Here is a 139,269-nt window from a genome sequence, read left to right as displayed (position 1 = left end):
CCGCATCTCCGCTTCTACAAAAACCCAGCGCGGGACTGTGTTCTCAAAAGTAACCGAGCCACAGACACGGTGGTGTGTGTGCGGTTGGGGGGACCTCGGGAGCTCGCGTAGCCCAGCCCCTGTGCCTAGAGCGGACGGAAGTGGGAGTGGATCGTTCCATCGGGTCTGGAGAAAGCAACTTGTTTTCTACCTGATATTCTCTTTATTAACACAGTTTAGTATCTGTATTTTACCCTCCTGTACCTACCTGAGTTGTTGTTGCTATTTATTATTATTATTTATTATTATTATTAAGAAAGATTCTCTGAACATAAGACAGGTCAGACTGGGTCAAAACATCGGCCCATCTAGCCCAATGTCCTGTCTGCTCAAGGTGGCCAATGCCACATGCCCCAGAAGGAGGGAATAGAACAGGCAATCCCCACTTGATCGCTCTCCTGACAACCATTTCCAGACAGTGGCTAGGGACACCATTCCTACCCATCCTCGCTAATAGCCATTGATGGACCCAACCTTGATGAATCTCTCCAGCTCTTTTTGAACCCTTTTGAAGACCTCGCTTTCACCACATCCTCTGGCAAGGAGTTCCACAGGTTCACTGTGCTGGATTTAAATGGTTTTGTTGCTGAGGGATTGTGAGCCCCAACAGACACGTGAACACAACGTTTAATACTTTCTCGTTAGTGTAATTTCTGATGGAAGGGCTCTTCATGCTCCCTCCCAGTTTTATGAAACGTCAGAACAAGACTGACCCTTGGAGAGAAACGAATGTGGCAATCAAAGTGTGAAAGTGAAATTAACATTAAATCGCAGCAGCCAGAAACATGCACATAAGGGCGGAAGGGGGACCATGTATAACCATGGCGAGAGACTGTTTACCAAGGGCTCACCTTCCAGCCCCTGCTTGGTGGCTGCTCTTAGAGCAACGTGAGAAATTCCCTTGGAAAACAAAATTTTGTAGCCTCCCAAAGGTGTGCGAAATGGCTTTTCTTTCCGTTCGTATTTTCTTGCCTGGCTTCTGACAGCCGCTAGGGGGCGCCCCTGGACTACACTCAAAGGACGTTTCGCTTGACATCTGATCCCCTTTCTTCCTGTAACACTTTCCGACGAGCCAGAGGGCTTGAACGTCGTTGGACTTGCAGGGAGGCGAGGAGGCGGTCACAGAAAGGAAACATCGAACCTTCGCAGCCGGAATTAGCATCGGAATGAGCGTTTAATAAAAACGAATTCCAAGAAGATTCTTTTGGAATTAATAAGAGAGTTACGGGAGAGGAGGGGGGTTAAAAGGAAGATCACTCTCTGAGGCAAGATGCTTTCCTGCTTGGCTCTACAGCTCTGTCTTCTGCTTGTCTCCTCAGGTGAGCAATGGTATGTGGGTTGCGATGAGTTGATTCCCTATTATTACCGGGCAGGATTTCAAAAGACCCTCAGAGAGCGGGGCCTCAGCTTCCTTGGGGCCACGCAGGACTTGTTAAGAACGCGGAATAGGTTTATACACGTAAGAAACGCTTTCTCCTGAATAAAGGGGGTTTCTTTTCCCCTGGGCAAACAAAGCTCGGCTTAGCAACAGAAACCAGTTTGTATCTCACCTGTCCCTAGAGTAGGGGAGGTCAGGATATTTATTTAATGACTTTTTTTCCTTTCACAGGCATTGCTTGGGCGGATTCTGTGTCTCAGTCTCCCCGGGAGGTGACAGTCTCGGAGGGACGCGATGTGGTCTTACAGTGTAATTACAACACCACACTGCTCACCGATCCGTATCTCTTCTGGTACCGCCAATATCCGAACCAGCCGCTCCAGCACGTCCTGACCGCGTACAAATCCGCTGCCGCGCGGAACACGTTCGCCGACGGGCGATTCTCCGCGGTGCTGTTCGACCAGAACCGGACGGTTCCCCTGCGGGTGGAGGCCGCGTCGCTCCCGGACGGGGCGGTGTATCTCTGCGCCCTGAGCCCCACAGCGGGCGGAGCCGCATCCCCGGCGCTACAAGAAGCGAGCGAGGGGCGGCGCTCCCCGCTGGGGCAGAGGCGGGTTTGTGCCTGGCCCTTTTCATGACGCTTCCCTGCGCAGTTCAGTCACTCTGCTCTCCCCCCGCCTGGGAGGTTTTGCGGGTTCCACACCCACCGTGTAATCTGAAATGTCCGTGTGTCTGTGTGTGGGGGAGGTGTATGGCGAGGGTTCGTCAGTGTGTGTGTATGTGTGTAGATGTGGTGTGGGGAGGGGGGTGCGTCAGTGTCTGCGTGTTTCTGGGTGTGTGTAGATGTGGTGTGTGTTTGTGCTTGAGTGTTTGCGTGGTATGGATGTGTCTATGTCCTGATGTCGTGTGTGTGTGTGTGTGTGTGTGTGTGTGTGTGTGTGTGTGTGTAGCTGTACGGTGTGTGGTTATGTGTGAGGGTGTAGATGTAGCGAGTGTGGTGTATTGGTGTGTGCAGATGTGTGGGGTGTGTGTGCGTGAGGGTGTAGATGTTGGGGGTGGAGGTGCGGGGTTGGGAATAATGACTGGACAGCACAGCGACAGGCCGGGTTTTGCTCATTGACCGCTGTCCTCCCAGCTCAGGAAGGAGGGGGTGGGGCTAATCGCAGACTTCCCAAAAGCTCTCCCCTGGAGACCCCTCCCGCCTGCGGTTCCCTGAGAAATTTCCCCGGGGTCCTCTGGCGGCTTGGTTGGTCTCACAAGGGCGCTCCAGGCCCTCTTATTACTCGCCTGGGACTTTGTAGTGGGTGGTGCTTGGTGCTGCCCGAGGGCAGGGGGCGGGACTCGAGGCCCCTCCCAGTCCCAGGGTTCTAGCGTCACAGTTTGAGGTTCGCAAGACACCCCGCGGGCAGAGATCCGGGGGAGGCGGCCCAACCAGCCACAGGCAGGGCCTGAATCAAAGGCAGCAGCTGTGGCGGAAACGCCAGGGGCTGGCTGCGCGCAAGTGGGGCCCGTTCCAGGAACCGTCCCCTCCCCGCTGTGCCCAGACCCCGCTGTGCCCAGACCCCCCCCCCCAGCAGGTGCCTTCACCCGTCACAGTGCCACTCCCACGCTCTGCTCCCCTGCTGTGGGGCCAGCCCGCGCTCCGATCGTGTAAATGGGCCCAACTCGAAGCTTGGTAAATCAGGGTTCCCACGTCGGATTCAATGGCCCAGCCGCAGTGTCTGTGTAGCCAAGCAGGCTAATGGCATATTGGGCTGTGTTAGGAGGAGCATTGTCAGCAGATCTAGAGACGTGATTATTCCCCTTTACTGGGCACTGGGGAGCCCACATCTGGAGTACTGGGTCCAGTTCTGGGGCCCCCACTACAGAAGGGATGTGGACACATTGGAGAGTGTCCAGCAGAGGGAAACCAAAATGATACGGGTGCTGGAGCACATGACCTAGGAGGAGAGGCTAAGGGATGTCGGCTTGTTTAGGCTGCAGAAGAGAAGAGTGTGACCTAGCGGGGGTGCTATTGCTTTGTAACCTGGGATTCCCCTGCTCTGTGATGAGTGATTCCCACTGGCTCACCCACATGTGGCTTGGCCCAGACACCTAGTCCCAGCCTGAGCAGATAACAAGGCTCTTCCCAGAGAGAGAGACAAAGGAAGGGAGGCGGAAATGGCCACCTGGCTGGGGGGCAGGGCCTGGGAGCTGGGCAGTTTTTTGGCTGGTAAGAGATGAAGAGAAGAGACTCAACTGAGTACGGAGGGGTCAGAGGCGTGTGGACCCCTACCCAAGGGGTCTGAGGTTGCCTGGCCCTGACTCCTTATACCCCCCTGACCTCTATGCTGTTCTGTATCCTTGAGAAGCAATAAACCCTCTGTATTCTACTGGCTGGCAGAGTCTATTCTGGCTGCCCCAGTGCAGGATTGGGGGAACCCCAACACTCCACCCAAAGAGTGAAGGGATTTGAGAGCAGACTCAACTCCTGCAGAGGCTGGAGAGAGGCTGTTCTCAGTGGTGACAGAGGACAGAACAAGAAGGAACCATCTCAAGTTGCAGTGGGGGAGGTCTAGGTTGGATATTAGGAAAAACTATTTCCCTAGGAGAGTGGGGAAGTGCTGGGATGGGTTCCTTAGGGAGCAGCTGGGATCTCCATCCCTAGAGGTTTTCAAATCCTGCTCTGACTAAGCCATGGCTGGGATGATTGAGTTGGCCTTGGCCTTGCTTTGCAGGGGAGGAGGGTTGGACTTGGGGCCTCCTGAGGTCTCTTCCAGCCCAACCCCTCAGCCTCGTGCCACCCTGAGGCGACCTAGAGCCCAGCTGCTCCCCCTTGGCTACCCAAGGGATTTGGAGGCTGAAAAGGAGCCACGTGACAGGAACCCACAGCGGGCAGGGCGCAGGCTGAGGGAGGTGCCAGCCGGGTGTCCCGGGGAACCCGCCCTGAGCCGAGGTCTGGTCGCAGTTCGAAAGTCTCCCCCCCACGATTTGGTCCCATATGGTTAAGTGACTCATGTGCGGTGACACAGGTGAGAAGCACCTGGAGGAGGGGGCTGACGCTGCGGTTACAAACTCTCCCAGAAGCAAACCGAGGTCTCTCTGCATTTGGGGTCAATTTGTAGGGAAAAGAATCCCAAACATCACCTGTCAATCGCTATCCAATAAAACAACAAAGGGGGAAGGTTGTATCTGGCCCCCCTCAGCTGTCCCAGGTAACAAGTGAGGGCTCAAGGCAGCGGTGCAAAGACCCGGGTAGGGTGGGGGCCTTAGGGATGTTCTCTCCCCTGGCGGGCAGGATCCCCAGATCAACAGCGGAGACCCTGCTAGTGGCCCTGAAACGCTCCTCCCCTCTGGCAAGCGGATGCAACCGAGGCGGGGAGCTTTCCCGGGCGGGGGCAGAAGCCCCTGCCCCCCCTTTCTTGGAGGAGCATTAGACCCCGAGGACTGAACCGAAGCTGCTGCTTGGCAGCCCCCGATGGAGTCTCTAGCGCCCGTGAGTCCTTGTGCGTGGCTGGCAGGGACGATTCCCAGGGCCGGGAGGCAGCGAGACTTAAATCGATGCGACATGGGAACTACGTCATAGACCCAACTGCCAGCAACAGCGACAATTGCGCGTGTGGCCAGCAGGGGGCAGCCTTTGCCAGGAAGAGGCAGGAGATTGAGATTGTTAAAGTGGCCACTTTCCAGTATGTATCCCTTTGCCCAGCACTAGAGCGGTGCGTTTGCTTCCCCTGCCCTGTGGGGGGCGTTTCCCGGCTCCTTCCCTTTCCCCTGCACGGCAGCGCGTCCCGGCCACAGCCCCTTTCAGCCAGGCACCTAGAGATCTGCCTGTCACAGCCGCCTCTCCCCAAACGCTGCAGCAGTCCAGCACCGCAGCCTGGCTCCACGCCGGGGCTCCCCTGGTGCGTGGAGCAGGCCTGGCCAGCTGGAGAAATGGCTGAGAACACCAAACAGGAAGTGAGCTTTCCCGTCGCCAAAATGTGACACCCGGTGGCCCCCGCCTGTACAAAGCTTCCCCGCCAGGAGGCAGGGCTGTCCTTGCCAGAAGGGAGCTGGAGTCAGAGGTTTGTGTTCTGCCTGGGAGGGAAGGGCCTTGTGCCGATAGGAGGAGCCCGGCCTTGTTCAGCGGCAGAGGCAAGGCGGCTAGAACAGCCCCAGCCGAGCACAGAGCAGCCCGGGGGTGATAAACACGCGGGGAGCCAGGAATCATTCTGCGTCACGGCGCACGGAAATGGGGGGTAGCGCAACCAAGAGGAGTCGGGGGGCCTTACTAGTGACCCTGCTCGTTCATCTTTCCTGTAAGTCCTGCCGCTTTTCCAGCCCCCAATGCCAGCGGGACCAGCGCTCTGGCCGGGGTCCCCCGTGGGGCACCCAAGAACCGGGAGTCACTTTTGTAAGGCTGAGCCGGGCGGGCGATGAACACGAGAACGGCCTGGGCATGATGCATCTCCGGGGCGTCGGGATGACAGAGGGGCCCGATTCGTTGCCCGTTCTCGTTAGAAATGCACGTTCCTTTCCCACTAGGTGTAGGCGGCCAGGTGAGCGTGGAACAGAGCCCGCGGTCCCTGAGCGGCTCGGAGGGACAGGACTTTAGCCTGGCCTGCAATTACTCCGGCACGGAGAGAAGCGTGCAGTGGTACCGCCAGGCCCCAGGGGGAAACCCGGCCCTCCTGGGGATTCTGTACAGGGACGAACCCGGCACGTGGGGGCCGAACCTCCGAGCTGAGCTGCGTACCAAAGAGAAACGCAGCTTCTTGAACATCAGCGACGCGCAGCTGCGAGACACAGCCACCTACCTCTGCGCAGTGGAGGCACAGTGACACCAAGGGCACCCCCGGCTGTGCAAAAACCATGGGCTGGTATTGCCAAGGGTGCCTATGGGAGTTAGGCAGCTGATTATCATTGAAATTCAGGAGGGAGCTGGGCCTCTTACTCCTTGGGGCCCTTTCAAGATTCCAGCAAAAGGGAACAAAGAGAATTTTACCCAAAATGCCTAAGGGAGTTAGGCGCCCCCTTTACGGAACGGGATTCCGGGCATGTCTGTGTAGGTATTCAAGCGCCTAAAGAAGGAGATAGGTGCCTAGAGGGATTTTCAAAAGTGTCGAGGGGACTCACTCCCATTCCTAGGTGCTCTTGAAAATCCCACTCGATGGGGATCTACCCTTAAAACCCTGTCCCATAGGAACCTAAGTCTCTGGTTGCCAATGGCATTTAGAGTCCTAAATGATCTCCTTTGAAAATGTTACCCGAAGTGCAAAAGTGGTAGAGAGATGTGCCCTGGGCTCCCCTCTGTGCTCAGGAACATGGGAAGCAAAATCTCCACAGCTATTGGTGTGAGCCCCTGAAGGTCTAACCCCCTGGGTGGCTTCTCTCTGTTGTCCCCAGGGGGCAGCTGCCAAGTGGAGGTGCATCAGGCCGCCTCACAGGAAGGGCAGAGCGCCAGGATCTCCTGCCACTACCGGGCTCTGGTCCTGTCCAGTCTCCACTGGTTCCGACAGCCCCCAGGGCAGAGCCCTGCTTTCCTCCTGATGCTGTATCCGAACGAGAATGGGCCCCAGCGTGGGAATGTCACCGCCCAGCTCTTCCCGGACAAGAAGCTGAGCTCCCTGCACCTCAGCGCCGCCCAGGGGGCCTGCAAACAGCTCAACTGCTTCTCTCGTGCCTCACCAGGATCGTGCCCTGCGCACCGGACACCTGTGCCCTGCCGGAGATCAGACCCAGACTAAGGGCCATTTACTGGGGAATGTGGGGACATGCTTTGCGTGTCACTCAACTTTCCACTGTCACTGACATGGAGTAAGTCCAGGGAAGAGGGTGTGTGTGTGTGAAAGATAGATAGATAGATAGATAGATAGATAGATAGATAGATAGATGGGGGTGTGGGGATAGATAGGTAGATAGATAGATAGATAGAGGGGGTGTGTGAGGATAGATAGATAGATAGATAGATAGATAGATAGATAGATAGATAGATAGATAGATAGAGGGGGTGTGTGAGGATAGATAGATAGATAGATAGATAGATAGATAGATAGATAGATAGATAGATAGATAGATAGAGGGGGTGTGTGAGGATAGATAGATAGATAGATAGATAGATAGATAGATAGATAGATAGATAGATAGATAGATAGATAGATAGATAGATAGATGGGGGTGTGGGGATAGATAGATAGATAGATAGATAGATGATAGATAGATAGATAGATAGATAGATAGATAGATAGATAGATAGATAGATAGATAGATAGATAGATAGATAGATAGATAGATAGATAGATAGATAGATGAAGTGTATGGAGAGGGATGGATGGAGAGGCAGGAAGACAGATAAAGTATATTGGATGGATGGATGGATGGATGGATGGATGGATGGACAAAGACAGACAGACAAAGTGTACTGGTTGTGTGGGTGGATGTATAGATGGACAGACAGACAGAGTGTATGGAGATGGATGGATGGACAGAGACAGACATACAGACAGACAAAGTGTATTGGATGGGTGAATAATACTGGATATTCACTGCCAGGTCCCCGTGCGGATGTGTATTGTGGTTCCCAGCTAGAGGCAGGGGCTGTGCAGAGCACAATAAGGAACCACGCCTGAGGCAGGGCAGGGAGACAGAAGTTTATTAGCAAGCTCATCAGGGAGGGACTCTCTGTAAATACACCCTGGGGCAGCGTCCTGCGACTCACCTCTCCTTCTCCGCTCTGTGTCCCAGACCCCAGCATGGAAGACACTGTGAGGCAGACCCCGCCGGCAGCGGCAGCCCTGGAGGGTGGGGCTGTGACCTTGAATTATGCCTACGAGACCGACGCCAGCTACTACACCTTGTACTGGTACAAACAGCCGCCGGCAGGGGAACCCGTTTTCCTACCGTGGGAATATTACGGAGGAACAAAGGAGAACCAGGCCGGAGAGAGATTCTCTGCAGACTTCAAGAAATCCCAAAGCTCCATCAGTCTGAGGATCACAGGCTTGAAGCCGAGGGACTCCGCCGGGTACTTCTGCGCTCTCAGTAAAGGCCCACAGTGGTGTGATGAACACAGATCCCTGCACAAAACTCTACAGCTGTCTCCTGCCCTGGGAAACCGACCCTTCCATGCGAAGGAAGCCACAGGCAGGAAAGGGGGGGTGTATGTGGGGAGGGGTGCGGGGTCAGGGGGCCCGGCTGCAGATGGCTTCCTGCAGATAAAAACCTCTCACTGGTTTCTGGGAATCTGCACCACAGCTCCACTCAGAAATTCACCGCCAAGGGTAGAATTGACAGGAGACAAAGCAGAATGAGCCCAGGGCTGGAAGGACCTTTGTGGGGGGAGGGTCTGTGGTAGCAGAAGGGTCTTTCATCCAGCAGAGAAAGTCAGAGTGAGCGCCGGGGGCTGGACACGAAACCAGGCAAACTCAAGTGTCAGCGTGTCTGTTGAGGCAGCGGGTTCTTCGTCATTCGCATGGTTCGAACCAGGCCTGCATTTCGCTTGCTGGAAAATACCCTGTAGCTCCGCCATAAACCCATAAGCCTGGCATTGGTGCGGGGAGCACAGGTTGAGATTCTCTGGCCTGAGTGGCACAGGAGAGCGGATACTCGGCCACAGCGGTGCTGTCTGGCCGCACAAATTCTCGCATCTGCTGCACACATCCCTGGCTGCGGAGGTTGGAATTGTCATAGCCGCCTCTTGGGTTTAGGCACCTGGATTCTATAGAAACTCAAAGGGGGATGTAAGTGCCTCACTCCCCAGGGATCCCATGGGAACCACAGTTCACGTTGTGCAGTGGATGGGGGAAAAGGCCCACGCACCACGTGACTCCTCTGTCAGCCTGGTTTTTTAAGGGGGTCCATTCAGAAGCCTCTGGCACTGCGGGTTTGATGCCCCCTGGTTTGGTCTGAGGGAAGCAGAGGTTGGTCCGGGGGTGCTGGTGCCGGTCTCTGCTACTTAGCACCCAACAGCCTGCGGCCACAACACGCAAACACCAGGGATCCATCCTGCGGGGAGGGGGGGGTCTCTTCTCTGGGGCACGTGGCTCCCACCCCCATTTGCAGCCTGTGACGGTGCGTTGGGGTCCCCCGTTTCCTGCACCTCGAAATGGAACGAACAGACTGCACCAGCTGGTGGAATAGAGGAAGTTTATTGCCCCTCCAGGATACAGCACAGCATAGATGTAATCTGGTCACAGAGCTGGGCTAGGATGCCTCAGGCCCCCTTGAGTTGGGGGGAGACTGGGCCCCTAAACTCCAGCTCCTCTCCCTAGGCTGTCTCCTCCATGCTCTCAGACCGCCAGCAACCCACTAACTAACTTCCAGCCCTGCCCCCCAGCCAGGGCAGCATTCCACCTTCCTTTGTTCCTCTCCATGGGGGGTGTCTGGCCACTGGTTTGCACAGTGACTCATCCTGTTTTGCTGGGTCGTGGTACCCAGGGCAGCCAGTGGGGGTTCCCCCAGAGCCAGCAGCATAGAAACCAGCCAGGTACCCCCACTATGTCACACAGCCCTGCATGATGAACCAGCAGCAGGGCGGGGAAACGGGCTCAGCTTTGGGAAGAGAAGCTTGGGGCAGAGGCGAGTCCGGGGCATTGTGGGCTGGGCCTGGCTCTCCGGGCAGTGCTCGCTGATGTCCTGCAGCGGGCGCTGCAGCACAGGCATAGACGGTCTGTGTAGACGGGGATCCAGTTTGCTCCAGCCACTGGGTTCTCCAGGGTCTTCTCCTGCACCCCCCAGGCACAGGGAGACACATGGCAGCTCAGCCGGGGGACTAGGACAATTCGTATGGGAGGCGGGAGGAGCGAGGAGAGCCATTGAACCAAACTGTAACCCTGCCTAGGAGGAAAGCACTTCAAGCTTGGAGGTGCGGGGTGGCACCAGCTCCCTTACTCCTTTGGGTGCAGCTGCATGGCAGGTGTCAAGGGGAGGAGTTGCTCCACCCTCCCCCCGTTGTGATATCACTGCCTGGTTTCTAACCTACCCTCCCCCACAACAGCTCCCTCTTCCTCCACAAGAGCCTCGCTCACATGCCGGCTTGGAGGACACAAGAGGCCGGCACCTGCAGCAGAGCGGAGAGCCTGGGACCATGTTCACCATCCTGGTCTCAGCCCTGGTGCTGGCTTTGCTTTTCAGTGAGTCAGGGCTTGACTCCTGCTTGGGAAAAGTTCCACCTGCTTCCCGCTTCGCTAGGGGCGTTGGGCAATTAAACAGCCCTTCCTCCTCCTCCTCCTTCTCTTCCTCCCCCTCCGCAGTATGGAATATGGATTCAGGGGCCACAATCCCATGGAAACTGAATTTCCATGGACTCCAGGAGTCTGCCTAAGGAGCCGGGTGACCTGCCCGTCCCCATGAACACCGAGCGCAGGACAAGCCGGCACGGGCTCAGCGAGCAGGGAGGAAGATTTCGGTTAAATGTTGGGAAAAACTTTCTAACTCTCAGGAGAGTTGAGCTCCCGTCAGGGTGTGGTCTGGAGGGTGGAAGAGGAGGCTGGAAAAGCACCGGGCAGGGAAGGGCGCATGGTCTCAGGATGGGGGGAGTGAGCACATGGACTCTGGAGGTCACCAAAACATTGTCCTGCTTCCCTTAAAAATCCCGGCCCCAGGAGCTCCCCACACTCACAGCAACCTCTGACTGACCTCTCCTTTCTCTCTCCTTGTGCCAGGCTCCAGCATGGAAGATTCCGTCACTCAGACCCAGCATTCGGAGTCAGTCCTGGAGCGCGAGTCCGTGTCCCTGGATTGCACCTATGAAACATCGGCCGGAAATTATTACTTGTACTGGTACAAACAGCCCCCTCATGGAGGCCTTATTCTCCTTTTTGAGCAATATTCTGGAGGAAGAAAGAGCAACGAGGCAGGGGAGAGATTCTCTGTCAATTTTGAGAAAGACAAAAGCTCCTTCAGTTTGAGGATCACGGCTCTGGAGTTGGGGGACGCGGCCACGTACTTCTGTGCTTTCCGTAGCTTAGAGACACAGTGTGGAAATGAATAGAGGGCCCTGTACAAAAACCTGGCCCCGCTCCGCTACTGCAGGGACCTGACTCCTCCCAGGTGAAGTTAGCAGGCAGTAAAGGGCTGGGAGCTGTGTGTATGTGTGGGGGGGAAGGGCTGTGAAGTGGGGTGAGACCTGCCACAGCTGCCTGACTGGAGACACGAACCTCACCCTGAGTTCTCGGAAGAGGCGACACCGCAACTTTTCGCAGAAATTCTCTGCAAGGAGGCGCTGGAAGGAGCCAAAGGCAGAGGGGGATCCCCTGGGTGTGGGCCAGAGCGGGGCAAGTTGGGCCTAGAGATAAAGTGCCCGTTTGTCCCCAGGAGGGTAATTAAACACGGACACAACTTACCCGGGGACACGGCGCACTCGCCAGCATTTGAAGTCTGAAGACTGGGGGTCTCTCCGCTGAATGAGGCACCAGATACGAGGGGGGGGGGGACGGAGGAGTCCCGGCGGATACTTCTCTGGCCTGAAATAATACAGGGGGGTCAGAGGAGATGGTCACAAAGGTCTCCCCTCACCTTAGGAGTCATGCACCAAGCCACCTGTGAATATCTCACTGCGAGGGGTGAGGCAGGGATGGGTTCCTCTTGGAGCTGCACAGAGCCAGTGTGTGCTGGGCACCTAACTCCCCTGGGCTCCAAAGGGAATTCCATCCTGGGCTGACACTTAACCCAAGGAGGGACCCTTGCCTCTCACTTCAGAGTTCAATGCATGGGCTTAGTCGGCATCTACAGTTCACACTGGGCCCGCAGTTTAGCGGCCTGCATCCCGGCACGGGCAAGCGCTCTGCCAAGCCTGGAAAGACAGCTCCTGGCTTTGGAGGGAGGCTGTCAATCTTACTAGGGCCTTGAGGATTTAGGTAATCAACTTCCATTGCAGTTCTACGGCATTTGGGCATCTAATTCCCTTAGGCTGCTATGAAAACGTGGTTTCTGAAGCTGCATCATTTGTCATGGGAATTTGACCTCTACTTCTCTTGGGCTGGTTTCCCACTCTCGGCCTGCACTCTGGTGCGACAGGAATTCTAAACTGCAGGGCAAATAGATTGTTTCCCATCCCCTGAAACCAAGAGCAGAACAGCAGAGCTGCCTCAAGCCGGGCTGGGTTGATCTGAAAAGAAAATGCCATAAAAATGAGGCAAAGAACTTATGGTCCTGTGCTGCCCTCTGGTGGCCGCACTTGAAAGGGAATCCTCTGAACAGTCATTCATGCTAAAATTCGACACTTTACGCCTTGGTCTCAACAAACAATCTAGTTACCTTACCCATTACAAAGGTAGCTTCCCCAATTATCACCTCTAATATCATTAGCTCACAGACATCTACCTCCCCCGCCCCCATCCTCCTTATGTTCTGAAATGTGATTTGTCCTTTTCATATGTGTTCATTTTTTTAAATTGTATCCTTTGGTATATATGGTTGTGACTATTTTCTTCCACTATTTGATCTGAGGAAGTGGGTCTGGCCCACGAAAGCTCATCATCTAATAAACCAACTTGTTAGTCTTTAAATTGCTACATAGTCCTGTATTTTGCTTCAGCTACACCAGACTAACACGGCTAATTTCTATCACTAAACAAGTCACTGGTACCCATAATCACATGTATTTCAAAGATCACCGTGCACACATCAGACGTCTACACACTCTCACACAAGCTCTGATTCTCACACTCACAAAATGACACAGACACACAGAAACGAGCACGCAAGCCACACTCACATGCAAACAGTAATGCACACTCTCCACGTCACAAACACAACTCTCTCCCTCTCACACACACACAGAGCCATTTACCTGCAGCAGCTTGATCATTTTGGCATCCTAATTTTGCTAGAAACATAGGAAACTCCGTCTTTTCCTCCGACAATCACCTTCCCAGACCCCTTCAGTGCATAAAAACCTCAAGAAATGTCCCTGAGGGACTTGCCTGTGTGGGAGAAAGGACTAGAACTTTGGCCTTACAGCCACTGGAGTCTCTTTCCCTACGGCTGGAGCTGCCCCGAGAGCGTCCAGGAAGGTCCTGCGGCTGGGGGCTGGTCTACGCTGGAGCTGCAGAGCCCTGACAAGGCAGGTGAGCACCAGTCAGCTACAAGAACCCAGGCTGGGGGCGGGGGAGTGTCACATGATGTGCCTGAGAAGAGAAACCGCTCAGGGCAGAGAGGAGCCAGGCAACCAGCTCGTCTCCCTGCCCGGTGGCTCCAGGTGTCAGAAATTCCCCTCCCCTCCCCTCCCTGGACACCATGAGGCGGGGAGTCCCCTGGGTCGTTCTCCACTTGCTCGGTAAGTTTCTGCTCAGACCTCGCTAGGCCTGAGGAACGCTGAGGCGGACGCGCCTGGAGCCATAATTAGCGCAAGTGACAGCTCAGAGTCCCTGCACCCCTGGGAGAGAGGGAGCTGCCAATGGGGCACGACTCTGCGCCTGAGCTACTCCAACAGCCGCCTTGCCCTGGGGCGCTTTGCCGGCACTTCTTCCCTCTGTCCCAGACAGGGGGATGGGCAGAGAGAGACTCGGTGCATGGGGCAGGGGTTAGGCATCAGAGGGCAGGACAGACAAAGGGACCCGTAGGATGCTCAGACAGGCAAGTCACGCACCCCCACCTGCCCTCGAATGCTGCGTTCTAATCGGGGTTTTCCTCCCTGCAGTCTCCTGCTGCGCCGCCCAAGTGACCCAGAGCCCCGAGAGGCTGGAGACTGGCCAAGGGGAGGTCGTCACCATGTCCTGCAATTTCACCGCCGCTTACCGGCCTTTCCACTGGTACCAGCAGCTTCCCGGGCGGGGACCGACCCACCTGCTGACCGTCAGCTCTGCGGAGAACGCCACAGAGAGGCGGTTCATCGGCGAGCGTCTGGACAGCGGGAAGCGCAGCTCCCTGCACATCTCCGCCTCCCAGCTGGGCGACTCCGGCAGCTACCTCTGCGCGGTGGATGCACAGTGACACCGGCAGGGCTGGGCCCCGCGCAAAAACCCTCCGCCCCCGCCCGGCCGCTAGGGGAGGGAATGCGGGTTTCGATCCCCCGCGGGCGGAAAGCGGCACAAGCCCACGACGGCCGGGGCGACCTATTCTCAGCTGTTATCAATGGTGAGAGCTCTGGTGGAGCTAATGGGGCCATAGCGTAAGGAGCAGATCCCAGATCTGCAGTCCCTCATAGAGGTGTGTGAACGGCAGCCTAAATCCGGAGTCAATCCACATCTGTTCTATGGTGACTAGATCACAAGAAACAAAATTTCATCCCCTTTCCTTTTCTTCCTACATTGTCTACAGCAAAGTTTTTTAGTAAACCAAAGCACGGGGAAACCGGCTTCCCTTAAGCTCTTGCTTAGAAGCTAAATCAGCCGCTTCTCGTCGCAAGAATAAACCAACAATCCTGATTATAACTCCCTCCCCTGGGAAACAGATGAAAGTTTCTGCTCCCCTCCCCCTTGCGCAGTCCAGGCAGTTCATCAGTCCGCCGGAAGGGGGCGCTGCAGCCCGAGCTCAATGTAGAGTCGCTGGCTCGCAGCGCTGTTCCACCCGGCGGCTTTTTCCTGAGTAGGGCAGGGCTCGGCAGGGACCCAGGGAGCGATTTTGTCACTGCCCCCAGCGGTGACAATATCGACGCCTCCAGCAGCAGCAGCAGCGTCACAGCGCGCGTCTCTGCCCGGGTTTGCAGCGGTGGGGAGAAGTCTGGAGGCGTCTGTCCCAGCGAGGGTTTGTCGGGCTGGAGGCAGGGACCAGCGTCGAGTCCCCGCGGAGGCGCAGAGACTCCCCGATTTGTGTGGTGATGGGAACAATGCGGGGGGCAGCGATTGCGCTACTTGTCGTTTGGGGTGAAATCTCCTGTATCCAGCAGCCCCGCGCATCCCACCCAATACCGCCTCTGTCCCCCGCGTTCACCCCGCCCAACACATCCCTGTTCCCTCCTCCCCCAGTGCTGCGTTCTCGCTGCTGAGTTGTGTCAACCGGCAGGGCAGCGGGGCTGGTTTAGGGAGGGGGAATTGACCCCTAAATGTCCTTAAAATTTTCACATCGACGACCCCAACTCTGCCCGGCTTTCGTTCCCAGGTGCCGCGGGCGGGGCTCAGATTGAGCAGCCGGGCTCCGTAGAGGCGCCGGAGGGAGCCGAAATGAACCTCAACTGCTCCCACCCCGCAATCACGTTGCAAGACAGTGTGGTTTGGTACCGGCAATTCCCGGGCCGAGGTCCCCAGTACATCGTGTCTGGGCACAGCGGAACCACGAGTAGCTCCGAGTCCGGGGGTGTCCTGCACATCTCCGGGGACAGGAAATCCAGCGCGCTGGCCCTGCGCAGGGCACGGCTGGCGGACGCGGCGGTGTATTACTGCGCTCTGAGCGACACAGTGGGACAGCCAGGTGCGGGCCCCGTACAATAAGTATCGCCCTGCCCCTGGCTGCGGGTGTAGGCGGCGGGAGGGGTGAAGGCGAGGCGCGCTTCCATTTGGGAGAAGGGGGAAGGGATGTCAGGGGAGACACAGAGATGAATAATCATGTGGGGGCACACGTACCGAGGTGGGTGAGATTTGATCCTTCGGAAAAGTTCTAAGAACCTTCGTTCCAGGAGGAGGGTGAAGCGCAGGAAACCAACCTTTACGCTCCCCCTGCCAAGGAGTCACGAGGATGCATAGATTCAGTTTTGTTGGGCCCCGGTTGGGGGCGGGATATGAGAAAAGGCGGACCAGATAATGTCTTGTATTGGACCCACTTCTCTGGGGGGAGAGACCGCTGCAGAAGACGGTCTAGTGAAAGAGGTGAGACCTCACCTAGCTAGCTAGGAAATATGGAGATCTCTCTCTCTCTCTCTCTCTCTCTCTCTCTCTCTTTCTCTCTCTCTCTCTCTCTCTCACACACACACACACAGAGAGAGAGAGAGAAAGAGAGAGAGAGAGATGGGGAAGTGACACACAACAGTGTACTAGCATTGTATTTGTGAAACTGACCCTCACGATACTGGGGAAAAAATCATGGGCAAGTTTTGTAAACATCACTCTGCAAACGAATTCCTCCCTCCACCTACCTACAGGAATAAACGCAAAGTGAGTCTACGTTAACAGATTGTGTCTGAACAGCCTGGTCACACAAGCCTTTTCTCATCGGTCAGGGATCTTCTTCAGAGACACTTGGGAAAGTTACAGGAAAAAGTTTTCAGAAGGCACCTCGCTGCAGTTCCGGGACTGTCCCGCCAGAGGGCGCTGCGGGACGAGCGGGATTGCTTCGCATAAACCCGCCGCAGAAGTTAACTCACCCCTGGCTTTCCTTTCGCTCCAGTTCTCCTGCCCCCCACCCTTCCGAAAAAGCCTGTGAAGTTGCTGTGAAGGTGGGACTGGGGAATAAACACACAGACCCCATGACGCCTACAGGCACGTCCATGCGTCCTTGCCGAGGAGGGTCTGTAGACAGCCAGGCACAGACATTTCAAACCGCTAGCCTCACACCTCCTGCGTGGGGCAGGCTCTAATCAGGGCCGGTACGTGGGACAACTGACATGGTGCTAAGCGACACCCCGTCCCATCCCCGCCTAGCGCACATTGAGTCTCCGCTGGGCTGGGCCGGGCCGGTCTCACCACAGAACCTGCAGCCTCCCCGCGTCTGTCTCGGACCCAGCAATTCCCGGGCCCTTGCTCGGTGCCCTGGGGCCGCCCCTCCCGGGTTCGGAGAAAAGGGGGGCAGTTCGTAGCCTCAGTTAAAACGGGGAGGGGGTAACGCTCTTGCGCAGACGCAGCGGCTGCGTCACTCCATGATCCGGGCCCGCGGTTCAACAAGGGACTCGCTACCTGTCGCGGGGACTAGGAGCAGCGAAAGGGCCGAGGAGCCCGGACACGCGGGGATGGGCGGAGCTGGGATTGTGCCAACCCCGGATACAGCCCTGACGCGGATGGTTGTTTTCAGTCAGTGAGATTTCCCCTCTGTCCCGGTGAGGGTCTGTGGGGCTGGAGGCAGAGACCAGCGGCGGTCCCCGCGGAGGAGCAGAGACACCCCGATTTGTGTGCGGAGGGGAACAATGCGGGGCGCAGCGATTGTGCTGCTTCTCGTTTGGGGTAAGATTTCGTGTTTCTTTCTAGCAGCCTCCCCTCACCCCGCCCACCGCATCTCTCTCCCTCCAATCCCACTCAATACCGCACTGCCCCTCCCGACTATCTCACCCAATATACCCCTGTCTCCCCTCCCATTCTACCCACTGCACCCCTGTCCCTTCCCCCCCCCAACACACCTCTTTCCTGTCCTGCCTGCTGCGTTCTCCCTCCCGTGTTCTGCTTACAGGCGGTTCCGGGAATTTGGGGGAATTTACCCCCGAGGTTCTTTATAAGTTCCAAATGAATTAACTTAATTCTCTTCCCGGTTTCTTTCCCAGGTGCCCCGGGCCGGGCTCAGATCCAGCAGCCGGGCTCTGCAGACGCGCAAGCGGGAGAGGAACTGAACCTCACCTGCTCCCACTCCTCAGCTTCTACTGAGTCTGTGTTTTGGTACCGGCAGTTCCCGGGCCGAGAGCTCCAGTACATCGCCCGTGGATACACGGACTCTGTTCGCAGCTCCGAGCCCGAGGGCGCCCTGCACATCTCCGGGGACAGGAAATCCAGCGCGCTGGCCCTGCGCAGGGCGCGGCTGGCGGACGCGGCGGTGTATTACTGCGCTCTGGGCGACACAGTGTGACAGCCAGGGGTGGGCCCCGTGCAATAAGTATCGTGCTGTATGTAGGGGGGGGAGGGGGGATGCTGGGCGGGCTTCCACCTGGGGAAGGGGAGCGACAGTGAGACAACAAGAGGTGAATAAAAGCTTTTGGGGCCAAATTTACCAAGGTCTCCCTGCGCGTAATTTAGGCGGGTAACGAGATTTCATTCTTTGGAAAAAGATCTAAAAATCCCTTTCACGGAGAAAAATGAAGCAAAATAAGAGGTAAAGGGTGGAAGGAAGGAGGGAAGGAAGGAAGAAGGCAAGGAGGGAGAGAGGAAGGGAGGGAGAAAAGCATGGAGGAGGGAACGAAACAAGGGGGAGGCAAAGAAGGGAGGGAGGCAGGAAGGGAGGGAAGGATGGCGGGAGGAGGGATGGAAGAAAGGAAGGAAGGGAGGGAAGGAAGGAGGGAGGGAGAGAGAGAGGAAGCGAGGGAAGGAAGGAGGTAAGGGAGGGAGAGAGGAACGGGGAAGGAAGGAAGAAAGGAAGTAGGGAGGGACAGAGGGAGGAAGGACAGAGGGAGGTCATGTGTTCCCACATCGGTCTCTATAAACCATATAAGCTGAAATGAACATGGGACACAAACATCCCCCCGCCCCTCCCCCCATCAGCGATTCTCAGGAAACCTGCCCTAGCACCATTCGGGAACTACAGTGCCCAGAGATTGCTCGTTGCGCTAACACGGAACCAGCCTACACACTCCGGGTGGGAGGGTCAGACGCTCTAGGGGCGCTGGCTGGGGGAAGCGGATGGAACTTTCCGTCCCCACTGCGCAGAGACAGGGCCTGTCTAGGATCATCCTCCCCTGCTGTGCCGGGAACCCCGCTCTGTCTGGGCGGGAAAGGCCGAGTCGCTGCGGGAGGGGTAAGAAACGCTCCTGCGAGCTCTCGCGGGTGCTGTGGGCACGTTTGGCCACACGGGGGCGCTGTGGCGCTTAGTCAATACAAGTCACAGCCCGGTCCCCTGCTCCCCGCCCTCTCCTGACACTAATCTGCCCCATTGGCCCTGCACACGACCCATCTCCAACAGCGCCATGGACACGGGGTTACAGAGCAGAGAGACTCAGTCCCGCCACGCTGGGCTCAGGCTGCGGCGACTCGGGGCCGCTCACCGACACAGCTCGCATCTGAAGGCTCCTTTGACAGAGCAGACTTCCCACCTTCTCCAACCCGGAGCCCCCAGACACGCCCCCCGTCCCGCCGGTGTTTGCCGAACAGGCGGATCAGCTCCGTTTAGACACAGACCCAGCGGCCCGGCATGGCTCCGGCTTGGCTCCCCGCGGTGCTGGTCACGGCACTGCTCGGTGAGTCCCGGTGTCTTGTCTGCTTGCGCCCTGTGTGTCTGTGCCTCGGGGCGGCTCCCTGCGGCTCCGTGGTCTCTGGCGCCCTGTCTAGACCAGGAGCTGAGTGTGTCTGTTATTTACTCTCCCACAGGAGGCACCTTGGGGGCCGACACCGTGAACCAAACCGAAGGCACCGTCGTCATCTCCCAAGGGGACCCGCTGCGTCTGAATTGCACTTACCAATTTTCTAGCAGTGTTACTTTTGTTTATCCCTTCTGGTACGTGCAATATCCCGGCCAGGGCCCCCGGATGCTCCTGAGGGACCTGGGCAGGGAGGACTCTGACGAAGGGATCCGAAAAGGCTTCAATGCCACCCACGACAAAAAGGACAAATCCTTCCCCTTTTGGAAACCGTCCGTCGAATTGAGCGATTCTGCCACCTATTACTGCGCCGCGAGCGACACAGTGACACCGGCCAGCAGGGGGGCTGCGCAAAAACCGCGCAGGGGTTGCGTGAAGCAACAGGGGATGGGCAGTGGGATGGGGGGGCGAATCGGGGACCTAAATGGAGTAGCGCCCCTGTCTCTCTGTCTCACACACAAACACACACACAGAGTAATTCCCTATCCAACCCTCCCCAACACGTGCAGTGTTGTTGTCACTCCTTCTACTGTTTGCAAAGTGGGTTATTTTTAGTTTATGACTGGTCCCTGAAATTGATAATTTTTATGTCTCTCTTATACTTAAATTTAATAGCTTGAGCAACGAATTCTCAAATGCCTACCCTGTCATGACTGGAGTCACCATCCTTGCGGTAACTGCTGATCCCGGAAGTGGCTGGCAAGCCCCTGCAGCCCCTGAGAGAGGCAGAGCAGGGGGTCTCCACACGGTGTCCTTGCTTGCAGGCACCGCTCCTGCAGCTCCCATTGGTCTGTAACAGAGATCGTGACCAGCAGAAGCTCCGGGCTCAGTGACTGTAGATGAGGGGCAACAGATGGCACCCTGGATATATTGCTGTGCATGCCAGCTACCTCCAGGAGCGGAGCAGGGTTTGGGAGCCTCACCCAGGCTGGTAAAAGTGATTGAGGATCGGGGAGGTGGGGGATAGGGTGAGTAGAGTGAGGGCTCGGAGAAGGGGTGGAGCAAGGGTGGGGCCTCAAAGCAGAGGAGGAAGGAAGCGGGACAAGGATATTTGGGTTTCAGTTAGATCTTACATTCCTCTTCATTTGAAAAAGGAGCTTGTGGTTAAAGAGGCTGGAGACCACAGACTTTGACAAATACAGGAGAAGTTTGTGCTGCAAAGTTCCAGAGTTGCCCGGCAGAGGGCTCCACATACCACGCTCCATGTAGTCGTGTAGTCCTCTGGATCCACTGCACCTCATCCGGCTTTGTGTCTTTCCCGGTGACTTTCTGTGCGGCTGGAAGCAGAGACCAGCGGCGGGTCCCCGCGCAGGAGCAGACACACCCCGATTTCTGTGGTGATGGGCACAATGTGGGGCGCAGCGATAGTGCTGCTTTTCGTTTGGGGTAATATTTCCTGTTTCCAGCAGTCTCTCTCCCATCCCACCCAGTGCACCCCTGTTTCAACACCCTCCACACCTCTGCGTTCTCCCAGAGGAACAGTTTGAACTGGCAGGGCGGTGACAGGGAGGAGAGGGGGGATTTCGGAGGGAAATTTACCCCTAAAGCTCCTGAGAAATTTCACTGTCACTCACACAACGCTCTGCCCGGTTTTTTGACCAGGTGCCCCGGGCCGGGCTCAGATTCAGCAGCCGGGCTCCGCCGAAGCTGTGGAGAGCGCCGAACTGAACCTCACCTGCAACCACGACGGAATCAAGGGCACGGAATATATCTACTGGTACCGGCAGTTCCCGGGCCAAGGGCCCCAGTACATAGTTCGCGGGTTCAAGCAAAATGTTGAGACCTCCGAGCCCGAGGGCGCCCTGCACATCCCCGCGGACAGGAAATCCAGCGCGCTGGTCCTGCGCAGGGCGCGGCTGGCGGACGCGGCGGTGTATTACTGCGCTCTGGGCGACACAGTGTGACAGCCAGGGGCGGAACCCGCATAATAACTATCCTCCTACCCCGGGCTGTGTGTGTAGGTGGTTGCGGGGAGGGGGGGGGGGGAGGTGAGTCCGGGCTTCGCTTCCATGTGGGGCAGGGAAAGGCGATCGCAAGGAACACTAACGCCCAATGTAGGATTTGGGGCAAAATCTACCAAGGCCTCTGCGGGCCCAACCCTATTGTCCTAGGCAGGGCCGGCTCGAGCCATTCCTGCGCCCTGGCAACGGCCCGCGACTCATGCGCTGCTCTGTCCCTGGCATGACCGGTCCGGTCCATTGCCGCGCTGGGCACCTTACAGCTGCAATCGGGAGCCCCACCCCCCCAGGTTGGCGCCCCGGCAGGTGCCCGGCTAGCTCCCGCCCCTTAATCCGGCCGTGGACCTAGGCGGCTCGGCTTGTGAGATTTGAAACGTTGGAAACAGTGTGAGAAAAATCATCTTCTGAGGAAAATGTGATGCTCAGTCAAAAGTCAAAGCATGAAAAAGAGAAAGAAACAAACAAAAACCCCGCACAAATCCAGTGTCAGTAACATTATTTTGAGAGATTGCCATCTCCACACTCCAAACCCGCCCTGTGCCCTCAGCGCGCCACCAATAGTGCTGGGGGAAAGCCTCATTAACTCTTAAATCCCATTCCGCCTAGAGAATCTCCCACGGTCTAGCGGGGGTCATCCTGAATTACCACGTCACTTGGGTTGTCTCACAGGACCCGCCCTTGGCAGCCTACGCGTGCACGTGGCACAGACGAACTTCTAATGCCAAGTTCTGGGGAAAGGGTTTGCGTTGCACAGTTCCAGGCTTGCCCGGCAGGGGGCGCCGCAGGACCCTTTCTCTCTGAGCTCCTGCCGGACACACGGAACATTGCGCAGCTCAGCACAGACCTGGCTGCCAGTGGCTGGGGAGGGGTTTGTGTCATTGACACCAGCTGGGACCCAGCTAAAATCCAGCAGAACAGCATCGCAGCGCGCGTCTCTCTGCCCGGATTTCCAGCGCTGGGATTAAGGGCGGGACGTCTGTCCGGGTGAGGGTGGGTCTGTGGGTCTGGAGGCTCCGCGGAAGAGCAGAGACACCCCGATTTGTTTGTGGATGGGAACAATGCGGGGCGCAGCGATTGTTCTGCTTCTGGTTTGGGGTAAGAGTTCGTGTTTCCAGCAGCCCCACAACTAACAAACTCCTGTTCCCCTGCGCATCTCACCCAACACACCCCTGTCCCCACTCCCATCTCTCCAATACACCCTTTCTCCCCCCTCCCCTACCCATACTGGATTCTCCCTGCCGACCTGTCTCAGCAGGCAGGGCGGTGCCGGCAATGCTGAAAGGGGCCAGAGGAAATTTACCGCTAAGCCTCCTTAGAATTTTCACATTCACTGACGGAACTCTCTGCCCGGTTTTCTCCCCCAGGTGTCCCGGGCCGGGCTCAGATCGAGCAGCCGGGCTCCGCCGAAGCATTGGAGGGAGCCGAACTGAACCTCAACTGCTCCCACAGCAAAATCTCCACTGAGACTGTGGTTTGGTACCGGCAGTTCCCGGGCGGAGGTCCCCAGTTTATCGTGTCCGGGTACAGGGCAACCACGCCGAGCTCCGAGCCCGAGGGCGCCCTGCACGTCTCCGGGGACAGGAAATCCAGCGCGCTGGTCCTGCGCAGGGCGCGGCTGGCGGACGCGGCGGTGTATTACTGCGCTCTGAGGGACACAGTGCGACAGCCAGCGGCGGGCCCCGTACAATAAGTATCGCCCTGCCCCGGGCTGTGTGGAGGGGGCTGGTGGGGTGATTGCGGAGGGGGGCGGGCGGAAGATGGGGGAGGGCGTTTGGTGAGACAAAGAGACGGACAAAGCATTCGGGGACACATGCACCGAGGTGATGGTGCGTTTATATTTTTACCTATGAAAATCCGATCCAGGGAGGAGGAACAAAAATTCTCCTTTCCTCTCGCACTAAGGAGGAAGATTGCTGTGATTCCAAGATTCAGCCTTGTTGTGGCCCAGTTGGAGACGGGATATGAGACAAGACGAGCCAGAGAAGATCTCCGCTTCTCCTGGAGAGAGAGACTAATGCAAGAATGGGTCCAGTGAGATAGGAGAGGAGAACGGGAGATGTAGAGATTACAGACGCTCAGACACACACGAGAGAACGTTAGGCAACTGACACATAAGAACATCAGAACATAAGAATGGCCATACTGGGTCAGACCAAAGGTCCATCTAGGAGGTAGACTGAAGACAATGAATAAGCAATTTATCTCCTACCATCTTCCTACCATCCTTCTTCAGCCTTTGACAAACAGAGTCAGAGTGCCTTTTCTTACCCCCTGGCTAATAGCCTTTTATGGACCAAACCTCCATGACTTTATCTAGCTCTTTTTAAAGCTATGTTATACTCTTAGCCTTCACAGTGTCCTCTGGCAAGGAGTTCCACAGGTTGACTGACAGTTGTGGGAAGAAGTTTCTTTCATTCCTTTTAAAACTGCTGCCCATTAAATTCATTAGGTGTCCCCTAGTTTTTACATTATGCAACAGGGAAATAACTTTTTTTATTCACCCTCTCCACCCCTCTCATGATTTTATATAGCTCTATCATAGCCCCCCTCAGTCTCCTCTTTTCTAAACTGAAAACTCACAGTCCCTTTAGCCGCTCCTCATATGGGACCGGCTCCAAACCCCTAATAATTTTAATTGCTCTTTTCTGAACCCTAGACAAAGTTCTGGAAAGGGGGTTTCTGCTGCACAGTTCCAGAGTTGCCCGGCAGAGGGCTCCGCATGCCACACTCCATATAGATGTGTCTGCTCTGGATCCATTTCACACCCTTGGCTTTGCCCTCTCGCAGCCTGTCGGTTCGCTCCCCGCTCGGAGCTCCTGGCGGACGAACGGAGCCCTTAGACGCCTAGGCACAGAGCCGGCCGTGGAGGGGGCTGTGTCTTTGGCACCAACCGGGACCAAGCTCAAAAATCCAACAGCAACATCTCAGCGCGCGCCTGTCTCCCCGAGTTTGCAGCGGTGGGGACAAGGCCGGAACTTCTGTTCCGGTGAGAGTCTGTGTGGCTGAAGGCTGTAAACAGCGGCAGGTCCCCGCGAAGGAGCAGAGACTCCCCGATTTGTGTGGGGATGAGAACCATGCGGGGGGCAGCGGTTCTGCTACTTCTCGTTTGGGGTAAGATTTCCTGCTTCCAACAGCGCTCCTCCCAGCTCACCCAACACTGCCCTGTCCCCGGTTCCCCCCCCCCCCCCCGCCTATTCCACCCAACACCCCTATGTCACCCAACACACCCCTTCCTCCTCTCCCATCGCGCCCAATACACCCCTTTTCCCTCCACCCACACACCCCTGCTGCGTTCTCCATACACAGCTGTTTGAACTGGCAGGGCGATGTCAGGAAAAGAGGGAATTTTAGAGCGGAATTTACCCCTAAAGCTCCTGAGAAATTTCACCTTCACTGACTTAACTCTGCCCGGTTTTCTATAGCAGGTGCCCCGGGCCGGGCTAAGATCGAGCAGCCGGGCTCCGCCGAAGATGTGGAGGGAGCCGAACTGAACCTCACCTGCTCCCACGCCTCAATCGCCAATGAGAACATCTACTGGTACCGGCAGTTCCCGGGCCGAGGACCCCAGTACATCATGTCTGGGTACAGCAGAACCACGCCTATCTCCGAGCCCGAGGGCGCCCTGCACATCTCCGGGGACAGGAAATCCAGCGCGCTGGCCCTGCGCAGGGCGCGGCTGGCGGACGCGGCGGTGTATTACTGCGCTCTGGGCGACACAGTGCGACAGCCAGGTGCGAGCCCCGTACAATAAGTATGGCTCTGCATGTGGGGGATGGGGCAATGCCGGGCGGGCTTCCAGCTGGGGAAGGGGAGCGACAGTGAGACAAGAGGTGAATAAAAGCTTTGTGGGCCAAATTTACTAAGGTCTTCCTGCGCGAAATTAGGCGGATAAAGAGATTTGATCCTTCGGGAAAAGGTCTAAAAATCCCTTTCAGAGAGAAAAATAAGGCATCCTTAGAGGTTAAGGCTGGAACGAAGAAAGGAGGGAGGGAGGGAGGAAGGAAGGAAGCTCTCCAGAGAGCTGTCGCGGATGTTTTGGGCACGTTTGGTCACGCGGGGGCGCTGCGGCGCTGGGTCAATGCAAGTCAGAACTCGCCCAGGTATCCCCTGACACTAACCTGCCCCCTTCACTCTTCACACGCCCCATCTTCCACGGCGCCATGGACACGGGGTTGCAGACCAGAGAGACTGGCGCAACTCGCATCTGAAGGCCCCTTTGACGGAGCCCAGTTCTCGCCTTCTCCAAACCGGAGCCCCCCAACGCGCAGAAACCCCCCGGTTTTTGCTGAACAGGCGGATCAGCTCCGTTTAGACACAGACACAGACCCAGCGGCCCGGCATGACTCCGGCGTGGCTCTCCGCGGTGCTCCTCACGGCGCTGCTCGGTGAGTCGCGCTGCGGTTCTGAGCCGCGCCGCGCTCTACGGAACCGGGCCTGGGTCGGGTCCTGCTCAGTGTCGGATCCCTGGGCGTTCTAATAGCCGAGTGTGTCTGTCGCGTCTCCCCGCAGCACCAATGCTCTGCCCCGACACCGCGTTCAATGCGGTTGTGCGGGTCTCGCGTTTCGCTGCGTGGGCTGGGCCCGGGCTGCCTCCGAGTGTCCATCTTCCCTGTTCCCTCGGCCAGGGGATTGTCTCTGTTTGAGGTCGCGGGGTCCCGGGGACAGTGTGCGCATCGCCCAGCGCTCCGTGGGGTCCGTGTTGGTCTGAAGTGAGTTTGCTGCGCGGTTTGTGTCTGGGACCCGCCCGCTCTCTGGGACCGGACCCGCCCGGCTCCGGGGTGTCTGAGCGGGTCTGTTCTGCTCTGCTCCCCCGCAGGAGGCGCCTCTGGGGCGGACACCGTGACCCAAACCGAAGGCAGCGTCGGCATCTCCCAAGGGGACCCGCTGCGTCTGAATTGCACCTACCAATTCTCTTTTACTACTTCTCTCTTCTGGTACGTGCAATATCCCGGCCAGGCCCCCCGGATGCTCCTGGAGGACCTCGCCGGGCAGAATTCCGGAGAAGGGATCCGAGAAGGGTTCGATGCCACCCACGAGACAAAGGACAAATCCTTCCACCTCTGGAAAGCGTCCGTCGAACTGAGCGACTCCGCCACCTATTACTGCGCCGCGATAGACACAGTGACACAGGCCGGCCGCGGGGCTGCGCAAATACCGCGCACGGGCTCCTCAGAAGAATAAGGGGCGGAAAATGGGCTCTGGAAGCAAGTGTGGGGCAGAAGGCGAGGGACTCTGTAAACATTTACCATAGACCGGAAATCCTCCCCCCCCCCCCACACACACACATTAGCTCTGGGCCTTTCCCTTCTTCCCCCCTATGCGGAGTTTCACCTTCCCAGGAATAAGGTTCAGTGCCCGGAATCATCCGGAAAATCGAGGAAAGACCAAAGCCCAGCCCCAGTCCCTCCTCCCCCGCCCCCCGCCCACTCCCTAAGGAGACGCTCTGAGGAAGCTGCCCTCAGCCCGGTCCCTGAAGGAAAGTGGCGCCAGACAAAGCATTTCACCGTCCCTGACACAACACAAACACGGATTCTGCCCTGATCCCCGCGGAGAAATGCGTACTCTGAAAGGAAATGGTAGGAGGCGCTGAAGTGTGTTCCCATTCCCACAACAGAGGGACTGACGGACACACGGGCAGGCAGAGAGACAGACGGAAGGACATGCAGACAGACAGACTTTAGGGGACTGTCCTCGCCTCGGGCTCCAGAAAGCCTCCTTCTGCTGGAGAAGTTGGTCTCCTGGGGGGGGGGGGGGGGGGGGCTGGAAGAGCAACAGCTACACGGTGCCCGTTCGCGTGCCCATTTCGACACTGGGGGGCGCTGCAGCCCCGTTCTCCCGCCCCCTGCTCCCCGACCGCACCTGCTCCCCCTCCCCCCGCCATCGAGCTCCTGCGGTTCCTTGACACGCCGCGGGACGGGATTCACAGCGCAGCGAGACTCGCTCCTGGGTAGATTGGTGCCGGCTGGTCCCGCAGCCCAGCTCAGCGACTCGCACCGCGCCCCGGGCCCTGGCCGGGAGAGAATTTCTCCCCCTTCCCAGAAACCTCGAAGCCGGGAGCCCCTCAGAGAAACCCCGGTTCCCGCGGGGTTGGGGAATCGTATCCGTTTAGACACAGACCCACGGCCCGGCATGGCTCCGAAGTGGTTCCCCGCGGTGCTGGTCACGGCGCTGATCGGTGAGTCCTGGTGCCTTGTCTGGCTGCACCGTGGGTCTGTGCCAGGGACCGTCTCTCGGGTCGGCTCCCGGGTCTCCGGGTCAGTGTCTAGACCAGGAGCTGAGTGTGTCTGTTCTCTGCTCCCCCCGCAGGAGGCACCTTTGGGGCCGACACCGTGACCCAAGCCGAAGGCAGCGTCATCTCCCAAGGGGACCCGCTGCGTCTGAATTGCACCTACCAATTCTCTTCCACTTCTTTTCCGAATCTCTTCTGGTACGTGCAATATCCCGGCCAGGCCCCCCGGATGCTCCTGCGGGACCTGGGCAGGCAGGACTCGGACGAAGGGGTCCAAAGAGGGTTCAATGCCACCCACGAAACACAAAAAAAATCCTTTCCCCTCTGGAAAGCGTCCGTCGAAGTCAGCGACGCCGCCACCTATTACTGCGCCGGGAGCGACACAGTGACACGAGCAGGGAGTGGGACTGCACAAAAAACACTCAGGAGCCGCCATGCGTACGTGCGTGTGTCTGTGTCTACACTCACACACTGACAGAGCCAAGGCGGGGAGGTTACATACTACATAGCCACATGCACGGACGGACACACGGTTTACCACATTGCCCATTGTCTTACACAATTTCTAACGATTTCTACACTGGGGGGGCCGTCTCTCACCCTGCACATTGTCTCCCCCTCCCTGCCGCACATTCTAATTGCAAAGTCCCAGGAAATCCCATTCTCTGAGAATATTCCTCATTACTAATTCCGCAGGGTGACTGCCGCCCTGTCAGTCCTGGGATAGCAGAGACCCAAGAGCTAGTGTCTTGAATTTGACCAGCTTCTGTAGGCCAGAAAGTGTGTCTGGTAAGCGTGCCCCTCTCTGTCTCAGAGAGTGGGCCCCCCACGAAGACTTACCTCACGCACCTCACCGCCCACTAGTGTCGCCCTTTTGCCATGTCTGAGAGCTGGTTTAGGAAAACACACCAATGAGCTGATCCATCTCCCTTGTCCAATCTGCAGTCCACTCCCACAAAGTGGCTGAACAGGAGAGTGGTGGGCTGGACTCGAGAAGTCATTCTTCTGCTCTATTCTGGGCTGACTAGGCCTCAATTGGTGTATTGTGTCCAGTTCTGTGCAACACGTTTCAGGAAAGATGTGGAGGAATTGGAGAGGGTCTGGAGAAGAGCAACAAGAATGATGAAAGGTCTAGAAAACATGAGCTATGAGGGAAGCCTGAAAGAATGGGGCTTCCTTTGTCTGGAAAAGAAAAGGCTGAATCAGTGTCAATTACCTACAAGGGGGCTACAAGGAGGGAGAAAAATTGTTCTCCTTGGCCTCTGAGTCTACCACATAAGAACATAAGACCGGCCATACTGGGTCAGACCAACCATCCATCTAGCTAGCCCTGTATCCTGTCAGCCAACAGTGGCCAATACCAGATGCCCCATAGGCAGGGAACACAACAGGTAATCCTCATGTGATCCTTCCCCTGTCACCCAAGTCCAGAGAAACAGAGGCTAGAGACACCATTCCTACCTATCCTGGCTAATAACCATTGATGGACCTAACCTCTAAGGAACTAACTAGTTCTTTTCTGAAACCTGTTAATGTCCTAGCCTTCACCATATCCTCTGGCAAGGAGTTCCACAGGTTGACTGCTCTGATTGAACAAAATCTTTCTGGTGTTTTTTCAAAAACCTGCTGCCTATTAATTCCATTTGTTGACTCCTAGTTCTTACATTGTGGGAATATGTAAATAACTTTTCCTTATTCGCTTTTTCAACACTAATAATGGTTTTATAGAGCTCTATCTTACCCCTTGGCCCACAGTGGGACCATTGGCTGGGACTGGCAGTTCCAGAACCACAGGCCCAAACTGATAGTGACCAGATTCAGCAGAATCGTTCACAGCCATGAGCCCAAAGGCCCCTGCACATCTCTGCAGGCAAAGAGACCAGAGCACGGGTCCTGCATAGGATGCAGGTGGTGGATGCGGGTGTATTACTGCACTCTGAGGGACACAGTGTGACAGCCAGGGGCGAGCCCCGTGCAATCCTCTGAACTGGCATTCATGCTAAAATTCGACACTCTCCGCACGGGACTTAACAAAGACCCCAGCTATCTTACACATTACAAAGATAGCTTCCCCAATTATCACCTCTAATACTATTAACTCACAGACATTTCCCCTTCCCCACCTCTAATATCATTAACTCACTGGCATTCACCTTCCTTCCCCCCCCCCCCCCACATCTCCCTTCTGTTCTGTAATGTGATTTGTCCTTTTCATGTGTGTTCATTTTTTTTAAATTGTATCCTTTGGTATATATGGTTGTGACTATTTTCTTCCATTATTTGATCTGAGGAAGTGGGTCTGGCCCACGAAACCTCATCATCTAATAAACCATCTTGTTAGTCTTTAAAGTGCTACATAGTCCTGTATTTTGTTTCATCCTTGTAGGAGGCACAGCGGTTCTGGAGAGGGTTTGTGTCGCACAGTTCCAGAGTGACCCGGCAGAGGGCGCTGTAGGACAGCCGGGAGCTCTCCATGTAGACTTAGCGGCCTCCCGACCCCCCTGGCTTTCTCTCGCAGCCTGCGGTTCTCTAAACGCTCAGAGCTCCTGGCGGACACACGGAGCCATCGTGCACAGACCCAGCCGGGGCGGGGTTTGTGTCATTGGCACCCGCTGGGACCCAGCAGCAGCAGGATCACAGCGCGCGTCTCTCTTCCCGGGTCTGCAGCGGTGGCAACAAGCCCGGAGCATCTGTCCCGGTGAGGGGCGGTGGGGCTGGAGGCAGAGACCAGCGACGGGTTCCAGCAGAGGAGCAGAGACACCCCGATTTGCGTGGGGATGGGAACAATGCGGGGCGCAGCGGTTGTGCTGCTTCTCGTTTGGGGTAAGATTTCCTCTTACCTCCATCCTCTGGTCATCTCATCCAACACATCCCTGTTCCCTCACCAATCCTTCCCCCCGCCCATCCCACCCCGTACTCCCCTGTTCCCCTGCCCATCCCGCCCAGCACACCCCTGTCCACCCTTAGAAATTCCACATCTACTGACTAAACTATGCCCGGTATTAACTCCCAGGTGCCCCGGGGCGGGCTCAGATCCAGCAGCCGGGCTCCGACGAAGCTTTGCAGGGAGCCGAAGTGAACCTCACCTGCAACCACCCCGCAATCACGGTGGATAACAGTGTGGTTTGGTACCGGCAGTTCCCGGGCCGAGGACCCCAGTTCATCGTGTCTGGGTACAGCGGAACCGCGAATAGCTCCGAGCCCGAGGGAACCCTGCACATCTCCGGGGACAGGAAATCCAGCGCGCTGGCCCTGCGCAGGGCGCGGCTGGCGGACGCGGCGGTGTATTACTGCGCTCTGAGCGCCACAGTGTGACAGCCAGGGACAGGCCCCGTGCAATAAGTATCGTGCTGTATGTAGGGGGCGGGAGGGGGGAATGCCGGGCGCGCCTCCAGCCGTGGGAGGGGAGCAACAGTCAGTCGACAAGAGGTGAATAAAACCTTTTGGGGCCAAATTGGCCAAGGTCTCTCCGAGCGTTACTTAGCCTGGTTAAGAGATTTGATCCTTTGGGAAAAGGTCTAAAAATCCCTTTAAGAGAGGAAAATGAGGGGGAAAGTCTGGAGGGAAGGAAGGAGGCGCGTGGCTCTAACACGGAACCAGGCTACACTCGCGAACCGGAGCACAGTCCAGGTGGGAGGGTCACACGCTCCAGGGGCGCTGGCGTGGGGATCTTTCTCTCCCCCTGTCCACGACCATCCTCCCCTGCTGCCCCGGGAAACACGCTCTGGCTGGTCGCGAAGTTCGAAACTCCCCTGCCAGGTGTCGCGGGTGTCGTGGGCACAGTTGGCCACGCGGGGGCGCTGAGGCGCTGGCTCAATACAAGTCACAGATCGGTCTCCGGTCCCCGGCCCCCCGCCCTCTCCTAACTCTAACCTGCCCCCTGCACACGCCCCATCTTCGACAGCGCCGTGGACACTGGGTTCCAGGGCAGAGAGACTCAGTCCCGCCACGCTGGGTTCAGCATTTGACTGAGCTCAGGTCTCGTCTTCTCCAAACCGGAGCCCCCCGACACGCAGAGCTCCCCCCTCCGGTATTTACCGAAGAGGCGACTCAGCTCCGTTTAGACACAGATCCAAGGGGCCCGGCATGGCTCCGCCGTGGCTCCCCGCGGTGCTGGTCACGGCGCTGCTCGGTGAGTCGCGCTCCGGTTCGGAACCGTGCGGCGAGCTACAGAACCGGCTCTGGGCCACGTCCTGCTCAGTGTGTCTCGGTGCCCGAGCCCTGGGTGCTTATAGCCGAGTGTGTCTGTCCTGTCTGCCCGCAGCGCCAATGCTCTGCCCCGACACCGCGTTTCATGCGCTCGTGCTGGTCTCGCGTCTGGGGCCGGGCCCGGCTGCCTCCGAGTGTCGCTCTTCTCTGTTCGCTCGGGGCTGCGATCCTGTGTCGGGTCCCGGGGATTGTCTCTGTTTGCGGTCGCGCGGTCCCGGGTACAGTGTGTGCATCGCCCAGCGCTCCGTGGGGTCCGTGTTGGTCTGAAGTGTGTTTGCTTCGCGGCTCGTGTCTGGGACCCCAGCTCTCTGGGACTGGACCCGCCCGTCCCCGGGGTGTCTGAGCGGGTCTGTTCTGCTCTGCTCCCCCGCAGGAGGCGCCTCTGGGGCAGACTCCGTGACCCAAAGTGAAGATAACGCCGTCATCTCCCAAGGGGACCCGCTGCAACTGAATTGCACCTACAAACTTCCTGGTAGTCCCTACCTCTTCTGGTACGTGCAATACCCCGGCCAGGGCCTCCGGATGCTCCTGCGGGACCTGGGCGGGCAGGACTCGGACGAAGGGACCCGAAAAGGGTTCGGTGCCACCCACGACAAAAAGAACAAATCCTTCCACCTCCGGAAAGCGTCCGTCGAACTGAGCGACGCCGCCACCTATTACTGCGCCGGGAGTGACACAGTGACACGGGCCAGCATTAGGGCCGCGCAAAAACCTCGCAGGGGCTGCGTGGATCGCGGAGGGGGCGGCGGCGGGGAGAGAGAATCGGGGATATCAAGGGAAACTGAAACAAGCAATTCTGCCCCCCCCCTTTCTCCATCTCAGAAATTATGGCAATTGTGATAATTCTCCAAGGAAGGTTAAAAATCATGAAAGAACCGCTCCTCCATTAGCCTCCTGAACAGCCATTCCCGAGGGATAGCGGAGCCTAGAGACGGCTCCTGGAGCCAACAGGGTGTCACGTTACTGGATTGTAAAGGGAACAGCCAGATCACTGCTGTGCCCATGGGGGGGGGGGGGGAGCGTTCGCCCCAAAAGTTGGTGCAAAGGGGGCTATGTTAGGTGTCAAACAAAAGCTTATTTTCTCCTGGTTCTGTATATGCTCTTCATATAGATGTATAATGCCTGTGTGGAGTTATGAATATATACTCTGTGTTAATACTGGAAACTTCTTGGTCAGTGGCTGAGCAATGGGCAGGAAGGCTCAGCCTATGGACATGCTAATTAGTGAGGCACCAGGTACATTAGATTTCTTCAGTACCAGAGTCACACTTGGGAAGGAATCTAGATGCCTGGCCACAGACCATGTGACACTCTCCAGCTTGGAAGAAGGGGGGATATAAATATGCCATGTGGCCGACTCCATTTTGGTTCTCAGCTAAGCTCTTAATCCCAGAGGCAGCTGTGTAGAAAGAACTGTGGACCCACCGTGACACAGGATGTACACCAAGGACTTTTAAGCCAGCAGTTATAACATTTCTGCTGCAAGCCTGCATTCAGAAGTGGGAGAGTTGATGCATATAATGTATGATACTTTAACAACCTTGTGTGACGGCACGTTGGGGGTTCCCCGTCTCCTGCACCCCGAAATGGCACAAACAGACTGCACCAGCCAGTGGAATTGAGGGTGGTTTATTGCTCCTCCAGCACAGCGCAGCACAGATGTAATCTGGTCACAGGAACTGGGCTAGGATGCCTCAGGCCCCCTTGAGATGGGGGAGACTGGGCCCCTAAACTCCAGCTCCTCTCCCTAGGCTGTCTCATCCATGCCCTCCGACAGCCAGCAACCAACTCCCTAACTTCCAGCCCTGCCCCCCAGCCAAGGCAGCATTCCACCTTCCTTTGTTCCTCTCCATGGGGGGTGTCTGGCCACTGGTTTGCATAGTGACTCATCCTGTTTTGCTGGGTCGTGGTACCCACAGCAGCCAGTGGGGGTTCCCCCAGAGCCAGCAGCATAGAAACCAGCCAGGTACCCCCACTACGTCACAGTTCTCCCCCCTCCGAGAGCGAACTGAGCAGGGTCACTCCGCTCGTGACCTAGGGAAGTTCGGGTCCTGTGCGTGGGAACCCGCCCTGGGGACATGGGTGCTCCCCTTGACTCGGGCCGGCCGTGGCGAGGCCCCACATGAATTGGCTTCCCTCTGTCCACTCGCCGCCCCGCTCCAGGGCGACTGGCGCAGGCCTGTCCTCGGGGGTCACACCCACCCTTCCGCTGGCCTTGATCTCTGGCCAGGGTCTCTCGGGCCGGGGCCATGAGCCCAGCGAGCCTTCTCTGGACAGCCAGGGCGGCTTCCACCCCCGATGCTCCATCCAGGGAGGACTTCCCCTCCCATAACTCTCTCAGCAAGCCCAGAGGGTCTATCTGGGGTAGAGACCCCCAAGCCGCGTTCCTCCTGTCTTGGGCCTTCCCGCCCCTCTGGCAGGAGTCACAGGACCGGCAGTACCGCTGCACGGCTGTAAAGATTCCCGGCCAATAGAAGTGCTGGAGCAGCTTCAGCTGGGTGCTCCGGATCCCCCGGTGGCCCCCAATGGGGACATCGTGGGCCAAATACAGCAGCTTGAGGCGATACTTTCGGGGGACGACCAGCTGCCGCTGGACACCCCATGCCCTCGCCTTCCTGGGGGGGAGCCACTCACGGAACAGGAGCCCACGCTCCCGCAGGAATCTCTCCTGGCCACCTCTCCCCCGGGGCTGAGCTGCACGGAGGCCAGCCTGGTCCCTCAGCCTCTGCAAGGAGGGGTCTGCCTGCACCTCAGCCTGGAATTCAGCTGCTGAGGCAGGGATCGGGACCTGTCCCCCACCTCTGCCTAGGTCCGGAGTCCCAGCCTGGCTGGACCCCGTGTCCACTGGGATGGGACCCTGAGGACGCTGCCAGGAGTCCTTCCCTGGACCCACGTTGTCAGCCCCCCGCTGGCTCTGGCTCCGGGTAGTGACTAGAGCCCGCTGGGATTCATGGGGCCACTCCTCTAGGTCGTTCCCCATCAGCACCTCGGTGGGCAAGTGCGGGTGCACCCCCACTTCCTTGAGGCCTTCCTTCGCCCCCCATTTCAGATGCACCCTGGCTACAGGCACCTTAAACGGGGACCCGTCTATGCCCTTCAGGGTCAGCTGCGCGTGGGGTAGTATCCGCTCCTGGGCCACTATGTCAGATCGGGCCAGAGTCACCTCCGCCCCCGTGTCCCAGAAGCCCGTCACCTTCCTACCATCCACCTCCAGGGGTATGAGGCACTCGCTCCGCAGGGGCCGTCCTGCCCCCACCCGGTACACGGAGGAATCCGCCTCCTGAGAATCAGACCTCCCAGGGGAGGTGCACTGAGCATCCTTCCCCTCTCTCTGAGCTGAGGTTTGCCTGCCAGCCCCTGCCTCTGGGGCAGCCTGCCCTTCCTCCCGCCCCAGCCAGTTAACCCTGGACAGTCCCCGGTCCTGGGACCTGGTGCACTGAGCCCTCTTGTGGCCTTTTTGCCCACAGCAATGGCAAGTTAGGCTTTGGGCTGTCTCTGTCCAGGCCCTGGCTGGTTCTCTGGGGCGCAGACGACCTGTTCCTTGGTCTCGCCCCGTAGTTGACTCCCTCCGTCGCTCAGCCGAGATCCGGTCTCTGCGCGATTCCCTTTCTCTCCGGGACTCCCGTTCACACCCGGACCGGCTCTCCGTGAACTCGTCCGCCAGTCTCCCGGCCTCCTGGGGGTTCTCTGGTCTCCGGTCCTTGAGCCACAGCCTCAGTTTGGGTGGGCACGCTTCATAGAACTGCTCCATCATGACCAGCTTGAGCAGCTCCTCTGCGGTCTGGGCTCCGACTCCAGACACCCACTTGCGGCAGTATTGCGCCAGGCGGGAGGCCAGGTCCACATAGGTCTCCCGTGGCCCTTTCTGTACCCCCCGGAACTTCTTCCTGTATATCGCGGGGGTCAGCCCGAACTTGTGCAGCAGGGCCTCCTTGACTCGGTTGTAATCCCCTGGCTGTAGGTCCTCCAGCTGACTGAGCACTCCGGCCGCCTCCTGGCTCAGTGCGGGGATGAGCTCCTGCAGCCAGTCAGCTGGGGGAACCCGTTGCAGTCCACAGGCCCTCTCAAAGGAGCTGAGGAACCCGTCTATGTCACCCATGTCCTTCAATTGGGCCACCACGAGCCTCTCCAAGTGGCTGGCAGCCCTGGGACCTTGGGGCCCATCCGCACTTGGCGCAGCCGGTGCCCCGCCGGTTCTCCGCTCTGCCATGGCCAGCTCATGCTGTCGCTGCCTCTCTCGATCTTGGCGCTCCTTCTCTCGGTCCTCTACTTCCAATTCCCTGATCCGCAGCTGGATCTCCAGCCGCCGCAGCTCCGCTGGGCTGGCCCCTGCCCTAGATGGGCTACGGCTTGCAGGCCTCCCGGGAGACGCTGTCTCATCTCTCCGTTGGGTTCCAGCGCTCCTCCCCCTCTCTGAGCCTGACACACTCTCAGGGGGGGTCTGGCTGCTTCCCCTGGGGACAAGATCCTGGCCCTGTGGCTGGTCATTCTCTTCCAGCTGGGTAATCAGCTGGGCCTTGGTTGCTTTCCGCACAGGCAAGCCCCTCTCTCTGCACAGCCCCACCAGCTCTGCCTTCAAGAGTCGGGCGTAGGCCATCTGCCCGCTGGGCCCCTCGGTGCAGACTCACCAGTCTAGTGCTGCAGCACCCCACGATTCCCAGGAACCGCTTCGCTCTGTCTCCAGCACGCCTGGCTCCAGGGCTCTTGCTTCTACAGCGCCTTGTCGCTCACCGCTGGGAGCTCCATCCACGGGGTGCAGTGCATCCCACTTCTGACACCAGTGTGACGGCACGTTGGGGGTTCCCCGTCTCCTGCACCCCGAAATGGCACAAACAGACTGCACCAGCCAGTGGAATTGAGGGTGGTTTATTGCTCCTCCAGCACAGCGCAGCACAGATGTAATCTGGTCACAGGAACTGGGCTAGGATGCCTCAGGCCCCCTTGAGATGGGGGAGACTGGGCCCCTAAACTCCAGCTCCTCTCCCTAGGCTGTCTCATCCATGCCCTCCGACAGCCAGCAACCAACTCCCTAACTTCCAGCCCTGCCCCCCAGCCAAGGCAGCATTCCACCTTCCTTTGTTCCTCTCCATGGGGGGTGTCTGGCCACTGGTTTGCATAGTGACTCATCCTGTTTTGCTGGGTCGTGGTACCCACAGCAGCCAGTGGGGGTTCCCCCAGAGCCAGCAGCATAGAAACCAGCCAGGTACCCCCACTACGTCACACCTTGCTCTCTGGCTTTTCTTTCTTTCTTTCAGTAATAAACCTTTAGATTTTAGATTCTAAAGGATTGTCTCAGCATGGTCTTGTGGGTAAGATCCAGAGTGTAAATTGACTGGGATCTGTGGCTGGTTTCTTGGGACCCGAAGTAACCCACTTGGGATAGGTGAGATTGGGTTCTAAAACCCATTACCTGTGTGTTAGGCCTGGGGCTGTTTGGGGCAGGGAGAGAGCTGGAGTGTCAGAGGGGTTTCAGGCTGGCCAGGTAGGCAGCTGAAGTGCTCTGTGGGGTTGGCTTGTGGCCTATTTGGGAAGGGCCTCCAGTCAGGGGCTGTAAAGAGCCCGGAATGTGAGCAACTGGACCTGAGCTGACGCCCTCAGCGATGCCCAGTCCCGCCCGTCCCTCACCCAGGGAACCAGCCACACATGAACCCCAGCACGGCCAGTCACAAGACGCTCTGGCTGGGCGGGACAGGCCGAGTCGCTGCCTAAGGGGTAAAAAAGTCCCTGCTAGCCATTTGTGGGCCCGGTCGGCCACGCGGGGGCGCTGCGGCGCTGGGTCAGTGCAAGTCACAGCCCGGTCCCCGGATCCCCGCCCTCCCCTGACCGCGTCGCAGCCCCTCATTTCCCTTCCCTTCCCGCCAGCCGCATCACCCCTCAGCAGGTGTCACAGCGCAGAGACTCGATCCCAGGAGGCTGGGCTCGTGCTGCGCCGGCAGCTTCTGCAAACCCACCGCAAGTGCGAGTCCAGGCGTGTCTACAGGGCACAATTCCTGCCTCAGTCCAGCGGGCGGGAGGAGGCGCAGCCGCTCTGGCGCGAGAAGGGGGTGTGCTCGGTGCAGTCAGAGGCTCTCGCGGCCCCCGCATGGCTCGGGTCTGGGTCTCGGTGGTGACACTTGCAGCTCTGCTCGGTGAGTGACAATCTGTCTGCGCTCGGCTCCCTCCTGCAGGGCCCAGGCCGGGTCATGCGCTTGTCCCGCGCCCTGCGATCCGGGTTTGTGTGTCTGCAGGGGATTTACCGCGATCCCACCGTGCCGGTGTTTGTCTGCGTGTGTCCCCTGCGCGGTTTGTGTCTGTGACCCGTCTGCTCTCTGGGACCGGACCCGCCCGGCTCCAGCGTGTCTGAGCGTGTCTCTTCTGCTCTGATCCCCCCACAGGAGGCACCTTTGGGGCAGACACCGTGACCCAAACCGGAGGCAGCGTCGGCATCTCCCAAGGGGACCCGCTGCGTCTGAATTGCACTTACCAGTTCTCTTTTACTCCGTATCCCTTCTGGTACGTGGAATATCCCGGCCAGACCCCCCGGATGCTCTTGCGGGACCTGGGCGGGCAGGACTCAGATGAAGGGATCCGAAAAGGGTTCAATGCCACCCACGATGAAAGGGACAAGTCCTTCCACCTCTGGAAACCGTCCGTCGAACTGAGCGACTCCGCCACCTATTACTGCGCCGGGAGCAGCACAGTGACACGGGCCGGCAAGGGGGCTGTACAAAAACCGCACAGGGGCTTCGCAGAGGAACACGGGCGGATACGGGGCTCTAGAAACTACTGTGGGGCACAAGCCGGGGGAGTCTGTAAACATTTATCTTAGACCGGGAATCCCCAGTCACCTCCACACACACTTACTTTATCTTTCCGCGTTTCCTTCTTCCCCCCACTGCGGAGTTTCACCCTCCCCGAAATAGTGGTGAGTGCCGGGAATCACCAGGGAAAACGAGGAAAGGCCAGAGCCCATCCAGACCCTCCCCCTTCCCCGCAGGAGCTGCTCTGAGTAAAGCTGCCCCCATCCCTGTCCCTGAAGGAAAGCGCCGCCGGACACAGCATTTCGCCGTCCCTGACACTGAACACAAACACGGATTCTGCCCTGGTCACTGGGGAGAAATCCATAAAGGGAAACTGGTGGTAAGACTTACAGCATGGGGTTACCAACCAGTAGATCAAGACCTATGGGTAGATCTTGGAGCCTCTGTCAGGTCATGCTGCCTGGTGGCCTAAGAAGCTGTCAAGGTCTAGCACTTCAGTTACCCCTTCACCCACTGTCATGCTGCTCCTGCCCTCTGTCTTGGACTCTCCCCCCCCCCCCCCCAGCTTCCTGCTTGCTGTGTAGGAGAGGGGCAGGAGAGGGGGGCGCTGATGTCAGGGTGCCCCCCCCCCACACATACACACACACTTCTGTACCCGTTTGTGACACAGAGAAAAGGGGATGGAGGGAGCCTGACCTGTTGAGGCTGGAATCATTATCCCTGTGGTAATGGCTGCTCCTGGAAGTGGCTGGCATGTCCCTGCAGACCCTGAGCGAGGCGGAGCAGGGGGTCTCCACACTCTGTCCTTGGCTGCAGACACAGCTCCTGCAGCTCCCATTGATCAATAACTGGGAACCCTGTCCAGTGGAAGCTGTGGGCTCAGTGCCTGTGGAGGAGGGGCAGCACATGGAGCCATTGCTGTACTTGCCAGCTGCTTGCAGGAGCCGTGCAGGTCCAGGACAGGAGTTCTCTGCCTTAGCCCCACTGCTTCACCACCCAGAAGCCATCTCAGTTAAATGATGCCCAGCCAGAGCCTGTAGCCTGAACCCATGACGCAGCCCTAGACTACCCCCCTGCACCCAAAGTCCGTCCCAGAACTTGCACCCTGACATCTCTCCTGGACCACAGTTCCCTGCCTCAGGCTAAGCCCGTAGCCCCTTTGATCCAAAACCACAGCCTGCACCCGTACCTCCTCCCCAGCCTTGTGCAAGGGAATGACGTTGGGGGGAGAAGGGAGATGAAGCGAGCAAGGTGTGGCCTCAGAGGAGGGGCGGGAGGACAGCGGGGCCAGGGTATTTCGATTGCAGGTAGATTTACATTGCATTTCTATTCAAAAGTGATCTTGTGGTAAAAAGGCTGGAGACCCCTGTTCTAAAGAAAACATGGTAGGAGGAGCAGAAGTGTCTTCCCCTTCCCAGAACACAGACAGACGGACAGACTTTCGGGGACAGACCTCGCCTCAGGCACTAGATAGCCTCTTCCCCTGGCAGGAATAGCAGCAGCCCAGGTCGCCGCTGGGGGGCGCTGATGGGCTACAGAATTAGTCCCAGCCACTTTCTGCCGCCCCTTGAGCCCCGCCCGCCCCTGCTTCTTCCCCTCCTGCGAGTTCCCAGGACCCCTTGCGGTTCCCAGCCGAGCCGTGGGGCAGCATTCACAGAGCAGTGAGAGGAGTTCCTGGGGAGGTCGGTGACTTTAGGTCTCGCAGGCCCCCTCCCTCGCAGAGACGCGGACCGCACCACGGATCTTGGCTGGGAGACAATTTCTGCCCCCGCCTCCGGGAGTCGCGAGCCCCGCAGACAAACCGGTTCCCGCGGGGCTGAGGAACTGTCTCGGTTTAGACACAGACTCACCGGCCCGGCATGGCTCAGACGTGGCTCCCGGCGGTGCTAGTCACGGTGCTGATCGGTGAGTCCCGGTGCATTGTCTGGCTGCGCCGTGTGTGTCTGTGCCAGGGACCGTCTCTCGGGGCGGCTCCCTGCGGTTCCGCGGTCCTCGGGGTCCTATATAGACCAGGAGCTGAGTGTGTCTGTTCTCTACTCTCCCTCAGGAGGCACCTTTGGGGCAGACACCGTGACCCAAACCGAAGGCAGCGTCGGCATCTCCCAAGGGGACCCGCTGCGTGTGAATTGCACTTACAAATTCTCTGTCACTCCCAATAATCTCTTCTGGTACGTGCAATACCCGGGCCAGGCCCCCCGGCTGCTCCTGCAGCACCTGGTCAGGCTGGATTCGGACGAAGGGATCCGAAAAGGGTTCAATGCCACCCACGACACAAAGGAGAAATCCTTCCATCTCTGGAAAGCGTCCGTCGAACTGAGCGACTCCGCCACCTACTACTGCGCCGGGAGTGACACAGTGACACCGGCCGGCAGCGGGGCTGCGCAAAAACTGCGCAGGGGGGAGCAAAATCGGCGCAAGTGCTGTGGCGAATTGGGAAAGGAGAGAAACCCTCCTCACATCCCCCGAACTCCGCATAATTATGGGGAGAGCCGGCTCCAGCCCTGTTCCCTAAGGAAAGCGCCAGCGGACTGTTCAGTGTCTCACAAACACAAACCCTACCAGGAGGGCGGTGGGAAAAGCGCACTGGACTATTGGGGATTTTCTACCTGCACAGGATAAGCGTAGGGAGACAGAAGGTGAGATGGGCCCATTTTCTCTCCACCCTCCTTTTGCCCAGCCGCGTGAACATTTGGGTGGGTCGCTGGACTCCGTACGTCTCAGGTCCTCGGTTTGTCCATGTGCGCGCGGGTGTCGCCACGTGGGGGCGCTGTCGTACCACAAGCGAATAAATAGAGACAACTTCTCGCTACACAACCCCCAACGTCCCTGACAGCAGTCACTGCTTCTCACGCCCCCACTTCTGACGTCACCCCTGTGCCATTCTCACGCCCCCACCTTTGACGTCCCGGCTCAGAAACCTTTCCCCGGAAGACGGAGCCGGATAGTGAGACGGACTGGAGTTCCCGCTGCTCCCTGCAGTGGCCAGATTCAAAGGCAAATCAGACCCCCTGGCGCTGGAATTTGCCTCCAGGGTCTCTGGATTCCCGGGCACCCCCAGGATGCGTCCGCCTGGGCTTGCAGCGGCTCTTCTCCTCCTGGCTGCTCTAAGTGAGGGGGGTTTCTTTCCCCAGCTTGGGCCCCTAGGACAGATCAGGCGGGCCGCCGCGCGCCTGGCGGGGCGGGTCTGTCTGTGTGGGATTATTGTAACTGCGCGTCTCCGCCCTGTGTCCATTGAGCCTGAGGGAGCCCGTGTGTGTCTGTGTGTCCTGTGTCCAGTAAGCTCGAGGGGAGAGAGTGTGTGTCCCTTGTGTGTCCAGTGAGCCTGGGAGAGCCCGTGTCTGCTCCGGGGAGCGATCCAGGCTCTAGTGCAGAACCAATAAACCCAGCGGCCCCTCAGCTTCCGTAGCAGCGTGATCCTCGTGTGATTGTGGTGCCCCGCGGGAGATGTTCGGAGGGTGTTTGCGGTCTCGGTGTGTTCTCGCCCAGGCGCTCTGCTGCGGCAGGATACACAGGGTGTTGCCAGCTGACAGCGACAGGAGGGGCGAGAGGACCGGTTTCCGTGAGGGATAACGCGGGTGTCTGTCTGCGGAATCCTCGCGCGGTGATTTCACCGCGTCTGTGGGGCTCCGCCGCGTGGCCGCTCAGCCCGACCGGGACTCTCCCGCGTGGGGTGGCCCTGGCCGCAGGAAAGGCGCTCCCAGCTGTGTCGCTCCGTGTGCGAGGCCCGGTCCCTGACCGCGTCACCCTCCCCTCCCCCCCCGCAGAAAAGGCATCCGGAGCGGCCGGGAACCAAACCGGAGGGAGCCTGGTCCTGTCCCAAGGGGAGCCGGTGCGTCTGAACTGCAGCTACGCGGCCTAGTTCACCGCCTTCCCCTTCTGGTTGGTGCAGTGCCCCGGCTCTTCCTGCGGGACACGGGCCGGGAGGACTCGGACCTGGGCTTGGCCAAAGGCTTCAACGCTACTTACGATGCGGAGCGAAAAACCTTCCCTCTGTGGAAAGCGGCCAGCGAGCTGAGCGACTCCGGGACCTACTACTGCCTGGCCCGGGACCACAGCGGCCCAGAGCAGCGGGGGTGCCGCGCAGAAACCCAGCGGGCCGGGGCGCTGGGGCGGGCCGGGAGCCACACGGCGGCTGAAGGGTTAATTGCCTCGCCACCGAAATAATTCCCCCTCCCCCTCCCTTTGCGGCGACCGAAGTCTAAGGACTCCGTCAGGTCTGTCCACGGATGCCCGAAAAGGCGATTTCAGCTCAACTCCGGCACGAGACAAACACCAGCGAGAGTCTATACAATCATATAGTAAGGTATAAAACTATCCTATGCAACAGCGTGTGACTGTATAGTATACAACTACAACCAGAAACACAACAGCCACTAGAACACGACAACAGGAGCCACAGGAACAACAGCAAAAATAACAACAGCAGTAGTTATATAATATGGTATACAACTATACTATAGAATCACATACTGTTGTATAGCATTCTACAACCACCACAAACACAGAAACCAGAACAATCCGACAACTGCTGCTACAGCAACATCAAAACAACAACAGCAGCAGCAGCAACAACAGTAACATCAACAACAGCAATAACAACAACACAACAACCCCCTAGCAAAACAGCAGTAGCCCGGTGCCCGGCAGGCACTGAAATCAAGGAAGTCCTTGAGTGTGTTTGGGATCCGCCCCTCCCGCAGTGACACAACTTTCTGGAGAAAAGTTCCCCTTTCCCGAGTGGGTCCTTTTGCCTAACTCCCCCTTTCCTCACCCTCCCCCCCACGCTCTGAAACGTTCGACACAAACCAGGCCGGCGCCGTATGCTACGCAGCCCCACAACCCCCCGGCCGAACGAAACAGCAGCACCTCGGACAGCGCCTCCCGGGCAGAGCTGGTCCCCCGCCACGAGGCGCCGCTGCGGTCTCTGAACCGACCAGATCGTCTGGCAGAGTCGCGTTCACACAGCGATGCGGCTTCTCTGTTCCCTACAGACCCGGGTCAAACTCTCATCCAGCCCCGTGTCCGGGCTGCCCACACAAGCCACGACCGGGTGCCCCCGAGGGAGCGAGCTCAGTCGGACCCGTCCACCCTTTCACCTCCTGCTGCCCCGGGAGCTTGAAGCCTCCCGCTTTCTGCCCCAGCCCGGTTCACACGCTCCGGGAGAGACTCCCACCCAGGTGGCCGCGCAGGGGACGCTAAGAGCCAGTCCCTGGTCAGCTGCTCCGCCCTGGTCCGGGATCTTTGCAGGGTGCGGTGAGAGAGGGAAAGGCGGGTTCCTCGGAGCTGGAGGTTTGGGGTGACTGGAGCGGATCGGAGGAAGCGCCCGAAACTCGCTGCCATGTGCCTCAGCCCCGGGTCAATTCTTTTGCTGGGGGCGATTTCCGGTGAGGCGCAATTCCGCTTGCCCGGCGCGGGACACTTTCTCCGGGCCCCGCGCCCACCCAGCCTCGCTCGGCCGGGACCTTGTAGGAAAACCCTCCCATTGGGCATTTCCCCTGAACTCCCGAGAGCCAGACGCCGGCTCACGCCCCGAGAGAGAGGAATTTAGTGTGTTCCAAAGCAAAACAAACGAACCCACGAAACCACGAGAGACAAAACCAGCCCCACTCATATCGGTGGTACTTTTCACCTGGAAAGCCTTATACCGCTGTTTATTTGTACCTCTGGGCCCCTTGCTCCATTCACGTGGAGAAGCGGGAGGAGCACACGAAAGTTCGTGATCCTAACTACCTGCTTTGTTCGCCTCTAGAGGTCTGCGGGACCCTCCTTTGTTTTTTAATTGTTTCCGGTTCCAGACTGACAGGGCTGCCCCTCTGAGCCTCTTACCAGTGACAGAGAAAACGTCTCCCCCCACGCGGTGGCGGTGTCCCTCGCGATGGGCATTTCCGTCTGTCGGTGACACGAGAGAGGCCGCGCCCCAAGGAGAACGGTCTCGCCTCGCCCTTGTTTTCATCCGGGAAAGGAAGAAGAAACAGCTTCCCGGGGCGCAGCGCCTCCAGGACCGGGCTACTGAAACACCTCGGTCCCCGCCAGGAAAATGCCCCTCCCTGCCCATGTGCTGCTCGCGCTGGGCTTTGTTTTCAGTGAGTACGGGCCGTCCCGGGGCAGTCCCTGTTCTATTTCCAATTTATACTCGGTCCTTCTGGTCTCTTTTCACTGGGTCTGTTCTGGTCTGTTCCTTACAGCGCTCAACTCGCCCGGAGTCACATGGGAAACTGGGGAGGTGGTGTTGGGTGGGGGAGGGAGTTAACATAAAATTATCCACCCTCCCGGGCAGAAATGGCATGAAAGCGGGTCGGATCCCTTTGGGGGAAACGGTTCTTTATGTCACAGGCGAGTCGTTTTCAAAACTGCAAGGCCGCCGGGCACCATTGGCGGGGGGCAAAGCGACCATGGAAGTAAATCGCCTCAGCGCTTTGCGGTGGTGGTGGTGGGGGAGGGGAGATTTGAAAGGACATTTCGGTGCGACAAAGGGCTGAAATGCGGAGCCCACCAGTGGGAACACGAGACTCCAGCGCTACCCAGATGCTCAGTGTTTTCCTTTGCAGGCCGGAGCGGTGCGGACCCGGTCACGCAACCCAACCGCACCGTGACCATCCAAGAAGGGGAACTCGTGCGTATCCCCTGCTTCTACGACTACTCCGGGATTCCCTATCTCTTCTGGTACGAGCAGCGGCCCCCCGGGCCTCCCCGCCTGCTGCTGACCCAGTACGAGGCCTCGGACGAGGCGGAGAAGCGGCGCCGACGGGGGTTTTCTGCCAGACTCCAGTCGGACTCCAAATCCTTCCAGCTGGAGAAAAGCGCCAGCGAAGCGAGCGACGCCGCGGTCTATTACTGCGCCTTGAGGGGCACGGAGAGCGCAGCCAGCGCGGGAGCCGAGCAAAAACCCCCGGGCCTCGGGACTGGCACAGCGGAGCCTGCGGGTGCCCCTGCACGGCCCTCAGCCTCGCGGTCCTGGGCTCCACCCCTCCCCCGCCGACATCCTGTTCCGGAAAGCGGTCGGGTCCCAGCTGGGAGCAGGGGGGAGGGGACTGGGATCCCGCCGGCCCCTCAGCACGCGGGGGGCCTTGGCTCGTGGCACGGGGGACAGAGCTCGCGGCTGCGTCAGAGTGAGCCCGGGGGATCGGGGCAGAGTGTGGGGCTCGAGGGAATTGGGGGAGGGTTACGCTGCTCCGGGGCCGGGGTAAGATCAGGGCGCGGGGCGCACAAGAGGGATCGGGGTTAGTACAGAGCCAGAGGGGCGGTCGGGGCGGATACCTCGGTGCTAGAAGGGGACGGCGGTTCGCGTGGGGTGTCAGGGAGCTGACCGGGATCAGGGTCAGGATACGGGTTACACTATAAACAGGAGAGCGGGCAGTGGGGGTGAGGGCTGAGTTTAGGGTCAGGATTCAGGGCCGGGCCAGGTTGAGGGCTGGGGCTGAGGTCAGGGTCAGGGTGAGACTGGGATTAGGGAGAATTTAGGGGCAGGAGTTAGGGTTAGAGAGTGCGTTGGGGGGAGGAGCCAGGGTTTGTGGCCGCAATTCTGTGCTCGGATGAGTATTAAGATACGGTTGTTATAGATTCGGCCCCGGCCCCTGCCTGCCCCTTTGGGGAAACCCTCCGTGGGGTGCCCTAAGCTGGAGAAGGCGCCTGGAGGCTTCGCAATGAGAGTTCGACATCTATGAGCCTTTAAAAGTACTAGGGCGCGCCCGGGCTCCCGAATATCGGTAAGAATCAGACACGAAATACCTGGCCCCAAAGGTCACCCGCAAGGGAGCGGCGGGTCCTGGATTCCAGGAGCGTCCTACCGCCACTAGAGGGCGCCCCGCCCCATTACATCCCCGCCTGTTCCCGCAGCCCACAGACCCGGGTCACGCGGCTCGGGCTGAGAAGCTGAAGGAGTCTGGCAGAGGGAGGAGACATCCGGGAGCTGCCTGCAGCGCTCGGGGCAGCCCCAGGGGACCCCGGAGCAGCAAGATGCTCAGGTTCGTGGCCGTGCAGCTCTGGCTCCTGCTCCCCAGCGCAGGTGAGACACGAACCGGCCCGCGGGGCGCGTGCAATGGCGGAGACACGAGAAAGGTCCCGCGGGAAGGGCGCCGCAGGGGAGTTTTGTTCCCTTTGGAGGGAGATTCCCAGGGGAGTCACAAGTGGGCGGGAGGCGGGAGAGGGTGTAGGAGAAATTCGGGGCTCCGCCACAGGTTGGGATTTGCGCGGGCGCGGAAGAGGCTGAGGCCTCCGGGTGCTTGGGAGATTGAAAGTCCCAGCCCCGCGCACAGATGTTAAAAGTCTCTCTCCCCCCACAGCTCGGGCACAAAGTGACTCCGTGTCCCAGTCTCCCCCAGAAGTGCGGATCCCCGAGGGGCGAAGTGTGACTCTACACTGTAACTTCACCACTGGGGACCCAGACCCCTACCTCTTCTGGTACCGGCAGGGTCCGGACCAGCCCCCGCAGCACATCCTGACAAAAAGGAAGTACAATGCTCTGGCGCAGACGCCGGTCCAGGGAAAATTCTTCGCATCTTTGTACCTGGGGAACCGGACGGTGTCCTTGCGGATTGAGAAGGTTTCGCCCCAGGAGAGCGCCGCGTATTTCTGTGCCCTGAGACCCACACGGAGGGGCAACCGCAGCGGCGCTACTACAAAAACTCAGCGCGGGGCTGTGTGGAAAAGTACCCGAGCCACAGACACATGGGGTTGGGAGGGACCTCGAGAGGTCGCCTAGCCCAGCCCCAGTGCCCAGACAGAAGCAAGTGGGCGGGGATCCGCCCGGAGAGAGGTTGATCCCGTTGGGTCTGGAAAATAAACTTTGTTCCTGACACTCTGTTAAGTTTGTTTAAGCAAACATAGTCCCAGAGAGGTAGCCGTGTCAGTCGGATCTTGGTAAAGAAAAAAAGCCGAAATGTAGCACTTTAAAGACTAAGAAAATAGTTTATTAGGTGATGAACTTTCGTGGGGCAAACCCACTTCTTTAGATTATATTCTGAAAGTGAAGAGGCCTGACCATTTTGTAACAGAGGGATACAATGAAAGAAGGGGGAAAATACAAACTAAAAAATTAACTACATAGAAGGTGGGGGGAGTGGGAGACGCTCCAAAGATGGAGAAAAGTGTTACTGCAAGAGCCAATTAAGTGGCCAATCTGGGGTCACTACGAATATCGAAAGCCGGGGAAGCTAGCTGTCTTTGTAAGGTGTCAAATAATTATCTCCATTAAGGCTCATTGGCAACGTGTCGAATTTCAGCATAAACCAAAGTTCTGAGGTCTCCCTCTATAATCTCGTTCGTGGACTTTGCCCAGCCTGCGATGTGACCTCCGGTGTCGGATTCTTTGCGGAGATTCCTTAGGTGAAAACACGATTCTGACCCAAAAGAGACTGTAGCCCAGACAGTGGAGGCCTCAGACCGAGGGTAACAATTGACTTGGATCGTGTGGTCAGAGCGTGTCCCTGCTGTAATGCCACAACGTGTCTTTGTTTCAACAGCAGAACACGTGGCCTCGCATTCACCCCGCCCCCGAAATATCGCACCCCTCCTCCCCCCCGCAGCGGGATCCTGTTTCCAGCGGGAACGATCCCAGGCCGGTCCAGTCCAGAGCAGAGCAGCGTCACTCCATGAAATTCCACCCCAAACCCAAACTGCCGGGGATCATCCGGGCAACGCCCCTAGGCACCCGAATATCGGTGAGAATCCGATAAGAAGTAACCGGTCCCCAAAGTCACCAGGACGCGCGTGGCGGGGCCTGGACTCACAGCGGGTCAATTCTACCCTGGGGGCGACATGGCCCAACGAGGCTCTCCGCCCCGTAGTTCAGACCCACAAGAGCAGCCTCGCTTCCCGGACCCCTCTGGCGGGACGCACCACGAGAAACCCGCGGTGGGAACGCGCTGGGTTTCTTAAGGGACAGGCGCCGGGCTCCCCCGCTTCTCCTACCGCCACCAGAGGGCGCCCCGCCTCGTCCCATCCCCGCCTGTTCCCGCAGCCGACAGACCCAGTCACGCTGCTCGGGCTGAGACGCTGAACTAGTGTGGCGCGCTGGGCGCGTCACACGCGGGGCGGGAGGAGACGCGGAGCGGGGGGAGCCGGGTCAGTCTCCGGGCGCACGAAGGATCCGTGTCAGGGCCGAGGGAGGAGACATCCGGGAGCTGCCTGCAGCGCGCGCGGCAGTCCCAGGGGACCCCGGAGCCCCACGATGCTCCGGTTCCTGGCCGTGCAGCTCTGGCTGCTGCTCCCCCGCTCAGGTGAGACACAAACCGGCCCGCGCGACGCGGGCGATGGCGGAGACACGATGAAGGTCCCGCGGGAAGGGCACCGCAGGGGAGTTTTGTTCCCTTCACAGGGAGACTCTCAGGGGACTCGGGAGTGGGCGGGAGGGGGCGTCAGAACCGATTCGGAGCTCCGCACAGGGTCGAATTTCCGCGGGCGCACATAGGGCTGAGGACTGCCTGGGTCGCAGATGTTGAAAGTCCCTTTCTCTCCACAGCTCGGGCACAAGGTGACTCCGTGTCCCAGTCTCCCCCAGAAGTGCGGATCCCCGAGGGGCGAAGTGTCACGTTGCTCTGTAATTTCACCAGTAGTTACTCAGACCCCTACCTCTTCTGGTACCGGCAGGATCCGGACCAGCCCCCCCTGCACATCCTGACTAAAGCAACGTACAATGCTCTGGACCAGACGCCGGTTCATGGAAAATTCTCCGCGTCTTTGCACAAGGAGAACAAGACGGTGGCCTTGAGGATTGAGAAAGTTTCACCCCAGGAGAGCGCCGTGTATTTCTGTGCTCTGAGACCCACACTGCGGGGCAATTGCAGCTCCGCTCTTACAAAAACTCAGCGCGGGGCTGTGTGGAAATGTACTGGAGGCATAGACACAAGGAACTGGGGGGGGGGGGGGCGGGGGACCTCGCCATGTCGCCTAGCCCAGCCCCTGTGCAGACACAGGGATGAGCCGGGAAAGGTTTCTGCAAACAAAAATTTGTTTTCAATCTGATATCCTGTTTTGCCCCAATGTACATTCCTGATTTCTTCTTATTATTAAGGATGATTCTCTGAACACAAGAAAGGCAAACTGTGTCAGACCAAAGGTCCAGCTAGCCCAGTATTCGGTCTGTGACAGTGGCCAATGCCAGGTATCCCAGAGGGAGGGAATAGAACAGGCACTTCTCACCTGATTCCTCCCGTCATCCATTTCCAGACAAACAGATGCTAGGGACACCACTTCTACCCATCGTGGCTAATAGCTATTGATGAACCCAACCTCTATGAATGTATCCAGCTCATTTGTTAACCCTGTTAAAATCCTGCCCTTCACCACATCCTCTGGCAAGGAGTTCCACAGGTTCACTGTGCTGGATTTAAATGGTTTTGTAGCTGAGATATGTGAGCCCCAACCGATACGTGAGTACAACGTTTAGTAGTTTGTCATTTCTGCAATTTCTGATGGAAGGGCTCTTCACGCTCCCTCCTAGTTTTCTGAAACTTCAGAACACGACTGACCCTTGGAGAGAGGAGAATGTGGCAATAACAGTGTGATACTGAAATTGACATTAAATAAACGCAGCCAGAAACATGCACATATCCCAGGGGGATGAAGGGGGCCCATATATAACACGGGCGAGAGACAGTTTACCAGGGGCCCACCTTCCAGCCCCTGCTTGGTGACAGCTCGTAGAGCAACGTGAGAAATTCCCTTGGAGAACAAGACTTCGTGGACCCCCAATGTTCTGCGAAATGTCTTCTTGTAGTTCGTATTTTCTTGCCTGGCTTCTGAAAGCCGCTAGGGGGTGCCCCTGGCTGACACCCAAGGGACGTTTCGCGTGACATCTGATTCCGTTTCTTTCTCTAACACTTTCCGAGGAGCCAGAAACTGGCCGACAGACTTTCTCTGGGGGCTTCAGCGTCATTGGACCGGCAGGGAGACGAGGACGCGGTCACAGGGAGGGAACATCGAACCTTCGCAGCCAGAATTAGCAGCGGAATTAGCGTTTAATAAAAACCAAAGGAAGATTCTTTTGGAATTAATAAAAGGGTTGGGGGGGGGGGGGAGTTAAAAGAAAGATAACTCTCACACAACATGCTTTACTGCTTACCTCTACAGCTCTGTCTTCTGCTTCTCTCCTCAGGTGAGCAATGGTACCTGGGTTTCGCTGAGTTGATAACTATTACTTAAAAAGCGACCAGGAGTCCTGTGGCACCTTATAGACTAACTGAAGTGTAGGAGCATAAGCTTTCGTGGGCAAAGACCCACTTCTGACGAAGTGGGTCTTTGCCCACGAAAGCTTATGCTCCTACACTTCAGTTAGTCTATAAGGTGCCACAGGACTCCTCGTCGCTTTTGCAGATTCAGACTAACACGGCTACCCCTCTGATACTATTACTTAAAAGAATCCCTGTTACTACGGGGCAGGATTTTAAAAGACCCTCAGAGAATTGGGCCCTCAGCTTCCTTGGGGCCACGCAGGTCTTCTTAAGAACCCAGAATATTTTAATAAAAGCAAGAAACGTTTTATCCTGAAACAAAGGTGTTTTTCCCTCTTGGAAAACAAAGTTTGGCTTAGCAACGGAAACCAGTTTGTATCTCACCTGTTCCTATAGTAGAAGGGGAAAATAAAGTTACTTAGTGACTTTTATTCCCTTCGCAGGCTTTGTTCGGGCGCGGAAGGTCAGTCTCAGAGGGACACGATGAGTTATTACAGTGTTATTTCAACACCAGGCTCAGTAGCCCAACCCTACTCTCTTCTGGTACCGCCTCTATCCGAACCAGCCACTCTAGCAATTGCTGGCTGGGTACAAATCCCTTGGAGCGCTGAAACACGTTAGTCGCCAGACTATTCTCCACTGTGCTGTTCGAGCAAAACCGGACGGTTCCCCTGTGGATGGCGTCTGCCAGCCCAGCCCCCAGAGCCTTCCATCCCCCAGCCCTCGGATCCGGGAGCCAGTCACAGACGGGAGGCTCGGAGTGGGAGACTGGTGGCTGGAAACCTCCTTCCTCCTGTAAACAGTTCTACCGACCCCTTCTCCGGCAGGGCGAGGAACGTTTCAGGGGAGACTCACCCCAGCACCCGCTCCCTGCCCGCCCTTGGGCACCCCAGTCACGCCCATTGGACCGAACCCAGAGAGGGAGTTTTGCTTCTCTGAGGTCGCGGGTAGCAGAGACACGAGCCACACCCCGAGCCGGTGCCACAGGGGAGACTTTGAGCTTCACCCCGGCAAAGGGCCCCGCCAGAATCGGGCCCACGGGGCCCGCGTCTCAGCCAGGCTGACCCGCCCTCGGGCTCCGGACCAGGCCGCCACGGGGCTGAGGAAGTTTAAGCAGCTCGGAGGTGACAGGATCGGAGACCAGAGTCGCTGTCCTAGCCCCCTGCCCGAGGAGCGCTGGACTCTCTTAGGGGTCTTTCTGGCAGGGATCCGGTTCCAATCCGGATTCTTCACAGCGCCGGGTAGAATGCCTGTCCCGCCCTCAGACCAGGGCTCCTAGAAGGCGTTGGAGTAGCGGCACCCAGTCCACGGGGCACGGGGCAGGACGGGGGCTGTGCCCACAGCCAGGGGTAGCCCACGACCGCACCGCAGGCAGGTCTGTGGGCCCAGTCAGGCACCGTGGAGTGATGATCCGGGCCTGATTTTTCGGCGCTGTCCTGCCTGGCTTCCTACCGCCGCCAGGGGGCGCCCCGAACTTGGCCTTCAGCGTTTCTCATGGGACATTAGCTGAGTTTCTCCACCACAGCATCACAGACCCATTGACAGAAGTGCCCCGGGGACCTCAGAACCGTGAGACGGGCGGGCAGGAGAGGAGGTGGCCCCCGAGAGAGGCCGATCTATCTCTTAAAGCGGGATTCACGTTTAATGCCATTGCAGGGAGAATTAATTACTGTTTAATTGTCATTTACATACATCCCAGGGAGAATTCTGTGACAATCCACCAAAGTTTCCCAGGAAGAGGAAGATGATTTTATGCTGCGAAATACTTTACCCCTTGGTTTTACAGCTCTGCCTGCTGCTTGGGCGCCCAGGTGAGACATCTTCACTGTGATTAATTTAGTAGATTGTGTAATGAACACTGGACCTAAACGCTACCGAATTGCTGTTGTGACAGGGGAGGGTTTCCAAAAGCCCTAAAGAGAGTTGGGCGCCACATTCCTTGTGGTCAAACGACACCTAACAAGAACACAGAATATTCAATGAAACCAGCAAACTTCATTTTCTGTTTTTGGAGGTGTGAGGTAGTGGGGGTACCTGGCTGGTTTCTATGCTGCTGGCTCTGGGGTAACCCCCACTGGCTGCCGTGGGTACCACGACCCAGCAAAACAGGATGAGTCACTATGCAAAGGGACCTCTCAACCAGTATGGCCAGACACCCCCCATGGAGAGGAACAAAGGAAGGTGGATGCTGCCCTGGCTGGGGGGAGGGGGGGGGGGAAGAGCTGGAAGAGTGTTAGTTAGTTGCTGGCTGGGAGCATGGAGGAGACAGCCTAGGGAAAGGGGCTGGAATTTAGGGGCCCAGTCTCCCCACATCTCAAGGGGGCCTGAGGCATCCTAGCCCAGCTCTGTGACCAGATTACATCTGTGCTGTGCTGTATCCTGGAGAGGCAATAAACTTCCTTTATTCCACCGGCTGCTGCAGTCTGTTTGTGCCATTTCGGGGTGCAGGAGACGGGGGACCCCCAACGCGCCGTCACAGGAGGAAACCTTTGTTCTCCGGCAAAAAAAAAGAGCAAAACAAACAAAGCCCCCCCCCCCCGCCCCAAAAAAACCCCACCCTTGATTTAAGACGGGAAGGCAGGATGTGTATAAAGTATCGCTGAAATGACAGACATAGTAGAAAGAGAAGGAAGGGTCTTTAATGACTTTTATCCCCTTCACAGGAATGATTCGGACGGATTCTGTGTCTCAGTCTCCCGGGGAGGTGACAGTCTCGGAGGGACAGGACGCGCTATTGCACTGCAATTTCACTACCCTTTCCACAGGCCCGATTCTCTTCTGGTACCGCCAATATCCGAACCAACCGCCCCAGCTTGTACTGACCGCGTACAAATCCGCTGAGGCGCGGAATACGTTCTCCGACGGGCGATTCTCCGCGGTGCTGTTCGACCAGAACCGGACGGTTCCCCTGCGGGTGGCGGCCGCGTCGCTCCCGGACGGGGCGGTGTATCTCTGCGCCCTGAGCCCCACAGCGAGCGGAGCCGCATCCCCGGCGCTACAAGAAGCGAGCGAGGGGGCTGCGCTCCCTGCTGGGGCAGAGGCGGGTTTGTGCCGGGCCCTTCTCATGCCGCTTCCCTGCCCGGTTCAGTGCCTCTGCTCTCCCCCGCCTGGGAAGGTCCGCGCGTTTCAATCCCCCCGTGTATTCTGAAATGTCCGTGTGTGTGTGCGGGTGTGTGTGTGTGTAGGATTGTGTGTGTCTGTGTCTCTGTGTGTGTGTAGATGCGGGGGGTGTTTGTGACTGTGTGTGTATGAGTCTGCGGTGTGTGTCTCTGTGTAGATGTGCTCTCCGTGTGTGTGGGGTGCGTGACTTCGTGTGTGCGTAGATGTGTGTGTGTGAGAATAATGACTGGACAGCAAACAAGAGAGTCCGGGTTTTGCTCGGTGACCGCTGTCCTCCCAGCTCAGGAAGGGGCGGGGGATTAATCGCAGACTTCCCAAAAACTGTCCCCTGGAGACTCCTCCCACCTGCCGTTCCCTGAGAAATTTCCCCGGGGCGAGGGGTCTCTGGAGGCTTGGTTGGTCTCGCAGGGGCACTCAAGCCCCGCCTACCAGTCACGTGGGACTTGGTAGTGGGTGGTGCTTGGTGCTGCCCGAGGGCAGGGGGCGGGACTCGAGGTCCCTCCCAGTCCCGGGATTCTAGGGTCACACTTTGTGGCTTAAGGTGAGGGCAAAGGAAGAAGAGGAAAATCACTGAAAACAATCATTCTTTCGAGCGTCCTGCTTGGTGTTTCCAAGGAAGTTCACAGAGTCTGGTAACTCATTGCACTTCATTTTCCTTGTGGTTACCCCACCACATAATTTTGGAAATTGAACGCACATGCCTGCTCCATCCCTCTGATCCCTCAAGAAATATCACCAGCCCCGTAGAAACTAGGACGCCCCTCTCCTTGTGCACTCAGGGAAACAGAGGCACGGTGGATTAATCCTGGTCCCACAGACACAGTCCACGGCAGAGCCGGATTCGGAGCTTAGAGCAGACCGTGTCCCGGAAGCCCAACCTCCTCCCTTCTCCGGGTTTCCTGCATCTCTGGGGACACCCCCAAACTCCTCCCTCGGCTTCCTGTGAATTTCCCCCGGTGCGGCCGCTCGCACAGAGCGAAGCTGAATCTCGCTCGCCGGAGCAGAGACGATGGAGACGCGGTTCATTCTCAGCCTTTGGGTGTCCCAGCTGCTAGGTAACTGGGCAGGTTGGAGGGAAGGGGATACTAGATCCTGTAGGGGGAGGGGCGCCGGCGGCCACCCAGCAGGGGAATGAGGGGCGCCCCACTTGGCAATTCAGCTCCTCTGTCCACCACCCTGTGGCCCCAACCCTTCCTCATAACTTCGGGTTCACCCTGCTCATGGCGTTTATTGCTATGGAGCGAGGCGCCGAAACCCCGTAGACCTTCCCGAAATTCCCTCGCTGTGCAAAGGGGGGAGGGGTGTCGTTTCACTGTCTCATCAGGCGACCAAAGCTGGAACCGGTTGGCCCCGTTGCAGGTTCCGCGCTGGGCGACTCGATCCGCTCCAAGGACCCCGCCGTGTCGGGCTCGGCTGGCGGGTCTGTGACTCTCAGCTGCGACTACACCACCAGCGATAGCTACGTGTATCTCTACTGGTACCGGCAGTACCCGAACGGGGCCCCGCAGTACCTGCTCTCGCGAGGAGCCAGGACCTACAGCGGACAGAGCGACACGGCGGGGTTCGCCCAGGACCGGTTCGCCTCCCAGGCCGATGACAACTCCACAGCGTTAACCATCACGGCTCTGGAGCGGGCGGACACCGCGGTGTATTTCTGCGCCCTGCGCCCGGCACAGTGACTCAGCCAAGTAGCAGAGCCGCACAAAAACCCGCCCTCCCCTCCCCCAGGAGCTCTGCTGCAGTCGGATGTTTCCTTCCTGGTCGCTCCAAAGCGGCCAATTATGAAGAGAAAATAAAAAACTGAGTTTTCTGCTTGGAAAAGCGTCACCTAAGGAGGGACACGGGAGAGGCCTATGAAACCATGTCTGGAGTGGAGAAAGTAAAAAATAAGCTTTATTTATTCCTTTTCATCATGCAAGAACTAGAGGGCACCCCGTGAAATTAATAGAATGCAGATTTAAAACGAACAACAGGTAGGATCTCTTCACACAAGGGTCACAGCCGACTTGTGGAACTCCTTGCCAGAGGATGTTGTGAAGACCAGGACTTCAACAGCCTTTAAAAAGAGCTAGATGAATGCACGGAGGTTAGCTCCATCATTGGCTGGTAGACAGCATGGGTAGGAATGGCTATTACACAGGACTGGCAGGAATGGTGTCCTAGTGTCTGTTTGTCAGAACCTGGAAATGGGTGACAGGGAATGGGGGATTTTATGAAAGAAAGAAGATCCCTGTTGGTGGTACAGTAAAACAATGTGAGTGGAAATGGATACATAAAATAATGTTATTAAAATACTACTTTGCAGTCAAAGATGGCAAAAAATGGGGGAAATATACAGTTAAATACACAGGTATAGGTGAGTGCTCTGAGGATAAGACAAGTAGCAATGGGCTTAAACTGCAGCAAGGGAGGTTTAGACTGAACATAAGGAAAAACTTACTAACCGCAGGGCGGTTAAATACTGGAATAAGTTGCCTAGGGAGGTTGTGGAATCTCTGTCTCTAGAGATATTTAAGAGTAGGTTAGATAGACATCTACCAGGGATGGTCTAGACCAGTGTCTCCTAAAATTGTTAAGACCGAGGAACATCAAAGAAAAATTTTTATTATGAGGAACACCAAGAGTTTTTGGTCAAGCAAAACAAACCCAAAAACCCTTCCCCCCCCCCACACACACAACTTGCCCTTTGAACACCAGACACTTTTTTTGACACCAACAGTATTTGCTCACTGCCCAATGATAATTAAAGTATCTTTTTTAAAAAAATTAAAAAATTGGAACCGCTTTTTAAATCTAAGTATTCCAAACATAACCTGTCAATCGCTATCCATGAAATAAAAAGAAGTTGTCCAACAAAGAAGGAACATTGTATCTGCCCCCCTCCCCCCCCAGCTGTCCTGGGTAACAAGTGACGGCTCAAGACAGCGGTGCAAAGACCCGGTTGGGGTGGCGGCTGTAGGACAGTTCTCTTCCCTGGCAGGCAGGATCCCCAGACCAGCGGCGGAGACAGCCAATCAGAGCTGGCCATGCTGCTAGCCCTGCAACGCTCCTCTCCTCCGGCAAGGGGGCAACCGAGGCGCGTGGCTTTCCCAGGAGATGGCGGAGAAGACGGGCAGGCGCAGAAGCAAATGAGGAGGAACGCGGGAAGCCCCGCCTCATTTCCAGGCGCGTCACCGCTCGCTCCCCCCGGCCGCCCTTCTCAGGGGCTCTAGCGGGAGTTATTGCTCCCCCAAGGGTCGCGCCTCACCTGCGACACAAGGGTCTGGCGCCAGGGTGCGTGTTGCTCAGTTCCAGGGCGGCCCGGCAGAGGGCGCCGCGGGACACCCCTGGCTCTGCGTTCTCCCGTAGCTGGGAGGTTCGCTCACCAGTGGGATCGAGTCGCATCAAGAGTTAAACCTTGCGACATGGGAGCTACGTCATAGACCCAACTTACAGCAACAGCGACAACTAGGGAGCCACTGCAATGTGCGTGTGTGGCCATCAGGGGGCAGCCTTTGCAAGGATGAGGACAAGATTGAGGTTATTAAAGTGGCTCCTTTCCAGTCTCCTTTTGCCCAGCACTAGAGCGGTGGGTTTGCTTCCCCTGTTTCATGGTAGGCGTTTCTCAGCTCCTTCCCTTTGCCCCTTGTGAGAGGGCGCATGCCCTGCACGGGCCCTTTAAGGGCAAGACCCAGGCCTGTAGCAGGGACTGAAAGAAAAGACCCAGCTGAGGCCGTTAGGGCTAAAGCAGAGCAATTGGCCACTGAAGAGGAGAGCAGTAAGGAACTGGTAGCTGAGGAACTAGGACGCTCCCACGAGCAAGAACAGTGCTGGGGCAGCAAGGCAGGACTAGGGGCGATGCTGGCTAAGGTGCCCCCAGGCTACATGGCCTGGGGCAAGGCCCGGGGCTTGGAGGGCAGTAGTGAAGCAGCCCTGGTAAGTAGGGTAGCAAATTGACACCCTGTGGAGATGATGAGCGACCTGTACAGACTACAGCTTGCCCAGAGAGAGGCTAGATGAAGACTGGAAGTGGGTTACTGAGGGATGGTGGTGAATATGCAACCCTACACCCCTGAACTGCAGCAGATCCCAGCCAAGGCCTCTTTCAGCCATGCACCTAGAGATCTGACTCTCACAGCCACCTCTCTCCAAATGTGGCTGCAGTCAAACATCTCAGCCTGGCTCCACGCTGGGGCTCTCCTGGTGCCTGGAGCAGGACTGCCCAGCTGGAGAGATACACTGAGAACACCAAACAGGAAGGGGAATTTCCTGTTCCAAAAAGTGACACCCGATAGCTCCTGCCTGTACAAAGCTTCCCCGCCAGGAGGCAGGGCTGTCCTTGCCAGAAGGGAGCTGGAGTCAGAGGTTTGTGTTTTGCCTGGGAGGGAAGGGCCTTGTACCCATAGGAGGAGCCTGGCCTTGTTCAGCGGCAGAGGCAAGGGGACTAGAACAGCCGCAGACGAGCACAGAGCAGTCTGGGGGTGATAAATACGCAGGGAGCCAGGAATCTTTCTGTGTCACAGCGCATGGAGATGGGGGGCAGCGCAGCGACGAGGTGCCCTGGGGCTTTGCTAGTGATCCTGGTTGTTCATCTTTACTGTAAGTCCTGCTGCTTTTCAAACCCCCAATAAGAACCAGGAGTCACTTTTGTAAGGCTGAGCCGTGCGGGCGATGAACACGAGAACGGCCTGGGCACGATGCATCCCCGGGGCATAGGGCACCTTGTATCTGTGGGGTTTTGGGTCACCTACCTATGCACAGTGGAGGCACAGTGACACCAAGGGCACTTTGGGCTGTGCAAAAACCACAGGCTGGGATTGCAAAGGGTGCCTATGGGACTTAGGCACATGATTTCCCTTGAAATTCATGGGGGAGCTGAGCCTCTAACTCCTTGGGGCCCTTTCAACATCCCAGCAGAAGGGAGCAAAGAGACATTTTCTACAAATGCCTCCGAGGGTTCGTAGCCCCCTTTTCAGAAAGGGCCTCCGGGCATGTCTGTGAACTAGGGGGTAGTGTAGACATACCCTAAGCTCCAAAGCCTTGTGCTGCCCGTGAGGCTGAGGAGGAGCAGGGCTCTGACAAGGGCCGGGCCCATGGCAGCTCTCTCAGTTTTGCTAAGCTGGGTGCTAGGTGCTGGGCAAACCATAAACTTGCCCAAGGTCATGCAGAAAAACAGAGCCAAGGATTTGGCAGCATTTTCTAGGAATTAAGTTCCCAGGTCCCATGGGCATCGTGAGAAAAATCTAGCCCTCATCTTCCCTTACCCCTCTGTCTGAGGGAGGCGGCTAATAACACTGCCTCTGGCTGGCTGTCCTGTTTAGATGGTACGTTTTCAGAGCAGGGGCTGTCTCTGTATCTGCACAGCACCCAGCGAGGTCCTGGTCTCAGTCGGGTGTCTAGCTCAGCAGACTGAGAGGGAAAACATGGCGCCAACAGCAGCTGCAAACATGTCATTCATTTTCATACATGTTACGTGGCCAACAGGCCGGGAGTAGCAGTACGGAAACATTATGCACAGGGAGGGCAGTTAACCGTTGGAACAACCTGGCTTGGGGTGGGAGGGAGGCTCCCTTGGTTCAAGTCTTTACATGGTGTTTAACTGGGACACCGGATAATTCATGGGGTGGTATTGGCGGTGGACTCAGGCTGTGTCTACACCAGTGTTTCCCAAATGGTGTTCCGGGGAACTCTGGGGTTCCACGAAGTGAAAATAAGGGTTCTGCGAGAAAATTACATTAGAATAACATGTTGTTATTAAAATAATAATAATAATAATAATAATAAATATTAAGCATTTATGGATTTTATTGAAACCAGTTTTCATTTGTGTTGATCTCATGACCTTCTTTAACATGTTTATTATTATCCTTACTTATTTGTGGTCTACTTTTTCAGCTCCATATATAAGACTGCTATTAGGGGTTCCACAAAATTCTTTTGAGTTTAAAAGGGTTCCGTGGCCAAATACGGTCTGTGTTGATACCGCCCTGTGCCCCATTCTCAGGACTGGGCTCATGAGCCCCTCCCCCCCATGGCCCGTGTTCCAAGGGCAATGCCAAGGGAGATGCCACTACCTCATTGCGCCTGCGCTCGGTTCCACATGGAGCCTTTAGTAGCCAACCGGGCACCATGGTGGATGCCTGTGATCCCAGCACCCGGGAGACTGAGGCAAGCAGATCACTTGAGCTCAGGAGTTTTGGGCTGCAGGGGGCTGTGCCCAGCGGGCATCCGCACTCGGTGGGCAGCTCTCAGCCGGAATGCCATCCCTGGAAATGTGCCACCCCAAGCACCTGCTTGCTTTGCAGGTGCCTAGAGCGGGCCCTGAGCAGGGGACTAGGGGGCGCTGTGGTGCAGGGAGCTGTGTGGGGCTCTCTATAGAGGGTCTCTTCCCAAATAGGAAGTCCTGACCCCAGTCTGACACTAGGGAGTGCTGTGGTGCAGGGAGCAGATTGAGGAGCTCAGTTTGTGGCGGGTTCCTACAGCCAAACCGAAAACACCATTTGCCTGTGGCAGCAAAGCAGTCACAGGCCTGCGGATTGTCACTCTGGGACCACGCAGCCAGCCGGAGAGCTCACAAGCTTCCTGGTGCAGACGAGAGAAAGTGTCATACTCAGGCGGGGCTGGAAACCTCATGATGAAGGAAGAAAACCTGCTCTGGGCTCTGACGGCCTTGGCGCTGCTTGGTAAATAGAGACTCTGCCCCTGGGGTCTTGTGACCTCGGAGCCAGAGGAGAAGAGGAGCGCGGGTTGGGGAGTCGTGGGAGGATTTTCAAAGCTGGGATTTGGGTACCTAGTTCTCTGTCAAATCTCCCCCTGAAGGTCCATGTTCAGTTCTCTCCCTCTGGGGCACCGGGCATTGGCCACTGTCGGAACACAGGGCACGGGGATGGATTGACTTTGGTCTGGCCGTGCCTATGCAATGGGAAATATCATCATGTGCCCAGCCCTTCCCTCAGGGCCGGAGTGGAGCGGGCGGTGGGGTTCGAGGAGTAACAATAATACTGGATATTCGCTGCCAGGTCCCCGTGCCGACGTGTATTGTGGTTCTCAGCTAGAGGCAGGGCCGTGCAAAGCACAATAAGGGACTATGCCTGAGGCAGGGCAAGGAGACAGAAGTTTATTAGCAGGCTCATCAGGGAGGGACTCTCCGTAAATAAGCCCCGGGGCAGCGTCCTGTGACTCACCTCTCCTTCCCCGCTCTGTGTCCCAGGCCCCAGCATGGAAGACACTGTGAGGCAGACCCCGCCGGCAGCGGCGCGCCACGAGGGTGGGGCAGTGACCTTGGATTGCACCTACGAAACTGACGCCAGCTACTACACCTTGTACTGGTACAAACAGCAGCCAGCAGAGAAGCCCGTTTTCCTACTGTGGGAATATTCCGGAGGAACACGTGAGAACCAGGCCGGGGAGAGATTCTCTGCAGACTTCAAGAAATCCCAAAGCTCCATCAGTCTGAGGATCACGGGCTTGAAGCCGAGGGACTCCGCTGTGTACTTCTGTGCTTTCAGTAGAGGCCCACAGTGGTGTGATGAGCACAGATCCCTGCACAAAAACCCTACAACTGTCTCCTGCCCTGGGAAACCGACCCCTGCATACGAAGTCAGGAAGCCAGCAGCAGGAAAGAAGGGGTGTATGTGGGGAGAGGTGGCGGGGAAGGGGTCCCGGCTGCAGCTGGCTTCCTGCAGATAAAAACCTCTAACTTGTTTCTGGGAATCTGCACCACAGCTCTACTCAGAAATTTACCGCCAGGGGCACAGCTGGCAAGAGACAAAGCAGAATGAGCCCAGGGGCCGGAAGGACCTTTGTCATAGAATCATAGAATACTAGGACTGGAAGGGACCTCGAGAGGACATCAAGTCCAGTCTCCTGCCCTCATGGCAGGACCAAATACTGACTAGACCATCCCTGATAGACATTTATCTAACCTACTCTTAAATATCGCCACAGATGGAGATTCCACAACCTCCCTGGGCAATTTATTCCAGTGTTTGACCACCCTGACAGTTAGGAACGTTTTCCTAATGTCCAACCTAAACCTCCCTTGCTGCAGTTCAAGCCCATTGCTTCTTGTTCTATCCTCAGAGGCCAAGATGAACAAGTTTTCTTCCTCCTCCTTATGACACCCTTTTAGATATCTGAAAACTGCTATCATGTCCCCCCTCAATCTTCTCTTTTCTAAACTAAACAAGCCCAATTCCTTCTGTCTTCCCTCATAGCTCATGTTCTCTAGACCTTTCATCATTCTTGTTGCTCTTCTCTGGACCCTCTCCAATTTCTCCACATCTTTCTTGAAATGAGGTGCCCAGAACTGGACACAAGACTCCAATTGAGGCCTAACCAGTGCAGAGTAGAGCAGAAGAATGACTTCTCGTGTCTTGCTCACAGCACACCTGTTAATGCATCCCAGAATCATGTTTACTTTCTTTGCAACAGCTTCACACTGCTGACACATATTCAACTTGTGCTCCACTATTATCCCTTTCTGCCGTGCTCCTTCCCAGACCATCGCTTCCTATTCTGTATGTATGAAACTGATTGTTCCTTCCTAAGTGGAGCACTTTGCATTTGTCTTTATTAAACTTCATCCTGTTTCCCTCAGACCATTTCTCCAATTTGTCCAGATCATTTTGAATTATGACCCTATCCTCCAGAGCAGTCGCAACCCCTCCCAACTTGCTATCATCTGCAAACTTAATAAGCATACTTTCTATACCAATATCTATATCAATTGTTGATGAAGATATTGAACAGAGCCAGTCCCAAAACAGACCCCTGCGGAACCCCACTTGTTATGCCTTTCCAGCAGGATTGTGAACCATTGATAACTACTCTCTGAGCCATTTATGCACCCACCTTATAGTAGCCCCATCTAAGTTGTATTTACCTAGTTTATTGATAAGAATATCATGTGAAACCATATCAAACACCTTGCTAAAGTCTAGGTATACCACATCCACCATTTCTCCCTTATCCACAAGACTCATTATCCTATCAAAGAAATCTATCAGATGGGTTTGACGTGATTTGTTCTTTACAATGCCATGCTGGCTGTTCCCTATCACCTTGCCTCTTTCCAAATGTTTACAGATGATTTCCAAGTGATTACTTGCTCCATTATCTTCCCTGGCACAGAAGTTAAACTAACTGGTCTGTAGTTTCCTGGGTTGTTCTTATTTCCCTTTTTATAGATGGGCACTAGATTTGCCCTTTTCCAGTCCTCTGGAATCTCTCCTGTCTCCCATGATTTTCCAAAGATGATAGCTAGAGGCTCAGATACCTCCTCTATTAGTTCCTTGAGTATTCTAGGATGCATTTCATCAGGCCCTGGTGACTTGCAGGCATCTAACTTTTCTAGGTGCTTTTTAACTTGTTCTTTTTTTATTTTACCTTCTAAAACTACCCCCTCCCCACTAGCATTCACTATTTTAGGCATTCCTACAGACTTCTTGGTGAAGACCGAAACAAAGAAGTCATGGAGCATCTCTGCCATTTCTAAGTTTCCTGTTACTGTTTCTCCCTCCTCACTGAGCAGTGGGCCTACCCTCTCCTTGGTCTTCCTCTTGCTTCTAATGTATTTATAAAATGTCTTCTTGTTTCCCTTTATTACCATAGCTAGTTTGAGCTTATTCTGTGCCTTTGCCTTTTTAATCTTGCCCCTGCATTTCTGTGCTATTTGCCTATATTCATCCTTTGTAATTTGTCCTACTTTCCATTTTTTATATGACTCCTTTTTTATTTTTAGATCATGCAAGATCTTGTGGTTAATCCAAGGCGGTCTTTTTCCATTTTTCTAGCTTTCTGACATCTGAATAGCTTGCTTTTGGGCCCTTAACAATGTCCCTTTGAAAAACTGCCAACTCTCCTCAGTTGTTTTTCCTTTACTCCTGTCGGGGGAGGATCTCTGATAGCAGGAGAGTCTTTCATCTAGCAAAGAAAGTCAGAGTGAGCCCGGGAGGCTGGACATCAAACCAGGCAAACTCAAGTGTCAATGTATCTGATGAGGCGGTGGGTTCTTTGTCACTCGGATGGTTGGAACCCAGCCTGGATTTTGCTTGCTGGAAAATACGCTCTAGCTCCACCATCAACCCTGGCATTGGTGCAGAGAGCGCTGGCTGAAATTCTCTGGGTTGTGGGGCACAGGAGAACAGATACACGGCCACAGCAGTCCTATCTGGCCTCACAAATCCACGCATCTGCTGCTCACAGCCCTGGCTGCGGAGGCTGGAATTGTCATAGGCGCCTCTTGGGTTTAAGCCCCTGGATTCTATAGAAACTCAAGGAGGGATTTAAGTGCCTCACTCCCCAGGGATCCTTTGGAAACCACAGCTCAAATTGTGCAGTGGATGGGCAAAAAGGCCCATGCACCACGTGACTCCTCTGTCAGCCCTCTGGGCTTTTTGGGGGGGTCCATTCAGAAGCCTCTGGCACTGCGGATTTGACGCCCCCTGGTGTAGACTGATGGAAGCAGATGTGTGTCCGGGAATGCTAGTGCCGTTCTTTGCTACCACAACAGGCAAACATCAGGGATCCAGCCTTCAGGTGGGCAGAGGGGGAAAGTCCCTTCTCTGGGGCACGTGGCCCCCACCCCCATTTGCAACCCTGCATGATGCACCGGCAGCAGGGTGGGGAAACGGGCTCAGCTGTGGGAAGAGAAGCTGGGGCAGAAGCGAGTCTGGGGCGTTCTGGGCTGGGCCTGGCTCTCTGGGCAGTGCTCACTGATGTCCTGTAGAGGGCACTGCAGCACAGGCAGAGATGCTGTGTGTAGACAGGAGCCCTGGTTTGTTCCAGCCAATGGGTGCTCTAGGATCTGCTTCTCGTGCACCCCCCAAGCACAGGGAGGCACGTGGGGGCCCAGGCAGGGGTATGGGACAATTCCTATGGGGGGGGGGGGGGCCGCTGAGATACATTGAACCAAACTGTAACCATGCCTAGGAGGGAACAACTTCAAGCTCGGGGGGTGCAGAAACCCCTCCTCCCTCCTGCTGTAATATCACTGCCTGGTTTCTAACCTATCCGCCCTCTGACAACAGCTCCACCCTCTTTACAGGAGCCTCCCTCACAGGCCGTCTGGGGGGACTCTGGGTCGGACCCTGCAGCAGAGCGGAGAGCCTGGGGCCATGTTCACCATCCGGGTCACAGCCCTGGTGCTGGCTTTGCTTTTCAGTGAGTCAGGGCCTGGTACCCGCTTGGGAAAGGTTCCGCCGGACTCCCCCTTCGCTAGGGGCGTTGGGGGAATAAACAGCCCTTCCTCCTCCATCCCCTCAGTCTCCTCCTCCGCAGTATGGGATCTGGATTCAGGGAGGCCAATCCCATGGAAACTGAATTTCAGTGGACTCCAGGAGTCTGCCTAAGGAGCGCAGCGTCCTGCCAGGATCCCTGACCACAGAGCGCAGCTGAGCTCCGGCCAGGCTGTGGTCTGGAGGGTGGAAGAGGAGGCTGGACAAGCACCGAGCAGGGAAGGGCGCAGGGTCTCAGCAAGGGGGGAGGCAGCACATGGACTCTGGAGGTCACCACGACATTTTCCTGCTTCCCTTAAAAATCCCGGCCCCAGGCGCTCCCCGCACTCACAGCGACCTCCGACTGACCTCTCCTTTCTCTCTCCTTGTGCCAGGCTCCAGCATGGAAGATTCTGTCACTCAGACCCAGCGTTCGGAGTCAGCCCTGGAGCGCGAGTCTGTGTCCCTGGATTGCACTTATGAAACATCCGAGCAGTATTATTACTTGTACTGGTACAAACAGCCCCCCCGGGGAAGCCTTATTCCCCTGTTTTGGCAACATTCTGGAGGAACAAAAGGAAACGAGGCAGGGGAGAGATTCTCTGTCAATTTCGAGAAAGACAAAAGCTCCATCAGTTTGAGGATCACGGCTCTGGAGTTGGGGGACGCGGCCACGTACTTCTGTGCTTTCAGTAGAGGCACAGTGTGGAAATGAATAGAGGGCCCTGTACAAAAACCTGGCCCCGCTCCGCTACTGCAGGGACCTGACTCCTCCCAGGTGAAGTTAGCAGGCAGGAAAGGGCTGGGAGCTGTGTGTGTGGGGGGGGAGCTATGAAGTGGGGTGAGACCTGCCACAGCTGCCTGACTGGAGACGTGAACCTCTTCCTGAGTTCTGGGAAGAGGCGGCACCGCAACGGTTCGCAGAAAGTCACTGCAAGCAGGCGCTGGAAGGAGCCAAAGTCAGAGGGGGATCCCTTGGGTGTGGGCCAGAGCGGGGCAAGTTGGGCCTAGAGATAAAGTGCCCGTTTGTCCCCGGGAGGGTAATTAAACACGGACACAACTTACCCGGGGACACGGCGCACTTGCCAGCATCTGAAGACTGGAGGTCTCTCCACTAAATGAGCCACCAGATACGGAGGGGGGGGGGGGGGGCACAGGCCTCTCCGCGGATCCTTCTCTGGCCTAAGATAATGTGGGGGGGGGGGAGTCAGTGGACACGGTCACAAAGGTCTCCCCGCACCTTAGGAGCTATGCGCCAAGCCACCTGTGAATATCTCACTGCGAGGGGTGAGGCGGGGATGGGTTCCTTGTGGAGCTGTACAGAGCCAGTGTGTGCTGGGCACCTAATTCCCCTGGGCTCCAAAGGAAATTCCATCCTGGGCTGACCCTTGCCCCTAAGGAGGGACCCTTGCCCCTCACTTCAGAGTTCTATGTACGGGCTTAGACGGCACCTACGGCTCGCACTGGGCCTGTGGCAAAGGGGCAAACATCCTAGCACGGGGAAGCGCTCTGCCAACCCTGGAAAGACAGCTCCTGGCTTTGGAGGGAGGCTGTCAATCTCAGTAGGGCCTTGAGGATTTAGATGATCAACTTCCATTGTAGTCCTACAGCATTTGGGCATCTAATTCCCTTAGGCTGCTTTGGAAACGTGGTTTCTGAAGCTGCATCGTTTGTCATGGTAATCGGGCCTCTACTTCCCTTAGCCTGGTTTCCGAATCTCTGCCTGTACTCTGGAGTCACAGGAATTACAAACTGCAGGGTAAGTGGATGGGTTCCCATCACCTGAAACCAAGAGCAGAACAACAGAGCTGCCTCCGACCTGGGGTGGGTTGATCTGAAAAGAAAATGCCATAAAAATGTGGCAAAGAACTTAGGGCAGTGGTCCCCAACGTAGTGCCCGCGCACGCCATGGCGCCCTCCAGGCCATTTCTGTGCGCCCGCTGAGTGATGGGGGGGGGGGCGCGGCATATGGGTGGTCCCGGCAGCCCCGAAAGGTTTGGGACCACTGACTTAGGGTCACGTGCTGCTCTCTGGTGGCCCTTTCGTTTCCTTGTCACAGCTAAAAGAATTCACAACAACTTCTGAAGAAGTTTTCCACCACCGATTTACAACCAAATATAAAGGCGCATCTGCATTTCAGCCCGGACTGTGAAATGGCGTTTAGACATGCACCTACCTGTGTGTTTCATAGACATACACAAAATCTCTGTCACACACAAAAACAAATTCCTACTTAAGTGAATTCACAATTCGCACGCACAAACAAGTCACTCGCGCCCAGAATCACATTCCAGAGATGACCTTGCACACATCAGATATCTACACACTCTCCCACAAGCTCTGATTGTCTCACACACACACTCACAAAATGACACTCACTAACTAGCACACAACCAAACTCACAAAAGACTAATGCACACTATCAAAGTCTGTCACACAACTCTCTCTCTTTCTCTCCCTCTCTCTCTCACACACACTGAGCCATTTATCTGCAGCAACTTGATCATTTTGGCCTCCTAATTTGCTAGGCAGATCGGAAACTCCACCTTTTCCTCTGACAATCGCGTTTGTCCGACCCCTTCCGTGCATAAAAACTCAAGAAATGTGCCATTGTGAGGCAAGGTGGCCAAACCTCATTGAAATTGAACAGGGCGGAGGTTCCTTACTCCCTTTGGTTCCACAAAGCTCCCAGGCTCAATCCATTCATGTCTCTGCAGGGGATGGATTTGGGGAGACAAAAACACCTAGGCAGCTTGTAAAGAAGTTCCAAGGGAGCCTAAGGGAATTAGATGTTCAACAACTCCCAGTGGAATCCCAGGGAAAATGGGCCACAAACTCCCTCAAGAACCTTTGGCCTTTCCAGCCTGAACCTGCCTGAGTTCGGCATTTCTCTGCCCATATTACCCCAGCGTCTGCCCGGCACCCCTGTGAGGTGGAAGGCAGGGTCCTGCAACTGGGGGTGCGGCCGCGTCCCCTGACTTGAAGTGGTTTCCTTCACCTGCGGGGTTCACAGTTCGGTTCGATGGCTCCCAGCCTCCCACTGTGCGAATGGACCCTGTACTCCTGTGACCCCCATTTGACACCTGGGGAGCGGAGGACCAGACAGGAAAATTTATAAAAGATCCTTGGGGGCCCAGTGGGGTTTTTTTCAGGGGAGCCCGGTGCCAAACATCCCGTGAGATCAATCAGAGGGAGGGGCCCTGGGTGTGTTTTAACTCCTTCCCCAAACGGGGCATCCTTTCATGGCGCTCAGGGAATTGCCCAAAGCCCCCCGCCCCCGCCCCGCAATCCCTGTGGAGGAGGAAGGACTTGAACTCTGGCCTTGGCTGCTCTTACACCCAGTGTAGCTGCTCCCAGAATCCCCAGGACGCCTCTGGAATGTCCGGCGGCTGGGGGCTGGTCTGCGCGGGGGCTGCAGAGCTGTGAGAAGGCAGAAGAGCACCAGGGGGAGCTACAGGATCCCAGGCTGGGGGCGGGGGAGTGTCACATGATGTGCCTGAGAAGAGAAACCGCTCAGGGCAGAGAGGAGGCAGCACCCAGCGCGTCTCCCTGCCCGGTGGCTCTAGGTGTCAGAAATTCCCCTCCGTCCCTGGACACGATGAGGCGGGGAGTCCCCTGGGTCGTTCTCCACTTGCTCGGTAAGTTTCTGTCCAGAGCTCGCTGTGCGCGTAAGCCGGAAGCGCCTGGAGCCATAATTAGCGCAAGTGACAGCTCAGAGTCCCTGCACCCCTGGGAGAGAGGGGGCTGCCAATGGGAACGATTCTGCGCCTGAGCTATTCCAACAGCCGCATTGCCCTGGGGCGCTTTGCCCGCACTTCCTCCCTCTGTCCCAGACAGGGGGATGGGCAGAGAGAGACACGGTGCATGGGGTTGGAGGGAGGGAAGGCGTTAGAGGGCAGGAGAGACAGAGGGACCCCAAGGATGCTCAGACAGACAAACAGGCAAAATCAGGCATCCACGCCTGCCCTCGAATGTTGCTTTCTAACTGGGGTTTATCCTCCTTCCAGTCTCCTGCTGCGACGCCCAAGTGACCCAACACCCGCTGGGACTCGGTGTATGGGGCAGGGGAGGGAGGGAAGGCGTCACAGGGCAGGACAGACAGAGGGACCACCGGGAACGATGCTCAGACAGGCAGACACAGAAAGTCCCGCACCCCCAGCTACCCTACAATGCTGCATTCTAACGGGGTTTTCCTCCCTCCAGTCTCCTGCTGCGACGCTCAAGTGACACAGACCCCCGAGCGGCTGGAGAGGAGCCAAGGGGAGGTCGCCACCATGTCCTGTTCTTACACCAGCACTTACCGAACCTTCTACTGGTACCAGCAGCTCCCCGGGGGCGGCCCGACCCACCTGCTGACCGTTAGCTCTGCGGAGAATCGCACCGCGGGGTGGTTCATCGGCGAGCGCCTGGACAGCGGGAAGCGCAGCTCCCTGCACAACTCCGCCTCCCAGCTGGGCGACTCCGGCAGCTACCTCTGCGCGGTGGATGCACAGTGACACCGGCAGGGCCGGGCCCCGCGCAAAAACCCTCCGCCCCGCCGAGCAGTGCACAAGCCCAAGGCGCCCTGAGTGAATGGAACGTGGCCGTGCCAGGGACACGGGTGGGGCGCACTGCAGCCCCCTGCTGTGAGGAAGGACCAAGTCTGAGCTAGAGCATCCCAGCCCCGGCTGTGTCCAACCCGCTCTTACCAACCTTACCCGTTCCCGTAGCGTCCTCGGCGGATCATAAACACAATTTATCTTCGTCTGCTCTACGACTATTTTTGCGTCTCCCCTACTTCCTTTCCCCAGATGAAACAGAGTTTTTTGCCTTCCCTCAGAGATCGTGGTTTCTAGCCCTTTAATACTTTGCTTTGCTGCCCCCTGGACTTTGCCCACATTGATCCCAACGTGTGGGGCCCAGGAATGGTCACAGGACCCCAGTGGGGGTCTTACCAGTGTCGAGTGCGATGGAAGAAAATCTGCCCCTGCCCGCAGCATTCTAGCTAACACAGGGAACTCCACCGCTGCAAAGAATTTCTTCATCCCCCACCTTTCCCTAGCGGGCCAACAGGGAGCGCCGAGCCGCTAGGGGAGGGGATGCGGGTCCGATTCTCCGCGGGCGCAAAGCGGCACAAGCCCACGGCGGCCGGGGCACTTATCAGCTCTTATCAGTGGGCCGAGCCCCGGTGGAGGTAATGGGGCCATAGCTTAAGGAGCCAGGGAGAGGATCCCAGATCTGCAGTGCCTCATAGAGCTGTGTGAACAGCAGCCTCAATCCGGAGTCACTCCACATGCGTTCTATGGAGACTAGATCACAATTCCGATTTAAACATTCTATCAAGGTTCCTCTTCTTGCTGCATTGTCTACAACAAACTTCTTTAGTAAATCAAGCCGGGGGAAACCGGCTTCCCTTAAGGGAAGCCAACGCAAACTAGCCCCTGCTTGGAAGCTAGATCAGCCGCTTTTCGTAGCACCAATAACTCAGGAAACCTGATCATAACCGCCCTCCCCTGGGAAACTCAGAAGGAAGTTTTTGCTTCCCTCGCCTTGCGCAGTTCAGACAGTTCCTCAGTTCGCCAGCAGGGGGCGCTTCAGTCCGAGCTCTGTGTACACAGACTGGCTCGCAGCGCTATTCCACCCGGTGGCTTTTTCCTGAGCCGGGCAGGGCTTGGCAGCGACCCAAAGAGGGGTGTGTGTCACTGGCCCCAGTGGTGACACCATCGCCGCCTCCCGCAGTAGCAGAATCGCAGAGCGCGCCTCTCTGCCCGGGTTTGCAGCGGTGGGGACAAGGCCGAAGCGTGAAGCTCTCTGGGGCTGGAGGCAGGACTAGAGGCGGGTCCCCGCAAAGGAGCACAGACACTCCGATTTGTGTGGGGATGGGAACAATGAGGGGCGCAGCGATTGTGCTGCTTCTCTTTTGGGGTAAGATTTCCTGTTTCCAGCAGCCCCCCTACCCAATAAACACACCTGCTCACACCACCCGACTTGCTCCTTCCCCTTTGTCCCCTCCCCTCCACCCTCAGCTCCCTGCTCTCCCTGTCGAGCTGTGTCAAGAGGCAGCTCGGTGTCGGGTAGAGAATTTAACCCTAAAGTTCCTTAGAAATGTCACGTCCACGGACCCAACTCACTGCCCGGCTTTCTCTTGCAGGTGTTCCGGGCAGGGCTAGGATCCAGCAGCTGGGCTCCGCCGAGGATTTGGAGGGAGCCGAAGTGAACCTCACGTGCTCCCACGCCGAAATCACCCCGAGTGAGAACATCCAGTGGTACCGGCAGTCCCCGGGCCGAGGGCCCCAGTACATAGTTCAAGGATTCAAGGGAACAGTCCCCAGCTCCGAGCCCGAGGGCGCCCTGCACATCCCTGAGGACAGGAAATCCAGCGCGCTGGTCCTGCGCAGGGCGCGGCTGGCGGACGCGGCGGTGTATTACTGCGCTCTGGGCGACACAGTGTGACAGCCAGGTGCGGGCCCCGTACAATAAGTATCGCCCTGCCCCGGGCTGTGTATGTAGTCGTTGGGGGAGGTGAGTCCGGGCTGCGCTTCCATGTGGGCCAGGGAAAGGCGATGGCAAGGGACACTAGCGCCCACTGAAGGAGTTGGTGCCAAATCTACCAATGTCTCTGCTCGCCCAACTATTGACCGAGGCGGCTCGTGAGATTCGAAACGTTGGAAACAGTCCGATAAAAAAAATTCTCCTCTGAGGAAAATGTGAAGCTCGGTCAAAGAAAGAAAGAAAGAAAGAAAGAAAGAAAGACCCCGCACAAATCCAGTGTCAGTAACATTATCTCGAGAGATGGCCAGCTCCACACCGCAACCCCGTCCTGTGCCCTCAGCTCGCCACCAACAGTGCTGGGGAACAGCCGCATTAACTCTTAAATCCCATTCTGCCTAGAGAATCTCCCACGGTCTAGCGGGGGTCATCCTGAATTACCACGTCACTTGGGCTGTCTCACAGGACCCGCCCTTAGCAGCCCACCCGTGCACGCGGCACAGACGAACTTCTTATGCAAATTAGTAGCATAGATGTAGTCGCGTTGGTCTGGTCTTGCTGACCAGGGAGAAATTCATAAAGGGAAGGTCGTCGGAGGATCTAAAGTGACTTCCCCTTCCCACAACACGGACAGGACAGGCAGACAGACAGAGTGACAGGCGGACAAACTTTATGAGACTGACCTCGCCTGGAGTACCAGAAAACCTCTCTCTGCGGGGTTAGTTGGTTTCCTGGCGCAGGGGCGGGAGTAGCAGCAGCAGCACCCGCTGTCCGTTCGCGAGCCCATGTCGCCGCTGGGGGGCGCTGCGGGGCTGGAAAATGAGTCCCTGCCCCCTGCACGCCCTGCGGTTTCTGTCCGCGCCGCGGAGCGGGATTCACAGAGTCCTGAGACTTGTTCCGACACCCGCGACTCCGAGACAAACAGGTTCCTGCGGAGCGGGGACAGCCATTGAACAAAACTGTAACCCTGCCTAGAAGGGAATCTCTTCAAACTGGGGAGGAGGGGCACAAGGTCCCTGGCTCCGCCCCTCCGTAGCTATGACATAATTGCCTGGTTTCTAACCTTCCGCCTCCTGAGAACAGCCCCCTCCGCCCCCACAAGAGCCTCTCTCACATGCCGGCTGGGGGGACACGGGGCCGGGTCCTGCAGCAGAGCGGAGAGCCTGGGGCCATGTTCACCGTCCGGGGCTCAGCCCTGGTGCTGGCTTTGCTTTTCAGTGAGTCGGGGCCTGGTTCCCGCTTGGGAAAAGTTCCACCTGCCTCCCGCTTCGCTAGGGGCGCTGGGCGATTAAACAGCCCTTCCTCTTCCTCCTCCTCCTCCTCCTCCTTTTCCTCCTCTTCCGCAGTCTTGGACGTGGATTCAGGGGCCCCAATCTCATGTAAATTGAATTTCAATGGACTCCAGGAGTCTGTCTAGGGAGCGGGGTGACCTGCCGGGCTCCGTGACCACCGAGCGCAGGACAAGCCGGCAGGGGCTCAGCAGGCAGGGGGGAGATTTCGATCCGATGTTGGGAAAAACTTTCTAGCTCTAAGGAGAGTTGAGCTCCGGCCAGGGTGTGGTCTGGAGGCTGGAAGAGGAGGCTGGACAAGCACCGGGCAGGGAAGGGCGCAGGGTCTCAGCATGGGGGGAGGCAGCACATGGACTCTGGAGGTCACCACGACATTTTCCTGCTTCCCTTAAAAATCCAGCTCCCAGGAGCTCCCCGCACTCACAGCGACCCCCGACTGACCTCTCCTTTCTCTCTCCTTGTGCCAGGCTCCAGCATGGAAGATTCCGTCACTCAGACCCAGCGTTCGGAGTCAGCCCTGGAGCGCGAGTCCGTGTCCCTGGATTGCACTTATGAGACGTCGCTCAGCGATTATTTCTTGTACTGGTACAAACAGCCCCCCCGGGGAAGCCTGATTTTCCTTCTTTGGCAACATTCTGCAGGAGCAAAGAAGAACGAGGCAGGGGAGAGATTCTCTGTCAATTTCCAGAAGGACAAAAGCTCCATCAGTTTGAGGATCACAGCTCTGGAGTTGGGGGACGCGGCCACGTACTTCTGTGCTTTCAGTAGAGACACAGTGTGGAAATGAATAGAGGGCCCTGTACAAAAACCTGGCCCCTCTCCGCTACTGCAGGGACCTGACTCCTCCCAGGTGAAGTTAGCAGGCAGTAAAGGGCTGGGAGCTGTGTGTATGTGTGGGAGGGAAGGGCTGTGAAGTGGGGTGAGACCTGCCACAGCTGCCTGACTGGAGACGCGACCCTCGCCCTGAGTTCTGGGAAGAGGCGGCACCGCAGCGGTTCGCAGAAAGTCACTGCAAGGAGGCGCTGGAAGGAGCCAAAGGCAGAGGGGGATCCCTTGGGTGTGGGCCAGAGCGGGGCAAGTTGGGCCTAGAGATAAAGTGCCCGTTTGTCCCCGGGAGGGTAATTAAACACGGACACAACTTGCCCAGGGACACGGTGCACTCGCCAGCATTTGAAGTCTGAAGACTGGGGAACTCTTCGCTAAATGAGGCACCAGATACGGGTGGCAGGTGCAGGAGTCCCCGCGGATCCTTCTGTAGCCTGAGATAATGCAGGGGGGGGTCAGAGGAGACGGTGACAAAGGTTTCCCCTCACTTTAGGAGCCGTGAGCCAAGCCATCTGTGAATATCTCACTGCGAGGGGTGAGGCGGGGATGGGTTCCTTGTGGAGCTGTACAGAGCCAGTGTGTGCTGGGCACCTAACTCCCCTGGGCTCCAAAGGAAATTGCATCCTGGGCTGACATATTTAACCGAAGGAGGGACACTTGCCCCTCACTTTGGAGTTCAATGTACGGATTTAGTTGGCATCTACCGCTCACACTGGGCTGGCGGCGTAGAGGAAAACATCCCAGCACGGGCAAGGACTCCATAAACCCTTGAAACACAGCTCCCGGCTTTGGAGTGTGGCTGGCAATCTCAGTAGGGCCTTGGGGATTTAGACAATCAACTTCCATTTCAGTTCTACAGGGTTTGGGCATCTAATTCCCTTAGGCTGCTTTGGCAATGTGGCTTCTCCATCTGCATTGGTTTTCATAGGAATCGGGCCTCTAATTCTCTTATTCTAGTTTCCGACTCTCGGCCTGCACTCAGGAGTCAGAGGCATTATAAACTGCAGGACAAGTAGACTGTTTCCCATCTCCTGAAACGAAGAGCAGAACAACAGACCTGACTCCAGTCCGGACTGGGTTGATCTGAAACGAAAATGCCATGAAAATATGGCAAAGCACAGGCTTGTGGTCATGTGCTGCCCTCTAGTGGCCCTTTCGTTTCCCTTCCACAGCTAAAGGAATTAATGAGAACTTCTGAAGGAGTTTTCCACCACTGTTTCACAGCCAAACATAAAAGCGGATCCGTATTTCTGCCCGGGCTGAGAAATGGCATTTAGACACACACCTACCTGTGTGTTCCATTGACACATGCACATACACAAAAGAGTCCCTTCTCTGGGGCATGTGGCTCCCACCCCCGTTTGCAGCCCTGCAGGATGCACCGGCAGCAGGGCGGGGAAACGAGCTCAGCTCTGGGAAGAGAAGCTTGGGACAGAGGAGAGTCCGGGGCGTTGTGGGCTAGACCTGGCTCTCTGGGCAGTACCACCTGCTGTCCTGCAGGGGGCGCTGCACCACAGGCAGAGCTGCTCTGTGTAGACAGGGGCGCCAATTTCTTCAGGCCACTGGGTGCACCAGGGTTTCCCTTTCGTGCACCCTCAGGCACAGGGAGGCACATGGGGGCTCAGCCAGTGGACTAGGACAATTCGTATGGGGGGCGGGAGAGGCGGGGAGAGCCATTGAACCAAACTGTAACCCTGCCGAGGTGGGAGAAACTTCAAGTTGGGGGGGAAGGACCAGATCCCTGACTCCAGCCCCTCTGGGTGCAGCTGCAGCGCACGTGTCGAGGGGAGGAGTTGCTCAGCCCCCCGGATGTGACATCCCTGCCTGGTTTCCAACCCACCCCCCTACGACAACTGTTCCCACTCCCTCCACGAAAGCCTCCCTCAGCGGCAGTTGAGAGCCTGGGGCCATGTTCACCATCCGGGTCACAGCCCTGGTGCTGGTTCTGCTTTTCAGTGAGTCAGGGTCTGGTACCCGCTTGGGAAAGGTTCCGCCTGACTCCCTCTTTGCTAGAGGCACTGGGGGAATAAACAGCCCTTCCTCCTCCTTCTCCTCCTCCGCCTCTGCAATATGGGATGTGGATTCAGAGGCCCCAATCCCATGGAAACTGAATTTCAATGGACTCCTGGAGTCTTTCTAAGGAGCAGGGCGACCTGCCGGACTCCATGACCACCGAGCACAGGACAAGCCGGCAGGGGCTCAGCTGGCAGTGGGGGGAGATTTCAATTCTATGTTGGGAAAAAATGGACTCTGGAGGTCACCACGACATTGTCCTGCTTCCCTTAAAAATCCCGGCCCAAGGCGCTCCCCGCACTCTCAGCGACCTCCGACTGACCTCTCCTTTCTCTCTCCTTGTGCCAGGCTCCAGCATGGAAGATTCCGTCACTCAGACCCAGCCCTCGGCATCGGGTCTGGAGCGCGAGTCCGTGTCCCTGGAATGCACTTATGAGACGTCCGAGCAGTATTATTACTTGTACTGGTACAAACAGCCCCCCCGGGGAAGCCTGATTTTCCTTTTTCGACAATATTCTGAAGGAGCAAAGAAGAACGAGGCAGGGGAGAGATTCTCTGTCAGTTTCGAGAAAGGCAAAAGCTCCATCAGTTTGAGGATCACAGCTCTGGAGTTGGGGGACGCGGCCACGTACTTCTGTGCTTTCAGTAGAGACACAGTGTGGAAATGAATAGAGGGCCCTGTACAAAAACCTGGCCCCGCTCCGCTACTGCAGGGACCTGACTCCTCCCAGGTGAAGTTAGCAGGCAGGAAAGGGCTGGGAGCTGTGTGTGTGGGGGGGGGGGGAGGGGAGCTATGAAGTGGGGTGAGACCTGCCACAGCTGCCTGACTGGAGACGCGAACCTCGCCCTGAGTTCTGGGAAGAGGCGGCACCACAGCGGTTCACAGAAATTCTCTGCAAAGAGGCGCTGGAAGGAGCCAAAGGCAGAGGGGGATCCCTTGGGTGGGAGCCAGAGCGGGACAAGTTGGGCCTAGAGATAAAGTGCCCGTTTGTCCCCGGGAGGGTAATTAAACACGGACACAACTTACCCGGGGACACGGCGCACTCGCCAGCAGTTGAAGTCTGAAGACTGGGGGTCTCTCCGCTAAATGAGCCACCAGATACGAGTGGGGCGCAGGAGTCCCCGCGGATCCTTCTCTGGCCTGAGATAATGCGGGGGGGGGGGGGGGGGGGGTTAGAGGAGACGGTCTCTCTTCACCTTAGGAGCCATGCTCCAAGACATCTGTGAATATCTCACTGCGAGGGGTGAGGCGGGGATGGGTTCCTTGTGGAGCTGTGCAGAGCCAGTGTGTGCTGGGCACCTAACTCCCCTGGACTCCAAAGGAAATTCCATCCTGGGCTGACACTTGACCTAAGGAGGGACCCTTGTCCCTCACTTCAGAGTTCAATGTACGGGCTTAGTCGGCACCTACGGCTCGCACTGGGCCCGCGGCGTAAGGAGAAACATCCCAGTACGGGCAAGCACTCTGCCAAACCTGGAAAGACAACTCCCGGCTTTGGAGTGAGTCTGGAAATCTCAGTAGGGCCTCGGGGCTTTAGGTGATCAACTTCATTGCAGTTTTACAGCGTTTGGGCATCTAATTCCCTTAGGCTGCTTTGGAAACGTGGCTTCTGAATCTGCAGCAGCTGTCATGGCAATCGGGCCTCTACTTCCCGTAGGCTGGTTTCCCACTCTCGGCCTGAACTCTGGAGTCACAGGAATTATAAACTGCAGGACAAGTAAATCGTTTCCCATCACCTGAAACCAAGAGCAGAACAACAGAGCTGCCTCCAGCCCCTGCTGGGTTTAGCCGAAAAGAACATGCCATAAAAATGCGCCAAAGAAGAGGTTTGTGGTCACGTGCTGCCCTCTGGTGGCCGTTTCCTTTCGCTGTCACAGCTAAAGGAATTAATGGCAACCTCTGAAGGAGTTTTACACCACTGATTTACAACGAAATATAAAGGCGCATCCTCATTTCTGCCCAGGCTGTGAAATGGCGTATAGACACACACCTACCTGTGTGTTTCCTGGACACATACACATACACAAAATCTGTCACAAACAAGCACAGAAATGTCTACGTAGTCAACTCACAGTTCGCACGGACAAACAAGTAACTCGCACCCGGAATCACATCTATTCCAAAGATGATCTTGCATACACCAGAAATCTACACACTCTCCACAAGCTCTGATTCTCCCTCACACACACTCACAAAATGACACTCACTAGCTAGCACACAACCAAAGTCACATGCAAACACTAATTCACACTTTCCAAGTCTCAAACACAGCTCTCTCTCTCTCTCTCTCTCTCTCTCACACACACACACACACACACACACACACACACACACACACACGGACAGACATTTATCTGCAGCAACCTGATGATTTATTATCTCCCAGTTTTGCTCGGAATATGGGCAACTGCCTTTTTCTCTGACAATCACCTTTCCCAGACCCCTTCAGGGCATAAAAACATAAATAAAAAGTGCTATTGTGAGTTAACGTGACCGAGCCTCACTGAAATGCAACAGGGCGGAGGTTCCTAACTCCCTTTGGTTCCATGAACCTCCCAGGCTCAATCCATTCGTGTCTCTGCAGGGGACGGGTCGCGGAAGACAAAAGCAGCTAGGCAGCTTCTACAGTAGTTCCAAGGGAGCCTAAGGGAATTAGATACTCAACAACTCCCAGTGGAAGCCCAGGGAAGTTGGGTCACAAACTCCCCCAGGATCTTTTGGCCATTGCAGCCTGAAACTGCCTGAGTTCGGCATTTCTCTGCCCATATTACCCCAGCGTCTGCCCGGCACCCCTGTGAGATGGAAGGCAGCGGCCGTAGAACTCGGGTGCTGGGGGTGCGGCCGCATCTCCTGACTTGAAGCGGTTTCCTTCACCTGCAGTGTTTACCTTTCGATTCGATGGCTCCCAGCCCTCCACTGTAAGAATGGCCCCTGTATCCCTGTGGGGACGTGCTGTGACCCCATTTCACAGCTGGGGAGCGGAGGACCAGACAGGCAGGGTTTTAAAAAGGTCTTTATGGGCCGAGTGGGGTTTTATTGGGCCGGGGTCCTCGGATGTAAAGACCCTGAGAGATGATTGAGAGTGAGGGGCCCTGGCTGTGTTTGAAACCCTCCCGCCATCGGCGCATCCTTTAATGGCCGTGAGGGACTTGTCCAGATCCCCCGAACTGCCTCTGTGGGAGAGAAGACTCGAACTCCGGCCTTAGCTGCTTTTACAGCCACTGGAGCCTCCTTCCTTGTGGCTGGAGCTGCTCTGAGAGTCCCCAGGAAGCCCTTGCGGCGGGGGAGGGGCGGTCTATACTGGATCTGGAGCCGTGAGAAGTCAGGTGAGCGCTCAGTGTCAGCAACAGGATCCCAGCGGGGGAGGGGGGGGCGTGTCACATGATGTGCCTGAGAAGAGAAACCACTCCGGGCAGAGAGGAGGCAGCACCCAGCGCGTCTCCCTGCCCGGTGGCTCCAGGTGTCAGAAATTCCCCTCCCCTCCCTGGACACCATGAGGCGGCGAGTCCCCTGGGTCTTTTTCCACTTGCTCGGTAAGTTTCTGCTCAGAGCTCGCTGGGCCTGAGGAACGCTGAGGCGGACGCCCTGGAGCCATAATTAGCGCATGTGACAGCTCAGAGTCCCTGCACCCCTGGGAGAGAGGGGGCTGCCAATGGGGCACGGCTCTGCGCCTGAGCTATTCCAACAGCCGCCTTGCCCCGGGGCGCTTTGCCGGCACTTCTTCCCTCTGTCCCAGACAGGGGGATGGGCAGAGAGAGACTCGGTGCATGGGGCAGGGGAAGGCGTCAGAGGGCAGGAGAGACAGAGGGACCACCGCGAACGATGATCAGACAGACAGACAGGCAAAGTCCCGCACCCCCACCTACCCTCGAATGTTGCTAACCGGGGTTTTCCTCCCTCCAGTCTCCTGCTGCGACGCTCAAGTGACCCAGAGCCCGGAGCGGCTGGAGATTGGCCAAGGGGAGGTCGCCACCATGTCCTGCTCGTTCACAAGCGCTTACCAGGCCTTCCAGTGGTACCGGCAGCTCCCCGGGCAGGGCCCGGCCCACCTGCTAACCGCCGGCACTGCGGAAAACAACACCGTGGAGCGGTTCATCGGCGAGCGCCTGGACAACGGGAAGCGCAGCTCCCTGCACATCTCCGCCTCCCAGCTGGGCGACTCCGGCAGCTACCTCTGCGCGGTGGATGCACAGTGACACCGGCAGGGCTGGGACCCGCGCAAAAACCCTCCGCCCCTGCCACGCCGCTGGGAGAGCGGATGCGGGGTTCGGTCCCGCGCGGGTATAAAGCGGCTCAAGCCGAGGGGGCACTTATTCTCTCCTTTTATTAATGGGCAGGGCTCCGATGTGCCTAATGGGGCCATAGGGTAAGGATGTGGGGACTGGACCCCAGATCTGCAGTCTCTCATCGAGCTGTATAAACAGAGCCTAAATCCGGAGTCAATCCACATGTTTTCTATGGTGACTAGACGACAAGAAGTCAGAGGGAAAAAAATCAGCAACTTTTGTTTTTTTCCTACATTGTCTGCAACAAAGTTTTTTAGCAAACCAAACCAGTGGGGAAGCGGCTTCCCTTAAAGGAACCGAAGACAAAATAACCATCGCTTGGAAGCTAGAAGATCAGCCGCTTCTCGTACCAGCAATCAACCAACACACCTGATCATAAACCCCCCCATCCCCACCCTGGGAAAATCAGAAGAAAGTTTCTGCGCCCGTCCTCCCCCCACCCCCATCTTTGCGGAGCTCAGACAGTTCCTCAGTTCGCCGGCAGGGGGCGATGCAGCCCGAGCTCTGTGGAGACACGCTGACTGGCAGCGATGCTCCACCCGGTGGCTTTTTCCTGAGGCTGAGCCGGGCAGGGCTTGGCAGGGACCCACAGCGGGGTTTGTGTCATTGGCTCCAGCGGTGACACCATCGCCGCCTCCAGCAGCAGCAGCGTCACAGCGCGGCTCTCTGCCCGGGTTTGCAGCGGTGGGGAGAAGGCCGGAGCGTCTGTCCCGGTGAGGGTCGGAGGGGCTGGAGGCAGAGACCAGCGGCAGCTGCCTGCCCAGGACCAGAGACACCCCGATTCGTGTGGGGATGGGAACAATGCGGGGCGTAGCGATTGTGCTGCTTCTCTCTTGGGGTAAGATTTCCCGTTTCCAGCAGCCCCCCAGCCCATCCCACCCAACACACCCCAGCATTCTCAACCCCCTTCGTTCCCCCCACCCACCCGCTGCGTTCTCCCTGCGGGGCTGTTTGGACTGGCAGGACGGTGTCAGGAGGCGGGGAGATTTCGAGGGGAATTTATCCCTTCGGCTCCTTACAAATGTCACTTTCACTGACTTAACTCTCTGCCTGATTTTCCGCCCCAGGTGCCCCGGGCCGGGCTAAGATCCAGCAGCGGGGCTCCGCTGAAGCTTTGGAGGGAGACGAACTGAACCTCACCTGCTCCCACGAAGGAATCCAGGCCAACGATTATATCCAGTGGTACCGGCATTTCCCGGGCCGAGGGCCCCAGTTCATAGTTCAAGGATTCAAGGAAAATGTTCGCAGCTCCGAGCCCGAGGGCGTCCTGCACATCCCCGCGGACAGGAAATCCAGCGCGCTGGCCCTGCGCAGGGCGCGGCTGGCGGACGCCGCGGTGTATTACTGCGCTCTGAGAGACACAGTGTGACAGCCAGGGGCGGGCCCCGTACAATAAGTACCGCCCTGCCCCGGGCTGCGTGTGTTGTCCTTGGGAGGGGGAATCCTAAGTGGAGGAGGGAAGTGGGATCGCAGGGTATCCTAGTGCCCACCAAAGCATTAGGGGCCAAATTTTCCAGGGTCACTGAACGCCCAGTTATTGACCGAGGCGCCTGGTGAGATTGGAAACTTTGGAAACGGTCTGAGAAAATCTTCCTCAGAGGAAAATGTGAAGCTCAGTAAAAGGTCAAATCATGAAACAAAGAAACCGAAGCCCTCGCCCAACTCCAGCAGGAAGAACATTATCTCTAGAGATCGCCTGATCCAGCCCGCGACCCCGTCCTCTTCCCCCAAGTCGCCACCAATAGTGCTGGGGAAAAGCGACAATTTATTGTCTCATTAACTATTAAATCCCATTCTGACTGGACAATCTCCCAAGGTGTTGCTGGGCTCATGGTGAATTGCTACGTCACTTGCGCTCTCTGACAGCAGCCGCCTTTGGCAGCCCAGAGGTACGCGACACACACGAACTACTTAGGTAAAGCTCTGGAGAGAGGGCTTGTGACGAAGAGTTTCAGGGTTGCCCGGTAGAGGGCGCCGCAGGACACCCCTGGCTTTGCTTGTCTCTCAGCCTGGAGGTTCGCTTCCCGCTCGGGGATTCTGGCGGACACACGGGCTCGTGCTGAAACGCTACGTCACTGCGGCTGTCCACAGCACCCGCCTTTGGCAGCCCACCAATCTAAGATGCACAGAGAAAGTTCCCGATAGAGCGTTTGTATCGAACAGTTCTGCGGTCGCCCGGCAGAGGGCGCTGCAGTACACGCCGGAGCCATCAGTCTAGACAAGAGGACCTCTGGCTTTCTCTCGCAGTCTAGCGGTTCTCTCCCCCACAGAACCCCGCACGGACCCCCTGAGTCACCCGTAGCTTGGCGGAGACCCAGCGACATTGTAATTGACACCAACAGGGAGCAGCCCAAAATCCAGCAGCAGCGTCACAGCGCCTGTCTCTTTGCCCGGGTCTGCAGGGGAGGGGACGAGGCCGGAGTGTCTGTCCTGGTGCGGGTCTCTGGGGCTGGAGGCAGAGACCAGCGGCGGGTCCCCGCGAAGGAGCAGAGACACCCCGATTTGTGTAGGGTTGGGAACAATGGGGGGCGCAGCGATTGTGCTGCTTTTCGTTTGGGGTAAGATTTCCTTTTTCCAGCAGCCCCCACCCCCACCCCATCGAGCACACCTCGGGCTTTCTAACGGGGTTTTTGCCTCCTTCCAGTCTCCTGCTGCGACGCCCAAGTCACCCAGAGCCCCGAGTGGCTGGAGACTGGCCAAGGGGAGGTCGCCACCTTGTCCTGTTCTTACACCAGCAGTTACGGGATCTTCCAGTGGTACCGGCAGCTCGCCGGACAAGTCCCAGAGCACTTGCGGACCGGCAGCTCTAATGAGAACGCCAAGACTACGCGGTTCATTAGCGAACTCCTGGACAGCGGGAAGCGCAGCTCCCTGCACATCTCCGACTCCCAGCTAGGCGACTCCGGCAGCTACCTCTGCGCGGTGGATGCACAGTGACACCGGCAGGGCTGGGCCCCGCGCAAAAACTCTCCGCCCCCGCAGAGCAGCTGGGGGAGCGGATGCGGGGACCGATCCCCCACGGGCGCAACGCGGCACAAGTCCACGGCGTCCGGCCACAGAGTGAATGGAATGTGGCCGTGGCAGGGACACGGGTGGGGCACTCTCCAGTCCCCTGCAGTGAGGAAGGACCAAGTCTCAGCTACAGCATCCCAGCCCCGGGTGTGTCCAACCCGCTCTTACGAACCTCCGGGGATGCAGATCCCACAAACGCCTCAAGGACTGATTCCGGTGTCACCCGCCCAGACGGGAAACTTTTCCCAAGGCCTCAGCTAAGTCTGCTTGGCTGCAGTAAAACCTCACCCGTTCCCAGAGTGTCCCCGGGGGTTAAGAAACACAATTTATATTCACCTCTATGTCTGTTTTGGTGTGTCCCCTACTTCCCTTCTCCAGATGAAACTCTTTTTTCTGCCTTTCCTCAGAAACCATGGTTTCCAGCTCTTTAATCATTTGTTCTGCTGCCCCCTGGACTTTGTCCGGAGTGTTCCGGACGGGACCCCATTGCATAGGCCCTAGGAACTCCAGTGTGACCCATTTAATACCTGCTCTCTGGGCCCAGTTTGCCTGGCAGTTGTGCACCCATGTTACATTAGACAAACATCACCCAGACAAGCCCAATTTGTAAAGTCACGTGAGCACGTGTCATAAGTCTTACTCCAGTCGAGACAAAACACACCTGCAGCTCTGCCCTAGGCGCTGGGTATGTTACCGCTCAAGGAAGGGATTTCTACGGTAGCACAGAATTTACTCCCACCCTTCTGTCTTCGGGCAACAGGGGGCGCCAGATCGCAGCCGGCCAGTACTGGCGAACTCCCAACCTCAGCTCTGTCTGTGTCCCGTGAGCCCAGCCCAGGCCCTAGCGCTGCTGCGCTCTCCCGGGGCGCCCAAGGACGCGGCAGCCTCTCGAGCGCAGCCTCCTTCCCCGGGAGACGCTGGGAACCGAGGGGAGGGAGAATTCCCGCTGCCGCCGGGCTCCCGCAGCCGTTCCCCGGACTGAGCAGCGGCGAGGGAGCGAAAAGGCAGCGCAGCACATGGCCTCCTGGAGCGGAGCTCCCCTGCGGGGCCTTCTCCTCGTCGCTGTTTGCCTCTGTGAATGAAACCAACCTTCTCTGGTTCCCAAGGGCGCAGCGGGGCCGGGCCTCGGCAGTCAGTGAGGGGCCAGAACTCTCAGCGCCTCTGCGTTGTTCTGTCAGCAGGGGTCTGTCTGTCCACCCACCCATCCAGTACACTTTGTATGTCTGTCTGTCTCTGTCCATCCATCTCCATACACCTTCTCTGTCTTTCTGTCTATCCATCTATCTATCCATCCCCAGACTCACTCTCTCTCTCTCTTTCCCCATACCGCTCTCGCTCGTTCTCAGGGTGCGGGGGGGGGGGGGGGGGGGGCGACATGTCTCAGCCATTGATCTGTTCCAACACCCACAGAAATAAAAGCATGAACCGTGGCTGGAGGGAGCCGTGTCTCTCTGTATCGCTGTACGGACACGTAGGGACAGGCGCTGGGGAGGGAACAACAGCAGGATGGGAGGAGGCTGCAGGGAGCAGGCCGGACAGACGGAGCCACGAACAGACAGACACTGAGCCACTCTGACATTCCTCACGGGCCCTGCTGTGATTGTGTCTCCCTCCAGTCTCCCTGGTTTGGACTGAGGGAAGCAGAGGTTGGGCCGGGGGTGCTGGTGCCGGTCTCTGCTACTTAGCACCCAAAAGCCTGCGGCCACGACACGCAAACGCCAGGGATCCATCCTGCGGGGCGGGGGAAAGGTCCCTTCTCTGGGGCACGTGGCTCCCTTCTCTGTTTGCCGCCCTGCATGATGCACCGGCAGCAGGGCGAGGAAACAGGCTCAGCTCTGGGAAGAGAAGCTTGGGACAGAGGCGAGTCCCGGGCCTGGCTATCCGGGCAGTGCTCGTGCATCTCCCAGGCTCAGAGAGGCACATGGAGGCTCAGGGAGGGGGCTGGGGCAATTTTTAATGGGTGAGGGGTACTGAGAGCCTCCTTCCTTGTGGCTGCAGCTGCTCTGAGAGTCCCCAGGAAGCCCTTGCGGCGGGGGGGGGGGGGCGGTCTATACTGGATCTGGAGCCGTGAGAAGTCAGGTGAGCACGCAGGGGCAGCAACAGGATCCCAGCGGAGGGGGGGGGGGGGGGACGTGTCACATGATGTGCCTGAGAAGAGAAACCACTCCGGGCAGAGAGGAGGCAGGCATCGAGCGGGTCTCCCTGCCCGGTGGCTCCAGGTGTCAGAAATTCCCCTCCCCTCCCTGGACACCATGAGGCGGCGAGTCCCCTGGGTCATTCTCCATTTTCTTGGTAAGTTTCTGCTCAGAGCTCGCTGGGCCCGTGGGGCGCTGAGCCACAGACGCCTGGAGCCATAATTAGCGCAAGTCACAGCCCAGAGACCGTCCACCCCTGGGAGAAAGGTGGCTGCCAATGGGGCAGGACTCTGTTCCTGAGCTATTGCAACAGCAGCATTGCCCTGGTGACCTTAGCCAGCACTTCTTCCCTATTTCCCAGAGCGGGGGATGGGCAGAGAGAGAGGTTAGGCATCAGAGGGCAGGAGAGACAGAGGGACCCGTAGGATGCTCAGACAGGCAGACAGGCAAGTCACGCACCCCCACCTGCCCTCGAATGTTGCCTTCTAACCGGGGTTTTCCTCCCTCCAGTCTCCTGCTGCGATGCTCAAGTGACCCAGAGCCCCGAGAGATTGGAGAAGGACCAAGGGGAGGTCGCCACCATGTCCTGCTCTTTCAGCAGCCCTTACCAGACTTTCTGGTGGTACCAGCAGCTCCCCGGGCGCGGCCCGGGCCACCTGCTGACCGTCAGCTCTACGGAAAATACCACCAGCGAGAGATTCATCGGCGAGCGCCTGGACAGCGGGAAGCGCAGCTCCCTGCACATCTCCGCCTCCCAGCCGGGCGACTCCGGCAGCTACCTCTGCGCGGTGGGTGCACTGTGACACCGGCAGGGCTGGGCCCCGCGCAAAAACCCTCCGCCCCGCCGGGCCGCTGTGGGTGGGGATGAGAGATCCGATCGTCGGCGGGCGGAAAGCGTCTCGAGGCCACGGCGGCCGGAGGCACATTCTCAGCTGTTATCAATGGGAAGAGTCCCGCTGGACCTAATGGGGCCATAGCGTAGGGTGCCAGAGAGAGGATCCCAGATCTGCAGTGCCTCATTGAGCTGTCTGTAAATCCGGAGTCACTCCACATGCTTTCTATGGAGACTAGATCACAAGAAACCCGAGAGAAAATTTCATCAATTTTCCTTTTCTTCCTACATTGTCTACGGCAAAGTTTATTAGTAAATCAAACCAGGGGGAAACCGGCTTCCCTTAAGGGACCCGAATAAAAACTAGCCTTGCTTGGAAGTTAGAAGGTCAGCCGCTTTTCGTAGCAACAGTAAACCAACAAATCTGATCATAATCCCCTCCCCTGGGAAACGGAGATGAAATTTGCTCCTCCCCTCGCCCTCGCGCAGTTCAGACAGATCCTCAGTCCGCCCGCAGGGGGCGCTGCAGTCCGAGCTCTGTTGAGACATGCGAGTTCGCAGCGCTGTTCCACCCCGCGGCTTTTTCCTGAGCCGGGCAGGGCTTGGCGGGGACCCAGGGAGGGGATTGTGTCACTCGCCCCAGCGGTGACACCATCGCAGCCTCCAGCAGCAGCAGCCTCACAGCGCGCGTCTCTGCCCGAACTTGCAGCGGTGGGAACAAAGCCGCAGCTCTGTCCGGAAGAAGGTTTCTGCGGCTGGAAGCAGAGAACAGCGGCGGGTCCCCGCAAAGGAGGAGAGACACCCCGATTTGTGTGGGGATGGGAACCATGCGGGGCGCAGCGACTGTGCTGCTTCTCGTTTGGGGTAAGATTTCTTGTTTCCATTAATCCCCCGCCCATCCCATCTAAGCTGTGTCAGCAGGCAAGGCAGTGGGGGTGGTTTAGGGAGGGGGAATTGACCCCTAAATATTCTTAAAATTTTCACATCGACGACCCCAACTCTCTGCCCGGTTTTCGTTCCCAGTTGCCGCGAGCGGGGCTCAGATCGACCAGCCGGGCTCCGCAGAGGCGCCGGAGGGAGCCGAACTGAACCTCAACTGCTCCCACCCCGCAATCACGACGAGTGACAGTGTGTTTTGGTACCGGCAGTTCCCGGGCCGAGGGCCCCAGTACATCGTGTCTGGGTACAGCGCAACCGCGCCTAGCTCCGAGCCCGAGGGCACCCTGCACATCTCCGGGGACAGGAAATCCAGCGCGCTGGCCCTGCGCAGGGCACGGCTGGCGGACGCGGCGGTGTATTACTGCGCTCTGAGCGACACAGTGCGACAGCCAGGGGCGAATCCCGTGCAATAAGTATCGCCCTGTATGTAGGAGGCGGGAGGGGGGGTGCCGGGCGGGCTTCCAGCTGGGGCAGGAGAGAGACAGTGAGACGACAAGAGGTGAATAAAAGCTTTTGGTGCCAAGTTTACCAAGGTCTCCCTGCGCGTAATTTAGGCGGGTAAGGAGATTTCATCCTTTGGAAAAACGTCTAAAAATCCCTTTCACCGAGAAAAATGAGGCAAAATAAGAGATAAAGTCTGGAAGGAAGGAAGGAAGGAAGGAAGGAAGGAAGGAAGGAAGGCAGGCAGGCAAGGAGGGAGTAATGGAGGAGGGCGGGAGAGAGGGTGGGAGAGAGGGAGGGAGGAAGGAAGAAAGGAAGGAACAGAGGGGAGGAAGGAGGAAGGAAGGACGGAGAAAGGGAAGAGGGAAGAAAAGTTACGAAGGAAGGGAGGAAGGAATGAGAGAGAAAGGGAGGGAAGGAGGAAAGAAGGTGGAAGGAACGGAAGGAGACAGAGAGGAAGGAAAGGGAAGGGAGGGAGGGACAGAGGGAGGAAGGACAGAGGTAGGTCATGTTTTCCCACATCGGTCTCTATAAATCACATAAGATGAAAGCATCATGGGACACCAACATCCACCCGCCCCTCTCCCCATAAGCAATTCTCAGGAAACCTGCCCCAGCACCATTCAGGACCGACCGCGCCCTCAGATGGCTCCTGGAGCTCGCACGGAACCAGCCTACACACCGGACCCGAACACGCTCGGGGTGGGAGGGTCTCAAGCTCCAGGGGCGCTGGCTGGGAGCAGCGCAGGGATCTTCCCCTCTCCCCTGCGCAGAGACAGGGCCTGTCCAGCACAATCCTCCCCTGCTGTGCCGGGAAACCCGCTCTGGCTGGGCGGGAAAGGCCGAGTCGCTGCCGGAGGGTTAAGAAACGCTCCTGTGAGCTGTCGCGGGTGCTGTGGGCACGTTTGGCCACGCGGGGGCGCTGCGGCGCTGGGTTAAAGAAAGTCACAGCCCTGTCCCCGTCTCCCCGCCCTCCCCTGACACTAACCTGCCCCCTTTCACCCTCCACACGCCCCATCTCCAACAGCGCCATGGACACGCGGTGACAGAGCGGAGAGACTCAGTCCTGCCACGCTGGGCTCAGGCTGTCCCGACGCGGGGCCGCTCACGGACACTATTCGCATCTGAAGGCCCCTTTGACGTAGCCCAGGTCTCGCCTTCTCCAAACCGGAGCCCCCGGACACGCAGAAACCCCCCGGTGTTTGCCGAACAGGCGGATCAGCTCCGTTAAGACACAGACCCAGCGGCCCGGCATGGCTCCGGCGTGGCTCTCCGCGGTGCTGCTCACGGCGCTGCTCAGTGAGTCGCGCTCCGGTTCTGAGCCGCGCCGCGCTCTACGGAACCGGGCCTGGGCCGGGTCCTGCTCAGTGTGTCTCGGTGCCCGAGCCCTGGGCGTGCTAATAGCCGAGTGTGTCTGTCGTGTCTGCTCGCAGCACCAATGCTCTGCCCCGACACCGCGTACCATGCGCTTGTGCGGGTCTCGCGGCGTGGGCCGGGCCCGGGCTGCCTCCGAGTGTCGCTCTTCTCTGTTCCCTCGGGGCTGCGATCCTGTGTCCCGGGCCAGGGATAGTCTCTGTTTGCGGTGGCGCGGTCCCCAGGGACAGTGTGTGTATCACCCACTGCTCTGTGCTCTCCGTGTTGGTCTGATGCTTGTTCGCTGCGCGGTTTGTGTCTGGGACCCGCCGGCTCTCTGGGACCGGATCCGCCCGGCTCCGAGGTGTCTGAGTGCGTCTGTTCTGTTCTGATGCCCCGCAGGAGGCGCCACTGGGGCAAACACCGTGAACCAAACCGAAGGCAGCATCGTCATCTGGCAAGGGGTCCGGCTGCGTCTGAATTGCACCTACCAATTGTCTTTCATTCCGGATAATTTCTTCTGGTACGTGCAATATCCCGGCCAGGCCCCCAGGCTGCTCCTGCAGCACCTGGTCAGGCAGGACTCGGACGAAGGGATACGGAAAGGGTTCGATGCCACCCACGAGAAGCAGGACAAATCCTTCCACCTCTGGAAAGCGTCCGTCGAACTGAGCGACTCCGCCACCTATTACTGCGCCGCGAGAGACACAGTGACAAAGGCTGGTCGCGGGGCTGCGCAAAAACCGCGCAGGGATGTTGAAGGGGAACAGGCGGAGGACACTGGGTTCTGACCCCTGCCCCCCCCCACACACACACACACTTTAGCTCTGGGCGTTTTCCTTCTTTTCCCAATCCGGAGTTTCACCCTCCCAGAAATGGGGGCCATTGCCATCAGTCACTGGGGAAAACGAGGAAAGACCAGAGCCCATGAACCCTCCCAAGAGCCGCCCGGAGGAAAGCTGCCCCCACCCCTGTCCCTGATGGAAAGTGCCGTCGGGCACTACAGTTCACCGCCCCTGACACTAAGCACAAACACGGATATTCCCTGATCACCGCGGGGAAATTCATATTCTGTAGGGAAATTGGTCGGAGGAGCTTCAGTGTCTTCCCCTTCTGACAACACACAGACAAACAAACAAGAGGACAGGCAGGCGAGGAGACGGGCGGTCCCGGATGGGAGGGTCACACGTTCCAGGGGGGAGATTAAGGATCTTCTCGTTCCCCCCCCCCCCCACACACACACACAGACTGTCGAGGAGCATCCTCTCGTACTGGCCCCGGATACACGCTCTGGCTGGGCGGGAAAGGCTGATTGACTGCCCAAGGATTAAGAAACTCCCCTGCGAGTTCTCCCGGGTGTTGTGGGAACGTTTGGCCACGCGGGGGCGCTGCGCCAATACAAGTCACAGCCCGGTGCTCGGAAATGGATCCCCTCACTCCCCCCACTGGCAGCGCCCCTGGGCAGGTGTCACAGCGCAGAGACTCGCTCCCGGGGGCCGAGCTCATGCTGCGCGGGCAGAGTCTGCGCACCGACCGCAAGCGCGTTTCCAGACGTGTCTACAGGGCACAATTCCTGCCTCAGTCGAAGCCCGGCGGGAGGAGGAGCAGCTCCTCTGACGCGAGAAGGGGGTTTGCTCTGTGCAAAGGCTCGCGCGGCCCTCGCATGGCTCGGGTCTGGGTCTCGGTGGTGACAGTCGCATCTCTACTCAGTGAGTGACAATCTCTGTCTGCGCTCGGCTCCGTCCTTTAGGGCCCGGGCCGGGACATGAGCTTGTTCCGCGCCCTGCGATCGGGCAGGGCCCGCGTCCTGGGGGACCGATGATATTCGCGCTCTCCTAGGGCAAAGCGCGGCGCTGCAGGGCAGGAATACCCAGCTGAGAGATCCGACTGGCGCTGTCCTGCGCGCTACCCACGCGTGTCCCTGTTCTCTGTCCCACCCGGGTCCAAGCGCTGTGTCCACTCTGTCCTATCCCCCCTCTCACTAGCATGTCGCCGCTGTGTTTCTTTCTCCCTCTTCCGCTGCGCTGCTTCTATCTCCTCCCAGCCTGCTCTCTCGCAGCGTCTCCACACCGCTCCGCCTGCCCCGGGTTCTTGGGGAGTTGTCGAGGCGGCTCTATGGAGACTAGGAAGGTGGAATCCGGGACCCACGAGTTTCAACTGAACAAAGAGAAAGCGGAGGGTGGGGCAGACTCATTCCAGCGGACAGACGCACAGCAGCGCCGGGTGGCTGGGATTTGAAGCCGGGGGGAGAGACGTCTAATTCCAATAACCGGGCAGGATGGTAGAACCAAAGCGCCCTGGGTCCGGGGGTGGGTTCGGCGACACGGGCAGTGAGAAAATTCGGGCTTGGTGGTTTTCTGAAGGGCGGTTCTGGCTGAAACAGGACCGAGTCTGGGGTTCAGCTGCAGAGAGGTTCAGGTCAGATTCTCACAGGGGGTCCCCCTAGCCGGGTGACGCGGCGCTCGGTGAGTGACAGCTGCCAGCCTCCCTGGAGCGCACCGTGTCCAAGAGGCGCTGGGGGTGGATTGTTCACCAATGATGGGCATGTTGGATCCGCTCTGAATTCAGTACGCGACTGCAGATTACGCTGCCTGAGAGGCCATGGACTCAGTGCGCTGCCCCTGAGTGGCTCTGCTCTGTTTTCTCCTCCCCGCAGAGCGGATCGAGGGGGACTTGGTGACCCAAGCGACAGGACCCGTTTTAGTCTCCGAGGGGGACCCCGTGCTTCTGAACTGCACCTACGAGGTATCCGGGTACCCTTCCCCCTTCTGGTACGTGCAGCGCCCCGGCCGGCCCCTGCAGCTTTTCCTGAGGGACACGGGCAGCCAGGACTCGGATGAGGGGCGCAGGAGGGGATTCGACGCTAAAGCCGAGAGAAAACCAGACTCCTTCCACCTGCGGAAAGCGGCCGCCGAACTGAGCGACTCCGCCACCTATTACTGCGCCGTGAACGACACAGTGACACGGGTCGGCAGGGCTGCCGTGCAAAAACCGCGTGTGTGTTACCGAGCGCTTCTGTTCTGGGAGGAATATGTGAGAGTGCCTAACTCCTATGGGCATTTTGGGAAGAATCTAGGTCTCATCTCCTTGCATTTCCCTTTCCCCTCTGTCTGAGGGAGGCGGCTAATAACACTGCCTCTGGCTGCCTGCCCTGTTTCCATGGTACGTTTTCAGAGCAGGGACTGTCTCTGTATCTGCACAGCACCCAGCAAGCTCCTGGTCTCAGTTGGGTGTCTAGATCAGCAGACTGAGAGGGAAAACGTGGCGCCAACAGCAGCTGCGAACATGTCATTCGTTTTCATACATGTTACGTGGCCCACGGGCTAGGAGTAGAAATACGGAAACTTTATGCACAGGGAGGGCAGTTAACCATTGGATCAATCTGGCTTGGGGTGGGAGGGAGGCTCCCTTTGCTTCAAGTCTTTACATGGGGTTTGGCTGGGACACCGGATAATTCATGGGATGGTGTTGGAGCTGTGTCTACACATCATCCACGTCTACTCAGCCAGCAGTTATTGCCACATAACGTCAACATACTGTGAAGCTTGAGGACTTCTTACTTCGACTCCTGTAACTCTCAGGATAAGTCTATAATAGACCCCTAGTTGGAACTAGGGAGGCTAATGAGGGAGACTGAAATTGCTAATGAAGCGGGGGATGTAAATATCCTGCGCTTGATTAGCATATTCCCGGCTGGTAGCTGAGGTTTAACAGTTAATTTGAAAAAGGGGTTTCTCTCAGAATCGTGCTTCTCTGCTGAGTGTAGAGGCGGGAAGTTACTCAGGCTAGTCAGTTTCCAAAATGGCAAGGGTCTGGGAACATGCTAATCAAGCGCATGATATTTAAATCCTCTTAGAACTAGGGGGCTAGTGTAGACCTACCCTCATTGTATTTAGAGTAAGGGAAGTCAGAGTAAGAGTGCTCTATTCCAAAATAAGTTCTATGTAGACAGCACCAAAATTCCAAATAAGCTAATTTGAAATAAGCTAAGCAATTGACTTACTTCAGTACCCCAGCAGGGGACTAGGAGGCGCTGTGGTGCAGGGAACTGTGTGGGACTCTCTATAGCGGGTCTCTACTCTAATGTGAATCTGACACTAGGGGGCGCTGTGGTTCAGGTACCAGATCCAGGATCTCAGGTTGTGTGGGATTCCCCCAATTGACAGCCAAACCGGAAACACCATTTGCCTGTGGCAGCAAAACAGTCACGGGCCGGGGGGTTGTCACTCCAGGACCATGCAGCCAGCCCGAGAGCTAACAAGCCCCTGAGGCAGAGAAGAGAAAGTGTCATACTCTGGCAGAGCTGGAAACCTCATGATGAAGGAAGAAAACCTGCTCTGGGCTCTGATGGCCTTGGCCTTGCTCGGTAAATAGAGACTCTGCCCCTGGGGTCTTGTGACCTCGGAGCCAGAGCAGAAGGGGAGCGCGGGTTGGGGAGCAGTGGGAGGATTTTCAAAGCTGGGATTTGGGTACCTAGTTCTCTGTCAAATCTCCGCCTGAAGATCCCTGTTGAGTGGCGGGCATTGGCCACTGTCGGAACACAGGGCACGGGGCTGGATGAACCTCTGGTCTGGCCCACTCTGGCCGTGCTTATGCAGTGGGAAATATCACCATGTGCCCAGCCCTTCCCTCGAGGAAACGTTACAACGGGAGTCCCCGGGGCCGGAGTGGAGCGGGCGGTGGGGTTCGAGGAGTAACAATAATACTGGATATTCGCTGCCAGGTCCCCGTGCGGATGTGTATTGTGGTTCCCAGCTAGAGGCAGGGCCGTGCAAAGCCCAATAAGGGACCATGCCTGAGGCAGGGCAGGGAGACAGAAATTTATTAGCAGGCTCATCAGGGAGGGACTCTCCGTAAATAAGCCCCGGGGCAGCGTCCTGTGACCCACCTCTCCTTCCCCGCTCTGTGTCCCAGGCCCCAGCATGGAAGACGCCGTGAGGCAGACCCCGCCGGCAGCGGCGCGCCTGGAGGGTGGGGCTGTGACCTTAGATTGCACCTACGAAACCGGCGCCAGCGGCTACACCTTGTATTGGTACAAACAGCCGCCGGCGGGGGAACCCGTTTTCCTACTGTGGGAATATTCCGGAGGGTCAAAGAAGAACGAGGCCGGGCCGAGATTCTCTGCGGACTTCAAGAAATCCCAAAGCTCCATCAGTCTGAGGATCACGGGCTTGGAGCCGAGGGACTCCGCCGGGTACTTCTGCGCTCTCAGTAGAGACTCACGGTGCTGTGATGAACACAGATCCCTGCACAAAAACCCTCCAGCTGTCTCCTGCCCTGGGAAACCGACCCCTGCATACGAAGTCAGGAAGCCAGAGGCAGGAAAAAGGCGGTGCAGGTGGGGAGAGGTGGCGGGGAAGGGGGCCCGGCTGCAGCTGGCTTCTTGCAGATGAAAGCCTCTCACTGGTTTCTGGGAATCTGCACCACAGCTCCACTCAGAAATTCACCGCCAGGGGCACAGCTGGCAAGAGACAAAGTAGAATGAGCCCAGAGTCCGGAAGGACTTTTGTGGGGGGAGAATCTCTGGTACCAGGAGGGTCTTTCATCCAGCAGACAAAGTCAGAGTGAGCCCCGGGGGCTGGACACTAAACCGGGGCAAACTCAAGTGTCAACGTATCTGATGAGGTGCCGGGTTCTTCGCCACTCGGATGGTTCGAACCCGGCCTGGATTTCGCTTTTTGGAAAACACGCTCAAGCTCCGCCATGAACCCTATCAATGGTGCAGGGAGCACAGCGTGAAAGTCTCTGGCCTGTGTGGCACGGGAGAATAGATACAAGGCCACAGCGGTCCAGTCTGCCCTCACACATCCACCCGCCTGCTGCTCACACCCCTGGCTGCGGAGGTTGGAATTGTCATAGGCGCCTCTTGGGTTTAGGCACCTGGATTCTATAAAAACTCAAGGGGGGATTTAAGTGCCTCACTCCCCAGAGTGAAACACAGCTCAACTTGTGCAGTGGATGGGCCAAAAGGCCCACGCACCACGTGACTCCGTCAGCTCTCGGTGCTTTTTTTTTTTGGGGGGGGGGAGGCATTCAGAAGCCTCTGGCAGTCCGGATTTGACGCCCCCTGCTTTAGACTGATGGAAACAGAGGTTCTTTGCTACTTAGCACCCCTACAGCCTGCGGCCACAAAACGCAAACGCCACGGATACATCCTACAAGGGGGGGGGGGGGAGTCCCTTCTCTGTGGGACGTGGTTCCCATTCACGTTTGCAGGCCTGCATGATGCACCGGCAGGGGGGCGGGGAAACGGGATCAGCTCTGGGAAGAGAAGCTGGGGCAGAGGCGAGGCGCGTGCGGTGTTGTGACGTAGTGGGGGTACCTGGCTGGTTTCTATGCTGCTGGCTCTGGGGTAACCCCCACTGGCTGCCGTGGGGACCACGACCCAGCAAAACAGGATGAGTCACTATGCAAACCAGTATGGCCAGACACCCCCCATGGAGAGGAACAAAGGAAGGTAGAATGCTGCCCTGGCTGGGGGGCAGGGCTGGAAGAGAGTTAGTTGCTGGCTGAAAGCATGGAGGAGACAGCCTAGGGAAGGGGCTGGAGTTTAGGGGCCCAGTTTCCCCCATCTCAAGGGGGCCTGAGGCAGCCTAGCCCAGCTCTGTGACCAGATTACATCTGTGCTGTAACCTGGAGAGGCAATAAACTTCCTCTATTCCACCGCCTGGGGCAGTCTGTGCCATTTCGGGGTGCAGGAGACGGGGGACCCCCAACGCGCCGTCACAGGTGTGTGCTGTCCTGGCTCTCTGGCCAGTGCTCGCTGATGTCCTGCAGGGGGCGCTGCAGTACAAGCAGAGATGCTCTGTGGAGACAGGGGCACCGGTTTGCTTCAGACACTGGATGCTCCAGGGTCTCCTTCTCCGGCACCCCCCAGGCTCAGGAAGGCACATGGCGGCTGAGACAAGAGGCGGGGACAATTCGTATGTGGGGGGGAGGGGGGGGAAGCACTGAGACCCATTGAAAAAAACTGTAACTCTGCCTAGGAGGGAACCACTTAACTCTCGGGTGGGGGGCGGGGCAGCAGCTCCCTGGCTCCAGCTCCGCTTGGTGCAGCTGCAGGGCACATGTCGGGGGGAGGAGTTGCTCCCGACCCCCGGCTGTGACATCACTGCCAGGTTTCCAACCCACCCCGCTCTCACAACAGCTTCCTCCCTCCCACTCCACAAGAGACTCCCTCAGAGGCCGGAGCAGCAACGAGATCCCGGGGGCATGTTCGCCATCTGGGGCTCAGCCCTGGTGCTGGTTTTGCTTTTCAGTGAGTCAGGGCCTGGTTCCAACTTGGGAAAGGTTCTGCCTACCTCCACCTTCGCTAGGGGCGCTGGGCGATTAAACAGCCCTTCCTCCTCCTCCTTCTCCTCCGCCTCCGCAATATGAGATGTGGACTCAGGGGCCCCAATCCCATGGAAACTGCATTTCAATGGACTCCAGGAGTCTGGCTAAGGAGCGGGGCGACCTGCCCTCCCCCATGAACACCGAGCGCAGGACAAGCCGCCAGGGGCTCAGCTGGCGGGGGGGAGATTTCGATCTCATGTTTAGAAAAACTTTCTGACTCTCAGGAGAGTTGAGCTCTGGCCAGGGTGTGGTCTGGAGGGTGGAAGAGGAGGCTGGACAAGCACCGGGCAGGGAAGGGCGCAGGGTCTCAGCATGGGGGGAGGCAGCACATGGACTCTGGAGGTCACCACGATATTGTCCTGCTTCCCTTCAAAATCCCGGCCCCAGGCGCTCCCCGCACTCACAGCGACCCCCGACTGACCTCTCCTTTCTCTCTCCTTGTCCAGGCTCCAGCATGGAAGATTCCGTCACTCAGACCCAGCCCTCGGCATCGGATCTGGAGCGCGAGTCTGTGTCCCTGGATTGCACTTATGAAACATCGTTCAGCAACTATTACCTGTACTGGTACAAACAGCCCCCCCGGGGAAGCCTGATTCTCCTCTTTTGGCAACATTCTGGAGGAACAAAGAGCAACGAGGCAGGGGAGAGATTCTCTGTCAATTTCCAGAAAGACAAAAGCTCCATCAGTTTGAGGATCACGGCTCTGGAGTTGGGGGACGCGGCCACGTACTTCTGTGCTTTCAGTAGAGACACAGTGTGGAAATGAAGAGAGGGCCCTGTACAAAAACCTGGCCCCGCTCCGCTACTGCAGGGACCTGACTCCTACCAGGTGAAGTTAGCAGGCAGGAAAGCGGTGGGGGTTGTGTGTGTGGGGAGACTATGAAGTGGGCTGTCACAGCTTCCTGACTGGAGACACGAATCTCGCCCTGAGTTCTGGGAAGAGGCGGCACCGCAATGGTTCGCAGAAAGTCACTGCAAGGAGGCGCTGGAAGGAGCCAAAGGCAGAGGGAGAGCCCTTGGGTGGGAAGCAGAGCGGGGTTGGTTGGGCCTAGAGATAAAGTGCCCTTTTGTCCCCGGGAGGGTAATTAAACAGGGACACAGCTTACCCAGGGACACGGCGCACTCGCCAGCATTTGAAATCTGAAGACTGGAGGTCTCTCTGCTTAATGAGACACCAGATACGGGCGGGGGGTGCAGGAGTCCCCGCAGATCTTTCTCTGGCCTGCAATAATGCAGGGGAGGGGGGGGGGGGTCAGAGGAGACGGTCACAATGGTCTCTCTTCACCTTAGGAACCGTGAGCACGTGTCATAAGTCTTACTCCAGTCGAGACAAAACACATCTGCAGCTCTGCCCTAGGCGCTGGGTTTGTTACCCGCTCAAAGGGATTTCTAACGCAGCACAGAATTTACTCCGACCCTTCTGTCTTCGGGCAACAGGGGGCGCCAGATCGCTCCTGGCTGCTGCACTGCCGAGGGGACGCACAAGGACCCGACAGCCTCTGGAGCTCAGCCTCTCCCCCCGGGAGACGCCGGGAGACCCCGGGAGGAAGAATTCCCGCTCCCGCTGGGCTCCTGCAGCCCTTCCCCGGACTGAGTAGCTGCGAGAGAGCGAAGATACAGCGCGGCGCATGGCCCCGGGGAGCGAAGCTGCCCTGACGGGCCTTCTCCTGGCCGCTCTTTGCCTCTGTGAGTGAAACCATCTTTGTCCCATTCCCAAGGGCGCAGCGGAGCAGGGTCTCGCGAACCAGTGAGGGGGTAGAACTCTCAGCGCTTCTGCTTTGCTGTCAGTAGAGGTCTGTGTGTCTGTCCACCCACCCACCCAATACACTTTGTCTGTCTTCCCCACTATCCGTCCATTCACCTCCAGACACCTTGTCTGTCTGTCTATCTATCCATCTCCAGACAATCTATGTATCCCCATACCTCTCTCGCTCCTCCTCAGAGGAGGCGACCAAGGGGACACGTCTGGGCGATTGATCTGTTCCAACACCCATAGCGCTTGGGCTCTTTGTTAGCATTTAGTGTCCTTGTTTTTAAAGGTGATATGAGGCGCCCACAGCAATAAGAGCACGAGCCGTGGCTGGAAGGAGCCGTGTCTCTCTGTATCGCTGTACGGACACGTAGGGACAGGCGCTGGGGAGGGAACAAGAGCAGGATGGAAGGAGGCTGCAAGGAGCAGGCTGGACAGAAAGCCGCGGACAGACAGACACTGAGCTACGCTCACGTTCCTGGCTGTGATTGTGTCTCCCTCCAGTCTCCTGCTGCGACGCCCAAGTGACCCAGAGCCCCGAGAGGCTGGAGAGGAGCCAAGGGGAGGTCGCCACCATGTCCTGCTCGTTCACCAGCCCTTACCAGACTTTCCACTGGTACCAGCAGCTCCCCGGGCGCGGCCCGGCCCACCTGGTGACGGTCGGCACTGTGGAAAACGCCACCGCTGAGCGGTTCATCGGCGAGCGCCTGGACAGCGGGAAGCGCAGCTCCCTGCACATCTCCGCCTCCCAGCTGGGCGACTCCGGCCGCTACCTCTGCGCGGTGGATGCACAATGACACCGGCAGGGCTGGGCCTCGCGCAAAAACCCTCCGCCCTCGCCGGGCAGCTAGGGGATGGGATGCGGGGTCCTAACCCCCGCCGGAGCAAAGCGACACAAGCCCACGGCGGCCGAGGGGTCTTATTCTCAGCTCTTATCAGTGGGCAGAGCCCCGGTGGAGCTAATGGGGCTACATCTTAAGGAGCCAGGGAGCGGACCCCTGATCTGCGGCCCCTCATAGAGCTGTGTGAACAGCAGCCTAAATCCGGATTCACTCCACATGCGTTCTATGGAGACTAGATGACAACAATCCCGACACAAACATTCCATGAACTTACCTTTTATCGCTACGTTGTCTAAAACAAAGTTTATCAGTCAACCACAACAGTGCGGAACCGGCTTCCCTTAAGAGAACCGAATTCAAAATAGCCCTTGCTCGGAAGCTAGAAATTACCCGCTTCTCGTAGCAACAATAAACGAACAAACCTGATCACAACCCCCCTCCCCTGGGAAAGTCTGAAGACAGTTCCGGCTCACCCCACCCTCCACTCCCACCTTGCGCAGTTCAGACAGTTCTTCAGTTTGCCGGCAGAGGGCGATGCAGTCCGAGCTCTGTCTAGACACGGTGGCTCGCAGCGCTGTTCCACCCGGTGGCTTTTTCCTGTGCCGGGCAGAACTTGGCAGGGACCCAGGGAGGGGTCTGTGTCACTGGACCCAGCAGTGACACCATAGCCGCCTCCAGCAGCAGCAGAATCGCAGAGCGCGTCTCTCTGCCCGTGTTTGCAGCGGTGGGGACAAGGTCGGAGCGTCTGTCCCGGTGAGGTTCTGTGGGGCAACTTGCAGGAGTGCTGCAGGGCCGGGGCAGGAATGAGCTGCCTTAGCCCCACTGCTGCACCATCCTGAAGCTGCCTCAGTTAAATGGTGCCCAGCCAGAGCCTGCTCCCTGAACCCCTGTCCCTGCCCGGAACCACCTCCCCCACCCAATCTTTTACCCCAGAATGAGTCCCCCTGCACCCAAACTCCTTCCCAGAACTTGTACCCTGAAATCTCTCCTGGACCACTGTCTCCTGCTTCAGGCTAAGCCTGTAGCCCCTCCCACAGTCTGAACCCTTTGATCCCAAACCACGACCTGCACCCAACCTCCTTCCCAGCCTTGTGCAAGTGAATGACATTCGGGGAGGAAGAGGGATGGAGCGAGCAGGGTGAGGCCTCAGAGAAGGGCTGGAGGGAAGTAGCACAAGGGTACTTGGGTTTCAGGTAGATCTTACATTGCACTTACGTTGAAAAAGTGACCTTGTGGTTCAAAAGGCTGGAGATCCCTGTTCTAAAGGAAAACTGGGAGGAGATAAAGTATCTTCTCCTTCCCAGAACACACAGGCAGGCAGAGAGACAGACTTTAGGAGAGGGACCTCGCCTTGGGCACCAGAAAACCTCTCTCCGCTGGAGAAATTGGTTCCCTGACGCAGAGGCGGGAATAGAACCAGCGCCCGCCTCCTGTTCGCGAGCCCATATCGCCGCTCCAGGGCGCTGCGGAGCTAGACAATAAGTCCCAGCCCCGTTCTTCCGCCCCCTGCTCCTCGACCGCCCTGCTACCTCCCCACCCACCAAAACCCCTGCGCCGCCTCCAGTTCCTGGCCAGGCCGCGGGGCGGGATTCACAGAGCCCCGAGACTCGCTCCTGCACCGGCAATCCGGTTCCCGCGGGGCTGGGGAGTTGTCTCCGTTTAGACACAGACCCAGCGGCCCGGCATGGCTCCGACGTGGCTCCCCGCGGTGCTGGTCACGGCGCTGGTCGGTGAGTCCCGGTGCATTGACTGACTGCGCCGCGTGTATCTTTGCAAGGGAACGGCGCTCGGCGCGGCTCCCTGAGGCTCCGGGGCCGTCACTAGACCAGGAGCTGAGTGTGTCTGTTCTCTGCTCCCCCCGCAGGAGGTACCTTTGGGGCCGACTCCGTGAACCAAACTGAAGGCAGCGTCGTCATCTCCCAAGGGGACCCGCTGCGGCTAAATTGCACCTACCAATTCTCTTTTCTCACTTCTTCTCCCAATCTCTTCTGGTACGTGCAATATCCCGGAGAGACCCTCCGGATGCTCCTGCGGGACCTGGGCAGGCAGGACTCAGACGAAGGGATCCGAAAAGGGTTCAGTGCCGCCCACGAGAAAGAGAACAAATCCTTCCACCTCTGGAAAGCGTCCGTCGACCTGAGCGACTCCGCCACCTATTACTGCGCAGGGAGTGACACAGTGACACCGGCCGGCAGCAGCGCCGCGCAAAAACCGCGCAGAGGATGAGCAGAGCACCACGGGGGTGGTCACATGTCCGGAAAAACACTCCCATTGGAAGATAAATCGCTGTCCCGCTAGGAGGTAGTCCATGGTAGGCGAGGAAAGACCAGAGCCCATGAACCCTCCCAAGAACCGCCGCAAGGAAACCCGCCCTCACCGCTATCCCTGAAGGGAAGTGCCGCCGTCACATTTCCGTGTCTCTGACACTAAACACAGACAGGGATTCTGCCCTCATCACCGCCGGGAAATTCATATTCGAAAGGGAAACTGGTCGGAGGAGCTGAAGTGACTTTCTCTTCGGAGAACAGGGAGACTGACGGACAGGCGGGAAAACTGACAGGCAGACGGACAGAGACACAGACTTTAGGTGACTGTGCTCGTCTCGGGCACCAGAAAACCTCTCTCTGCTGGGGAAATTGGTTTCCTGGCGCAGGGGCGGGAATACAACCTTTTAGGGCCAAATTTACCAACGTCTTTTTCAGCATTAGTATTTCTTTAGGCGGGGAGAGAAAAAAAGACTAAAAATTCCCTTGAGAGAGAAAAATGAGGAAAATCAGAGGTAAAGGAAGGAAGAAAGGAAGAGAGGGATGGAGGAAGGAAGGAAGGAAGAGAGGGATGGAGGAAGGAAGGAAGTTAGTTCATGTCTCCTCACATCGGTTAAGATAAACCGAATAGGATGAAATCAACATCGGACACATCCATCCATCCCCCCTTTCCCCCATGAACGAATCTCAGAAAACCTGCCCCCTGCCCCATTCCCGAGGGGCAGCGCTCTGAGACCGCTGCTCGCGCTAACACAGACCCAGTCCACACCAGAACCTGAGCATGGTCTCGGGTGGGAGAGGCACAGGCTCTGAGGCAGACTAGGGGCAGCCTCCCCCTGAACGGAGAGGGAGCCTGTCCAGGACCATCCTCTCCTCCTGCCCCAGAAAACCCGCTCTGGCTGGGCAGGAAAGGCAGAGTCGCTGCCCGAGGGGAAAGAAACTCTCCTGCGAGCTGTCACGGGTGCTGTCGGCACGTTTGGCCACGCGGGGGCGCTGCGACGCTCGGTCAACACAAGTCACAGCCCGGTCCCCCGCACCCCGCCCTTCCTTGACACTAACCTGCCCCCTTTTTACCCTCCACAGGCCCCATCTCCGACAGCGCCTTGGACACGAGGTTACAGAGCAGAGAGACTCAGTCCCGCCACGCTTTAGCCACAGACCCAGCTGCCCGGCATGACTCCGGCGTGGCTCTCCGCGGTGCTGCTCACGGCGCTCCTCGGTGAGTCGCGCTCCGGTTCTGTGCCACGCCGGGTCTGGGCCGGGTCCTGCTCAGGGCCTGAGACCTGGGCCCGGTTATAGCAGAGTGTGTCTGTCGTGTCTGCCCGCAGCGCCAACGCTCTGCCCAGACCCGGGCTTACATGCGGTTGTGCTGGTCTCGCATCTCGCTGTGTGGGCCGGGCCCGGGCTGCCTCCGAGTGTCGCTCTTCCCTGTTCCCTCAAGGCTGAGATCCTGTCTCCGGGCCCGGGGATTGTCCCTGTTTGCTGTCGCGCGGCCGGGGACAGTGTGTGCATCGCCCAGCGCTCCGTGGGGTCCGTGTTGGTCTGAAACATTCGCTGCGCGGTTTGTGTCTGAGCGGGTCTGTTCAACTCTGCTCCGCCCGCAGGAGACACTTCTGGGGCAGACACCGTGAACCAAACCGAAGGTAACATCGCCATCTCCCAAGGGGACCGGCTGCGTCTGAACTGCACCTACGAATTCTCTGGCAGTGCTTATCTCTTCTGGTACGTGCAATATCCCGGCCGGGCCCCACGGATGCTTCTGTCGAACTTCGGCGGGCAGAGCTCGGACGAAGGGATCCGAAAAGGGTTTAATGCCACCCAGGACACCAAGGGCAAATCCTTCCCCCTCTGGAAAGCGTCCGTCGAACTCAGCGACTCCGCCACCTATTACTGCGCCGGGAGAGACACAGTGACACGGGCCGGCAGCGGGGCCGCGCAAAAACCGCGCAGGGGCTGCGCCGAGCAGCAGAGGGGTGGTTGCATGTCTGGAAAAACACTCGCATTGGAATATAAATCTGTGTCGCCCCCCACCCTTTGAGTTAGTCCGCAGTAGAAGCATCTCACCAATAGGGGGTGGAGGGTTGCAATGAATCCCGAGTAAGCAGGAGTGAGTAGAGCAATCCCCCCCATGAGCCACTCCGGTGCAAGCTGCCCCCGACCCCGGTCATGAAGGGACCTGTCCCCAGACCGCCCCGTGTCCCCAAAACGAAACGATAACCACCCGCAGCCCCGCGGGACCGGGACAGAGAAAGTCGGACGGGGGATGGATTCTGCCTTGGCTCTGCAGCCCACTTCACCTCTGCTGCAAAAGAAACACCGGATCTGAGCGCCACAGGCCGCTAGTGGAGCCCCTGCGTGGACACATCCCGCCGCCTGGGGGCGCTGCGGGGCTGGGTACGAAACGCAAGGAACTGCCGCGTTCTGCCAGCCCCGGATCTCTGCGCCCGCCCCGGACACCCACCCCGTGTCCTTGGCCCGTCCCCGGAGGCCCCGCCCTAACAGCGCCGCGGGGAAGTTTTTCAGGGCAGAGAGAGTCTCCCCCGTCAAGTGGCGCTCCTGGTATTTCCACAGCGGCAGCCGAGAGACAAGGCGCTTTTTCCGGGAGAGAATTCTCGCCTCCCCCGAAGTGCAGCTGCCAGACACGCGGACAAATCGGTCCCTGCGGGATTAGGAACCGGTCTCTGTTTAGGCACCGACCAAACTGCAGGTTCATAAAAGGCTCGCGCGGCCACCATGGCTCGGGTCTGGGTCTCCGTGGTGACACTCACAGCTCTGCTCGGTGAGTGACAATCTGTCTGCGCTCGCCTCCCTCCTGCAGGGCCTGGGACGGGTCACGGGCTTGTCCCGCGCCCTGCGATCCGGCAGGGCCGGTGTTTCCTGGGGCCTGTGATGTTCCCGGTCTTCTCGCGCAGGGCGCAGCGCTGCGGGGCGGGGACGTTCCCTCTGTGAGATCGGACTGGCCCTGCCCTACGCGCTGCCCGCGCGATCCGAGCGCTGTGCTGCGACTGCGGGGTGCGAGTGTAGCCGGATCCGCGTGCAGAGCGCCCCGCTTGTGTGTCCGCTGCTCGGTTTGTGTCTGGCACTCGCCCGCTCTCCGGGAACGGACCCGCTCGTATCCGGGGTGTCTGAGTGTGTCTGTTCTGTTCCCCCCGCAGAAGGCACCTCCTGGGCAGACTCCGTGAACCAAACCGAAGGCGCCGTCAGCATCTCCCAGGCGCTCCCGCTGCGTTTCAATTGCGCCTACCACGTTTCTGTAACTGGTTATCCGAGTGTCTTCTGGTACGTGCAATATCCCGGCCAGGCGCCTCGGATGTTCATGCAGGAGCTGGCCGGGAAGGGTTCGGGAGAAGGGATCCCAAAAGGCTTCAATGCCAGCCACGACAGAAAGGAGAAATCCTTCCCCCTCTGGAAACCTGCCGTCGAACTGAGCGATTCTGCCGCCTATTACTGCGCCGTGAGCGACACAGTGACAGGGACCGGCAGGGGGGCTGCGCAAAAACCGCGCACGGGATGCTCAGAGGAACAGGGGGCGGGCAGGGGGCTGTGAAAGTGACTGTGGGACTGAAGCCGGGGGAGTCTGTAAACCCTTATCTTCGACCCGAAATCCCCCTCCGCAAACACACACTTCAGCTCGCGGCGTTTCACCCTCCCACAAATGGGGGTGAGTGCCCTGAATCACCAGGGAAAACAAGAAAAGACCTGAGCCCATCCACTCCCCCAGAGGCTGCTCCCAGGGAAGTTGCCCCCAGCCCTGTAGCTGAAGCAAAGTGCCGCTGGATCCAACATTTGACCGTCCCTGACACTAAACACAAACACCGATTCTGCCCTGATCACCAGGGATCTTCCCTGTTCCCTCGGGGCCGAGATCCTGTGTCCCGGGCCCTGGGAATGTCTCTGGGGTCGCGCGGTCCCGAGGACACTGCGTGCATCGCCCAGCGCTCGGTGGGGTCCGTGTTAGTCTGAAGTGTGTTGGCTGCGCGGTTTGTGTCTGGGAGCCGCCCGGCTCCGGGGTGTCTGAGCGGGTCTGGTCTGTTCTGCTCCCCCGCAGGAGGCACCTCTGGGGCAGACACAGTGACCCAAACCGAAGGCAGCGTCCTTATCTGCCAAGGGGACTTGCTGCGTCTGAATTGCACCTACAAATTGTCTGGCAATGCTTGACTCGGGCTGGTACCGGGGCTGCGCAAAAACCGCGCTGGGGCTGCGAAGAGTAACAGGGGGCCTACACTGGGCTCTGGAAGCGACTAGGGCAGAAGACGGGGGATGTCTGTGTGACGGCGCGTTGGGGATCCCCCGTCTCCTGCACCCCGAAATGGCACAAACAGACTGCACCAGCCAGTGGAATTGAGGGTGGTTTATTGCTCCTCCAGCACAGCGCAGCACAGATGTAATCTGGTCACAGGAACTGGGCTAGGATGCCTCAGGCCCCCTTGAGATGGGGGAGACTGGGCCCCTAAACTCCAGCCCCTTCTCCTAGGCTCTCCTCCATGCCCTCCGACAGCCAGCAACCCACTCACTAACTTCCAGCCCTGCCCCCCAGCCAGGGCAGCATTCCACCTTCCTTTGTTCCTCTCCATGGGGGGTGTCTGGCCACTGGTTTGCATAGTGACTCATCCTGTTTTGCTGGGTCGTGGTACCCACGGCAGCCAGTGGGGGTTCCCCCAGAGCCAGCAGCATAGAAACCAGCCAGGTACCCCCACTACGTCACAGTTCTCCCCCCTCCGAGAGCGAACTGAGCAGGGTCACTCCGCTCGTGACCTAGGGAAGTTCGGGTCCTCTGCGTGGGAACCCGCCCTGGGGACATGGGTGCTCCCCTTGACTCGGGCCGGCCGTGGCAAGGCCCCACATGAGCTGGCTTCCCTCTGTCCACTCGCCGCCCCGCTCCAGGGCGACTGGCACAGGCCTGTCCTCGGGGGTCACACCCCCCCTTCCGCTGGCCTTGATCTCTGGCCAGGGTCTCTCGGGCCGGGGCCATGAGCCCAGTGAGCCTTCTCTGGACAACCGGGGCAGCTTCCACCCCCGAAGCTCCATCCAGGGAGGTCTTCCCCTCCCATAACTCTCTCAGCAAGCCCAGAGGGTCTATCTGGGGTAGAGACCCCCAAGCCGCTTTCCTCCTGTCTTGGGCCTTCCCGCCCCTCTGGCAGGAGTCACAGGACCGGCAGTACCGCTGCACGGCTGTAAAGATTCCCGGCCAATAGAAGTGCTGGAGCAGCTTCAGCCGGGTGCTCCGGATCCCCCGGTGGCCCCCAACGGGGACATCGTGGGCCAAATACAGCAGCTTGAGGCGATACTTTCGGGGGACGACCAGCTGCCGCTGGAGCCCCCATTCCCTCGCCTTCCTGGGGGGGAGCCACTCACGGAACAGGAGCCCACGCTCCCGCAGGAATCTCTCCTGGCCACCTCTCCCCCGGGGCTGAGCTGCATGGAGGCCAGCCTGGTCCCTCAGCCTCTGCAAGGAGGGGTCTGCCTGCACCTCAGCCTGGAATTCAGCTGCTGAGGCAGGGATCGGGACCTGTCCCCCACCTCTGCCTAGGTCCGGAGTCCCAGCCTGGCTGGACCCCGTGTCCACTGGGATGGGACCCTGAGGATGCTGCCAGGAGTCCTTCCCTGGACCCACGTTGTCAGCCCCCCGCTGGCTCTGGCTCCAGGTAGTGACTAGAGCCCGCTGGGATTCATGGGGCCACTCCTCTAGGTCATTCCCCATCAGCACCTCGGTGGGCAAGTGCGGGTGCACCCCCACTTCCTTGAGGCCTTCCTTCGCCCCCCATTTCAGATGCACCCTGGCTACAGGCACCTTAAACGGGGACCCATCTATGCCCTTCAGGGTCAGCTGCGCGTGGGGTAGTATCCGCTCCGGGGCCACTATGTCGGATCGGGCCAGAGTCACCTCCGCCCCCGTGTCCCAGAAGCCCGTCACCTTCCTACCATCCACCTCCAGGGGTATGAGGCACTCGCTCCGCAGGGGCCGTCCTGCCCCCACCCGGTACACGGAGAAATCCGCCTCCTGAGAATCAGACCTCCCAGGGGAGGTGCACTGAGCATCCTTCCCCTCTCTCTGAGCTGAGGTTTGCCTGCCAGCCCCTGCCTCTGGGGCAGCCTGCCCTTCCTCCCGCCCCAGCCAGTTAACCCTGGAAAGTCCCCGGTCCTGGGACCTGGTGCACTGAGCCCTCTTGTGGCCTTTTTGCCCACAGCGATGGCAAGTTAGGCTTTGGGCTGTCTCTGTCCAGGCCCTGGCTGGTTCTCTGGGGCGCAGACGACCTGTTCCTTGGTCTCGCCCCGTAGTTGACTCCCTCCGTTGCTCAGCCGAGATCCGGTCTCTGCGCGGTTCCCTCTCTCTCCGGGACTCCCGTTCACACCCGGACCGGCTCTCCGTGAACTCATCCGCCAGTCTCCCGGCCTCCTGGGGGTTCTCTGGTCTCCGGTCCTTGAGCCACAGCCTCAGTTTGGGTGGGCACGCTTCATAGAACTGCTCCATCATGACCAGCTTGAGCAGCTCCTCTGCGGTCTGGGCTCCAACTCCAGACACCCACTTGCGGCAGTATTGCGCCAGGCGGGAGGCCAGGTCCACATAGGTCTCCCGTGGCCCTTTCTGTACCCCCCGGAACTTCTTCCTGTATATCTCGGGGGTCAGCCCGAACTTGTGCAGCAGGGCCTCCTTGACTCGGTTGTAATCCCCTGGCTGTAGGTTCTCCAGCTGACTGAGCACTCCGGCCGCCTCCTGGTTCAGTGCGGGGACGAGCTCCTGCAGCCAGTCAGCCGGGGGGACCCGTTGCAGTCCACAGGCCCTCTCAAAGGCACTGAGGAACCCGTCTATGTCACCCATGTCCTTCAATTGGGCCACCACGAGCCTCTCCAAGCGTCTGGCAGTCCTGGGACCTTGGGGCTCATCCGCACTTGGCGCAGCCGGTGCCCCGCCGGTTCTCCGCTCTGCCATGGCCAGCTCATGCTGTCGCTGCCTCTCTCGATCTTGGCGCTCCCTCTCTCGGTCCTGGCGGTCCCTCTCTCGGTCCTCTACTTCCAATTCCCTGATCCGCAGCTGGATCTCCAGCCGCCGCAGCTCCGCTGGGCTGGCCCCTGCCCTAGATGGGCTACGGCTTGCAGGCCTCCCGGGAGACGCTGTCTCATCTCTCCGTTGGGTTCCAGCGCTCCTCCCCCTCTCTGAGCCTGACACACTCTCAGGGGGGGTCTGGCTGCTTCCCTTGGGGACAAGATCCTGGCCCTGTGGCTGGTCATTCTCTTCCAGCTGGGTAATCAGCTGTGCCTTGGTTGCTTTCTGCACAGGCAAGCCCCTCTCTCTGCACAGCCCCACCAGCTCTGCCTTCAAGAGTCGGGCGTAGGCCATCTGCCCGCTGGGCCCCTCGGTGCAGACTCACCAGTCTAGTGCTGCAGCGCCCCACGATTCCCAGGAACCGCTTCGCTCTGTCTCCAGCACGCCTGGCTCCAGGGCTCTTGCTTCTACTGCGCCTTGTCGCTTGCCGCTGGAAGCTCCATCCACGGGGTGCAGTGCATCCCACTTCTGACACCAGTGTGACTGCGTGTTGGGGGTTCCCCGTCTCCTGCACCCCGAGATGGCACAAACAGACTGCACCAGCCAGTGGAATTGAGGGTGGTTTATTGCTCCTCCAGCACAGCGCAGCACAGATGTAATCTGGTCACAGGAACTGGGCTAGGATGCCTCAGGCCCCCTTGAGATGGGGGAGACTGGGCCCCTAAACTCCAGCCCCTTCTCCTAGGCTCTCCTCCATGCCCTCCGACAGCCAGCAACCCACTCACTAACTTCCAGCCCTGCCCCCCAGCCAGGGCAGCATTCCACCTTCCTTTGTTCCTCTCCATGGGGGGTGTCTGGCCACTGGTTTGCATAGTGACTCATCCTGTTTTGCTGGGTCGTGGTACCCACGGCAGCCAGTGGGGGTTCCCCCAGAGCCAGCAGCATAGAAACCAGCCAGGTACCCCCACTACGTCACAGTCTGCCAATCTTTAACTTAAACCAGTAATCCCCCTCCTCCCCTTCCGTCCACACACACACTTAAGCTCTGGCGTTTTCCTTCTTTCCCCCAATCCGGAGTGTCACCCTCACAGAAAAGGGGGTCAGTGCCCAGAATCACCAAGGAGAACGGGGAAAGAGCAGAACCCATCCACATACCCCCAGGAGCCGCTCTGAGTAAAGCAGCCTCCAGCCTGGTCCCTCAAGGAAAAGTGCCGCCGGACTCAACATTTCACTGCCTCTGACACTAAACACGAACATGGATTCTGCCCTCACCACCGCGGAGAAATTCACATTCTAAAGGGAAACTGGTCGGAGGAGCCAAAGTAACTTCCCCTCCCAGAACACAGACAGTGGGACGGGCATACGGACGGACAAGTACGCAGACAGACAGCCGAAGACACTTGAGGAGACTGTCCTCGCCTCTGGCACGGTAAAACCTCTCTCTTCTGGAGACTGGCGGGAATAGCAGCAGCACAAGCTGCCCGTCGCTAGCCCATGTCCCCGCTTGGGGGCGCTGCGGGACTAGACAGTAAGTCCCAGCTCCGTTCTCCCGCTCGCTGCTCCTCGACCGCCACTGCTCCCCCTACCGAGCCCCCTGCGCCCTGAGCCGCCTCAGATTCCTGGCCGCGTCGTGGGGCGGGAGTCACAGGCCCCGAGACTCGCTCCTCCACCGAAAACCCGCTGGATCTTCCCTCCCCCCTGCACAGAGAGCGAGCCTGTCCAGGACCATCCTTCTTTGGTGCCCTGAGAGTCCCATTCACTGCCGGAGAGGGCAAGAAAGCATCCTGCAGGCTGCTCCGGATGTTGAACATAAGAATGGCCATACTGGCTCTCACCAACTGTCCATCTAGCCCAGTAATTTCTCTGGGGAGAAACACAACAGGTAGTCCTCACATGATCTCTCCCCAAACAGAGGCTAGGGACTCTTTCCTACCCATCCCGGCTAATAGCCTGATGGACCATTAATTTATCTAGCTCTTTTCTGAATCCTGTTAAAATCCTAGCCTTCACCACATCCTCTGGCAAAGAGTTCTATAGGTTGACTGTCTGCTTAGTGAAGAAAAACTTCCTTTTGTTTTAAACCTGCTGCCTATTAATTTCATTTGGTGACCCCTAATTCTTATATTGCCAGAATAAGTAAATAACTTTCCCTTATTCATTTTTCTACACATTCATGATTTTATAAACCTCTGTCATATCCCCTCTTATGTAGGGTATGACTACACTACAGTGCTATTTTGAATTAACTTCAATTTGAATTAATCAAACTCAAAATAAGCATCTATACACAAAAAACTATTTCGAAATAGCATTTTGCTATTTTGAAATAGCACGTCCACACTGAGTGGACCCTGAACCGAAGTTAAGGTTGGCCGGAACCAGTGCCAGCAGGGCATCAGGTTAGGACTTCGTGTGTGGGGCTGCTGCCTGAGGATAACTGAGCTCCATGCTTAAAGGAACCCCACCCCAGACAGACAGTTCTCAGGGTTCCCTGCTTGCTTGTCTACCTTGATGAGGGACAGCCAAGCAGTCCTGTCTTGGAGTCCCCTGAGCGCCTGCACTCGGCCACATGGAGCCAGACCTCCCTGGTCTTCCCCACCGGGGACTCGTGCCCCATTCCTCCCTCACGTCCTTCCACTTACCCCTCCCTAGCCCCCCTTCCTAATGTCAAATAAAAGACATGTATGTTCAAAAATAGAAACTGGGTTCATTGCACAAAACTGGGGGTGGGGGATGAACCTCTGGGGAGACTGGGAAAAGGAGGTGGGAGAGGGGAGGGGGAAACCTGGGAGGAGGTTGCTGGAAGGGGGAAACGAGAAGGGGGACAGGAAGCTTAGGGTTGGGGGTCGTGCCGGACCAACCTGACTTTCATGCTAACCTGTTCCTGGGTTCGCATGTGGCCTTTGGTGGCCAGGCTGGCAGATATCCTGCCATGGATGGCCCCATTCCTCTGTTTAGAGATCATGGACTTTGGGGGCATCCCCCCCAAACCCGAATAAGGTCCATGATCTCCACCCTGTACCAGGAAGATGCCCGCCTTCTCCAGCCCCCATCAGGCTCATGTGAGCTGGCAGACTGCTCCTGGGGAGAGGTGGAGGGCTGCCTGCCAGTGGCTTACTGGCTCATGTTTTGGGGCCACTGGGTCAGGGCTGGCAGGCTTGGAGCTGGCACAGGCACCGTGGTCAGGGTCTACCCCTTTAATGGCTCTGGGGCTGGGGGAGAGGAGAGTAAGTTTTCCTGGTTGTGCCCAGAGTGGACATGAGGGCTCCCTTGGAAGGGCTGGAGGCCCCCTATTTCGAATTAAGTGTCTACACAGCACTTAATTAGAAATAGCTATTTCGAATTTGGTGTTACTCCTCGTAGAATGAGGTTTACCAAATTCAAAATAAGTACTCCACTATTTTGAATTTATTTAGAAATAGCGGTTTGGCTGTGTAGATGCTATTAAAGTTAATTTGAAATAATGGCTGTTATTTAGAATTACTATGTAGTGTAGACATACCCTTAATCTCCTCTTTTCCAAGCTGAAAAGTCCCAGTCATTTTAATTTCTCTTCATATGGGACCCGTTCCAAACTCCTAATCATATTTGTTGCCGTTTTCTGAACCTTTTCCAGTGCCAATGTATCTTTTTTGAGGTGAGGCTAAAACAACTGTGGGCAGTATTCAGGATGTGGGAGTGTCATGGTTTTATATAGAGACAATAACTCCTAACTTTCTATTTGCTTATTCAACTGCTGGTGCACAGTGAGTTTTCAGAGAACTATCCACAGTGACTCCAAGATCTTTCCTAAGTTGTTGTAGCCAAATTAACCCCTATCATATTGTATCTATCATTAGGCTTATTATTAATAATAATAATCATAATTTTTGCAAAGTGCGTTGCTTTACATTATCAACATTAAATTTCATCTGCAATTTTGTTTCCCAGTCACTGAGTTTGGTTAGATGTTTTTGAAGCTCTTCACAGTCTCCTCTCTAGTAACTGTCTTGGACAGTTTGGTATTAGCTGCAATTTTTCGCACCTCATTGTTTATCCCTTTAATCTAGCTCATTTATAAATAAATTAAATAACTTTGGTCACAGGACAGACCGTTGGGAGACCTCACTAGTTACCTCTCTGCTTAGAAAACTGAACATTTATTCCTACCCTTTGTTTCCTGTCTTATAACCAGTTAACCAATTAAAGGAGCTTCCCTCTTATCCCATGACAACTTACTTTACTTAAGAGACTTTGGTGAGGGACCTTGTTGAAGACAGTTTTCTGGAAATCTAAGTTCACTCTATCCACTGGATCCCCCTTGTCCACACGTTTCTTGACCTCCTCAAAGAACTCTACTAGCTTAGCAAGACAGGATTTACCTTTACAAGAACCATATTGACTTTCCCTCAACAAATTATATTAGTCTACGTGTCTGACCATTTTACTCTTTACTAGTTTCAGTATAGCATGTTCGGAGCACGTTTCGGCACAAGGGGGCGCTGCTGCGTTGAATCAATACAAGTCACAGCCCAGTCCCGGCTGACTCCGACACAGCCCCACACTTCCCTCGCCGGCAGCGCACCTCGGCAGGTCTCATCTCAGAGACTCGCTCCCGGAGGGACAGGCTCGCGCTGGGCCGGCAGCTTTTGTGCACCCACCTCAAGCGCGTTTCCAGGCGTGTCTATAGGGCACAATTCCTGCCTCAGTCCGAGCCGGGCCAGAGGCTGCGCAGCCGCTCTCCCAGAAGGGTGTTTGCTCGGTGCAGTCAAAGGCTCCCGCAGTCCCCCCATGGCTGGGGTCTGGGTCTCGGTGGTGACACTCGCAGCTCTGCTCGGTGAGTGACAATCTCTGTCTGAGCTCGGCTCCTTCCAGCAGGGCCCGGGCTGGGTCATGGGCTTGTCCCGCGCCCCGAGATCCGGGTCTGTGTGACTGTGGGGGATTTACCGCGCTCCCAGCCTGTCGGTGTTTGTGTGCGCGTGCCCGCTGCGCGGTTTGTGTCTGGGACCCGCCCGCTCTCTGGGACCGGACCCGCCCGGCTGCGGGGTGTCTGAGCAGGTGTGTTCTATGTTCCCCACGCAGGAGGCACCTCTGGGGCAGACATCGTGAACCAAACCGAAGGCAGCGTCAGCATTCCCCAAGGGGACCCGTTGCATCTGATTTGCACCTACGAATTCTCTTCCAGTGCTAATCCCTACCTCTTCTGGTACGTGCAATATCCGGGTCAGAGCCCCCGAATGCTGCTGCAGGAGTTCGGGCAGGACTCTGACGAAGGAAGCAGAAAAGGGTTCGGTGCCACTCACGACAAACAGCACAAATCCTTCCCCCTCTGGAAACGGTCCATCGAACTGAGCGACTCCGCCACCTATTACTGCGCAGTGAGAGACACAGTGAAACTGGCCGGCAGTGAGGCTGCACAAAAACCTTGGAGAGGGGGGGGGGGGCTTGTGACTGCGCGTCTGGGTTCCCCTCCATCCTGCACCATAGCAGCCAGAACCGACTCCACCAGCCAGTAGAATAGGAAGGGTTTATTGCTTCTCCCAGATACAGCACAGCTTAGACTTGGCTATCAGGAGTCAGGGCCAGGCAGCCATAGACTCCTTGGGGTGGGGTGCCTAGGCCCCCAAACTCTCAGCCCTCGTCTTAGCTCTTCATGATTCCAGCCGAAGACTAACTCTTCCCCCAAACACTCACTTCCTTTGTTCTGTCCCTTCCCTTAATCAGTAGGACCTACATGGGGGCCCTCAAAGCTCCTCGCTGGTCAGTGCTTACAGACAGAGGCCAGTAGGGGTCATCCACAGCCCACGGCCCAACACTACATCAAAGGGCTGAGCCGAGCAGCAGGAGGGTGGTCGCATGTCTGGAAAAACACTCAAACTGGAAGTTAACTCTGTCCCCCTTTGAGCCTGTCCACAGTAGAATCATCTCTGAAATGAATCACCGAGTAACATAAAAGCAGGAGTGACCTGAACAACCCCCCCTCCCCAACCCAAGGAGCCACTCCGGTGAAAGCTGCTCCGAACAGGCTCCTAAGGGGACGTGCCCCAGACCACCCCGTGTCCCCAAAACGAAACCGATGAACACCCGCAGCCCCGCGGGACCCCACCGGAGAAGTTCGGATCCTGGATGGATTCTGCCCTTGATCTGCAGCCCATCTCACCGCTGCGCTAAGAGAAATACCCGCTCCCTGCGCGACTGGCCGGGTCTCTGGCCGGGGGTTGGATTCGCTAGTGGAACCCTTCCTCCTGCGTGGTCACATCCTGCCGCCTGGGGGCACTGCGGCACTGGGTACATAACACAAAACAGTGCCGCGTTCTGCCAGCCCCGGACACACCCAGTGTCCTTTGTCCGTCCTCGGAGGCCCCTCTTCTGACAGCGCCGCGGGGCAGGCTTCCAGGAGAGTCCCCCCCATGAAGTCCGTCTCCTGGTATTGCCACAGCTCCAGCCCAGAGACACGAAGGTTCATTTTCAAGGCGGCTTTTCCAGGAGGGAATTCTCGCCTCCCCCGAAGTGCAGCTGCCAGACACGCGGACAAATCGGTCCCTGCGGGATTGGGAACCGGTCTCTGTTTAGGCGCCGACCAAACTGCAGTTTAGTTAAAGGCTCGCGCAGCCCCCGCATGGCTCGGGTCTGGGTCTCGGTGGTGACAGTCACAGCTCTGCTCGGTGAGTGACAATCTCTGTCTGCGCTCGGCTCCCTCCTGCAGGTCCCGGGCCGGGTCATGGGCTTGTCCCGCGCCCTGCGATCCGGAAGGACCTGATTCCCCTGGGGCCTCTGATGTTCACGCTCTCTGGAACGCAGGGCGAGGCACTAAGGAGCAAGGACACTCCAGCTGTGAGATCGGACTGGCCGCACCCTGCGCGCTGCCCGCGCGTGTCCGTGTCCTTTGTCCCACTGGAGTCCGAGCGCTGTGCTGCGGCTGCGGGGTGCGAGTGTAGCCAGGCCGGTGTAGAAAGCGCCCTGCCATCCGGCTGTGTGTGTGTCTGTGGGGGATTTACCGCACTCCCACAGCCGGGCTTTGTCTGAGAGTGTCCGCTGCGCGGTTTGTGTCTGAGACCCGCCCGGCTCCGGAGTGTCTGAGCGGGTCTGTTCTGTTCTGTTCCCCCCGCAGGAGGAACCTCTTGGGCAGACTCCGTGAACCAAACCGAAGGCATCGTCGGCATCTCCGAAGGAGACCGGCTCAGTCTGAATTGCAGCTACGAATTTTCTCTCTCTGCTTATCCGGGTGTCTTCTGGTACGTGCGGTATCCCGGCCAGGCTCCCCGCATGCTCCTGCAGGACCTCGCCGGGCAGAATTCGGGCGAAGAGATCGGAAAAGGCTTCAGTGCCACCCACGAGAGAGAGGACAAATCCTTCCCCCTCAGGAAACCGGCCGTCGACCTCAGCGACTCCGGCACCTATTACTGCGCCGCGAGCAGCACAGTGACACAGGCTGGCAGGGGGGCTGCGCAAAAACCGCGCAGGGGCTCCTCAGAGCAACAGGGGGTGGACAGTGGACTGTGGAAGCGACAGTGGGGGCAGAAGCCGAGGTTGTCTGTAAACATTTATCTAAGACTCGAAATCTTCCCCTCCCTCCCCCCGCGCGCGCGCGCGCGTGCTTTCGGCGTTTTCCTTCTTTCCCCCAATCCGGATTTTCACCCTCTCAGAAATGGGGGTGAGTGACGGGAAAAAACGGAAAGACCAGCGCCCATCCACTCCCCCAGGAGCCGCTCCCAGGAAACTGCATCGTCTCGGTCATTAATCACCAAGGGTATGTCTACACTACCGCCCTAGTTCGCACTAGGGTGGTTAATGTAGTCATACGGACTTGCAAATGAAGCCCGGGATTTGAATTTCCGGGCTTCATTTGCATGTTGCCCGCTGTCGCCATTTTTAAATGTCTGCTAGTGCGGACTCCGTGCCCGCGGCTACATTGACTGCAGATGAGGGGCAGCACATGGCGTCATGGAGACATTGCTGTGCATGCCAGCTGCTTCCAGGAGTGGTGCAGGGTTAGGGAGCCTAACCCAGGCTGGTAAAAGTGATTGAGGATGGGGGAGATGGGAAGAGCAGGGTGAGGCCTCCGAGAAGGGGTGGAGCCTCAAAGCAGAGGCGAAGGAAGCGGGCCAAGGCTATTTGGGTTTGAGGTAGATATTACATTCCACTGAATTTGAAAAAGAGAGCTTGTGGTTAGAGAGGTAGGAGACCACAGACTTTAGCAAGTACAGGAGAGGTTTGTGCAGCAAAGTTCCAAAGTTGCCCGGCAGAGGGCTCCACATACTAGCCTACATGTAGATGGGTAGGCCGCCTGATACATGTCTCACCACCTGTGGCTTTGCGTCTGTCCCGCTGACTTTCTGTGCGGCTGGAAGCAGAGACCAGCGGCGGGTCTCTGCATAAGAGAAGAGAGAGGAGACACCCGGATTTGTGCGCTGATGGGAACAATGCGGGGCGCAGCGATTGTTCTGCTTCTCGTTTGGGGTAAGATTTCCTGTTTCCAGCAGCCCCCCGCCCATCCCACCCAATACACCCCTGTCTCAACTCCCCCCACTCCGCTGCGTTCTCCCAGAGGAATAGTGTGAAATGGCAGGGCGGTGCTAGGAAGGGGGGACATTTCGAGGGGAATTTACCCCTAAAACTCCGAGAAATGTCATGTTCACTGACCCAACCCTCTGCCCGTTTTTTTGCCCAGGTGCCCCGGGCCGGGCTAAGATCCAGCAGCGGGGCTCCGCTGAAGCTGTGGAGGGCGCGGAACTGAACCTCACCTGCAACCACGACGAAATCAAGGGGACCGAAAATATCTATTGGTACCGGCAGTTCCCGGGCCGAGGGCCCCAGTTCATAGTTAAAGGATTCAAGGAAAATGTTCAGACCTCGGACCCCGAAGGCGCCCTGCACATCCCCAGGGACAGGAAATCCAGCGCGCTGGTCCTGCGCAGGGCGCGGCTGGCGGACGCGGCGGTGTATTACTGCGCTCTGGGCGACACAGTGTGACAGCCAGGGGCGGGCCCCGTACAGTAAGTATCGCCCTGCCCCGGGCTGTGTGTGTAGGCGACGGGTGGGGTGAATGGGGGGCGCGCTAACACGTGGGAAAGGAGAGCGGACCAAATGGTCTGAGAAAAATCATCTTCGGAGATAAAATGTGAAGCTCAATAAATGTGAAGCTCAATAAAAGGACAAATCATGAAACGAACAAAGGAACCAGAAAACTCGCCCCACTCCCGCGGCAAAAACATTAACGCGAGAGATCGCCAGCGCCACTAATAGCGGTGTGGTTAATATAATTTAGTCTCTAGTTAACTATTTACCCAGGCAGAACGGGATTTATCTCCCGCGGTGTAGCGGGGCTCACCCTAAATTTCTGTCTGTAGCCTTTGGCAGCCCGCCAGTGTACGCGGCACCGAGGAACGACGTAGGGAAAGAAGCTTCACGGTTAGTCTGTACAGGAGAAACATAAAAACACAACAAATGTTCTGGTAGCACTTTATAGAAGAGATCATGAGCGTGCGTGGGCACTTCAGACGACCAGAGCAGTTCTTGGCCAGGGTTTGCCTGGCATAGTTCCGCGGTTGCCCGGTAGAGGGCGCCGCAGGACGCGCTCGGCGTAGGCTCGCTGGTTTCTGGGTCCTTATCACACCCCTGGCTTCCACTCGCAGCCTGGAGCTTCTCCCCGGGTCGGAGCTCCCGGCGGACACCCGGGGACGTTGCGCGGCTCGGCGCAGACCCAGCCCGAGAGGGGTTTGTCTCATTGATACCAGGCGGAACCCAGCCTAAAACCCAGCAGTGAAGAGCGCGTCTCTGCCCGGGGCTGCAGCGTTGGAACAAGGCCGGAGCGTCCTTCCCGGTGAGGTTCTGCGGGGCTGGAGACAGAGACCGGCGGCAGGTGCCCGCACAGGAGCAGAGACACCCCGATTTGTGTGGAGATGGGAACAATGCGGGGTGCAGTGATTCTGCTGCTTTTCGCTTGGGGTAAGATTTCCTGTTTCCAGCAGCCCCCCTCCCATCTCACCCAGCACACCCCTATCCCGTCTCCAATCGCACCAAGTACACCACTGCCTCCTGAGCATCCCCTTTGTCCTCCTCCGCCCCGCTGCGCTCCCTGCGGAACTGGCAGGGCCGTGCCAGGAAGGAGCGAGTTGAGCAGGGGAATTTACCTCCAAAGATCCTGAGAAATGTCACTTCCACTGACTTAACTCTGCCCGGTTTTCTGCCCCAGGTGTCCCGGGCCGGGCTCAGATTCAGCAGCCGGCCTCCGACGAAGCTTTGGAGGGAGCCGAACTGAACCTCACTTGCACCCACAAGGGAATCAAGACGAATGAGAACATCCAGTGGTACCGGCACTTCCCGGGCCGAGGGCCCCAGTTCATAATTCAAGGATTCAAGGGAACTTTCCGCAGCTCCGAGCCCGAAGGCGCCCTGCACATCCCCGAGGACAGGAAATCCAGCGCGCTGGTCCTGCGCAGGGCGCGGCTGGCGGACGCGGCGGTGTATTACTGCGCTCTGGGCGACACAGTGCGACAGCCAGGGGTAGGGGCCGTACAATAAGTATCGCCCTGACCCGGGCTGTGTCTCTAGGCGGCGGGACTGGTGAATCCGGGCTGCGCTTCCATGTGGGGCAGGGAAAGGCGATGGCAAGTAACAATGGCGCCCACGAAAGTATTTGAGGACAAATTTATCAACGTCTCCCCGCGCCGAAGGACGTACTTCGGCGGCTCATGAGACTAGACATTTTGGAAACGATTTGAGAAAAACCCTCTTCACAGAAAAATGTGAAGCTGAGTAAATGGCCAAAGCATGAAACAAAGAAAAACAAAAACATCTCAGTCCAAATCCAGTGGCAGGAACATTCTCTCCAGAGATCGACCAGTTCCACACCGCAACCCCGTCCTGTGCCCTCAGGTCGCCACCAATAGTGCTGGTGAAAAGCGACAATTTACTGTCTGGTTAACTATTAAATCTCATTCTGACTGGATAATCTCCCGAGATGTAGCGGGGCTCTCCCTAAATTACTGCGTCATTTGAGCTGTCTGACAGCAGCCGCCTTTGGTCACAGCATGAAACAACGAAAGAAACAAACACAGAAAAGCCCCGCACAAATCCAGTGTCAGGAACATTATCTCGAGAGACCGCCAGCTCCACACTCCAAATCCACCCTGTGCCCTCAGCTCGCCACCAACAGTGCTGGGGAACAGCCGCATTAACTCTTAAATCCCATTCTGCCTAGAGAATCTCCCACGGTCTAGCGGGGGTCATCCTGAATTACCACGTCACTTGGGCTGTTTCACAGGACCCGCCTTTGGTAAGGCGTGCACTCGGCACAGACGAACTTCTGCAAAGTTCTGGAGAGAGGGTTTGCGTTGCACAGTTCCATGTTTGCCCGGCAGAGGGCGCCACAGGACACTTTCCTGAGCTGCGCAATGGCTCAGTGTGTCCGCCAGGAGCGCAGAAAGAAAGACCTGGCAGGGGAGGGGTTTATTTCATTGACACCAGCCCGAACCCAGCTCAAAATCCAGCAGAAGCAGCATAGCAGCCTGCGTCTCTCTGCTCGGGTTGCCAGCGGTGGGAAGAGGGCCGGAGCGTCTCTCCCGGTGAGCGTTTGTGGGACTGGAGAGAGAAACCAGCGACGGATTCCCGGGGAAGAGCAGAGACATCTGGATGCGTGTGGGGATGGGAACAACGCGGGGCGCAGCGCTTGTTCTGCTTCTCGTTTGGAGTAAGATTTCCTGTTTCCAGCTGCCCCTCGCCCATCCCACCCAACACACCCTGTTCCCTCTCCCTCCAGCAATGCTGAGTTCTCCCGGCGGAGCTGTGTCAACAGTCAGGGCAGTATCCAGAAGGGTGGGTGGGGGCAGAGGAAATTTACCCCTTAGGCTCCTGAGAAATTTCACATTCACTGACCCAATTCTCTGCCCCGTTTTCCATCCCAGGTGTCCCAGGCCGTGCTCAGATCCAGCAGCCGGGCTCCGTCGAAGTTTTTCAGGGAGCCGAACAGAACCTCACCTGCTCCCACAGCAAAATCTCCACTGAGACTGTGTTTTGGTACCGGCAGTTCCCGGGCCGAGGGCCCCAGTTCATCGTGTCTGGGTACAGCGGAACCAAGACTAGCTCCGATCCTGAGGGCGCCCTGCACATCTCCGGGGACAGGAAATCCAGCGAGCTGGTCCTAAGCAGGGCGCGGCTGGCGGACGCGGCGGTGTATTACTGCGCTCTGAGCGACACAGTGCGACAGCCAGGGGCGGGCCTCGTACAATAAGTATCGCCTTGCCCCGGGCTGTGTGTTTAGGCGGCGGGAGGGGTGAATGCGGAAGGGGGCGGGCGGAGGATGGGAGAGGGGAGATAAAGGGAGACAAAGAGACGGACAAAGCATTCGGAGACGCATGCACCGAGGTGATGGTGCGTTTATATTTTTACCTAAGAAAATCCGATCCAGAGAGGAGGATGCAGAGCAGTAAATGAACAGAAATTCACCTTTCCCCGGGCACTAAGCAGGGACGCTGCTGTGATTCCTAGGTTCCTAGTTTCAGCTTTGTTGTGGCACGGTTGGCGGCGGGATATGAGACAAGACGGGCCAGAGAAGATCTCCGCTTCTCTTGTACAGAGAGACTAATGCAGAAATGGGTCCAATGAGATAGGCAAGGAAAACAGGAAGTGGAGGGGTTACAGACACACACACACAGACACACACCAGAGGACGTTAGGAAACTGACACACAACATCCTTGCCTTCCTTTTGGGAAAAGAACAAGCTGGTTACTAGAAAATATCACTCTAGAAATGAATTTCCCTCTCCCCACCCCTACAGGAAGTATGTACAAACTGGCTGCGTCGAGATTGGAGTGATTTTCTGGAAATGCTTTCAACAGAAAGTTTTCCGTTAAAAGCATTTTCGGAACAGAGTGTCTAGATTGGCACAGACACTTTTCTGCAAAAGCACTTTCTGCGGAAAAACGTCCGTGCCAATCTAGATGCGCTTTTCCCAAAAAAAGGCCAGATCACCGTTTTCGCGATCAGGGCTTTTTTGCGGAAAACAAATCTGAGCTGTCTACACTGGTGCTTTTGTGCAAAAGCTTTGCGCAAAAAGGACTTTTGCCGGAACGGGAGTAGAATAGTATTTCCGCAAGAAGCACTGATTTCTTACAGTAGGAAGTCAGTGCTTTTGCAGAAATTCAAGCTGCCAGTGTAGACAGCTGGCAAGTTTTTCTGGAAAAGTGGCTGATTTACTGGAAAAACTGGCCAGTCTAGACCCAGCCACTGAGTCTGCATTTACCATAGTTTGCTAAACCACCTGGTCACACCTGCTTTTTCTCATCCCTCATATGTCTACATTACGGTTTTTGAGCAAAGCATCTGTATATATGCAAAAACTGACTGTGCATACTGCAAGCCCGTTTTTGCACAAAAACACAGTAAATTGACAGGAGAGAGGGGCTTTTGCTGGTAGAGTTACTCTCACTCCTTTCTGAGCTATAGCTCTTAGGGTAAGCCTACACTAGCCCCCTAGTTCCATCTAGGGGACTAATGAGGGTGACCAAAATTGCAAATGAAGCATGGGATTTAAATATTCCACCCATCATTAGCATTTTCCCAGCAAGTCTCCATTTTAGAAATTGACTAGCTGAAAGTAACTGCCCTCATCTACACAGGGCAGTGAAATGGGGTTCTGAATTAGAGCCCTAAATCGAATTAGCTGATATTCCTCCTGCAATGAGGACATAAGACCAGCCATACCAGGTCAGACCAAGGGTCCATCAACCAATGAGAAGAGCTTGCCTCTTACCCCATGACAACTTACTTTACTTAAGATCCTTTCCTGAGGGACCTTGCTAAAAGTTTTCTGGAAATCTAAGTTAATTCTATCAACTGGATCCCCCCTTCTCCACATGTTTCTTGACCAGCACCCCCAAAGAACTCTAGTAGCTTAACAAGACAGGATTTCCCTTTACAAAAACCACATTGACTTTCCCTCAACAAATTATTGTCACAACGTTACTCTTTACTATTTTCAGTATAGTATGTTGGGAGCACGTTGACTCAATACAAGTTACAGCCCAGTCCCCTGTCCTCGACTCCCCACCCTCGGCTGACTCCGACACAGCCCCACACTTCCCTCGCCGGCAGCGCACCTCGGCAGGTGTCACAAAGCAGAGACGCGCTCCCGGAGGGTCGGGCTCGCGCTGCGCCGGCATCTTTTGCGCACCCACCTGAAGCGCGTTTCCAGGCGTGTCTATAGGGCACAATTCCTGCCTCAGTCTGAGCCCGGACGAAGGAGGCGCAGCCGCTCTCCCAGAAGGGTGTTTGCTCGGTACAGCCAAAGGCTCCCCCATGGCTCGGGTCTGGGTCTCGGTGGTGACACTCGCAGCTCTGCTCGGTGAGTGACAATCTGTCTGCGCTCGGCTCCCTCCAGCAGGGCCCGGGCCGGGTCATGGGCTTGTCCCGCGCCCCGAGATCCGGGTTTGAGAGACTGTGGGGGATTTACCGCGCTCCCAGCCTGTCGGTGTTTGTGTGCGCGTGCCCGCTGCGCGGTTTGTGTCTGACTCGCCCGCTCTCTGGGACCGGACCCGCCCGGCTGCGGGGGGTCTGAGCAGGTGTGTTCTGTGTTCCCCACGCAGGAGGCACCTCTGGCGCAGACTTCGTGAACCAAGCTGAAGGCAGCTTCGTCATCTCCCAAGAGGACCCGCTGCATCTGAATTGCACCTACGAATTCTCTTCAGGTGCTATTCCCTACCTCTTCTGGTACGTGCAATATCCCGGCCAGGGCCTCCGGATCTTCCTGCGGGCTTCGGAAGCCACTGTGGGGCAGAAGCCGGGGGAGTCTGTAAACATTTATCTTAGTCCGGAACGCCCCCCCCCCCCCCCACACACACACGTTAGCTCTTGGCGTTTTCCTTCTTTCCCGCAATCCGGAATCACCACGGAAAAAAAGGAAAGAGCAGAGCCCGCCCATCCACTTCCCCTCTACCCCCAGGAGCCGCTCGGAGGAAAGCTGCCCCCATCACTGTCCCTGAAGTACAGTGCTGCGGGACACATTTCACCGTCCCTGGCACTAAACACAAACACATTAATCAGAAACACGGATTCTGCCCTCATCACCAGTGAGAAATTCATAAAGGGAAACTAATCGGACACCAGGACACCAGAAAACCTCTGCTGGAGAAGTTGGTTTCCTGGCTCAGCGGCGGGAATAGCAGCAGCACCCGCTGCCCGTTCGCGAGCCCGTTTCGCCGCTGGGGGGCGCTGCTGGTCTACAGAATTAGCCCCGACCACCTTCTGTCGCCCGCTGCGCCCCGACCGCAGCTGCTTCCTCCCCTCCTCTGAGTTCCCAGGGCACCTTGAGGTTCCCAGCTGAGCCGTGGGGCGGGATTCACAGAGGAGCGAGACTTGCTCGTGGGCAGGTCGGTGCCGGCTGGTCCCGCAGCCCCCCACAGAGACACAGACCCCGCCACGGGCCCTAGCCGGGAGAGAACTTCTGCCCCCGCCTCTAGATCCACGAGCCCCACAGATAAACCGGTTCCCACGGGGCTGCAGAATTGTCTCCGTTTACACGAAGTCCCAACGGCCCGGCATGGCTCCGAAATGGCTCCTCGCGGTGCTGCTCAGTGAGTCCCGGTGCATTGTCTCTCGCAGCGGCTCAATGCTGCTCCGGAGTCTCTGGAGCCCTGTCTAGACCAGAAGCTGAGTGTGTCTGTTCTCTGCACGTGGTCAAAACATCTCAACTACTGGAAATCCCTGGCGAGCCACGGGCATGTGGCGTCCGGGCGTGTGTCGCCACGCGGGGGCGCTCCGTCAACACGAGTCACAAACCGGTCCCCGGCTCCCCGCCCTCCCCTGACGCAGACTCAGTTCCTCACTCCCCCGGCGGGCAGCGCCCCCCGGCAGGTGTCTCAGCGCAGAGAGTCGCTCCCGGGGGGCTGAGCTCCTGCTGCGCCGGCAGCGTCTGCGCACCCACCGCAAGCGAGTTTCCAAGCGTGTCTATAGGGCACAATTCCTGCCTGTCCCAGCCGGGCGGGAGGAGGCGCAGCCGCTTTGGAGGGAGAAGGGGGTTTGCACGGTGCAGTCATGGCTCGCGTCTGGGTCTCGGTGGTGACAGTCACAGCTCTGCTCAGTAAGTGACAATGTCTGCGCTCGGCTCCCTCTTGCAGGGCCCGGGCCGTGGGCTCGTTCCCGCTGTGAGATCAGACTGGTCGTGTCCTGCGCGCTGTCCGCGTTCTGTCCCACCTGCGTCCGAGCGCTGTGCTGCGGCTGGGCGAGTGTAGCCAGGTCCGCACACGGAGCGCCCTGCAATTCGGCTGTGCGCTCCCACCTGTCAGTTTTCGCGTGTGTCCGCAGCGCGGTTTGTGTCTGTGACCCGTCCGCTCTCTGGGACCGGACCAGCCCGGCTCTGGGGTGTCTGAGCCGGTCTGTTCTCTGCTCACCCCGCAGGAGGTACCTCAGGAGCAGACTTCGTGAACCAAACTGAAGGCAGCGTCGTCATATCCGAAAGCGAACGGCTGCACCTGAATTGCACCTACAAATTCTCTACCCCTCCCGATTATCTCTACTGGTACGTGCAATATCCCGGCCAGGCCCCGCAGATGCTCCTGTGGAACCTGGCCGGACCGAATTCGGCAGATGGGATTCGAAAAGGGTTCAGTGCCACCCACGAGACACAGGAGAAATCCTTCCCCCTCTGGAAAGCATCCGTCGAACTGAGCAACTCCGCCACCTATTACTGCGCCGCGAGAAGCACAGCGACTCGGGCCAGCAGCGGCGCTGCGCAAAAAACGCTCAGGGTTGCGTAGAGCAGCAGGGGCGAACACTGGATCTCCTGACATTACTGCGAGGAAGAAGCTGGGGGAGTAAACATTTATCTGGAACCAGAAATCCCGCCCTCCCCTCCTCACGCACTTTAGCTCCCGGAGTTTTCCTTCTTCCCGAAATCCGGAATTCGCTTTCCCAGAAATGGGGTCAGTGCCAAGAATCACCAGGGAAAACGAGGAAACACCAGACCCATCTCCCCACGCCCTCGGGAGCCTCTCGGAGGACAGCTGCTCCCATCCCTGTTCCTGAAGTGCTGCGGGACACAACATTTCACCGTCCCTGACACTAAACACAAACAGGGATTCTGCCTGATTACCGCGGGGAAATTAATATTCTAAGGGTAGGAGGAGAAGTGTCTTACCTTTCCCAGAACACACCTACGGCGGGACAGGCGGACACAGGGGCAGATACACGATGGAGATTAGGAAACTGTCATCGCCTCGGGCACCAGGAAACCTCTCTCTCTCTGGTGGCAAAGTTGGTTTCCTGGCGCAGGGGCAGGAATAGCAGCAGCCGCCGCTTCCTGTTCGAGAGCCCATGTCGCCGCTGGGGGGCGCTGCGGAGCCAGGCAAGGGCCCAGCCCAGTTTCCCCCCCCCCCCCACCACGCAGCCGCTGAGGGGGAAATCTCGCTCCCCTGGGGTACAGAGCCCCCAGAAGGGTTCGAGGCCAGAGCTCAAATCAAATCAATGAGGCAGGAGAGAAATCTAGAAGGGAAAACTTTATGATGCATGCAGGCTGGCTGTCACACCAAGAGTGAAAGCAGCACCTGAGAGACAGATTCAGGTATCCTATATACAGAATGCTTAGACACTTCAGTTATTTGTTTTTCTTTAACATATCAAAGTCTCAGCACAAGTACTCAGATGTTTCTGTTCACACCAGGAGTGCTAGAAGTAAGTTTTACAGTACACAAAGCCACATGAGAACTTGAGTGGAGGAGTCTACAAGGCAAACTGTGACAAAGATAAGGGTTTACATGACAAATTGTGACAGACTAGGAGTATCCATGAACTTGAGATAGGAGGCATTGTAAGGGTCTTGATTAGAGTTAATTTGATTTCTCTCTGTTACAGGGAGTGAGGCCTGGAAAACTTTTAACCCTTACAGCAGTTTTCTTTCAGAGAGTTTTGATTTCCTCCAGGTTCCCCCCCCCCCGACACAATTGGAGTTATTTGATTTTCCCCACACGGCCCCTGCTCTCCCCCTCCGCACCGAGCCTCCTCCTCCCTGATCAGCCTCCGGTACCTGTTCGCTCCATGGGGCCACATTCACAGTCCAGAGACTCGCTCCTCCACCGACAACCCGGTTTCAGGTGGGCTGGGGAACCACAGAGCAGCCAGACTCGCTCCTGGGCAGGTCGGTGGCAGCTCGTCCGGCAACCCCGCTCAGAGACACGGACCACGCCAGGGGCCTTAGCAGGGAGAGTATTTGTCCCCGCCCGCGAAGTCGCGAACCCTGCAGAGAAACCGGTTCCTGCAAGGCTGCAGAATTGTCCCTGTTTAGACACACACCCACTAGCCCAGCATGGCTCCAACGTGGCTCCCGCCGGTGCTGGTCATAGCTCTGCTCGTCCCTGTGCTTTGCCTGGCTTCACCCTTCGTGGTCTGTGCCAGGGACCGTCTCTCGGGGCGTCTCCTTGCGATCTCGGGGTCTTCAGGGCTGTGTCTAGACAAGGAGCTGAGTGTGTGTGTTCTCTGCTCCTCCCGCAGGAGGCACCTTTGGGGCAGACTCCATGACCCAAACCGAAAGCAGCATCGGCATCTCTCAAGGGGACCAGCTGCGTCTGAATTGCACCTACCAATTCTCTAACTCCTTATCTCTTCTGGTACGTGCAATATCCTGGCCAGCCCCCCCAGATGCTCCTGCAGGACCTCGCCAGGCAAAATTCAGGAGAAGGGATCTGAAAAAGGTTCAATGCCACCCACGACACCAAGGGCAAATCCTTCCTCCTCTGGAAACCGGCTATCGAACTGAGCAACTCCGCCACCTATTACTGCACCGGGAGTGACACAGTGACACAGGCCGGCAGCGGGGCTGTGCAAAAACCACGCTGGGCTGCTCAGAGGAACATATGACTGACAAGGGGCAGTGAAAGCGAGTATGGGGTAGACGCCGGAATCTTAGACAGGAAACACACACACACACACACACACACACACACACACACACTAGCTCTCGGAGTTTTCCTTCTTTCCCAAAATCCGGAATTTCACCCTCCCAGAAATGGGGGTGAGCGCCCAGAATCACCAGGGAAACAAAGGAAAGACAGGAGCCCATCCGGTCTCCCAGGAGCCGCTATGAGGAAAGCTGCCCCCAGCCCTGTCCCTGAAGGAAAGGGCCGCTGGACACAACATTTCACCGCCTGACACCGTCTGTCTTTATAAAAGGTCGTCTTGTTTCCCTTTATGCCTGTAGCTAGTTTGATCTCATTTTGTGCCTTTGCCTTTCTAATCTTGCCCCTGCATTCCCGTGTTGCTTGCCTATATTCATCCTTTGTTAGTTGTCCTAGTTTCCATTTTTTATAGGACTCCTTTTTTATTTTGAGATCATGCAAGATCTCCTTGTTAAGCCAAGCTGGTCTTTTGCCATATTTTCTATCTTTCCTACACAGCGGAATTGTTTGCTTTTGGGCCCTTAACGTCCCTTTGAAATACTTCCAACTCTCCTCAGTTGTTTTTCCCTTCAGTCTTGCTTCCCATGGGACCTTACCTACAAGTTCTCTGAGCTTATCAAAATCTGCCTTCCTGAAATCCATTCCCTCAATTGTGCTGGTCCCCCTTCTACCTTTCCTTAAGATCATGAACTCTATTATTTCGTGATCACTGTCCCCTATACTGTCTTCCACTTTCAAGTTCTCAACTAGTTCCTCCCTATTTGTTAAAACCAAATCCAGAAAAGCTTCTCCTCTGGTAGCTTTTTCAACCTTCTGAAACAGAAAGTTGTCTCCAATGCAGTCCAGAAACTTATTGGATAGCCTGTGCCCCGCTGTGTTAGTTTCCCAACATATGTCTGGATAGTTGAAGTCCCATCACCACCAAATCTTGGGCTTTGGATAGTTTTGTTAATTGTTTAAAAGAGGCCTCATCCACCTCTTCCACCTGGCTAGGTGGTCTGTAGTATCATGATATCCTAGGATGATATCACCCTCATTTTTTACCCCTTTTAGCTTAACCCAGAGACTCTCTACACAGCTATCTCCTACGTTTATCTCCACTTCAGTCCAAGTGTGTACATTTTTAATATACAAAGTAACCCCTCCTCCCTTTTTTCCCCCCCGTCTGTCCTTCCTGAGCAAGCCGTACCCTTCCATACCAACATTCCAATCATGCTTCCCATCCCACCAGGTTTCTGTAATACCAATGATATCATAGTTGTATTTATTGGTTAGCAATTTCAGTTCTTCCTGCTTATTACCCATACTTCTCGCATTTGTATATAGGCATCTAAGATACTGATTTGATCTTGCCTCCCTGTTGTGCCCTGACCCTCCTTTCTCCTTGCCATTATAGGCCATAGTCCCCCCCATTTCCAACCCATCTCCCAGTCTCGCACATTCAGCACTTACCTGTGGGCTTTGTTCACCTGTCCCCATCTAACCTAGTTTAAAGCCCTCCTCACAAGGTTAGCCAGTCTGTGTCCAGACAAGGCCTTCCCGCTCCTGCAAAGGTGAACTCCATCTCCGCCAAGCAGTCCTTCCTGGAAGAGCACCCAGTGGCCAAGGAAGCCGAATCCCTCCTGGCGACACCATCTTCGCAGCCAGGCATTCACCTCCAGGATGGACCTCTCTCAGTCCCAACTGCCACAGAAGCTGAAACTGAAAGCACTCACCTGAAAAAAAAAAAAACCACACACACACACACACACACACACACACACACACACACAGCTTGTACTCACCGGGTAGCCTCTTCGGCGGGCGGTGAGGTCGCTTTGCTCTCCCTCTTCAACTCCCGTCTGCAGTCCCCTGTCCGCTTCGCTCCCTTGGTTGCACTGCTCTGGCTTTTTAAAGCCACTGCTCATCACCACCCCGCAGGTCAGATAAGCCATTTTGTGAGCCTCCAGTAGGGGGCATCTCTTTTTGGTATTTTTTCCTCATCACCTCTTTAGCCTTTTTTCAAAATTTTGCAGTGATCTTGGCCTGGAACTTTTTGGCAGCCACCCGTTTATCCGCCAAATGCTGTCCCCCCCTTTTGTTTACACCTTATCGGATGGGAACCCCTGAGGATGCCCCTTTTGCCCAGGACCCTTTCTTTCAGGCCCTGAGGATACAGAGTTCACCAGTTTTCTGAATGAAGCCTCAAACTCTTCCCCCATACGAGAATATCGGGGAGCTGTGATGAGCTTCTGGGTTTTGGAAGAATGGTTTCTCAGTCCTTGGCTTTTTATTCACAACCCCTAGAGCGCCTGCTCCGGGTTTGTGAATGTGTGTGGTTTTGCGCACGTTCAGAACCCCAAGAGCGCGTGCTCCGGGTTTGTGAATGTGGGCGTTTTTGCTCACAGTTCTCAGGGCTTAGTGTGGCAGTGGCCGCTGAGGAACTGGAGTGGTGTTTGTGTGGCTGCAACACCTCGGCATTGCAGGAGCTTTCAGTCCTTGGTTTTTTATTCACAACCCCTAGAGCGCGTGCTCCGGGTTTGTGAATGTGTGGTTTTGCGCACGTTCAGAACCCCTAGAGCGCCTGCTCCGGGTTTGTGAATGTGGGCGTTTTTGCTCACAGTTCTCAGGGCTTGGTGTGGCAGTGGCCGCTGAGGAACTGGAGTTGTGTTTGTGTGGCTGCAACACCTCGGCATTGCAGGAGTTTTCCGTCCTTGGTTTTTTATTCACAACCCCTAGAGCGCGTGCTCCGGGTTTGTGAATGTGTGTGGTTTTGCGCACGTTCAGAACCCCTAGAGCGCCTGCTCCGGGTTTGTGAATGTGTGTGGTTTTGCGCACGTTCAGAACCCCTAGAGCGCCTGCTCCGGGTTTGTGAATGTGGGCATTTTTGCTCACAGTTCTCAGGGCTTGGTGTGGCAGTGGCCGCTGAGGAACTGGAGTGGTGTTTGTGTGGCTGCAACACCTCGGCATTGCAGGAGTTTTCAGTCCTTGTTTTTTTATTCACAACCCCTAGAGAGCGTGCTCCGGGTTTGTGAATGTGTGTGGTTTTGCGCACGTTCAGAACCCCTAGAGCGCGTGCTCCGGGTTTGTGAATGTGGGCGTTTTTGCTCACAGTTCTCAGGGCTTGGTGTGGCAGTGGCCGCTGAGGAACTGGAGTGGTGTTTGTGTGGCTGCAACACCTCGGCATTGCAGGAGTTTTCAGTCCTTGGTTTTTTATTCACAACCCCTAGAGCGCCTGCTCCGGGTTTGTGAATGTGTGTGGTTTTGCGCACGTTCAGAAGCCCTAGAGCGCCTGCTCCGGGTTTGTGAATGTGTGTGGTTTTGCGCACGTTCAGAACCCCTAGAGCGCCTGCTCCGGGTTTGTGAATGTGTGTGGTTTTGCGCACGTTCAGAACCCCTAGAGCGCCTGCTCCGGGTTTCTGAATGTGGGCGTTTTTGCTCACAGTTCTCAGGGCTTGGTGTGGCAGTGGCCGCTGAGGAACTGGAGTGGTGTTTGTGTGGCTGCAACACCTCGGCATTGCAGGAGTTTTCAGTCCTTGTTTTTTTATTCACAACCCCTAGAGAGCGTGCTCCGGGTTTGTGAATGTGTGTGGTTTTGCGCACGTTCAGAACCCCTAGAGCGCCTGCTCCGGGTTTGTGAATGTGGGCATTTTTGCTCACAGTTCTCAGGGCTTGGTGTGGCAGTGGCCGCTGAGGAACTGGAGTTGTGTTTGTGTGGCTGCAATACCTCGGCATTGCAGGAGTTTTCAGTCCTTGGTTTTTTATTCACAACCCCTAGAGCGCGTGCTCCGGGTTTGTGAATGTGTGTGGTTTTGCGCACGTTCAGAACCCCTAGAGCGCCTGCTCCGGGTTTGTGAATGTGGGCATTTTTGCTCACAGTTCTCAGGGCTTGGTGTGGCAGTGGCCGCTGAGGAACTGGAGTGGTGTTTGTGTGGCTGCAATACCTCGGCATTGCAGGAATTTTCAGTCCTTGGTTTTTTATTCACAACCCCTAGAGCGCGTGCTCCGGGTTTGTGAATGTGTGTGGTTTTGCGCACGTTCAGAACCCCTAGAGCGCCTGCTCCGGGTTTGTGAATGTGGGCATTTTCGCTCACAGTTCTCAGGGCTTGGTGTGGCAGTGGCCGCTGAGGAACTGGAGTTGTGGTTGCATGGTTGTTTCTTACCAGAGTCTTGTTTTGTCCTTGGGTTTGACGTATGTGAGGTTTGGACCGCCCGGACGCTTCATCTGCACTCTTGTGCTGGTTTGCGTTGTTAAGGGTCTCAAAGCAGATTCCTGGTTCTTTGGCGGTTCTGGAGGAGGTGTCCTTGTAGCTCTGACTACAGCATTGTCAGAAAAGATGTCCATGCCTATGAGGTGGGAGGAAAAACATTTTACAAAAAAACCCACACACGTATACTTTACCATCTCTCTCACCCACACCTATGTATTTAATTAAAACCTCATAGAGCAACCAAACCAATAAGCAAAATATATTTACTGGGCTTCATCGATCCATCAGTCACTGATGCTGGTGAATTTTCCTTTTCAGCTGTCTCTTTCCTTTTTCTTTTGAGCTTGTTTTCCCTCTCGTCTAAGGACCTCTCATGTTTTGACTGTACTGTGGAGCAAACAACATTATTATAAAACACATGAAGCCCTCTTGTAAAATTTAAAAAGTTATAGCTTTAGAAACAAAATAATCCATTTCAGGCTGTACAACCAACATGAGTTTTGAGTTTGTTTCTACCACTTAAAAAAACAAGCAACAAAAAACCACACAATTTTTTAAATACATCTCATTTTGCAGAATAAAAGCCAAAACTGCTTTTAAAACCCCTTGTTAGTGTAAACAAACCAAGTACTTAAAAAAACTCTTCACCTATGCCTTGCACAGCCCCTCTCCCCTCCCTCCACACACATACACTAAACAGCAGATTTATAAAACACACCAAACCAAGTTTGCAGCCATAGACTTTTCAAAACCCACATGCATTTAACACATCACATTTTGCACAGAAAAAGCAACCCACCAAACACACCTTACCAGCAGTTTGACAACATATATTTTCAAAACACACCTGTGTCTGTTACAAACTCCATCACACACACCTTCAAAAACTCCCCACAGCTGTTTTAAAACCATTTGCAACTATATTTTTTAAAAGCAGGCGTAGGCAACAAACTGTTTTTTAAAAACCACTTATCTCTAGCATAAGCCCCTGAATCACCCACAACTTAACCCCAGCCAGCTTTTCTTAAAATAAAAAACCCAGTTAAAAACACACATTTTTATAACCATCCCAGATACTTTTAGCCTAACCCCATCACTTCCTCCCCCAACTCAGAATTGAACATTTATTTTGAAAATACATTTGGCACAGAAAGAGCAGCCCACCAAACACTCTATACCAGCAGTTTGCCAACATATAGTTTAAAAACACCAATAAGCTCCCCCACAATTAAGTTTGAAAAAAACCAACTCACAATTTAAACATTACAATTAGTTGAAAGAAAAAAAATAACCCACACGCTTTAAAAATGATTATGGATAGTTACCTTGTACCACAGGGTAAAGGCATGCTGGCACAGGGCTATTCTGTTTTCCCCTATGTATATTTGGGACTATGGAATAAAAAACAAGCAGAAAAAATGTGAGTTAGGATTACCCCCAAATGCGTCAAACCCCATTTTAAAAACACACCTATGTCTTGCACAGACTTCATCTCTCACACACACAAATCACTCACACACACAAACCCCACATACATTTAAAAGCCAATTGCAAAAAAGTTACCTTTCACCATGGGACAGTGTTGCAGGCACATGCCTGTTCTGTTCCCCCCCCCCCCCCCCCCCATGTGTGCTTGGGCCTTAAGGTTAAAGAATAAGCACAAATGTTAGTTAGTATTATCCAGGTTTTTTTTAAACAGTATTAAGCACAACTACAGTTAAAAATGGTTTTTACCTTGGCCTGGTGGGGAACTGCAGCTTAAAATTACTGGATCCATGTTAAACAGATCACATTGCAATAAAGATAGCCACCATTATTTTACTAAGAGAGCATGGCCAAAGAGTGGCATTATAGAATATATATTTTCAAAGTTACAAAGAGGGAACATACCTTCTCCTGTTGCAGTCCAGCAGCCATTCAAGAAAGTTTCTGTTAAAAAGGACAATCGCCATAATACCTAGGTTTTTTATACCCTCCTAGCCCATTGCTTCAATCAACTTCAATGTAGTAGCTAGCAGGTGAATTTGATCACTGTAACTCTGAAATAATAGATCCTTAAAGACATAGGCACCCCTCCCTAGCATTGCCTTTTGTGATCTGGGGGTGGAAGAATTAAGCTGTCTCCACACCTGAGTTGCTTTGGGCTAAGTTTTTTTTTCTTTTAGTTAAAATACATTTTTTGTAGGGCTTTCTTACAGTATTAACAGTAAAAGCACCAATCCTTAATGTAGCTGTACCCATTTCCATGTGGAGACCCTTTGCAGATATCAATAAATGTCTTGGGGTTTGTTTTTTTAAAACATGCTTCTTTCATGCTTAAGGCTGGGGTTTAAATAAAATGCTTTTAAATGTTTGATTGTCTTTAGAGCAAATGCTTGTTCTAAAGTATGGGTAAAAGTTTGAAACATTTCAGTTTTGGGTTAGACCCTTAATTTTTTTTTTAATTTTTAAGGGCTAGAAAAAGTAGCCCATAGCATTTAACCAACTCCTGGGTCATATTTAAACTGTCCAATAGCGTTTCTACCAACGCCTGTGTCCTTTAAACTGTCCAATAGCGCTCTACCAGCCCCAGGGCTTATATTTAAACTGTCCAATAGCATCTGCAAACTCCTGAGGTGTTATTTAATTAGATATTCATCAGAGCCCACCCATCCAACCCATCAAATATAATTACTGAACATTAACCTCAACGAGGGTAAGTGGTCTCACCTAAACATAACCATTGACTAGAGCCCCCTGGCTATTCAGTGAGGTGTGGTTAAACCATTGAGTTCATGTCTAATAAATCCTAACTGGGGTGGTGGTGGTAATTTTTTCCTTTTGTTTAAAAAACAAAACATTTGAGGGGTTTTTCCTTCCCCCGAGTTTCTACCATACATCTTTCAGGGGGTTTTCAGTAAATGGGCCCCTTTATACAAAATGGATTCTCACAAACTTTATTTTTTTAAATGATTTTATTTAAAAGACATACAGACCATGTGTTCCACCAAAACTTTTACTCGTGTAAGGATCACACAAACCTTCTGAGAGAAGATAGTCACAAAAGCCCCCTTTCAAAAGATATAAAACTTGGTAGCTGTAAATATCTCATGTGTGCCCCCTCATCATTCTCTAACTTCATCCTTTTTCTTAATCAGGGTTCTGTAACTTTTTGTACGCACCAAACGTTCAATATAACGCTCTAAGCAGGCGTCTTTTGGCTTGGTCATGGTCTTTAAAACACTGTGAGGATCTTGACTGAATTGCACTGCATTTACCAAAGTCACCCCTTGTGCTAAGTGTTCTTGAGTTAAGCACAGACATTGCATAGCATAACCTACGGCAATAACAGTATTTAATAAGCTTTCCAAACACAGTTCAGCACATAGGCCCCGGAGCTTGCAGTTTATATCCTCTGGAGTCCAAGTCACACAGTCATGGTGCCGCTGGGCTGGCGCATCTATGACACAACCCTCACAGTCCTCAAAAAGCTTTTCCCTAAGACAGTGACTAAAGACGGTATAAACATCAATGCGTACAATGGAGCACACGACTTTTTTACGCTTATGATGTGGCACTGGCTCAACTAGGTCAATGCCAAGCCACCACCTGAATTCTTCACGGCCGTCATCCTTGGCGTTCTCTTCAATGCTTTGTATCGGTGTTGAGCAAAAACAAGGTGGGCCCGGTTCGTCAGCCTTGTCCAATGCAATGCTGTCCTGGCTCTGAGGGTCAGCTAGAAAGGCATTGTCAAGCTGTCAAAAGATTGTCAGAAAGAAATAATGTAAGACGCTCTGGTCATTTTTTTTTTTTTAATTTACAAAATCCCGGTTTCCTAACCCCATGATGCCCCAACTTCGATCTTTCACTTACCTGTTTGGCTTCTTTTCCATGCGTCTTGTCTGACTCCTGGGAGCCATGGGCACCTTCCTCCTCCAGGCCATCTAGCTCGTCGGGCTGCCTCGTGAGCGGTTGGGTTTTGGCGTCAGATACTGGTGTATCCATCAGTGGCTGGGCCAAAGGGCTCCCTTCAACTTCTCCTTCCTCCTCGGAACTGTCGCTGATGTAGCGATTTCTGCTTGGCACCAAAACAAAGTTGGTGAAAGAAGCCGTGTTTCCACTCAGTGTTTGCACGCTCTCGGAAACACGCGCTCTTGGAACAAGATGGCCTCTTTTGTGTGGTGCTAGAATTTATGGGGAAGTGCTATGCTCTGATTGGAAGAGGGTGTCATGGGAAGCTCTTAGAGGGGTCACACGACCCGCTTCCGGGCGGGTCATCCGGTCCTGGAACTGCCCCCCGATAGGTCAAAGCGGTTCACGGGGCGGTCCTACAGGGGAAAAACCCTTCCTGATTGGTAGAGGGAGGTGGGGTGAGTTCTTAGAGGGGTCACACGACCCACTTCTGGGGGAGTCATCCGGTCCCGGAACTGCCCGCGATTGGTCAAAGCGGTTTGCGGGGCGGTCCTACAGGGGAAAAACCTTTCCTGATGGGTGGAGGGAGGTGAGGCGAGTCCTTAGAGGGGTCACATGACACCCCTTACTTCCGGTCATCTGCCCCTATTGACCCGGATGTACTACCCTCCAGGGGCTGGACTTCCGGTGACAGGGGAGATGGGACTTCCGGAGACAGGGGCGGGACTTCCGAGGTCAGGGAGTGGGGCTAACGTTTGATTGATGGTAGGGCCCTTATACTACTTACAGCGGCTCCCCGTGGCTGGGATTTGAAGCCGGGAGGAGAGACATCTAATTCCAATAACCAGGCCCAACGCGCCCTGGGTCCGGGGGTGGGTTTGGCATCACGGGCAGTGAGAAAATCTGGGCTTGGTGGTTTTCTGAAGGGCTGTTCTGGCTGAAACAGGACCGAGTCTGGGGTTCAGCTGCAGAGAGGTTCAGGTCAGATTCTCACAGGGGGTCCCCCTAGCCAGGTGACGCGGTGCTCAGTGAGTGACAGCTGCCAGTCTCCCTGGAGCGCACCATGTCCAAGAGGTGCTGGGGGTGGATTCTTCATGGCCCTGCACCATCTCCCTGCACCAATGATGGGCATGTTGGATCCACTCCGAATTCAGTACTCGACTGCAGTTTACACTCCCTGAGAGGCCATGGACTCAGTGCGCAGCCCCTGAGTGGCTCTGCTCTGTTTTCTCCTCCCCGCAGAGCGGATCGAGGGGGACTTGGTGACCCCTGCGACAGGACCCATTTAAGTCTCTGAGGGGGACCCCGTGCTTCTGAACTGCACCTACGAGGTATCCGGGTACCCTTCCCCCTTCTGGTACGTGCAGCGCCCCGGCCGGCCCCTGCAGCTTTTCCTGAGGGACGCGGGCAGCCAGGACTCGGATGAGGGGCATAGGAGGAGATTCGACACTAAAGCCAAGAGAAAACCAGACTCCTTCCACCTGTGGAAAGCGGCCGCCGAACTGAGCGACTCCGCCACCTATTACTGCGCCATGAGTGACACAGTGACACGGTCTGGCAGGGCTGCCGTGAAAAAAACGCGTGTGTGTTACTGAGCGCCTCTGTTCTGCGAGGAATATCAAACTCCATAGACGGTGCAGTTAAGTCTCTAAAGAGAGGTGGGTGCTGCCCTGAAAAGGTCATCTATGCGCACGTGCGCGTGCGCACACACACACATACAGAGAGAGAGAAAAAGAGAGAGAGAGAGAGGAAAAGTGCAGGAGGTAACATAGCACATATACACATGCACAGACAGACACAAGCTTTGCCACACCACCCATTATCTTGCTCTTTTTTTAACCTTGTTAAAGTCTGGCCTTCACCACATCCTCTGGCAGGGAGTTCCACAGGATGACTGTGATCTGAGTGAAGAAAAACTTCCTTGTGTTTGTTTTAAACCTGCTGCCTATTAACTTCATTTGAAGACCCCTAGTTCTTACATTGTGGGAGTAGGTAAATAACTTTTCCTTATTCACTTTCTCCACTCAAGTCATGATTTTATAGAGCTCTAACTCACCCCTGGGCCTCAGTGGGACCATGGCAGGTATGGACACTTCTGGAACTGCAGGACTGAACTGATGGTGAACAGATTCAGCGAAATAGCTCAGAGCTATGCAATAAATATCACCCTGCTTGGGCCATGTGTCTGATGGGGGAGAGGAACGTGGGTGTCATTCCCTGTAGGGGAGAGGAGAGAGGATCTCAAAGAACAGCCCTGACTAATAAAGTATTTGGGGCCAAATTTACCAAGGTCTCTGCACACCTGTTCATTTATTTAAGTGGCCATTTCAGATTCAAAACTTTGGAAAAGTTCCAGGGAAAATTGTGTTCGGAGAAAAAAAAGTTAAGTTAAAAGGTAAAACTGAAACAAACAAACCAAAAAATCTGGCACACTCAAGGGGCAAGAACGTTATCTAGAAATATGGACAGCTGCACAGTGAAATCCCCTGTTTGTTCTCTGCTCGCCACCAATTTTACTGGAAAACGAGATAATTTCCTGTCTCAGTACTTATTAAATTCCTTTCTGCCTGGATACTCTCCCACAATGCATCAGGGCTCACTCAGTGTTATTGCCACAGTTGGGCTGTCTGACAGCACCCGCCTTTACCCCTGTACCTGGCAGAGACAAAATACTTAGGCCAGGGGTCACCAACCAGTAGATCGGGATCTACTAGTAAATCTCAGCGCCTCTCACAGGGGATCCTTGTTTGGCCTGGAAACTCTCAAGGTCTGGTACTTCATTTGCTCCTCCCGCACTGTCCGTCTGCTCCTGCCCTCTGCTCCTGTAGCTGCCACCGTGGGAGCCTCCGGTTTGCTGTGCAAGGTGTGGGAGGGAGAATGGGTTCACTGATGTTGGGGTGTCCCTCCCCACACTTCTGTACCCTGTCTCGACACAGAGAGAAGGGGTGGAAGGCGATAGGCAATTCAAATATCGGTCATTCTCACACGCTTTGTGTGTCTCTGTCATTCTCTCTCACGCACGGTCCTTCTCTCTCCTCTTCCACCCCAACGGGGGTGGGGTGGGGTGGTTGTTACTACTTTTACTGCTGGAAAAGTGGGCTATTTTTTTCCATCCCTGCACTCAGGCACCTGCCCGGGAGGTGGGTCTCCCCGCACGCAAACTCCTTCCCAGAGCTTGCACCCTGAAACCCCATCCCCTACCCTAGACTGAGGCTGGAGCCTGTCCCACACTACAGACCCCTTGGGCCAAGATCAGAGCCTGCACCCAACCCCCTAACGAGCCTCTTAATAGGGACTGAGGATGGTGGAGGTGGAGCAGAGACAGGGCCTGAAATCGGCGAGGTAGGAAGAGGGACAAGGGTATTTCGGTTTCAGGGAGATCTTACATGGACTTAAGTTGAAAAGGAGAGCTTGTGGTTAAAGGGGTTGGGGACCACAGACTTTGGCAAAGTTCTGCAGAGAGGTTTTGTGCTGCACAGCTCCAGAGTCCCCCGGCAGAGGGCTCCGCGTGCCACTCTCCATGTAGACTTGTCGGCCTCTGGATCCTTTTCACACCCTCCCTGGCTTTGCTTTCTCTCCCTCCCAGCCTGGCGGTTCGCTCTCCGCTCGGAGCTCCTGGCGGACACGCGGAGCCTTTGAGCGCCTAAGCACAGACTCGCCGGGGCGGGGTTTGTATCATTGACACCACCCAGGACCCAACTCAAAATCCAGCAGCAACAGCAGGGTCACAGCGCGCGTGTCGCTCCCCGGGTCTGCAGCGGTGGGAACAGGGCCCGGTGTCTGTCCCGGTGAGGGTCTGTGGGGCTGGGGAAAGAGACCAGCGGAGGGTCACCGGGGAAGAGCAGAGACACCCCGATTTGTGCGGGGATGGGAACAACGCGGGGCGCAGCGATTTTGCTGCTTCTCGTTTGGGGTAAGATTTCTTGTTTCCAGCTGCCCGTTGCCCATCCCAGCCACCCCTGTCCCCAAACCCGCCCACCCCACCTACCACACCCCTGCTCCCCCGCCCATCCCAATCAACACCCCTCTCTCTCCCTCCTCCCATCCCACCCAATACACCCCGTCCCCCCTACTGCGGTGTCCCAAAGTTCCTCAGTTACTGACTTAACTCTGCCAGGTTTTCATTCCCAGGTACCCGGGGCCGGGCTCAGATCGAGCAGCCGGGCTCCGCCAAAGCTTCGGAGGGAGCCGAACAGAACCTCACCTGCAACCACCCCGCAATCACGACGAGTGACAGTGTGTTTTGGTACCGGCAGTTCCCGGGCCGAGGGCCCCAGTTCATCGTGTCTGGGTACAGCGGAACCGCGAATAGCTCCGATCCTGAGGGCGCCCTGCACATCCCCGGGGACAGGAAATCCAGCGCGCTGGCCCTGCGCAGGGCGCGGCTGGCGGACGCGGCGGTGTATTACTGCGCTCTGGGAGACACAGTGCGACAGCCAGGGGCGGGCCCCGTACAATAAGTATCG

The 139,269-nt window shown here is 56.8% G+C and overlaps 2 protein-coding genes, 1 long non-coding RNA gene, 1 pseudogene and 12 gene segments (V, D, J or C); 14 read left to right on the top strand and 2 right to left on the bottom strand.

Annotated features, from left to right (window-relative positions):
- Nucleotides 1-39,938, bottom strand: part of NOP9 (NOP9 nucleolar protein) — a 340,212-nt gene extending 300,274 nt beyond the window's left edge. Inside the window, exon 1 of the mRNA XM_075911960.1 lies at nt 39,680-39,938. Within this exon, the coding sequence (XP_075768075.1) occupies nt 39,680-39,923 (244 nt within the window). The 5' untranslated portion in view covers nt 39,924-39,938. The remainder of the gene's footprint in view (nt 1-39,679) is intronic.
- On the top strand, nt 13,511-14,590 carry LOC142821373 (T cell receptor alpha variable 27-like). The segment is given in 2 exon segments: nt 13,511-13,655; nt 14,019-14,590. Coding segments are annotated over 2 exon segments (333 nt in total).
- LOC142821364 (T cell receptor alpha variable 4-like) lies at nt 16,269-18,051 on the top strand. The segment is given in 2 exon segments: nt 16,269-17,409; nt 17,724-18,051. Coding segments are annotated over 2 exon segments (336 nt in total).
- LOC142821353 (T cell receptor alpha variable 4-like) lies at nt 23,180-25,267 on the top strand. The segment is given in 2 exon segments: nt 23,180-24,532; nt 24,847-25,267. Coding segments are annotated over 2 exon segments (372 nt in total).
- A 14,287-nt stretch (nt 39,939-54,225) lies between the features above and the next one.
- Nucleotides 54,226-56,874, top strand: LOC142821160 (immunoglobulin lambda variable 2-23-like). The segment is given in 2 exon segments: nt 54,226-54,944; nt 55,249-56,874. Coding segments are annotated over 2 exon segments (366 nt in total).
- Nucleotides 56,875-58,734: 1,860 nt separating this feature from the next.
- On the top strand, nt 58,735-61,557 carry LOC142821080 (uncharacterized; annotated as a pseudogene).
- A 14,352-nt stretch (nt 61,558-75,909) lies between these two features.
- LOC112545949 (T cell receptor alpha variable 38-1-like) lies at nt 75,910-76,347 on the top strand. The segment is given in 1 exon segment: nt 75,910-76,347. A coding segment is annotated over 1 exon segment (438 nt).
- A 2,736-nt stretch (nt 76,348-79,083) lies between these two features.
- Nucleotides 79,084-81,162, top strand: LOC142821162 (T cell receptor alpha variable 27-like). The segment is given in 3 exon segments: nt 79,084-79,213; nt 79,584-80,804; nt 81,034-81,162. Coding segments are annotated over 2 exon segments (333 nt in total).
- LOC142821079 (T cell receptor alpha variable 4-like) lies at nt 80,768-81,335 on the top strand. The segment is given in 2 exon segments: nt 80,768-80,804; nt 81,034-81,335. Coding segments are annotated over 2 exon segments (339 nt in total).
- A 4-nt stretch (nt 81,336-81,339) lies between these two features.
- Nucleotides 81,340-83,007, top strand: LOC142821163 (T cell receptor alpha variable 17-like). The segment is given in 2 exon segments: nt 81,340-82,524; nt 82,611-83,007. Coding segments are annotated over 2 exon segments (330 nt in total).
- Nucleotides 83,008-85,152: 2,145 nt separating this feature from the next.
- Nucleotides 85,153-87,284, top strand: LOC142821164 (uncharacterized). Its single transcript, XR_012898102.1, has 3 exons — nt 85,153-85,270; nt 85,624-86,809; nt 86,969-87,284. It is a non-coding gene; the product is annotated as an uncharacterized LOC142821164 (long non-coding RNA).
- A 1,294-nt stretch (nt 87,285-88,578) lies between these two features.
- LOC142821078 (T cell receptor alpha variable 9-2-like) lies at nt 88,579-89,469 on the top strand. The segment is given in 2 exon segments: nt 88,579-88,624; nt 89,081-89,469. Coding segments are annotated over 2 exon segments (435 nt in total).
- Nucleotides 89,470-97,060: 7,591 nt separating this feature from the next.
- On the top strand, nt 97,061-98,710 carry LOC142821161 (T cell receptor alpha variable 27-like). The segment is given in 2 exon segments: nt 97,061-97,699; nt 98,268-98,710. Coding segments are annotated over 2 exon segments (351 nt in total).
- Nucleotides 98,711-100,177: 1,467 nt separating this feature from the next.
- LOC102461724 (T cell receptor alpha variable 9-2-like) lies at nt 100,178-101,401 on the top strand. The segment is given in 2 exon segments: nt 100,178-100,335; nt 100,470-101,401. Coding segments are annotated over 2 exon segments (408 nt in total).
- A 16,343-nt stretch (nt 101,402-117,744) lies between these two features.
- Nucleotides 117,745-118,357, top strand: LOC142821077 (T cell receptor alpha variable 4-like). The segment is given in 2 exon segments: nt 117,745-117,781; nt 118,029-118,357. Coding segments are annotated over 2 exon segments (366 nt in total).
- Nucleotides 118,358-133,965: 15,608 nt separating this feature from the next.
- On the bottom strand, nt 133,966-134,920 carry LOC142821152 (uncharacterized). The gene is made up of 2 exons (XM_075911961.1): nt 134,765-134,920; nt 133,966-134,646 (listed from the first exon to the last, which is right to left on the bottom strand). Exons 1-2 carry the CDS (start codon nt 134,894-134,896, stop codon nt 134,017-134,019), a joined length of 762 nt encoding a protein of 253 aa, XP_075768076.1. The 5' UTR covers nt 134,897-134,920; the 3' UTR covers nt 133,966-134,016.
- Nucleotides 134,921-139,269: the final 4,349 nt, after the last annotated feature.

The sequence above is a fragment of the Pelodiscus sinensis genome, chromosome 30, assembly GCF_049634645.1.
Source record: "Pelodiscus sinensis isolate JC-2024 chromosome 30, ASM4963464v1, whole genome shotgun sequence".
Lineage (NCBI taxonomy): Eukaryota > Metazoa > Chordata > Testudines > Trionychidae > Pelodiscus > Pelodiscus sinensis.
The sequence above is the reverse complement of the archived record's forward strand: the minus strand, read 5'-3'. Positions and strand labels throughout refer to the sequence as shown.

Bases quoted from the DNA above. Each gene is read 5' to 3' on its own strand.
- LOC142821152 (XM_075911961.1), bottom strand. From the start codon at position 134,896: ATGGATACACCAGTATCTGACGCCAAAACCCAACCGCTCACGAGGCAG. The intron at 134,647-134,764 runs GTAAGTGAAAGA...ATCTTTTGACAG, and splicing joins ATGGAAAAGAAGCCAAACAG to CTTGACAATGCCTTTCTAGC.